Source organism: Strongylocentrotus purpuratus, unplaced genomic scaffold (assembly GCF_000002235.5).
Source record: "Strongylocentrotus purpuratus isolate Spur 01 unplaced genomic scaffold, Spur_5.0 spur5_scaffold_2, whole genome shotgun sequence".
In the NCBI taxonomy this organism is placed as follows: domain Eukaryota; kingdom Metazoa; phylum Echinodermata; class Echinoidea; order Camarodonta; family Strongylocentrotidae; genus Strongylocentrotus; species Strongylocentrotus purpuratus.
The window spans coordinates 28016709-28160887 of NW_022145605.1; the positions used below are offsets into that span (position 1 = coordinate 28016709).

Genomic DNA, 144179 nt, shown 5'->3' on the forward strand with positions numbered 1-144179 from the left:
CCATGACTTATTTTCACAAGTAATGTAAAAATGTTCGTGATATCACATGATTTTCAACAAAATGCTAGTTTCTCCATTATTTCTTGCAAACTGACCCATTCCCAAATAGCCAGGAAGAGCATATGTTTTTGTTATAGTCACTAAGGGCCTTATAGTGGCCACTAACAGTAATACTAATTCATTTCCAGAAGCTACAGTGCAAAGCACTGCAGGGAGATAACATGCTACCCACCACTCGGACTGAGCATGCACATATTTGCAAACAAGCGTTCAATACTTACATCATGTAACACTGCACATATACCGTTAAGGGGCCCAGTGGGGGGAATTGAATTCAGACAAGATTAAGAGTAGAGAACGGTACAACGAATCGTCTTCTTTCTCTAATAATTTAATGAAATGGCAAAGCTTCCGCGCTTCGCGCGGGAGGGGGTTGGGAACTAATTTCAGACTAGGATTAAGAGTCGAGAAAGGTACAACGGATCGTCTTAATCTTTCTCTAATAATAAATGAAACGCGAAAATGATTTCAGACAAGGATTAAGACTAATAATTAAATGAAACGACAAAGCTTCCGCGCTTCGCGTGGGAGGGGGAGGGGCTGAATTAAGACAAAGACACAATAAAACGATTCGTCTTCTAATAATTTAATGTAACTTGAAAGCTTCCGCGTTTCACGGGGGATGGGCGAAAATGAATTCAGACAAGGATTAATAGTAATAATTTATTGAAATGTCAAAGCTTTGCGCGAAAGGGGGGGGGGGGACGGAATTCAGACAAGGATTAAGAGTCGAGAACGGTTCAACGGTACAATGAATCGCCCCCCCCCCCCCACTCCGAGAACGGACGGACCCCATGCGTGTTACCAAAATGTCCGGTAAAGGGTTACTTTTCGTGCCCGACAATTGTAAAAAAAAAAAGGGGTGTATTAACTTTTCACCCGGAGATTTCTTTAAAAAGGGGGTGTTTTTTTCTTTTTTTTTGCGCTCATCTCTTTGGACTCCTGAGAAATTATTCCGAATTTAGGGAGGGGGGGTATACATTGGGCATTTTTCATGATTTAGTTGGGTCTCCAAGGCAGGAAAAGCCCGCTAAAGGGGGGTTCGGAAATGTTGGCAGTCCTCAGATAGGGGGTGCTTTCAAAAAGAGGGAACAAGCATATGCGTACCCTAAAATAACACTGAGTGGGGGGGGGGGGGGGGCAGGGAATCGTCTTCTTTTTCTATAAATTTAATGAAACGTGAAAGCTTCCGCGCTTCGCGCAAGGTAGGCGAAAGTGAATTCAGACAAGGGTTAAGTGTAATAATTTATTGAAACGTCAAAGCTTCCACATTTCGCGCGGGCGGGGAGAGGGAAATTGAATTCAGACAAGATTAAGAGTCGAGACCGATACAATGAATCGTCTTCTTTCTCTAATAATTAAATGAAACGTCATCGCTTCGCGCGGGATGTGCGAAAATGAATTCAGACAAGGATTAAGAGTAATAATGTATTGAAACGTCAAAGCTTCCGCACTTAGCGTGGGAGCCGGGGGGGGGGGGGAACTGAATTCAGACAAGGATTAAGAGTAATAATGTATTGAAACGTCAAAGCTTCCGCACTTAGCGTGGGAGCCGGGGGGGGGAACTGAATTCAGACAAGGATTAAGAGTTGAGACCGGTACAATGAATCGTCTTCTTTCTCTAATAATTAAATGAAACGTCATAGCTTCCGCGCTTTGCGCGGGAGGGGCGAAACAAGCTTTAAGAGTCGAGAACAGTACAACGGATCGTCTTCTTTCTCCAATAATTTAATGAAGTGTCAAAGCTTTGCGCGGAAGGTGAAAAACTGAAAAATAACTTAGTTCCTGACCCCGGGTTTATAGGGTTAAATTTGTAGACATTTGGACATAATCGGCGGCCTCTACACCCTCCCCCCCCCCCCCCCCCCCCCCACTGAAAAAGATCTAGCGACACACCTGATAACGACACAGTTTTTATACTCGAGATAATTTTTGCAAGTACTACTGGTGAAGTACCGGACCACCGTCTTTTGCATTGTGCGGCATCAAAGCATAATTTATACGTCTCACGATTTTTTCTAACACCTAACCAATCAGAAGGCCTCTTTTTTCCATGAAGTGCCGGTGGACATTAATGCGCCAATTGTGGTTCTAAAATTGCAAAAGATTCTTGGAAGGGGTAGGAGAAAGCGATTTTACCTCATAATTATTACTCCAGGAAGTGCCTGAAAATGCGTCTAATTTGGTTCTAAAGTTGCAAATGCTTCTTACTCTGGGAGGGGGTCAGAACCCCCTCCCAGACCCACCCCTGCTTGGTCGCTCCGCTCCCTCGCCGTTAAAGCCTCGTTCTGTCGCTTCATCGTTTTACATATATTTCACCCAATGCCATTTTGTGCCCCCCCCCCGGTAAGAAATTCCTGGATCCGCCACTGATGCCCATACCCCTTGAGCTTCGGGGGCTGCGCCCCTTGAACCCCGCCGGGGTTTGCCCCTAGACCCCACTTTGAGAAACGTTCAGCGGGGCCTGCATGTTAGAGTGGGGTGATTCAGATTTTTTTTTTGTCAGCCCCCCCCCCCCCAAACGTTTTTGCTCATTACGCCACTGTTGACTATATGTATATGTGTGGACTAGAGTACGGACATTCGGTGCGGCAGGCGGACTATTGGTGTGAGACCTCTTCCGCACGGATTGTCCGTCAGACATTTAAGGCGCGCACGGAATGTCTGACACGGACATTCTGCGCGGATAAAATCCGCACCGATCGTCCGCTCTCGATTGATCTCTAATAGTCGGACGATCGGTGCGGGTTACATTCTACGCGGTCACACCGGCCTTAATAGGGACTTTTAGATCGAGTGGACGAGAACACGACGAACGCCGACTGATCATGCGTGTCAACGTACTGAACTGCCCATGTTGACTACAGATTGCACTCGACGATATACATGCATGCAGGAAGTAACAGTATGAACATGACAGACAAAGAAAGAGGACAAAATATACAGTACCTCTTTCTACCCTCAACAATAGGCCACTTTCGTAATGTAACCAAATTTAATGTATAGGTCTTTGTGAAGTGCCTCAATACAAATTATTTCATTCACCTGATAGGAATAATAGTATTTCAATAGTCAGAATGCAACTGCATATAGTGTTGCTAGGTAGGTCAAGCGATAATGTTTGTCCAACCTGGCAACAACTAATGTATGCAGTTAGGATTCTGACTATTGAAATACTATTATTCTTATCAGGTGAATGAAATAGTTTGTATTGAGGCACTTCACAAAGACCTATGCATTAAATTTGGCTACATTACGAAAATGGCCTATTGCTGTGGTAGAACATCCCTTCACTGCTATTATGTAAAAAAGTATAGAACAGGTGAATATGCATGTGACACCTGTTCTACACATTTTTACGTAATAGTAGGGAAGGGATTATCCTTTGTCTACCTGAGGAAATGTATATTTTATGCGCACGCGGCATATACTAGTACCGTTACTAGATTTAGGAAAATCAAGGTTGACGCATTCTCGATCGCCGACTGAGACGTCGGTTGGTTGGACGGCTCCTAGCTAGCATTTTAAATGTACGTTATGTTTAAAGGGGAAGTCCACCCTGAAATTAAGTTAGTTTTAATAGGAGTAGAAAAATGAGAGAAACAAGTCAGTGAAAGTTTGAGCAAATTCCGATTAAAAATAAGGAAGTTAGGATTTTTGAAGTTGTGATCAATCAAACACAAATTGGCAACTCTATGACGTATCATGCGAGCTCAACTTCCATTTGCTCAGTACTAAAAAAATCTAAAATTTTCATTTTCCCTCAAGAAAAATTTCAACCATACATGCACCCTAAATATAATAATTGCAAATATGTTTCTATACTCCCCCTGCAAGGAACAAATATATATTCCGTCATCAATAACGAAGAGTTGCCAATTTGTATTTGATTGATAACAACTTCAATAATTCATAACTTTCTTATTTTCATTCAGAATTTGCTCAAACTTTCACTCACCTGATTTTCTTATTATTCTGCCTCTATCGAAACAAACTTATTTTGGGGGTGGACTTTCCCTTTATTTGTTTACTTATTGCGATTGTAATAACTGTGTTTGTGATGTCACAAAAGGGTGATGAAAACTTTCAGCCAATCAAGACGCATAAACAAGTGGCTGCGCACTCATGTCTTTTGAACTGATTGTGATGTCATAATGGAAGTGCGAGAAAGACTTTCAGCCAATAACAACGCATTGGTGTGTGTACAGTTTCATTGATTGTGATGTCATAATAAGATAGAAATAACTGTCAGCCAATCAAGAGGCGTAAAATGCAACTTTGCTCCTGCACGCGGTCAGCCCGCCCCCTACCCACTCAGTGTTATTTAGGGTACGCATACATGCTTGTTCCCTCTTTTTGAAAGCACCCCCTATCTGAGGACTACCAACATTTCCGAACCCCCCTTTCGCGGGCTTTTCCTGCCTTGGAGTCGGAGACCCCCCTAAATCATGAAAAATGCTCAATTTCCCCCCCTAAATTCGGAATAATTTCTCAGGAGTCCAAAGAGATGAGAGGAAAAAAAAGGAAAAACACCCCCTTTTTAAAGAAATCTCCGGGTGAAAAGTTAATACACCCCTTTTTTTTACAATTCTCGAGCCGGACTTTGTCGCACGAAAACCCCTTTACCGGACATTTTGGTAACACGCATGGGGTCCGTCCGTTCTCGGAGTGAGGGAGGGGGGGGGGGCGGGGCGCTCAGACGTAAAATTGCAATAATATAAACTTTTAGCCCTTTTAAAACAAGAAATACAAATTCAATTTCTATTTCTTATTTATATTTTCCCTTTTTTCTTCTATATTTCTATTTCCATTTTTATTCTAATGGAAGACCGTTTTGGTATCTCGCTATGTGATTGAACGCCACATTTCGTGTATAAAGGTGAACTTCATTATTTTGTAAGCTGCGGTCTAGTTCTCGGAATAATTACTGGCGATATTTTTCATGCGCGCGCGCGCGAGAGAGAGAAATATATATATCGTGCATGTGCATATATGGTGAACGGCGCACGTGATCGCGTTCGCGAATTATATTATACTTACTGGCGAAACATAGGAAGGTTATCACCTGCCAGTAAAAAGCATCGTTATTTACACAATTTATTACCTAACTAAGTTGCAAAATGTCTGTCAAAATATTCTACGACTTGATGTCGCAGCCTGCGAGGTCGGTGTTGATGTTTGCGAGGGCAAACAAGATCCCATACACTCCATGTCCAATAGCCATGCGAAAAAGTAAGTGCACGTACTAATTCTATCCATTTCTCTGCCAGAGTTCGGGGGGCGTGTATCGAGGCGTTCTGCTGAATGTCGATTGAAAGACACGGGCCTGATCCCACCCCATGGCACAAGCCTTATTAAAATATACGGTTTGCTGAAATTAAGAAGGAACAAAATTTCATTTGTGCATCAACGGTGCATCACACTATGAAATTAAATAAAGAAAGAATATAGGCATTTTCTTACTCGAATGGCAGAGGTCAGAGCTAACTTTACATGTACGTAGACCTAGAATCTAGATCTAGTTTGACTCTGAGCTGAGTGTGAATCCTGTAAAATGTGATGAAGTGATGTGATTTTAATGACAAAATGCAATTCAATGACCTCTGGCTATGACGAAAATTAGTGATGTTGATCCTGGCCAAAAGAGGGGTGTACCATGCACCGTAAAATTCTGGTGTAGGCCTACAAAAAAAGGCTGATTTTGCATAGCAATGCTTAGACCGAAAGCTTCAGTCTCTCTAATCGTCGGTTGTTCCACTGAGACTACGTCTGGCTCCACTAGACCTCCGATTATAGAGACTGAAGTCTGGGGACCTCTTTCTGTGAGGCACTGTACGGAACAAATGGTTCGGTTCGACCGGACCGCGATGAATGAGATATGCAACGAGATTTTCACTCTTTACATCCTCATAACTGCTGCAATTACAACACAAATTAAAAATAACATATATATAGCTTATTTGACTTACGATAGCTTGCTCATTTAGATCCTAAATTAATGATTAATCCGAGAAAGTCTCGTCATCAACATTATCCGTCTTGGTTTTAGTTGATGAATATTCATTTTTTCTTTTCGAACGTCCAATAGCTACCGTAGCTACGTACGAGTCGGCCCAGCTTGACCAACGAACTCCCACGAAACGAGTGCTCTGATTGGCCATTTGGCTATGTTTTGGTAGGTGGACCCGGAAATATATCGGCCGCCGGGTAATATTTCGAATGCATGAACGTACCGTTTCACAGTTCGGAAATACAAATTGGATAATTCATATAAGTAAGTCCATAAATTATACATTTAATATTAAGTTATCAAATTTTGATAACTGTAATTAGGACAAATGACATACCGACCTAATTTACATCTGATTTAGAAATCAGAAAATTAGATCTAAATAAAGAAAATCGGGGAGAAAATGTTTTGACATAAAAAGCTGCCATTGTTGGCTATAGCTACCCCCATGGTACGAAATCTCTGGGTTGCCATCTGTATTGGGGAATGACAACAAATGTCAGTTTTATTAAAGAAATGACCCAAATCAGATGGTTATTGCTGTCTAAGCAATGCTATGCCAATGCTATGCCAACTTGATGAAAATAATTTAGTGTAAAAGTTTGGCAATACTTCCTGTGATGCTTCCCATGTCCTGACAAAGTTATTATCACTTTCCATTCTTTTTCGAAAGTTGTTAAAGTATACTGAATAAATATAGGGAATGATATGGGTGATTTAATGCCCTGATATTAATTTTTCATGTAGAAGAATTTTATTTCTGTCTAGTTCCTTGTGCTATTTCATTTGGTATAAATTCCATCTCTTTATTCTGTTATCTTTTTTTCTTTACCATGCCCTTTTTTGTAACCTTTGACCTTTTAGGTGAGCACCAATCTGAGGAGTATGCAGCCGTCAATCCAATGAAGAAGATTCCGGCTATGCAAGATGGAGAGTTCAAACTCACAGAGAGGTATGTATCAACTTTTGTAGGGCCCAACACTGCCAGGTGCCAGGGATACATGGACACCCAAAATTTTAGTCCCCCAAATTTGGATTTTTTAAAGATGGGGGCCCACACCATCTGACCCTAAAAGGATTCAATGCGGACAAAAAAGGTATGTGTCAGCTTTTCCAGGGCTCAACAGTATACAGGTGCCCAGACACGTGGGCGCTCAAATCTAAAACATTAATAACTTTTTCACTACAATCTGATTCATTTTTATACTTTCGCCATTCTTCAAATCTTTTTATTCTGTTGTCATACAAATGAAAGTATTACTAGCGTTGGATTGCCCTTTAAAATGAAATTCACACAAGGGCCTATGCCATTGCTTTAGGCCAAATTACACAACGAGTTTCTCGTCAGTGCCCGCCTCCTTTTTGGCCTTCGCCTCCTTTTGTTTACTACTTACTATTCAGACAAAGAAAAAAAAAGCTGTGATGTATATTTTGTATAAATAGCTTCTATGCTAATACAAGCGGCTTGAACTAATGTACATTTTTCAGTGTTTATAAATTTTGAAAGTTGCTATAACATGTTATTTTTCTATTTTCTTGATAGTCAAATAGCCAATCTTTGATTATTTATGGTTTTAAAGAAATGTGATTGGAATATTGAGACTGGTTGAAGGTTCAGAAAGAAAAAAATTGTCTGAAATTGCTAATGCATATGGTTACCACTAATTGGGATAGGCCCAAATCATTTTAGACTATTGCTACAAATTGTGATCAATTTTCTGCAGTTTTTTGCAATTTTTAAAGATTTCTTTTAATTTATTGATCGCAATTCCATAGGTTTCATTTTATGCCAAAATCTGTGATTGGTGGAATTTCTGAACAAATTTTTCCTTCTACAGTGTGTATGAACAATGCGGTATCATAATAGTGAAACAAATCATGATTCATGCAATTTCTGAAAAAACAATTTTTTTTCTCTGAACTAACGCTATCCCAGTAGTGATTTTTGTTATTGTTGTGCGTTTTCCGAACATTTTTTTCCTTCTCTGAACTATGCAGTATCGCAATAGTGAAATACTTGCAGGCCAAGCATGCATGCCCTGATCATTGGTACCCATCCGACCTCCAAACTAGGGCCAAAGTCGATGAGTACCTCGCCTGGCAACACATGAACACCAGAATCAATGTTGCAAAGGTCTTTTTGAAAGAGGTTAGTCCAAGTTCTTTACAGAAAAGCGGACATTTCCTAAGGATTGTTTGAATAATCCTTGTTCTATAGACAAGTGCTCTAAAGTTACATGTGGTTGCTTCGTGTTCAAGTTTCAAACTTCCATCAGTTTATATACACCTTGCTTTAAAAGTGTGGAGTCACCTAAAATACTCCGACACCAGAGTTAAAATGCAATATATCGTGCATACTCCATTCATCTTTCTGCTTATATCCACTTATCTTCCTTCATATTCCCGGCTCGCAAAGTGTATCCATCACAAAGTATCTTCATGAAAAGTTTGACTGTGCGGATCACTGGTTTCCCAAGAGCCTTCAGCAGAGGTCAAGGGTCAATGAATATTTGGATTGGCAGCATTTCAATACGAGACCTCGTATGACTAAAGTATTTCTCGCAGAAGTGAGTCAAACTTATCAAATTGCGTGCAATTTCAGTGTTGTAAAAGATTGTTTTGTATTGCATTGATTTAACTTCATTAATAATGCTCACACAGCCATAAACTCATTCGATCATGTAAATTATGTAAATCATAGAAATTATATCATTGATTGGGGAGGGGTTTTGGGGTACTTAATGTACAGGTCACGTAGGGCTGCGACGTGTAGTCGAATGCTCGAGTACCCGCACGGTTGACAACTACTCAGGTACGATTTTTAGTACCCGAATATTCGGCCGCAAAAAAAAAAAAATAAAATAAATAAATCTGTCTGTGAGCGGCGGCCGCTGGCATGGTGCCGTCGGTAAAAATGCTTCCCAACTCAAGCACTGTCAAACTCACCACTCAGAAACTGGGACCAAATGTCAGGATTTCTGTTTGGACTTGGAGGAAAATGGATTATTCTGCCATCTTTGGTTTTTAAAACAGCATTGTTTACTGTTATTATTATTATTAAATCGGCGCCTTCAACTGCAACTCAAAGTAAAATTGCATGCGTTTTCGGCGACGTGAGATACTGCCCCAGTGGTATGGTGGTGGCAAAAAAACAAAAAACAAAAAACAAAAAAAATCAAAACAAATCAAAAAGATTCAAAAAAATTATTAAAAAACATGGCGTCCGAATACTCGAGTATTCGCTTGTAAGCCTGGGAGTGTACTCGGGTACCTCATTACACTGTTGTGCACAGCTATGTAAAATTGGGTTTAAAATGTGGTTGAGGGGCATGGACAGGCTGTGTACCTGCCCCTACTTCAATCAGCTACTGAGATAAAGTACTACCAACTCATATTTACCCAGTTCATATATATAGGAACTGGGTAAATATGAGTTGATAGTATAGTATTAATGACTGCTTTGAGAGAAATAGTTGTTTTTATAAGCTCAAGGGAAGGTTAGAATTGTGCTATTACCCGAGGCGTGCCGAGGGGAATAGCCCAATTGTAACCTTCCCGAGAGCGTATAAAAACAACTATTTCTCGAATATTAAAGCAGTCATTAATACTTTTATATGCCGAAAAAAAATAGACTAAAAAATAAAAAATAAAAAATACTTTTTTTTTTGGCGAAGGTGAGAGTCGAACCCTTGCGTACAATGAGTGATGAATCTTTCACCAACGACTTACACCACTCGTCCATCGCGCGCTGTTCACGTGCTTGGCAGTTTTGTACAATATATACATTAAAATGGATTGAAACCGGCTTCGGCGTGATGAATGCTTCGCAAAAGCTCCATTAAACGGACCCTTCTTTTACTTTTGCAATGCATATTGGCACGAACTTAGATCAAGATCTATCGGCAGATGTTGTTTTTTTGTTTTTGGAAGTTTATTTTCGTCTTTATGTCAACAATGCAAGATAAAATTGTCGGTAAGATCGATCGAGATTCAATTGTATTGAAATTACCGACCAATCCTTCGCACACATACGGTATCCTCGATCGCTCAAACCATTTTTTAACATGTAAACCTATGGGGTAACCATGGAGGCTGACCTATTTTTTTAATAACCATGGTTATTAAAAATATTAAATGTTTTATGCATGGTTACCGGGAATTTTACAAGAACAGTTGAAGTTTATGAATGCAATTTCGACCAATCAGATGGCTGGATTACTTAAGTGAGGTATATAATATTTTTCAGTGCAGCACTGGATTCTGACCCTCTGGTATCTTATATTGTACAAGATAGATAACATATAAACCCCTACAAAGAGGCTTGCCCTCATAGTTTACATCAAAGATTTGGTCTAATTAAGAATACGTTGATCAATGATTTGCACAGCTAACTGTTGTGTTTGTCATGTTTCCACCTCGTTCTGCTTGTCTGTCTGTCTGTCTGTCTGGCCCTGTCTCTCTCACCATCTTGCTCGTTTTTTCCCTATTGTACATGTTTAAGTGTAAACATCAATATACAAGTCTTGTTTTTTCATCTCCCTTCCTTTCTCTTACCCACCCCTCCCCCCCCCCCCCCCCTCTCTCTCTCTCTCTCTCTCCATCGCTCTTTCCCTCTCTGTCTCTCTTAGTCTCCCTCACCCTTTTCCTCTCCCTCACCCTCTTCCTCTCCCTCACCCTCTTCCTCTCCCTCACCCTTTTCCTCTCCCTGTCTCTCTCTCTCTATCTCTCTCTCTCTCCCTCTCTCTCTCTCCCCCTCTCTCTCTCCCTCTCTCTCTCTCTCTCTCTCCCTCCCCCCATCTATCTCTCTCTCTTGCTATCTCTCTCTCTCCCTCTCTCTCTCTCTCTCCCTCCCTCTCTCTCTCTCTCCCTCCCTCTCTCTCTCTCCCTCCCCTCCCTCCCTCCTTCTTTCCTTCATCTAGTCTCTTTCCTCCCTCTCCCCCTCTCTTCCAACATTTCTCTGTTTTAATAATGCCTTTAAGTTAAATAAAACCCTACTTGTCTCTTCCTTTTCACAGGTGATCTTCCCCCGTATGACGGGCACCCCGGCAGACCCCGCGGCCCTTGCACCAGACATCCAGAGAATGGAAGAAACCTTAGACAACTTAGAAAAGCACTTTCTCAAGGACAAACCTTTCCTTTGTGGGGATGATATCAGCATCGCGGACCTGTTTGGCGTCAACGAGGTAACTTGATCATCTATATGGCCAACTACAGTTAACAACTAAATCATTCATGCCCTTACCTTGTTTTGTAAGTTTTCACGTTTATGAAAAACATAATTTATCCCAATTTATGTTTCTTGCATCCAAAAGTATTCAGCCAGTTCAGCTTTCTTCTTGAGTTACGAGAAGAAAAAACACACATCAAAATTGCAAGTGGTATTAATAATTTGAAATATGAAAAGAAATAGCTGAATTGTTTGGACCAAACTTTCATGCCACTGATTGCAGCACGTGTTTCTAATCCTACATGTATATGCACATTTTTCTGTTTAGAATGCATGCAGCTTTGAGCAATTGCATCAATTAGTTATCAATTTGATAATCACAAAGCTCAATATACTCCATAATAAACATTTTCCAATTGCAACCAGACAGTTTCTTTCATGGTGTAATTCCATAACCAGTACTCGACTTTGACTTAAAATATTTAATCTTTTTCACAAACCAACAGGTTATACAGGTAGAACCCTGCGGCTATGGTACAATAGACAGAAGACCAAAGCTGAAGGCGTGGATAGGGAGAGTGAGAGAGCACGTACAACCAGAGATCTTTGACGATGTCTGCCAACTCATCTACAAACTCGCCAAAGCAAAACAAAAGCTGTGATCTGTTATAAAAACTTAAAAAGTAGAAGATATGATCTTCAAGATGACTTCTATCAAAGGTTTATAATCTATCTGTCTTCCGTGAATGTACGAGTGCAGGTATTTCACAGGTTGTGTTTTATCTGAACGGTAGAAGTGGACAATTTCATGAAAGGGAAAATTATTATTATTGTTATTGAGCTGGTTATTGATTTTTGTTGGAAGGACAAAAGTGGCCAGATTTATTCAATTAAAAATGGATTTCATTGCCATCTGGTGGGTGATATGCCTATTGATTTTATTTTAAATGATGATAGACCTGTAGTCTTGTCATTAAACAGTTTTGGTTTCCATTTTGTGGGCTGGATTTTCTTACATACATGCAGTTTGCTTCTGCTAACAGTATTAGCTTGTAATTTCCAAACTTTGTGGTCCTTTATATTTCATATTTTATTTGACAAATAGATAACAATGACCAGAATACTATCTTTCATTTTTTCTCATTGAAAATTTCAAGGTTCAAATCTTTGGTAATTTGTTAGATGAATACAAGATCATATGCTGCAGTGAATTGAGAGAGGTTTGACTGAAATTCAATTTACTGATTTTTAAGACGTAGAGAGTATAAAAAGTGTGCCCTAATTATCTACAAATTTGTATACCTACAAATTCCATATTTGTAAGAGATATTTTCTTTGGTGTATTCTTTTTTTGTTGGGGTCTTGCTGTCATATTAACATGAGTAACATATAGTAACGAGATTGGCCATGTAGTAATGGTCCATGTTCATGTACATATGTATGGTACTGGTCATTATGTATTGGTGCATCTATTCATAATATTGGTTCAGGCTATGACTGTATTTCATATGGCATTCATTGTGGATGTTTGTATTAGACTCAATCATCAAATATTCAAATGTAAGAGACGTCACTGATGGAAAAGAGATCATTTTGTATTCAACAGTTATATTCGCTCAAGAAATTCAGGTGTCCATTTGGATTTAGTGTGCTGTTTAACCCCTTAATTACAATGTATCCAATACTGTATAAGCTGTTGTTTTCGTGAATTTCGCGAGTTGCATATTATCACGAATTTTATCAACGCACAAATTCAAGAGTGCAAAAATTATGTGTTTGCGTACTAGTAACTGCCTTAGCGATGTTCGTAATGCAATGCTGTCGTCTCGCACCCCACGCATACCGGTATATTGCACAGATTGCACGACGCACGCAATCCTTGTACCGGTACAAAGAGAATGATCATGATATAAAGCATTTATCATAACTTTGTTTGTCAAAAAAAAATAAACGTCTTAGTTTTTCATGGAAGAGAATGATTACTGAAGTGAAAGGACTGGATGGTATGAGAGAGAGAGATAGAGAGAAAGAAAGAGAGAGAGAGAGAGAGAGGGAGAGAGAGGAGAGAGGGTGAGAAATACATGAGATAGAGGGAGAGGAGACAAAGTCTCAAAGTAAAGAGCGACGAGAGACAGGTGTGAGATAGGATAAAAGGGGGAGAGAGAGAGAGAGAGAGACAAGAAAAAGAGAAGGAAAAGAGATAGACGAGAGAGAAGGGTACAGACAGAAGATAGATGGAATAAATATAGAGGACAAAATTAAGAGATGGGGAGGGAGAGAAAAAGAGAAACGGATGGGAATGAAATAAGGAGAAGGAGAAATAAAAACTTTTTTTTTAAAAGAACTCGCTCAAACATGCAAAGGAAGTACTCATATTGGAGATATACCAACATGAAGCAAGAGACCAAAGAGAGAGAGGGGGGGGGGGGGGGTATCCAGAGAGAGAATCAATTACAATCTCAATATAGAACTACAGTTAAAAATTCTATTAAGTATGTAAGCAATTAATAAGTCCCAATCTATGTTTCTTGAGAATGTGACATATTAAAGCTTCCATCAGTATTTAATAAAGGCCCTAATTCAACCAGTCCACCTTTCAAAAAACATCTAATTTTGTTGTTAATTGTTCATGTAAAATTGTTGATTCTTTGCTATGAGGTCATACATGTTTACACTGTTAAATGAAAGCACCATTTATCCGACACATGCAGAGCTGCCAACCTTGTGCAACCAAAAAAGAGGAACCATGGTGGCAAAAAAAAAGGAATTTCAAGCAAAAAAAAAGGAATTCATCAAAACAAAACTTACAACCACGCGCGACACACTTCCAATGCAGAAATGTTCATTCCTCACGCTGTTTTTTTTTTTCCATATTAGAACCTATAGTTTAATTACAAGTAGGTATATTTGTTATATTTTTTTTTTTATCGGCGTTTCATTCTTTTTGAGAATATTTTTCTCTTGAGTCTTCAAGTGTGTTTTAACCTTAGTTTTCTGTTGAATTTGTGATCAAATCAACATTTTAGGGCAGTTATTTGACGTGTGGTATGTTAAACAAAAAACATATTTTTTGAAGAACCGTAATTTGGATTAAAAAACAGAATAATTCCAGCAAAAAAGTAATAGTTGGCAGCTCTGCACATGACACACGTGACATGCATGTATGTTTTGTATTAAGATTAAGTTTGAAGGTATAGATCATTACAAATCAGAGTCAAAATGGGACTTGCAGAATAATATTATCATTGATTGATACGCACATATTCACCAACAGAATAAAATCTATGTCAACTTTAACTTTGCATTTATCTGCAAATTTGTCAGTTTAAATTCTAACTTTTGGGGTCTTTTACTGAGGAAGAGGACTGATACAAAATTCTGATTATAAAGAAACAATCGCTGTGAGAAAAAAATGCAAAAAAAAATTCCAAAGTAATCCAGTGTTTTCAATTTATTAGAAAAAGAAATTACAGAAACACAAGTCTGTACGATCAGTTGTATATTCATAAGGTTCTAATCATTTGGTATTTAGAATCTACGAACACAGTTGGCAATATCTTTCTTGAAAATATCATATATTTACATCTTATATACAGGTTGGTCACATATCATCACTCTAGTTAGGAGACAAAACTCCAGAAATGTATGCAAACATAACATTAACATTGTCGGCTGAATATTCAAAGAAACAAATCAAAAAAATATTCTATTCTCTAATAATAAAAATAATTTTAAGTTTAAAGACCATGAAATACATCGTCTACAAGATAAAAAAACTGAACTACGAATGAACATAAATTATTTCTTTGAATACAAATGCTAAACAATAACATACATAACTATCTCGTAACAAATCATACACAGGTTCTTTAGAACTGAGTTCTGGTCAAGGAATAACGCTTTGAAAAAAACTGGGAAATGTCAATTATGTAGTGCATAATAGTTGGTGTATACTGTCGGGTTTTAGAATCATCAAAAATGATGAGAAATCGACAGTCTAGCTGAAATTTGCATTGCACACTGATATGTGTGAACTACACACACAAAAGACATGAATGTTTGGTCCAAACTATTCAAAGCTTTCTCGTCATATTTTGAATATGACTGCACAAGAAGAGCAATACTTGTCAAGTTACGTTTCTTCTGATATTCTGCCAAACTAACATACAGGTACAGAGAATGAGAATACTCACACCTCATTTCTTCATTTTCACCAGAATTTAGATAAATGAATGATTGTCAACAACAAAAAATCTTCAAGCGTAACAATATCTTGAATCTAACAAAAAAATCAAGAACATACATTTAAACTTCCTGCCAGGATTAAATCTGGAAAGAAAATATATATTCATACTGCATCGGTACAATAATTGTAGACAAAATTAACAAACATGAATATCAATCCTACAATAAAAGTGTAAATGGCACAAAATTGTTTCAGCATGATTTCAATAAAAGCACCTGAATTCTGTTGCAAATGGTAGAGAATAATGTTTACCAGTACGGTATGTAGCTAGCCTGAAATCTAATTTAATATAGCATTATTATTATCATGTACAACACAAATTCACAAATTGAAGACTTTCTTTCTAAAGTAGAAGTTATGGTCTATCCTTTAAATTTGGCAATGCAGCAATATTATTTACATACAAAAAAAAAGTTATAATTTTGTTCATATTTGTATTATATCAGTTACTCAATACATGTGCAAAGAATATTCTTTAAATACCTTTAAAAAAATCAAAGCAATATATGTGCAGCATGCCTTAATTATCCACAAATGGACAGATATTATATGCACGATAACATTTTCAGTAGCAAAAAATTAAACATTAGCGTGAAAAACAAGATATATACTTGCTTTCATTGAACATAGAGACAATTTCAATACATTACTTGTATCAATGAATTAAACAAATAAGCTTAATGGCTACATCATCTAGAGAAAACATTAGCATGATGCAAGAGAAAAATACCTTTGATAACTTAATATGTTGCAATGTATATCTCTCAAATTTTAAGAAGGAAAACAAAATCATAGGATCCACCTGTATAATACCAGACAACCAAATAGGTTTCTACTGTTTTTCCTGTTCCTCACATATTTGATGGTGACTCTTTCTCTAATCGACCACTTCAGTGTCTTTAGTAGGTAACTAAAACTGAAAGAAATTCTTAAAGGCAAATTGTTTTTTTGAGAGGAAGAAAAGCTCTTTTTGAAATGATGTGAGTAATAAATAAAATAATACTCTTCTGGCTTCAAAAAAAAAAGACTTTGCAAGCATGATTCAAGCTTACTAACTGAATTACACTGACATATTAGTACAAAGGCCACATCACATAATATTCATTTTCAAATTGGTCTAAATTCTAAATCGTAATTTGTCCATTAGCATATTTTTTTTAGAGGAATAATTATTAAACGACTTGTCCACGATACTTCAAATATCTAATACTTTGTTTCTGCATTCATATATTCTAGATGTACGGTAAGTTTATTTACAAGGGTTTGGTTCATAGACCTCTACATTCCTTGTGAACCTTGAAGTGGATACCTTGACAAAAATACCAATTGTCAGTCACGTTTCACTCAAAATTTGTTTTTTAAAAAATGAAAAAATAGTACCTCAATACACATATTGCTACACGAAATAGACAGACACAGGTCAGAGAGACCAAGTCGTACAAAGAAATTGAAACTTTTACCAGTACTCTTCCAAACCAACACAGATATTAAAGATAAAGGTGAGTTCTGGTCATCCGATTGCATTGTGAAAAAAAAGGTGTGGAATGGATCAGAAAAAGTTGATCATGTAGCATGTAAGTATTGATGTGTACTGCTTGGTGTGTACTGTATTGCAAAGTTCTGGAGTCATCAAAATCATAATAAATTTGGCCCAGTCTTGGTAAAGTAACAAGCACTGTACACAGAAAGATGTATATGAGACTACACAAATGGTGTCGGGGCTACTAACCATGATTTCCTAATCTTTCTATGCTCATTACTCAGCCAGTATACATTTTCTACCAAAATTGTTTGGAAAATGACATTAATTTGTAATCTTGAACATTCAGTGTAATTTTTGTTTGATTCTGTGAGAATTAATTTTCTTTTTTTTACCAGAACTCAAGTTTATCTTTAAACGATAGTCTGACTCGGCATCACACTGTCATGTACTGAATCGATGCAAATAATTGACATTAATTCAAAATGCCTTTGTTCTCATCCATATGCAAAAACTCCTGAGATGCACATTACTATCTACATACATAAAAAAATATCTCAAAGAATATCTCCATATGGTCATAGACTTTATCTTTGCAATATTGCTTAATATTGCCTGTGGTGCTGTTAATGCGCTGCTATAGGCTCAAGGTCCGTTCGAGGTGCGCAACAGACCTGTACTTTTGCACAAATTCCGGTAGAGCAACACTAAGCTGTTTATGAACTCAGTAGCGTACCCGGAAAGGGTGGGGGGGGGGGAGTTCCCATGACAAACAAATTTTTTGGGGAAAGGGGAGATTTGAGAAGAAAAGTGAAAACTTTGGCAAAATGGGAACAAAAATTTGGCAACAACGAGAAGGAAGTAGGAAGAATTGGGAAGAAAAATGAACACCTCCTCTTTAATTTTTTTTTTTAAGTTGCCAAAATGGGGTGAATGGGACGGTTTTCCCCCCACCTGAATCCTCGCCTGCATTTGGCTATGGATATATAATACTACTTTTGGTTTATTACATTAAAAAAGTAAAACAAGAAATTGTATTTAATTATATTTCAGAGGGGAAACTGATCTCAGCTTAATTAATTTGGGAGAACATGAGCAAAGAACAAACAAAAGAAGAAAAAAGGTTAAAAATAACATGATACAGAACTCAAGGAGACAAACACAGGAACAATAATATCTATACGAGAAAAGAAAACGGAAGCGGCCCAGAGTTAATGGGGTTGTGTCCGTCTATAACTCTCCTAGGCACGGAAGGCTGTAAACCATTAATAATGATGATAATAATAATAACAAAGGGTAGAGGCCTAGTAGAAAGTGTGGACTGTCCAATCAAAGGAAGGCATTGGTGATTTCAATTACAGATGCTCACCAGCTACATGTGTGATTACGCATCTCCGCCTGCAGCGACCTTAGCAGCGACCTTTGCCACAACCTTTGACACGTCTTCCGTCTTGTCAAAGGCACCATCTCCACTGTCATCACTCTTAGACATCTTTCTGGAGGTCATACAACCTATGCCAGAGTCATCGCAGTGCTCATCGTCTGTGCTCATTGCAGACTCTCTAGGACGCTTCTTTATCCCGGGAACCTACAGAGAACAGAAATGAGAAATGAGAAGAAAAAAGGTAGAAATTACAGATACAGAACTCAAGGAGACAACATTTTTCTATCAAATAGAAGAGAAATCTAGGGTCACAGAATTTAATAATTTTCATTGAAATAGCACTCAAAGACCCAATACTTGATTGCATGGTCAGGTGATTGCATTGTGAAAGAAACGGTGTGGACTCGATCAGAAAAAGCTGATCATGTAACGTATAAATATTGGTGTGTACTGCAAGGTTCTGGTATCATCAAAATGATAAGAAGTTTGACCCAGTCTTGGTAAAAGTAACAAGCACCTGTACACAGAAAGATGTACAAACATGTGGCATAAAACTGTGATCTTCATTTTTAGGCTATTACATGTTATATTTAGAATATGAAGGCATTTGAAGAGCCATACTTTTCAGAGGACATTTTTTCTCTGATGTTCTTCCACTTGCATAATGACAACGAAAATGCTCACACATTATTTAACCCCTCTCCCCAGAACGCAACTTCTCGTTCTGGGGAACGCTTCTCAATGACAACGAAAATGCTCACACATTATTTAACCCCTCTCCCCAGAACGCAACTTCTCTTTTAAGAGCTTGGGCATCTTTGCTTCTGATTCTAAACAAAATCCCTCATTTAGCTCAAGGTGCAATCATAATTATAAATCTTTAGGTCAGTCAGGAATCCCATGAAGTTTACAAGACGATCGCCCGTTTGATTATCAAGATATTTATGATTGGAATTCAAAATTACAAAAATCGTTTAGGGTTTATCGGAGACAATGGGAAATTGGGACCCCAAAAAAGTAGCTGCATACAAAAAAGGTCCCCATGCATACTGCCTTATCTGTGTGTTTTTTCAGATACAGAAATGTGAAATGCGGCATGCTTTTTATTTTGGGGCAGTGCCTTATTTTAAAAGGCATTTTACCACATAAAGTGTGAATAATAAGACCTTACCGGTGCAGAAGGAGGAAGCATCTGGCCATTCCTGTTTGGATACATGACCTTTTCGGCTTTATCAATGACCTCTTGGTCCTGTAGCCATGGATGAGCTAAGGCCTGCTTGGTGGTCAGTCTCCGCTTCGGGTCGACGGTCAGTAGCTTCTTCACCATGTCAATTGCTGCATTGAAGAGAATGGGATTTAGTTGTTTTGTTATTATATACAGTCAAACCTGCTTTAGTGACCACCTGTCTACAAAGGCCACATTATTTGTTCCCCTTGAAAATTATTTCTCATTGAAACATGTACCAAAGGAACCTGTCTACAAAGACCACCTGTCTTCAATGAACACTTTTTGTGTTTCCCTTGGGTGGTCGCTATATAGAGGTTTGACTGTACCACATATCACAATTCTAGGCCTTTGACTGGTCAAAACTGTCAAGAAGTTTCTTCACCACGTCAAAACCTGAATTCAAAGGAAATTAATTCAATTTATAAAGAAATTAGTTAAATATTCAAGGGACATGGCCTTCTAAAATTATCTATGCTCAAGGAGAAAGTTCAGTGTATAAAATTTCTTCTAAAAGACTATTGAATTTTAGAAAACATCTGTAAGTTATCCCCCCCCCCCCCCACTTATTTGTATCAAAGTAACTCAAGCTACTGCGGTAATACTTTTTAAAAGAAAGTAAACCCCAACACATTAATGGCTCTTGTACCATAGTTGCAAATGCATAAAACAGAAGGGTGCCCTACATGAACAACATCTTCTTACAAGACTCCATAGCACATGTACTGATACACTGCACTTCTATATATCGTCGCCTAGCTGGCAGAAGAGCGTTAGCTCGAACTTCAGGTAAGAAATGAAGCGTTAAGCAGAAGGGCGCTGGCACTAAATCGCCTCAAACTTTTATAAAACTGACTTATTTCAACAAAAAAATTGTGGCTGTGTTCTACTATAACATTTCTATTAGTCTTTTAAGTTTTAAATCAATTTTTGGGACAGAAAGCAGTTTAAATATAAAACAAATCTTTAAATGCAAATAATTAAAAAAGTAGTTTTGGAGTCGCTCGCATGCTAACGCCCTTCTGCCAGCCGGCCGACGATATTATCAGGCCCAATCAACTTTGCATCATTAGGACATTTGAGGATGGATATCCATCGTACCATTCTGATGAAGACATCTATTCATCTGAAAAGTGCAAGGAACTGACTTAGGACTTAAGACAATTTTCACTTGATAACATAATCCTTTTTTTTCATTGCCCTAGTCAACAATTCTGCAGAAACAAAAAACACATCTGTAATGCCTCAGTCACACCTTTGCGTATTTGGCTTGCGTATTGCTGCGTTTTTATGGCTAGCCGTTTTAACATTTTATTTTTATTTCTTGATACCAACAATTGAATTCTTGATATCAAGAAATGAAATCTTGATATCAAGAATTACCATTGCTTTACAACATAAAATTTTACTTGATATCAAGAAATGGGAATAAATGTTAAAACGGCTTGCCATAAATACGCAGCAATAGGCAAGCCAAATACGCAAAGGTGTGACTGAGGCATAAGACTTCAAGATTAGCGCAACTCTGTCCCCGCGGAAACTGTACCTGGCGCTGAAACTGAGCCCCAGTACTTTGTTGGGAAGCTGTAGTAGCCCCTCTTGATCTGCTCATCAAGGTTCATCGCTTTGATCTCATCAGAGAACGGAGGATACCCCGCCAGACAGATGTAGAGGATGACCCCTATACTCCAGCAATCCACGGCCTTGGTGTAGCCACCCATGCCCATACTGGTCAAGATCTCCGGAGCTAGGTAGGTTGGTGTGCCGCACAGCGTCTTCATCAGGGACTGCTCACCCACAAACTTGGAGAGACCAAAATCGGTCACCTTCAGGATGGTCTCCTTGTCGTCGGACATCAGTAGGAGGTTCTCTGGCTGCAGATCAAAGAGGGGGTAATAATCAATTGACACTAATCTCCATGCATTTCCTTGAATAATAAAGCAGAGATTCAACAAGTGCTCTTGGCTCATTTCTGAAAGGCATCATTTAACAATGTTAAATTTGAGATGCACGGCCCTACGTGTTATCAATGTCTGTGATATGGTGTAATATTGAAGCCCTAACAAAAATTGCGTTTAAAAATGAGTGCCTCAAAAAAGTAAATATCTTTGAGTGACCAGTTTTACCCTACTCATTTTCCACAATTGACTGTAGTGTTAAGAAAACCGTTAGGAAAACGAAAAATGAAATTTCGATTTCCAATCATTAATATATTCAGACAGGCAATCGGCTTGTAAAAGTCATTGGATTCCTGACTGACCTAAAGATTTATGATTATGATTACAGCATGAGCTAAATCCAGGATTCTGTTTCAGAATCTGAGGCAATGTTACCAAGTCACTTTCAAACAAATCTCCATGCATTTCCTATAATAATAAAGCAGAGATTCAACAAGTGCTCTTGGCTTATTTATCAAGAGATACTTCTTCTAGGTTAGATTCAGATTTAGATTTGAATCTTGTGTTGAGTCCATTGTTATCAGGAAAGTAAATCATGCTGGATGTTTACTGAGGTGCAAATCTCATAAAAACACATGTTGTGCAATAAACAATGCTAGCCTTAGCTCCACAACAGTGAAAGTTGTTGTTGGATCAGATTTGTATCACTTGTGTTAATTGGTCAAAATACAAAAACAAAAGCTTTTTTTACTCTTACCTTGAGATCCCTGTGTGTTATTCCATTGTCATGAAGATACTGTACAAAATAATAAATAATTACACTTAATATTGAAACAATAATTTTTGGGACGATTAGAAATATAAATTAAATAGGCTTGTTAGTATGCACATAAAATTATTTCATTTCTCCAAAGCGGACTGATGTATCTAAAAAGCCCACAATTGGACTATCAAATGTAAATTTGTAGTTGGGTAATACATATTATAATGAATGCATGCTGCTGCATTAGATCTATGCTAAAGATGAAGCATTGAAAAAATTGTCTAATCACAGCAAAAGATGTATTCGAACTTTCCCAAACAAAATGGAAGGGATTTAGGAGCCAGGGGCCTATTTTTCAGTTACTCATTTCTTTAAAGGTATAGAATCTGTCATTACCACCATTGTTCACAAAGCAGATTTATGATCGAGTGTCGGCTAAGGTCCGCCTTCAACTTGGATGCTACATGTAGTCCAACCCAAAATTTTGCAAAATTTAGTATTAACTCAAGATTCTTGGCCAGAATATGTGCTTGCTAATTCTGTATCTTTAATTCTGTGGCAACCGTAAAGAAAATACACTGGATCAAGTACGGTAGATTTTTATGCACGAATTATATCTAGATACGTACCTTGCACGCTGTGATCATCTGATAGAAGTAAAACTTTGCTGTTGCTTCGTCAAACTTGCCTAGACTCACCACTCTATCAAACAGTTCTCCACTCTCAACTCTGAAAAGTGATAACATTCTGTTTATTCTAATACATCAATATTATTTACTGCTCCTTCCTCAATATTAACAATAATAATAATAATAATATTTTGAAACATAATCACAGAGCATGCTCACGGACTTGGAAAAGGCAGCAGTTTTCAACAATTTTTCTAAAGTAACCATTATAGTTTACAAAGATATTGTTATCTGTTTTGTTTTTTAATTAAAACATTTGTAACAAGTATCTGATCAACATTTTGTGTATTTTTTTACATCAATATCTATACTGCTCCTTCCTCAACATCAAAAATATTCATGTTACATCAATAACAACAACAATTTGTTTACCCATTTTTACATGAATGCCCTGCAATCATATTATTGCTCTGACTTTAGCCAAACTACCAATAAGGTGCTCAAATATCCAAGGAATTTCTTCCTACAGGATCTGTTAAATAACAGATTTGGTAACTCCATCAACACAAAATTCCTCCAAAAGTTTTCATAAATGATCATAAAGTACATCATCATACTGCTTAATTTCTTTATTGCTTACACTTAATGCATTTTTTGTAACATAGCAAAATCTTTATTACAGAACAAAAAGAACACAAGAAAGTAGCGAGTCTGTATTTGCAGATTTGAAAATGAATGGAGGCACTAGGAAAATTGTGGCATTATTTAGCTCTCATTACAATATAGAACTGCTTAAAGCCCCCCTATAAAGTGTTGGGAGCCCCACAAAAATTGATGGCTAAATTTCACGTAAATTGTATCATAATGTGAAAGAGGATGTCATTTAAGATACATTTCTGCAAGGTTTTTCAAAACAAATTTGTTTGAAGTCGAATATTGATGAAAGAATACAAAATTCAAATTTTTCTGCCTACAACTGAAAACCCAAATTAAGTACCGGTATTCTTTTATGAATATTTGTCTTCAAGCACATTTTGGGGGGGGAAATCTTTGCAGAAGTGTGTCTTAAATGATATCCTCTTTCACATTATGATACAATTTATAAGTGAAATTTTGCCATCAAATCTTTGGCATAATTTGGGGCTAGCAACACTTTAGAGAGACTTTAATGTAGATGTTTTACTCACAATTCTAATACAATATACAGGACCTCTGGCGTGTCACACACATCTTCTATACCTATAATACATGGCTGAACAAAACAAGATATAAAACGAACATATCAACTACCATCATTAAAATACAATCACGATTCATTAAATACAGTAGTTCAAATAAATTGCAATTTGTGATTATAAATGCCAAATCAACAAAGAAGTTGTGCATTTAATAGCTGTAATAATGCCTGGAAAATATAAAAACACCCTGCATTATTTTGGGTTCATAGGGTCGGTGAAAAAAAAATCAGAGTAATACATCGATAACAAACATCACTCAGTGCCAAATCAACATGAATTGAATGGGAATGCCCAGGGCTAACAAACCAAAGGTTATTGACTCAATTGAATGATGGTAGCCTAGATTCCAGGGGATTTGTAATTCTTCTGAAGAGTGTGATAACTATTTGCATATATAAACTAGTACAAATGAAAGCTGTTGAATAGTATGTCTAAACCTCCACTAACTAGGGCTACATCATCATTTAAGGCTTTTCACCAATAACTAATTTCAGTGCTAATAGTTAGGAGGTAAACCACTGGCACTATCATATTTTGATAAAGGAGCACAAATATTTCATCAAATAGTATGAACATAATATCCTTTTTGAGAATGGTTTCCTTCAACATACATGTAAGTGATTTTCTAAACAAAACATGATTACTTATAACATACTTCAATTCAGATAAAGTTATATGTTTATTTTGATAAATGTATATATTTTCCCGGGAGTAAGGCTACATAGGGAAGGGTGCCAACATTAGAGTGTGTAAGAGGAATATAACAATGAATATATTTACAAACCTGTATGTGTGACTGACCTCTAGGTCAATTAAACAACCTTTCAACAAAAAAACTTCCAATGTTGATACCAAAGTGAGGAATTATGATCTACAGTGCTATACCTTTCAAGAAAGCTATCTTATCAAAGATAAATTATCATTATTTGAAGTCACACTGAATTTATCAAAATGCATGTAAAGGCTCCTTCTGAAAACTTTGATGATTGAATAATGAACAAAAATTATTAGCCTATGAATAAGTCATAAGAATACTTTCATATGGGGAGGGGTGCTAGGCGATCCCAACTTCTTTCCTTGTCATTTTTCTCTCTCCCATTTTCAAGGGGGGAGTCCCCAGTGCCCCCCCCCCCCCCCTCCCAACTCTCCCTCCCATAGCTAAACTACTCTAGGCATCATTAACAATCAAATTTTAACACTCACATGGTGAAGTCTCTTGAGTATCCTGACTTCTTCCATCACAGTCTTCTCCATATTCTGGAACAACAACAAAATTATTGGTCAATAGAACAGTTCTTCATAATAAACACTACAGACATCCCACTTTATATACATGTACCATACCATTTCTATAAGATTTATCTATCAGTCACGTTGGCTTGGCTGAATTACACATTGGATTGTGTACAAGCAATTTCTAGAAGGAAAAAAAAAAACAAGAGGAAAAAAAGAAAGCCACCTTCTGCCAATGACTGGGAGTTACACAAATTTAAGCTATTTCCTGGAAAGTGGGAAAGGCTTCTTCTTTTCTTTTTTTTTACCCCATTTTAGTAAATTTAATAGATGATAGGCCCATATCCTAGCAATCCAAAATAACAATACCGGTAATCATTACAAGCCACACTGTCTGGCTGGTGAATCCTAAACGATATTTATTCCACTAGTTTACGCACACACACACAAACAACAAACAAACAGACAAACAAACAAAAAAAGTGACACAGATCTCAGTAAAGACTCTTACCCTGACCATAGTCCCACCTATTGAGAACGTCTTCTTTTCGATGATCTTGACGGCGACCTTCCGACACGTTCCCTTCTCAAACGCTAGCTTCACCTGCCCACAGGCACCCCTGAACAAATGAAATTATGAAAGTAATGCATTTAAAGATAAAGTCGAGTTCTGGTCATGCGACTGCATTGTGAAAGAAATGGTGTGGAATGGATCAGAAAAAGTTGATCATGTAGCATGTACATGTAAGTATTGGTGTGTACTGCAAGGTTCTGGAGTCATCAAAATCATAATAAATTTGGCCCAGTCTTGGTAAAGTAACAAGCACTGTACACAGAAGGATGTACGGTATATGGGACTACACAAATGGTGTCGGCCTACTTACCTTGATTTCCTTATAAATCTTTCTATGCTCATTACTCAGCCAGTATACATTTTCTACCAAAATTGTTTTGCAAATGACATTACATTCAGTGTAAGTTTAGTTTGATTCTGTGAGAATTCATTTTCTTTTTTTACCAGAACTCAACTTTATCTTTAACTCCTTGGGTAATGGTCTTATGGATATATAAATATACTGAGCATGAGATACTCCGGTAATTTGTTCATACATTTAAAAACATTGTTTGTCGTAGAAGCTGGTTGACTGTCTAATTTATTTTAGACAGACTTTACAGGGAAGTCCAACCAGGCATCAAGTTCATTTGATGACAGTAAGAAAATGAGATACCTGGGGGATTTTTTCGTTTGATAAATCTTCAGGTAAAATGGACATTTATGAAGATATTTTGTACAAAACAAATGGGGAGTACCTTACAAATACAATAATATAATGGTAATTGCAGATTTGGTCAGTGATCCTAAAAACTTGAAACATTCTTTCGTCTTTCTTCTTCTTCTTCTGTAGAAGTACAGGCCACCAATATACTGTTGGTGTATCTTCATACTTGTTATCGTCTTCATCAGGTAATTTTCAATGTTAAAAATCAACTTGATGCCAGAATTGATTTCCCCAAAAACTTAAGTACCACAGGGGAAACTCGAACAAAGAACATTAAAACAATAATAATAATAATAATAATAATAATGATAATACGCCAACGGCGGTCTGTACTTATTACTAGAAGAAGAAGAACAATTTGGGTAGAGCATCCTACTTCGTTTCTTGACAGTTCTTCTTACAGACACACTGATGTGTCATACAAATGACCTAAGAACATGTATATTGATAATTACGTGTACTACAGCTAATCCATTTTTTTGTTAGTTTTAACATGTCCATACAGGATGAGATTTCATTTCCTCTTTGAAACAGGTGCAATAAATTTGAGAAGATAATTGCATCCTGATGAACACTTACATTTGACCAAAATAACATTTAATTACTGGATTAAAAGCTACATATTAAAAGGAGCTATACATTTGGGCAGATAACAATGCTGAATCATTTAAGAAGTGTTTATCTTTCATTAATGAAAATATAATCACTCCAAGCTAAATCATTTAATGCCAATCTTGAGCTCTGGTATGGGAATCGCATTTTGAGAGAGAATTGATACAACTTTATTCTGGATTGTCTATCCTGCAGTAGATCTTTTTTTTTTAACTAGTGAAATAAAAACAAATGCACAAAAAGTTACTGAACATCATCTTCATTAAAAACCACAACTCTCATTTAAGCACATAGTGTCGGGCCTACAAACCCGGATTTCCTTATCTTTCTATGCTCATTACTCAGCCACTTTACATTTTCTACCAAAATTGTTTGGCACATGTCATTTGTTTGTAATCTTGAACATTCAGTGTAAGTTTTGTTGGATTCTGTGAGAACGTATTTTCTACATTTACCAGAACTCAAGTTTATTTAACTTTAACAGTGAGCCAAGATCAGAGTACCTTTTATAGGTCTTTGATATATCTGATTACAGCAAGAGAGTCTAGGCCCCCAGTATTACTAGACTAGCAAGTAACGATCAATAACAATTCTTCAAATACTGAGAAAATTTCACTTTGTTAAACATGAAGTAATATAACATCTCTAAATCATAAAGAGATAAAGTCATTATCTTACTTAAGTATGACTTTCATTTTGTTTTCATGGTTGTTTATTTTTCAGTCATCTGTTTGTTGTTGTTTTGTCTTACATTCTTATTTATAATGATAAACAATTCCAACAAATTTCAAAACAAAGTCAAAATGTCAATCAAAAAGAGATTACGGTGGACTTACCTGCCTAATACCTTGGACATGATGAACTTCTCTCGGAGGGCTTCTGGTAGATTACTTTGATCTGAGTCTTTAGTGTCCATGAACACATACGCTGAAATAAAAAATAATATAGATCTAGATATATGTAAAGCCTTGTTCAAAATGTTTGGATAAGCTTCGGTACACTGCAATATTATTTATGAAGACGTGAAGTACATGTATAATATCCTTCACATTCCTGTCTCTTATTCTTACAGACATAAGTTAATGCATGGTAGAGGTGTCGTGGTCAAGTGGATATATCGCCAGACTGTCAATCACAAGGTCTGCGGCTCGAGTCCCGCCGCGGCACTAATGTCCTTTGGCAAGACATTGATCTACATTTGCCACACTCAACCCAGGTGATGTAAATGGGTACCTGGCAGGAATTTATTCCTTGAAATGCTAGAGCGCAGCAATGGCAGCCGTGCTAAAGCCAGGGTAATAATCGGGAGCGCCAGGAGTGTCAAGTCTGACAGACATGGGCGCTATACAAGAACCAACTACTATTATTATTATATATTCTCATTAAAGAACACACTGCAATACTTCCATTATTTCAATCATGTAATGCTCTAAAAATAAATGAAAAAGTACACGCACAACAAAACCAAAAATAAGGAGTAAAAGAAGAAAATATACCATCCACCTACCTTTGTTTTTGGATAATGAGAGAGCAATCTCATCATTGTTGTTTAGAACTTGTTTCTTTCCTTTACCTTAAAAAGTTGAAAAAAATGGCAGAAAAAGTTACACACAGCTGATGTCATCATGGAAGTTATGTGACATTTAAAAAAAACTTGATTGTGAATAATATTATAAATGGTTAATAAGGAGATTGAGATCTCAACAAAATAACAGCATCAAACATCTGGATGAATAAGGAACCTTTACTCTATTTTCAACCTAAAAAGTTATTCGTAAAAATATAGGAAGTTTGAGACATGCTTGCAAGGAATTCCAGAAAAAAATCTAGCAGCATCATGCTTTTGGAACTGCAGTGATAGCACATGAGATAATGAGTTGGTAGTGTTGTGTGTGCTGTCGCATATCACAATTAATGCAACTACATTTCACAGGACAGTGACATTCAAATTGCCCAAATGCTCACGGTATAACATTGCCTGAAAGGCAAGACAAACAAACTTGTGCACTCTTATTATCTAAAAATTCGATTTTAGTATTAACAAATATTTAATCTACTAGTTTGCTTAAATAGTATTCATTTCAAAATTTTAAAAATTACTCTGGACTGACAGTGATTTATAAATTCATGAAACTTCATGAAACTACATGTGCAATTTTAAGCTGGTCACATGTAATCACGTTGAATGCATTTTATCACTAATTATCACTAATTTTTTCAGAAAATCGTGTTGAAAACGGCCTTACTTAAGCTTCTTTTTTTTTAAATATAAATCTGCACTGTAAAATTTCTTATTCTTACCTATTTTTTCTCCATTCACAAAGGTGCCATTTGAGCTTTTGTCTTCGATGAAGTAGAAATTGCAATTGTCATTTGATTCCTGAACAAAAAACAACAACATAAAACTTCATGTACATGTAAAGTAATGTGACAGCAATAACGGCATCTCGAAAATGTGTCTGCCAGTCTACCTCAGTTGAGTTGTAAATCATCTTCTACCATTACATCATACAGTCTTTTATCAAGCATTGGGATGTGGAATGTGACATAATGTTCACCGTCTCAAAGTTCCACAGTTCCATGTAAACAAATTATACTACAAAACCTAAATGCTAACATCCCAACATTAACATTTACATGTAATATGTACAGTAATAATTAATTATTAATATTTATTATAATATATAGAATACAAAAATAAAAATGTCATTAAATTAGACCTCAAATGGTCCCGCATCATCACAGTACACGTATCAGGTACAGGGAATAATTTTCCTGGTATCGCATCGCAATTTGCTATGCATTTTTGCATGACTGCTATACAAAATATTGTTTGTGTAGCAGTTTTCTTCCATAGAAATGTACAGAATTTCATTTGAAATATTTATCCATCAGCTGAAATTGCTAATCAAAATATTTGAGGAAAATTATTCCCTGCAGGTATACAGTACTCCTTTTATTTGGAAATAATAATGCATATAAAACATGCACAGCAAAAAAGGATACCCTTACTACTTGGCTATCATTATCAAAATTTTCTGAAAATGTCACAACTCACAAAGCCATACGTCATATGTGTATTGTCTCTACAATATTATTGTTTATTTCTCATCTTTCATATTTCACAATTTCTCACAACTTCTTATTGTGAAACTGAAAGTGTGAAGGTTCATTAATTCAACACCCTTTTATGATACAAAATACACATACGTGTACATGTACCTCAATCGTTTGAACTATCTACAGTCAAACCTGGTTTAGCGCACCCACCTGTATAGAAAAATATCATTTTTTGTTTCCCTTGAAAATGGTTTCTCATCAAAACATGTACTGAAGGAGTGAAGGAAGTTAGAACCTGTGTACAAAAGCTACTTGTGCAAAAAGACCAATTTTCTTGTCTCCTTTCTCCTGAGGTGGTCTTTATAGACAGGTTTCACTCTTTGCAGTGGTGTACTGATGAACTATGGGAGGGCATTACAAGACATTGTCTTACTAAGCAGCCCGAAAATACAGGTGAATACAGATGATGTCCATTGTACTTGTCAAAGATAAATATTCTCACCTTGAATATCCTGAAGTGTGTTTTACTGAGAGTCTGATAGCAAGGATTCTTGCTTATTTCCGGGCCGTTGTAGCAAACATCACAAGATGGATCTCTGCCAAATATATATTCATCCTTTGTGTCTAAGAAATCTGCAAGATTCATAACAAGGGGCAAACAAATGATCAGCTCTTCAACGCTTCAAGTTATTATTCTCTCTCTCTTCAAAAGAGAAACATGTCCGCATACAAGTTGCTAATCTTCATGAAAAGCTACTCATAACTCTGTCATGAAATGCTGAGTCTAACTTCATGGACACCACATTGAAATGGCAAATGCAATGTTATTAACAAATTAACATGTTTCAGCGGAGAGCTTGTGAACTTAAAGTTAAACTTATATTTCTAATGAGACAATTCATTATATGTAAAATGAGAGAAAGAGAGAAGGGGGTGAGAGAGGCAATGAAAAGAAAAGATAAATTTTGTATGATTTGCTTAGCTATCGATTGAAACAAATGCAAATTCAACAATGTCAACTAGAAAAAATCAGAATCAAACAGAAATTGATGGAAAAGTAAAGATAAATGTCACATGTAAATGAGATTCAGGTAATTGAATTGTATATTTCAATAATTCCTGAGCTAATTAATTTTCATATAATATAAGTAATGGGCACACTGCCTCTCAGTCTCTGTGCTATTAATAATTATTATCAACATAGAATCAAAACTGAAACTGGAACTCATCCCTCATCAAACCAATTTACAATTGGAAATCAACCATTTTTTAATTCTCAAATCTCACCAATACTTGAGAAACATTTTCCAACAGGATACAGACGACCCCATACAACAACTCTCTCCTCTGCAAAATCAAAATCTCCTTCAGCAACCTCCTGAGTTGGAATAGTCTCCATACTTGATAACGTTCCAGCGGATGATAAGCTTGCACTGGCACTCGAAGTACTGTTGGGTTCAATGGAACTCGAGCTTGCACTGCCACCTGCACTGGTAGTACTCATATCGCTCTCGTACATGCTGTACTTAGTCTGTAGTAGTAAACACACGGGAGATGCGAGTGCGCTACATGTGTTCAGCGGAAACTCGAAGCTCACCTCCGCCTCACTGACCCGGGAGATGTACCGTGACGTAGATATCCAATCCGCCCACTCCTGCTGCGGCAAATAACTTTGGCGCGAGATTCAGGAGCACTGAACCGATTTCCTTGACAAAGTAACCTTTAATTCAGTCAAGTGAGTGAGAAATCCACAAGAACAATAAAATCGCTGTTGCTTATTTTGTGGCCACTTTGTGAAAACCTCTTTGATTCTGCAAGGACGTAAAATGTTGTCAGCGAACTGGTTCAGTCTATAAATTTTCGTACCGCAACCAGCTAGCTGACAGTGCAGTCGGCGCGGCCACGTGGGCGCGCGGGTGTGTGAGCATAGCACGCAGCGCGCCTGCGGTCAGCGACCCTAGCCCGTGACATAAATCTACCCGAATAAATCAATCTTTGTTGACAGTCCTCGTTACAAGTAGGCTACAACTTTAAACATTTTTTTTTTAAAGTATAATATGTTGTGCAAGTTTTTTCTACATTACTCACTTTTGTACTCAACGCCCCTTATTATCAGACATGCATCCAAGCCCCCCCCCCTCCCCTCAATATATTTTTTTAAATAATTTCATCGGTTTCCTTTCCGATCCCCCTCCGAACTAAAACATGGTCCCCTCAATCAAATTAACAATAATATTATTAATCAATCGTAGGCTATTGTACCAGGGAGGTGAGACATACAAACAAGAGCAATTTGTATTACAGGTTGATTGAGACTTGAGTTGAGACGGATATATATGCTATAAAGCTAAGTTTCTGGCCTTCTAAAGTGAGAGCATTATTAGGCTACACAATTATGCTCTTAGAAAAAGATTTAAGATTCAGTATTTATTTCATTTTCAATATTCGCAGCCATCACGGCTGGATTGTTACTCACTATCACTAATGTTTAAAAATCATATAAAACATCCCGGGTAAAGGGTAAAACATCTAATAGGTCCTAATTACAAAAAGATGGAACAGAAACAGATGCAAGTAAAGACAGAAAAAGTCTATAAAAATTGGAAATTTAAAATGACAACAGAAATCAATCAAGAACGGGAAACTATGAGACCTTCATCAAAATAGAAACCAGTCGGAGAAATTAATTTAAAATAAAAAAATTATGACACTTTCAATATTAAACCAGATATCAAGATTTTCCTGTTATCAGATAGGCCTAGACTATGTCAGATGCTACATGCAACCCGCTCCCAACTAGAAGCAGATCCAGGGGCACATATATCAGATGGGGCATGTGTCCTCCTTCTCCCAGCCAAAACGCGGGAGATGGGACGGCAGGAGAAAATGGACAGGGGGAGGAAGAACGAAAACAGGGAAACGGGAGGTGTGAAGATAGAAAGTAAAGAGGAAACTTTTTTTTTCTTATTTCATTTCTGTGTTTGTCATAGAATTTTAGGATCTCCCTCCCACTCCCCCCCCCCCCCCCCCCCCCCCCCCCCCCTGGCCTGAGAATCCTGGATCCGCCACTACCCGCATTAATTTTCTTGTCCCCAAAATCTCCGCTTTTGATATTGAAAAAAGTAAGTGACAAATGTCCATGTAGCTTATAATTCAAAGATACCATACTACCAGATTCACTTACACAAAAATAAAGCTTTGGGACTGATATGAACTGAACAGGTAGTAAATACGGGTTTACAAAGGCTGCAATGGAGGTGTAAGTATTTTGAATCTATTTTCCATTGAATTTAATTGTCTGTTCAGGTATATGGTTGTATTTTATGTTACCATGTAGTTAAATTATTAGGCGCTAGTGTAGCAAGGTATCCAAAATATAGCCTACTAAAACAGACCTCAATTTTTTGACCCCAAATTTCGTGTTTATCATTATCTCTAGTCTAGGGTTAGGGTTAGGGTTAGGGTTAGGGTTAGGGTAATGATGACCACAAAATTTGGGGTCTGAAATTTAGTAGGCTATATTTTGGATACCTTGCTACACTAGCGCCAATTATTAATAGTATATGTTAGTGAGTTGAAGCAACCGTCATTTGTCTTGATTTTACTGCCAATACTGGGTTACAAATCGGTCAAAAGTGGAATTCGATGAGCTGCTGAATGATCCGATGAGTCGATTGTTGTATAATTTCTTCTCCTTTTACTTCTCCTTTTACTTCTCCTCTTACTTCCCCTCTTACTTCTCCTCCTTCTCCTCCTCCTCCTCCTCCTCCTCCTCCTTCTTCTTCTTCTTCTCCTCCATTGTCGATGATGATGATGATGGAGAACTCTAGTCTTACTCTTAGTCTTTCTCCTCCTCCCCCTCCCCTCCCCCTCCTCCCCCTCCCCCTCCTCCCCCTCCCCCTCCCCCTCCTCCCCCTCCCCCTCCTCCCCCTCCCCCTCCTCCCCCTCCCCCCTCCCCCTCCCCCTCCTCCCCCTCCCCCTCCTCCCCCTCCCCCTCCTCCCCCTCCCCCTCCCCCTCCCCCTCCCCCTCCTCCTCCTCCCCCTCCCCCTCCTCCCCCTCCCCCTCCCTCTCCTCCCCCTCCCCCTCCCTCTCCTCCCCCCCCTCCTCCCCCTCCCCCTCCTCCTCCTCCTCCTCCTCCTCCTCCTTCTCCTCCTCCTCCTCCTCCTCCTCCTCCTCCTCCTCCTCCTCCTCCTCCTCCTCCTCCTCCGTCTTCTGAGAGATTAGTGAAACATATTTTAGTCATAAGCACTGAATTCTGAAGAAATTTTTTAAATAACCAACATTTTACTCTTCTCTTGTTCACAGGGTTAAAGAAAGTGCTGCTATGCTGAGCAACTATGAGGTATGTAACTTAAGTTTACCCCGGGGCTGTATACAATTTGGTGACAATTAGCTGGTCTTGCATGTAGAGTTTAGACTCTTATGAGTCTTAATAATAGTTATGAAAGCACGTTGCCAAAATAATTCACATTGGATTACGAAGTTGCCAGATTTTTCAGCCCTACCCTAAGCTAAGCTATTTAGGCGAGGTCTTTTAACCCTCTTCTCAAGCCAAAGGCCAAGACATATTATCTTATGACCTTTGACCTCCACTTAATGGACTTTCTTTCTTTTCAGGTGCATGCTCTGCTCAAAGAATTACAGGCAGGGAGCTCTCAGAGAGGGAAGAAGAGCATCAGCAAAAAAAAGCAGAACCTTGCCACCATATCCTATGAGGTATATAATACACTTTTTAATTTGATTGTCTAAAACTAGAAGAAGAAAAAGTAGAAGTTAGCAAGACAAATATGAGTTACGCCTTTAGTTTGGTTCTCTTTATTTGTAGTGAGTTATGGATTATTGCATTTTGGCAAACCTTTTCTATGTTTTAATTTTCTTGCATGTTTCGAATTTGTCTATACATGCTCATTGTTCCCCCAGAAGCATGACAAATTGCAAAGAAGAGACAAAACCTAGTAGTATTTCAAAGATTTCAGTAGTAATAATAATTATGCCAAAGAAATAAATAAAGTTTATATTATCACTTCTGCTGTTTTTGTGAGTTTCAGTTTAGTGGGATAAAAAATCTCTCATCTTTCTCTATGCATCAACAAAAAAGAATTTTGATGAGCTGATTACTGGTTGAGCAGAAATCTATGGTAGTGTAGCATAACTAGCCCAGTAATTTAGTAGGACATAGAGGGCGTTATAGTTAATTGTGAAATATATATGTGTACATCGTGAGATGTCAGTCAGTCAGCATTGAGCTGTCGTTGAGACAGGTTCTGTTAGTTGTGATCTGTGAGTCAGCATTGACCTGTCGTTGCCGCAGGTCCGTTACCAGGAACTAGTAAAAATACTTGAACTGCAGATACTGTGCGACGGTGTTGTTTCTTGAGTTCCTGTCAGACATTCAGTGATTGCGGGAGTCAGTAAAATGAGAGCTATAGTCCACGTTATTCTTACACGATATAATTATGTGAGAGCCCACCGAGAGATATAGTTGATGAATGATTGTCGAGAGCGTGGACCGGGTTTTGAGAGACTGCAAGGCAGAACGCTACCCCGGCAGAGCCCGGTTACGCCACAGTAGTTAAATAAGAAGAAAGTAATGTTCAGTTGTCGTTGCAGGTTTTTTGTATATGTTTTTTGTCTGTTGAGAGCCAAAAGGGTTTTAATTCATTGCATTTTACTTTATAGAGTTAACCCATTGAATACTAGATTCTCACATTCCCATAGGGCTGATACCGGAGCCCTCTGGTTACTGGATGCAACAAGTTAAGCATATGTTTCATTCTTCTCTTTACAGACAATCAAATACCTTGAGAATACTCCATGTGGACTTCAAACTCCTGAGGTCGTAGAGAAGTTCCTCCAAGCTCTCGCTCCCTACAATCTCACAAAGTAAGAAGGAAAACTAACCTGTTGGAAATTATTCTATTTTCAGTCATCTCAAATTTCCAGCGGGTTTTTCCTAATATATTTGGGTTTGTCATCAAAATATTTGAGGCTTCAGTGATTAAAGTGACTCTGTAACTTTGCCTCAGCTTCTGAAACAAAATCCTGGATTTAATGAGCTCATCCTGCAATCATAATTATAAACCTTTAGGTCAGTCAGGAACCCCATGACTTTTACAAGCCGATCGCCTGTCTGATTATCAAGATATTTATGATTGGAAATAAAAATTTCTTTTTCATTTTCCTAACCGTTTTTATAACACGACAGTCTCTTGGGGAAAATGAGTATGGTAAAACAGGTCACTCAACTTTTTTTAGGGGGCTTCAATATTAGACCATATCACTGACAGTGACACTGATAACACGTAGGGCCATGCATCTCATATTTAACAATGTTAAACGATGCCTTTAACAGGTTGACCATGACACACACTGAAGAGAAACAACCAAGTAATTTTTTCCCCCAATCTATAAGCTAATCTGATTTTTTTCCTGAGTTCATTAGGTTTTTTGTTTGAATATCTAAGAAACTTGTTTTCTTCACGAGTTGACTGAAAAACAGACTTGTGATTTTAATTTTGTTTTGCAAGAGTGTCATATGCATATGCCTCTAGCGTAAAGTGAATACGAAACAGCGCTGAAACACACCATGATGCACTATTCAATATTTGCAGTATGTGAATAATGGGAAAAGATATAAAGTAAAGAGTAAAGAAAGAAAACAGAAGAATAGGAATACATGCCAAGAACATACAAACCAAGTGATAATTCGTACCATTTGTAATTCATTTCTTCTTTACAGATCTGAAAAACTGCAACTTCTTAATCACAGACCAAGTACCTCAGTAGAAATAATGGCAGTAAGTTTTTCTTTTCCAATTCGTTATAGTAGATGTAAAAGTGTTTCTGTGCACCTAAATCTATCTTGTTGTGTGTTTATTAAGCACAATCAAAGAATTGTTGTTACCCTGGCCATTGTAAGAATTGTAAACATTGTGCCTGCATTTAATCCCTTTTGATCATTTGTTGCTGTAAAGTACATTTACATTAGCGGTATTGATTTATTTACATATTAGACATGTATACTCACAGATGTCCTGATTCAATGCTATTGCATTAAGTGTGTGGAAGTTATTTCCATCACATTACTATCATTTATGTAGTAAAACTGCATACTAGTAAGGACTTCAAACTTGTTACACACCAGTTTGAAATTCCACCCAGTTCCATTATTATATTTGTTGAAACAGATGCACATTTGTAAGGCATTTTAGTCGTGTAGAGTGCAAGTCAAGTCAACATCATGTATATTTTTTGCTTAAAATGCCACATTCCAATGATAAAAGAGGAGACATAAGGTAAATGAGAAGAAGAAATAAATAATGAAACTAAACTTCTTTACTTTCTTCAGATGGTAGAGGAATGCGAAGAGCGCTTGTCAGAGGATCAGATGGAGTCTCTCATCAAAGTAATCACCTCCATGTTACCAGGAGAGCAGGAAGAAGAAGGTGCAGAAGGAGAAGAAGGAGAGGAAGGATAAACCAAGGCTTTCATCTAAAGTGATTTAATATATCCATCTTACAAAGAGGACAAAATGAAGTTGAACTGGTAGAAATGATAGAAGGAAAGACAGGAAGGATTTTTAAAGATGGTCACCTCAAACTTACAAGAAAAAGTGTAAGTTGAAGAAGATGTTCTATGAAAGCTCTTCATGCATGTGATCGCATCCATCTCTCCAGGTTAACAGGAAGAAGAAGGCACAGAAGAAGAAATACAGGAAGGGGAAGAATAGATGGATTGCATTGAAGGAGAGAAAGATAGAAAGTTTTTTTAGTCTGGACTCATTAATATGAAACACCATGGGACAACATGTGTGCCCAGATGATCGGACTTAAAAAAAGAAATTCTATGTGTGTGTCAGACCACTCATTTTCCTCTCATTTGTTTAATTACCACTTGAGGAGAGAAACACCTCACAGCATCTCAGTACGGCTAGTATATTGATATTCAACAGTCACTGTAAGTCAAAAAGAAATCTGGCGAACAATCTTTTGAGGATTTACCATAACTATATGACCCTTTAAAGGGAGAGTCTGCCCCATCATATTTGAATATGTTACCCTCATTTGAATTAAACCTTAAGACTAATTGACTGTGTGTGTTCGGTATTAGTTATGCTTTGATATATTCAGAAGTAAAAGAATAGACTCCATATAACTGTATTATGAAAATAATCGATCACCAAAAAAATGGTTGAATATTTTAGGGTAGCCAATTCCATCATTTCAAATACCGCCCTACTGTTTTTACATTTTTGGTATAGAAAGACCACATCACCTAGTTTTGAAGCTAGTGGAATAAATATTAATATATTTTTAATATGAAATTTTGTTTGTGTGCATTTTTTGAGTTGGATGTTGCAATATGATAAAAAGGTGACACGACATTTGCTCCTGCGACAATTGCTCCGGGCTTTATTTCGTCTAAGATGTAGGGTTAGGGTTAGGGTTTCAATAGGGTTTTATGTTAGGTTTAGGGTTAGGTTTAGGGTAGGGTATAGTGTTGAATCCAGGGTTGAAGTTAGCCATTCGATTAGTGTATGAAATTTACAGCGGAGCAATTGTCGCCGGAGCAAATGTCATGGAATCGATAAAAACATAGTTTTTAAGTTAGAGTTTTACATTTCTTTTTAAATATCAGAAATACACCGTACCTTCAAGAAAGGTACCTTTTGTCTGCATTGTACATCTATTGATACATCTATTCTAGATAAATGATGGTATAAAACTAGTTCCTTAAAAGCCCATACAGTTTTCTGGGAATTTACATCAAAGACAAATTATTTTTGCTAACGAGGCACTTTGACGTTCACACAACGAGCATTTGGGAATTGTCCATAAAGAAAATGGGCTTGAACTGTTCTTTTTCTCTTATTCATCTTATACTACGAGCTTCATCATCACAGTTTCATTTGATTAATTTCATCTTTTTTTAAATAATTCTCCAAATACCAAATATTCTTTTACTTCTAGGTTAACATATCTCCTGAAATCTATCCTTCTGTGTCATTGATTTCTTATGCATGGGATCCTTTCAAGTTTCACATTGCTTTTTCTTTAATCCTTTTAGCCTTTCCAATCATTTCCCCCTCATTGTCGTCCTTGTAAGATCCACATCTTATCTCGCCCTCTTCCTCATCATTGCTCGCCCTACTCTTTCCCTTCCCGTTCCCATATTGCCATATCTGTTAGTTCATACTTCCCTCTCATTCATATACATTCATATACCGGTAAAAATATCTTCAATATCTTTCCCTTTAAAGAGAAGGTTGAGTTCTGGGAAGAGGTAAAAGATAATTTGTGAGCGTTATCATTCTTATTATGCAAGTGTGGAAGAACATCAGATAAGACATGTTCCCTGAAAAGCATGGCTCATCAAATGCCTTTATATTCTAAATATGTCATGTAACATCGTAAAACTCGGGGGTAGGATTTTTACGCCACGTGTTCGTGTAGTCCCATATACACCTTTCTGTGTACAGTGTTTGTAACTTCACCAAGACTTGGCCAAATTTCTTATCATTTTGATGATTCCAGAACCTTGCAATACACACATTTTTCTTATATGCTAGATGATCAACCTTTTCTGGTCGATTCCACACCGTTTCTTTCACAATGCAATTCTCCCTCGCTCTCCATTTTCTATTTCCCTTCATCACATACATGTATACCTTAAAGGGAGGCTTTACTACTTCAGCCAGAAGGGATTAGACCACACAGCGAGCCAGCAAGGTCACTGTGACAGGTGGCTATCTCATTAACTCAGCTCTCATTTAACATAAGAAAAAGAGGATCATGGGGGACGAACAGGCACCGATTGGGGAAGTTTTCTATATAGAGGGAGCAAGAAGATACAAGTAGGACAGTGTGCCTTTAAGAAGAAAGAAATGCTACAGGCCATGTCATGTCAAACATATTTATTTTCACATTCATATCGATGTACAATAATAAAATACTGTTGATACTTTCTTTTATGTCCAAGAATGCCATACTCGCAGGATAAAATCAATAGAACACACATAATATTGCTGCAACAATCCAATAACATATTTTCATTTTCAGCTCACAAATATCCCCCAAAATGTCTGACCATCTTTCCCTAGGCAATGTATCGCAAGGAGTCATGCATATGATAACATTTCACTCAAAATGAACAAAAATGCTGAATTTCTTTCTAAATTATTTGGTTAAAAGCCAAAGGAGATCAGTTTGGTGAGTGGCACATCTCAATCTAATTTTGTTGTATATATGTATTCCAAATTCTCAGGTGAACTTTGTTCTTAATGTGCACCTGAGATAATGAAATAAATACATGATATACTATAACCCTCTTCTAACCTATTCAATGATCCATAAAGCAATATGAGGAGTTCAACAATTTCAGTCGCAACAACAATCCATGAAATCAGGCATAAACTTGAATAGAATATTTCTACTGATGTTTACCTATTTTCTTAAGAAAAATGCTGTTTCTTGGCTTTATCATGAATTAGGCAATCACTCGATCAAGAACTTTAAAGAAGGCGATGATACTTTTGACGAAACGCAGCACTGCACGGCAGAATAAATGAGGTTTCCTATTTCTTAAGTAATGCTGTTCCTTTCATAATTTGGAACAATAATAATGAACATCTCATAAATGATTCATTTCTACGGTAAAACCGTAAAACTTAAGTTTGACACACACACAAACAAATAATTTGTATAACCTATGAGAGAGACTCGGCAAGCATTTTCACCTGAATTCTAAACTGAATACATGTACATTTAGATATATGGTGGAACACTCCAAATATCTCTCATAAATGTCTGTTCACTTACTGAGATAAAGATGCCTGTGTATATCACTACATAAGGCTCATCATTCATCATGCAATTCCTTGTACAGACATGGTTGAATTAACTGATTTGCAACATTGAAAACTTCAATTATGAACACATCATATATTTCATTCTAGAGATTCTATAATGTACGGTATGCACCATTAGATTGTCGGCTTTATTAATGAAAACATTTCAGAAAACTTTGATTCAAATCCCATTTGATATTAAAGTAAATTTTGGTAGAATAATCCATTTCATCTGTTGTAAAAGCTGCAGTGGGCAGAGGCCAGACATCGGACGATTAAAGAAAATAGAAAAGTGTATGATCATCTGCTGTTATGCCAAACCTATAGTGGAGAGAAAGGTAAAGGTGGAAACAAAAGCAACAAAGACATAGGTGAATTATTTGGAAGCGAGCATCAAATCTATTGTAACTGACACTATCTGAGAGTACAAATAAATTTGAGTGATAGTATAAATAAAGTTGTGTCTACCAAGCAATTTTGGTAGAAAAAGTAGAATAGTTGAGAGGTAAATAAACAAATAAACTGAAATCAAGCTCGTACTCCTATTAAACTCTGTCCATAATAAACCATCTATTTTTATTTGTTATTTTATTTAGGTTTTATTTCCACATTAACTGCATATGAAAAGAATTTTCAAAGTTACCTATACATGGTTACCTATACATGGTAACAAAACATGTACATAATATTTGATAGATACAACATAAAAAAAAAAAATGATTTAATGGCAAGTCATTAAATACAAATGATGTTAACAATAATCTGCAGTAATGAGGAGGAAACCTTGGAAGCATAATGCTTGTACTTCCGTTTAATGGCTCCTCGCTGCAAGCAATTAAGATGTATATCGCTACCAATTTGGAGAGGAAACACGAGTTGTATTTTTCAGTGATTTTTTTTCTGTTTATACTTAGAATAGAGTACTACACAGCCCAATTACTTGAAGAATTAAGTTCCATAACACTCTATTTAGCTTTAAAGTAGCTTGCTCATCAAACATCAATAATCTTTATTGTTTGCTCTCTTGCCATCCTTAGGCACTATGTCCAAGAAAATGAATTACTATAACCCATTGAAAATAAATTCTAAATGGAAAGGAAATTGCCTTCAATGGAAAAACAGTAGGAAAATTATCATGCCCAATCGAATGACGTAATCCTTACCATTCGCTCTCTTGCAATCTTTGAGAACCATGTTGAATGCGTCACAATAGCTGAGATCATTCTGGGTTTCGGCACACTGCATGAATTTCTGAATCTCATAGTGGCAAGGGTTCTGTTGTTGCTGCTGTTGCTGTTGCGGCTGCTCTTGGTAGGTGACATCGGGTTGCTGGCTGCTACCACTACCGGTCATAGCATGTCCGACGGCATGACCCTGTCATGGTGAAAGGCCACAAAGAAAGGATGAGATCTGATTTAGGGGACCTAAGTTTTGTGAGTTGGTGTTTGCTCAAGCAGATGTGAAGACTCACAGGATCTTGGTTGTGTGCAGTAATGCAGTTGCCATTCATTTAAAGATTTAAAAAAAAACAGCACTTTTATGAAGGGGTTCTTTTTCGCAGCAGGATCCACAAACTACAAATACTGCTTTTTAGTGGATCCCCCCCCCCCCCCATTTCCTCAGAATTAAGAATTTCTTGTAATAATTGTATTATGTGTAAAGTGTATTTGTATAGTTACCAAGAAAAATGAATATGTTCCAGTACATACATGTACATTTTTTTCATACTTTCTCTAACAATATCTGTAATACCTTTGTTTATCTTTCTGTTGTAAATAAAATAGAAACAAATTGAATTGAATTATATCTGAAATTCTGAATGACCCTTTTAGTATGAGACAGAGAGCACTGTACTAGACAGCTTCAAAAGGGATAGCCTGTTTATGTTAAAATTTGATTAGTGTTCACTTACCAATGCTGATCCGATGGCTACACCCCCAGCAGTAGCTGCCATCTGACCCATAAGTCCTGGCCCTCTTGATTGGCCCATAGCTGTGGCTGGCTGCTGAGCTGGCACGGGGGCTCTCTGGGGGGCAGGGGACATTGTCCTGGGCGGTGCAGCCCTAAAATAAAGAAATAAAAATAACAACATGAAGCATACCCAGACAGATTTAGAGAACTACAAATACCTACTTTGGCTTACCGGTACAGAAGACAAAGAGCAGACCAGATACAGATATTCAATATCCTGAGAGGCTTTGACACAGTAAATCCCTCAAAATTCTTCCAACTAGCCACTGGCTCAACAACAAGAGGCCATAATTTCAAGATTGTCAAGCAACGTTTCAATGCAAGACTTAGGCAGTATAGGGCAATTCCACGGTAACGGAAGGACGCTCAGACAAGATTTTTGAACTTCAGGTTCATACTAAAAGAACTGTTTTATTAGTATAAGATGTGAAACAGTACAGATATAATACCTATATAAGTGCCTTTAATTCTCCCCAAAAAAATTGTCATTATAGTTAAGTAGTTTAAGAATGTGCATATTAATTATCTCGGTAACGGAAGGACATAAAAATAGACATGGTTTTTCCAGTTAATTAGTTTTTTCCAAACTCTGTGAAGTTGATGAAGCTTTCCACTTGACTGAAACACATTTTGTTCCCCATAGTTTAATACATACTAATAAAACAGTTCTTTTAGTATGAACCTGAAGTTCAAAAATCTTGTCTGAGTGTCCTTCCGTTACCGTGGAATTGCCCTATAGTTTCTCAATAAAGAGTGTAAACAATTGGGATACCCTGCCTCAGGAAGCGGTCATATGGGACTTTTAGATTTGCACGCCGATGTAGTGGACTACTACCGTGCACTGCCAGTGCCTTAAAAGGACGTCACATTGCCTTAAAAGGATGTCACACGTAGCAGTCCACTATGTCGACGTGCAAACCTAAAAGTCCCTAATGCTGGCACCATTAACCAATTCAAGTCATCCCTAGAAAGGTATTAGAGAAACAATCCAATTAAGTTGGAACCATACTTGAGACGGGATGCAACCAACTCACATACCCTGATGCAACAGAAAAGAGGGACAAATAAACTAGGCTTCCAGTCTCTACACCCAAGTATACCCAAGTAGGCTACATGTAAGTAAGTAAGTATGAAAGTTCAAGAATATACATGATCATGACCAAACAGGACAAGAAAGTTTAAGAATCTATCTCATTAACAAAGAAAAATACATGATTGTTCTAATTTATTTCATTTCATATTTTGTCTCTTGGTCTTAGACACTTAGTAACTTACTTCAGTCTCTGAGAGTAATGTTAGAGGCTATTGAGACATTTATTTATCAAGCAAACAAACCAAGAAAGATTCAAAAGAGTAAAATTTAGATCTAGATCTACTGAGAAAACATTTGATTCACTTCATTCATAAAAGTCACCATACACAGTAGGTCTATACAACTTAAATATTTGGAACTTTGTGTCGATGACAATGGATAAGTTAACACAATAGGATAGTTTCAGTGTCTGTTAGTGACGGGACTCTTTTCTTGGAAAACAACTATTGAAATAGACATTCTGACTTTTAAACTCAACGTTTCACTTTCATTTCACAGTAGCCTAACTTGTTAATCTGACTTGTCTAAATTTAATGTTCTTGCTCAAATTTTGGTGCAATTTTGCACATTTACTTTCTTGAATATCAGGAATAATAATAGAGTCTATTCATCATCAATACAAGAATACGAGAGTATTTCAGGTTCAATTCGAGGTAAGACTCAATGGATGCTCATAATGACATTCATGGCATGGATGCGTGGACTGAGGTTCACTCATTCAGCATTGCACGTGCAGGAAATGCTCCACAAGTCTCGCTTAACCAGCCGCCTGGAGTTCCACATGGAAAGGTCGAGAATCAGACACTTGCGACATCCGAAGTCGAACTAGTTTACCTTCCATACTTACAACTATTGGGCAAAAGTACTTACCTAACTGGTGAAAAGGATCTTCCGCGACTTCTTCCTCCTCTAGGCATGATTGATATTGTTAGCTGGCGTCCAAAAATAATATAATAGTTGGAAATCTCCGAGGTTACTGGTTATGAGATTGCGGATTACGTCAGCCGGTAATGTTGTAGAAACTATATGCGCATGCGCGAGGCTAGCTCGCTCGACGATTACGCAATAATAATTCTCAGCCACAGAGTTGAGAGAAGAGAAACAAATGTTTTGGCAGCTGTTTTCAAACAGGTTTAATTGTCATAGTTGAATTTTAGGCCTTTTACATGCAAGCCAAAGAATGCTGAAAGTCAAATTCATTTTCAACTTTGCTTAATTTTCCAATTCATGGTATGCCAAGCAGGCACACAAAAATATATTTTAAATAATCTATTTAAAATATATACAAAACCAGTCCTCATATTCTTCCTCTTTAGCTTAACTTGCTTTTTATCATTCAAGACATACAATGCTTCCAAAAGAAATAACATTTTTTTTAATGATTTTTGTATAGACCTATGGCATTCTTTGGGGTAACACATGTCCCTCTCATTTCATTTTCCCACTACCGGTACTCTTCTTCTCATACTTATTTCAAAAACTTTTTTATTCACAAATCTTCATAACTCCACTGTCACTTATGTCTGTTTTCTTGTTTCTTCTGATGCCCTTAGCTCCAATTCTTTTAGTTTTCATATCTGTTTCTATCCCATCTCTCTCTCTCTCTCTCTCTTTCTCTCACACATTTATAGCAGTGGCAGATCTAGGGGGGCACAGGGGGCACGTGTCCCCCCCCCCCCCCCACTGAGCGAATTTTCGGCCGAAGCGATATTCAAATTTGCAGGAGCAAAAAAAAAAATTGGGCCCCCCCCCCCCCCTCTAAGAAAACCTGGATCCGTGCCACACACCCTCTCTCTTTCTCCCCCCCCCCCCCCCCCTCACACACTTTCTCTCTCTTTCTCTCCGCTCCTCTCTCTCTCTCTCTCTCCGCTTCTATCCCTCTTTCTCTCTCTCTTTCTCTCTCTGTTTGCCTCCCCATCATCTCCCCACTGTTCCTCACTCACTATATACTTCCTCTTTCAATATGTGGACGGCCTAATTCAGTCTCATGATCTTCTGGGCATTCAGTCCTTCGTTTATTAAACTGTCAAGTCTCCCTTTAAAAATACATTATGTAATTCATCCACTAAAGGTATACTGCTCATTGGTTGCTACACATTCTTCCTTCATCATATCAGGGGGGAAACAAATCGTTTATGTGTAAGAAAGGAAAAATTGCAAGTAGGGAAAGGTGCCAATAATCACATTACATGGCTAATATTGCATAACATTAATTTATTTAAAAATTTCCATACACAAGATACATGGGAATATCTCATTACATTATCAAATTAATCATTGCATGAGAGAATATAAAATGAATGCTATGTATATAGAAAATAAACATTTCCAGCATTTGTACATGTTTTATGTCCATGTAATCACACACAAATACATATAGCATAAAGTACATAACTATTATGGGACATGGAAAACTGAGAATAAAGAAATACATGCTGCTTGTAAATGTTGGCTTGCATGGTGATGTAGATATAAAGTAGGCTTGCTTTGAGGACTCCTCAATCCTCCCTCTCTCTCACATGGTACACCTGCAAGCCTACTGTATAAAGAAATACATGTAGTATGAAAACAATAATACACAACAACATGAGAATCAAGTGTTTCTCCAAACAGACTTTCTTCATACAATTCTTCATACTATATAGCTGGTTGATACAGATATGTTTGGTAATATATTTGAAAGATAGATTTTGATAGATATGTTGATTGATATATTTTTGACAGAGGTGGATCCAAGGGGCACTGGGGGAACACCCCTCCCCCACCCCTTTCCTGCCCAAAGAGAAGAGGGGGGAATAAGGAAGAGGGCTGCAAACCTTCATTTTTTAAAAACATGACAACCATCACCAAGTTGTAATACATATCCAGTACACATGAATCTGGAGTGACCAGGCAACAGCTTCTTTATAATGTCAATAACTACGTACATTACCTTCACATTTTATATTACTTTGATTGAAATATACCAAATAATATAATATATTACACATATGGCAATAATACAACTGAATTTCTTGGTGATGATGTAAAATATGTATTAATTTCCCCTCTAGGCCTTGAAACAAAAAAAAATTGTATTTTTTATCAGCTATGTGTTCAAATTGATGTGTGAGATTTACATGTAATTATGCAAATCAAAATATTACATCTTGGCTGTTATACACATAATCATTAATCAACAAAACAGGGAAATTATGTGTACATTTAAGATCATTATATTCATAGATGATACAATTAAAACTTCATCAGCCTAGAAGCTAAAAGCATATCTAGTATTAATTCTTTTCATTTAAAAATATCCACATATGTCCAATTAGCAGGCCAAAGAACGATTTAAAAAAGAACTTAATTAATATTCTGCGAAATAAAATTAGTAGGTTCCTGGCAAGGACTTATTGATTGCACCTTTTTAATTTATGAATAGACAAGAATCAAAGGCATCAGAATTAATTCAAAGTCAGTTTAAGTTAGGACACATCTTATTGCATTGAGGAATCCTGGATGAAAAAAAAATAAATTTAAGTGTGCATGGTGTAATCAGTGAATGAAAATATTTTGCAGATTAATAGAGCATTAATGAAATGTTTTGCAGTAAGTAAAGTCACAGTGAGAGTAAAGATATATGGCAGAGCCTTTTTCATTTTCCAGTGTTGCTTAATAGCATGCGTGTATAGTGTTACGAAGCTGTGACATCATAAAAATATATTTTTAGAATTTCTCAATTTGAACTTCATTTTCTGAAAGAGCATGCAAAATAATGACCAAATGAACCAGAGCAAAATAACACTGAGTTCCTATAGGAAAGCTAATTATTCAGATGGTCATCAGCCAATATTTAACATATTCAATTGGTTTTCGACATTTGGACATTATTTTTGACGTCACACTTCACCACTCTATTCAATTTCACTTCCATTATTGAAGGCATGCATGATTTACATACTGTTACGATAAACAAGACTCAAGACTCGAGTCAAGATTTACAGTCTATTAACTTGGATAGTTTTTCTGTAATGCCCTCAGAACCCTGCTTTAAGATACACTGCATTTGTTCTCTATACACTTGATAAAATACCTTGCATTGTGGAGATTTACTCCTACCGGTACCTCTATGTCTCTGAACCACAAATGTGTTTTTTCATCTAATAATGCTGACATGAGGTTATATAACGCCTTTTTATTACAAAATTAAGAAATATGCCAATTATATACAATATAAATGGACAGCTTAAGCTCTAGACTTCTCCTGCATGGTATACATGTATTTCTTAAGTGATTACTATAGAGCTGCTATATAAGCAATTAGAGGTAATTTACCTTGTATACTAATTTTGTATGATCAAATGATCATTAAGGACCCGTTTCACAAAGCTTTTTTTCGATGACAAATGACAGAAAATGAGTGACAAGTCTGCTGATAACCAATCAGAAGCAAGGTTTTTTTAGTAGCTTATAACAAAAACTGTCATTTGTCACTGATGACAAGTTTTGTGAAACGCCCCCCAGTTCATCACTATTCATGCATGCACCAACTTGGCAATTCAATGGAATGTGTCCTTATGACATTGTTCATTCATATCATCCAAAAATTTAAAAATCTCTTGATGCATTTGGCTAATGTTACCGATATCATAAGTACCCACTGGTCAGTAGCTATAGCGTGATAAATATTTTTTTGTGGATAAAATGAATAGACCAAAGATATGTGTTGTAAAGGATACATTTCAAGGAATCACCCATGTGTGTATCCTTCAAGCTTTCTTTACGAAGAGGAAAACAATTCAACAACAATCAGACATGCAATACACCATTCGCTCGGTGGGTATCCTCAAGTAGGGGCTGGTCTATTTCACAGCTTTAATACGCACGATAGATCCAACGATAGGTAGAGCCATTCACTGGCATGATTCCTTCAGCACCTACAAGAGAAGATGAGAAGAGATAGGAGGGGGAGGGGAGAGGAGAGAGGAGAGAGGAGAGAGTAGGGAGGAGAGAGGGAGGAGAGGAGAGAGGAGAGGGGAGGAGAGGGGAGGGAGGGAGAGCGTAGAGAGGAGAAAGGGGGGATAATGAGAAAGGAGAGAGGGAAAAGAGAGATAAGAGAGGAGAGAAAGAGGAGGGAGGAGAGAGGAAAGAGGACAGAGAGGAAAGAGAACAGAGAAAAAGGTAAGGGGAGTGAGAGAGGAGAGAGGGAGGAGGGAAGGAGAGAGGAGAGAGGGAAGGAGAGAGGAGAGAGAGTAATGGAGGGATATGAGAGAGGAGAGTCAAGAGGAAAGAGAGTAGAGAGAAGGAAGGAGAAAGGATAGAGGAGAAAGTAGAGATGAGAGAGAAGATAGGAAACAGGAGAAAGATGATGGGTGAGAGGAGATGGGAGAGAGGAGACAGAAGAGAGGTCAAAGAGGAGAGATGAGAGAGGGAAAATGAGAGAAGATAAAGGGGAGGAGAGGGGAGGAGAGGGGAGGAGAGGGGAGAGAGGAGAGATTCAGGTAAAAATCACATTGCCTCTGAGATAGGTAGATTTTGCACAAGATAAATAACTAATTGAGATGAGAGATATACAACTCTGATTATTTACAATACACATGACAAATATGTTTAAACAATTAAAATTTCTCCCAGGAAGCATTACATTTATAAACAATAAAAAAAAACATGGCATAAGATAATGTTCTGAAACAAAATCAATGACTTAATTAACTGAAATTGAAAGAATCTTCAAACAAATTAAGAAATATATCAGTTTCTTACCAGTCTCAGCCATGAATTGATCACCATTCTCATCTACTGAATAGATGAACCAATAGAGACCATTGGCATTATCGTTCACTACATTGTTGATTGAAGTAATGTAGTTTCCAAACTGAGACAATTTAGATTCAAAACTGGAGGAGAAAAAATACAGAAAACCATCATGATGATCTTTGAATGGAAGCAACATTGATAGTTTTTAATGAACATGATCAGATATTCAAAGGGCGCTGCCAGTGAAAAGAGTGAAATTACCAATACAGTGGCAGAAATACTCAAATTATAGTAAGACTGTAAAATCCTCATCAATTTTACACACAAATATCACATATGAGACTTTATCACAGTGGAATGAAATTATAAATATGAAATCTTATCTCTTGTTTTTAGTCAAAATTGCTATTTTAATACTGATGATTTTAGTCAGAAAATCTATTCACCTAAATTTAGGAGATGAAACATATTTTGCCAATAGACCAGTTCGTAGTACGTAAGCTTTGGTACAAATGGCCCCCAAAATATCTACAAGATCTGATGTTCTTCCACACTTGCATACTACAATGATAACGCTCACAGATTATTTTTCACCTCTTCCCAGACCTCAACCTTCTCTTTAATCTGCCCATGCAGAGATTGTATCTACAAACTGGCTTATTGCCACGGAGCCAAAGACAATGCAGAACCAAAATAACAAAGGAAATTGTGAGGCTTCCAAAAACAACTGACCATTCAGGAGTATAACTTCCAGAGATGTAGCTACTAGTATATACCTCTCAACTAGCTAAGAAAGACAAAACACACTAACCTGAAGTAGCCAATTTGACGAGCTCGTTCCATGGCCCTGTAGACGCTCTCTCCTGGCAGGATGTCTACAAGGAATGGGCTGAAAATAGCTACACTATTCTCCAATTCCTGACTGATCTCAAAATTGACGGCATGCGTCTCATCCTGTCGTCCAATCAGTGGTATGCCGTGCATCACATCTGTGAAAGAAAAGATAATGATCACTACCCTAGTCAAAATAAAATAGTCAAGAATTAGTCGAAAACAGCACAGAAAATATGATTTTGACTGTTTTCAACTTTGAATATATGTTTCATCCATCTTTTGTTCCAAATCCTTGGCGTAAATATATGTTTTTGGAGCTACTTCTCTCCTCTTTTTCCTTCAGAAAATAGAGGAAAATAGTCTAGATTTCTTAGAAATACCATAAAAATATAGAGAAAAACAACAAAGAAATTTGCATGTAACAAACAACCAGGGTAGGTACGTTATTAAAAAGAGAACCAATGACCCAAAAATGTTTCAACTAGAGTCAGGTGACTCAGTGAAGTTCTTTGATGGCCTTGGTATGAAATTACTTTTTCCACTCATGCTCATTAAGTTCGAACCTATAATACGTTATAAGAAAATTGTTACGATTTCCAATTAATTTGGGGGTATACACTGAAAACAAACCTTTTACTGGGCAATCCTGCTGGATATCAGCCAGGCTTCCATGGTGACGGTTGCTAAGCAATGGAAGGATCTGGATAGTGCCCCCTTGGCTACCGAAATGGCCGTCCTCCTCCTGGGCATCCAGGATGTGGTAGAGGGCGTCCTCACATCGCCATAGCGACGGAGATACACCGGCAGCAATCAGAGCCTTTGAATAGAAAAAAAGGCAGCAGTGAGGAAACTTTTGATGTAATCACCTATGGGACGTTGTACAAAAGTTGCTATTGATTGCAAGTTGCCGAATTTGCAACTGATATTTGAAATCGATTGCAACTCAACATCTTGCAACGCGCCACTTGTCTCCTAAATTTCCTAGGATTTTGTTGGGATTAATGTTTTAACAATTAAATCAAATTAACTAGACCTAGCTTTTATTCTCCCCCTCTCTCTCTCTCTCTCTCTCTCTCTCTCTTTCTTACTAAACGGGCGTTGCAAGCAAGTTGAGTTGGATTTGGGTGATTTGCAATTTCTTGCACATTTCTTGCAACGCCCCACTAGATGAATAATGAACGGGGGTATTGGTAAAACCAGCAATCACTCAAACAAACCTTCCTTTGGAATTATTAAGACACTAATCTATATTTGCCACACTCAACAATAAAGGTGAGGTGAATGGGTACCTGGTAGGGTTAAACCCCCCCCCCCCTTTAGATTTGTTATGTGTATATACCCCCCTAAAACCCACCCCCCCCCCCCCCCACCTTCGTTTTTTTTTTTTAAAAATTAATAATAATAAAAAAATTAAAAATAAATAAAAAATTATTCCCATGGCCGACTAAAAAAGGTGACCTTACCCCCCCCCCCCCTCCCAACGGAGCAAAATGTCAAATTTTCAAATTTCGAGACCAAAAAAAAAAAAAAAAAAGTGTCCCCTTATCCCCCCGCTTATTCAGCGGCCGGCTGAGTCGTTGCGATTTTTTGGGGACCAAAAAAAAGAAAAAAAAGTGTCCTCTTACCCCCCCCCCCCCCCCCCCCCCCTTATTCAGCGACCGGCTGAGTCGTTGCGATTTTTTGAAGACCAAAAAAAAAAAAGTGCCCTCTTACCCCTCCCCCCCCCCCCCCCCCCCCCCGAATTAAAAATGTTAAATCCCCCCTTGAAAAAATCCTGCGTACGGCCTGCTGGTAGGAATTCATTTGCTGAAGAGTGCCATAACGGCAGCCATGCTAAAGCCGGGATAATAAGTTCAAGTTCAAGTTCTAGTTTATTCAAACCAAAACAAACATAAACAATGGTACAAGATATAACAGCAAGGAACACAAGAATGATAGGTTTGGGACCCCAGAATGATTATGGAGTGCCAGGAGTGTTAGGTTTCACAGTGCTATACAATAACCCACTATTAATGTTATTATTATACATATTTTTACAATGAAAACAACAGTTTTATTTATAACTGGTATGTTATACAAGGCATTTTAGTAGGATGAAGAGTACAAATAATGGTATGTATAACAGCGTACATACATAAAATACATGTCCCTTTTTTCATTTTTGTTTTGCAGCCAACCTCAAAGTCTGTAGAAATTTGCAGGAATTATGAATATGTTATGTATGTCCTATCAGTGAAATTTAAACGTTAGCAGTGTCCTAATATTCAAATTATGCAAGGAAACCCGTTTACTTGCTAGACTTCACTGTCAGACACTATTGTCAGTATTGAGTGACTGACTGGCTTTTTCTTCTTCTTTGGTAATAACATACATGAAATGAGCTGTAAAGGATTAATCTACATCAATAACCCACTTCTTGTAATGGCCAAAATTAAACTGATTGAATCTTTGCGCAGCATAAAATGTACGACCATGCGGTACAATGGACTGAAAATCAAGACTATTACTTATTGGCTCTATAGCTCCTAAGTCGATTTGACAACTGATAGTCGTTATTTTCCCACTTAAAGTCATTTTCAAGCACCATTTTTTTAAGGGGAGTTCTAAATTAGTATTATCTTTCAAATGCCATTGGAATTTAACCTTTTCATTTTTTTGGTCTGCAAAAGGGACATAGTACCTTTAATCTACTAAAAAAAAAAGAGTGAATACCTGTGCTGCTAATGCTGTGCTTATAACATTTGATTCACCGAACCATCCGTCTGATGTCTGATGTCCCATAATGCATTCTGACCCTTTGCGCATCATTTCTCTGAGGGGGTTGAGTCTTTGAAGGCTGTTGAAGGAGTCCTGCATGCATGCCATAGCCATGACTGCCATGGATGTCACGTCTAATAATGATGCAGTCAATGAAGTATGAGGGAAAGAGAGAGAGAGAGAGAGAGAGAAATGGGGAGGGGGAGAGAGAAATGAGGAGAGGTAAGAGAGAGAGAGAGTAATGAGGAGAGGTAGCGAGAGAGGAAGAGAGGGATAGAAAGAAAACGGGTTGAGTCAAAGAAATATGAGGGAGAGTCATAGAGAGAGAGAGAACAAAAAATGAGGAGGGGTAGAGAGAGAGAGAGCAAGAGAGGGAGAGAAATATGAAGACAGAAAGCAAATCAGAATAAGATTATTCAAGACAAATGGAATATAAAGACAAGAGATATGGCTGAAGCAGATGAAAAACACCGGACAGATATATCAACACATAAAATGTATACTGAACTATACAGATACCGTTCATTGAAGAGACCTATTAAATCTATTCATTAATGATGAAAAAGACCTTATTAATGATGAAAAAGACCTCATTAATCAAATCTGAATAAACATGTTTATTACGTTAATTTACATTTTCTTACCACACAACAAAAACTGCAGGTTCCTGTACAGCACTGCATTTATCTTTCATTTTTAAAATCCCGTAGGACCCTCTGCTCCCTACCCTGTCCGCGTTTCTTCTTATCACCAGCACAGTTAATGTGATGCCTTTTACCCAGATGTTTCCTGTTTTTGATACCCTTAGTGCGATACGGGCCTGGCAAAGAACAAACTATCCGTTTTTTTGGTGTATGCGGATAACATACAGGCTTTAATGAGACACCCCCCCCCCCCCCGACCAGGATATCAACAAGGGTTAATAACTGGTCAACTTGCAAGAACCATTTGGTCTTTATACACCAATCCCCCTTGGATGCTGCCAGGCTAATCTGGATCACTTGAGCTGAATAATTTCTTGCTGGGAATCCTGTCTGCCCAAAAAGCACTTGTAAAGTAATCCTTAAAGCTCCACTGCACTACTTATAGCTCCTTGCGCCCTCTATACAGCCAACAATGCCTGAGTGGTACCCGTTGATCCCCCATGATGCCCTTTTGCTTATGCTAATTGAGAGCTGATTTGATGAAATAACCACCTGCCAGTGACCTTGCAGGGAGGTCTAATCCCTCCATGCCAAAAGAGTGCAGAGGGGCTTTAAACAAAATCGTCTTCGAAATACTAAAATTCCCCTTACCGACGCCGAACGGAAAACATCCATCATCCCCTTGGACTTCCTCAAGCGTTGCTATGGCGCTATGAGGCACTTCACTACCGCTGCTACACAAGGCAAGCAAAGCCAAGGAGTACGGGAAGTAATTTTTGGTCTGATTGGTGTCAAAGTCGTCGACCCTGTGGTGCAGGTGTTTCATGATGTTGTGTCCATGGAAGTTGGAGGCATTGTGGCAGGAGGCATGGAGAGCCATGGCGTAGTAGCCTAGCTTACCTACGGACATCTCCTTAAAGCTGTGTCTGTTCAAAGCAAGAGTAATACAGATAATAACAATAATAACAATAACTAATAGTCCACTCCAAAATTGTTATTAAACCGAAACGGAAAATCTTTTTGCCCAATTGATCGTGAGCCCGGCAGCCAGATCGATGTTGTAATAAAGTGGTTTGGACACTTGCCTGGAGATGCCAAGGTCATGGGTTCAAATCTCTGCACAGCACTACTGTCCTCTGGCAGGGCTTGACAGTAACTGGGGCATGGGTGCAGTGGGGTCATCTAATTTCAACTCTGGAGCAACCCAAAATATTAAATTTAAACACAGATTTATGCACACAGACCCTAATAATTTCAAACCGAGGAATAAAACTTTTATCACTACGATCAAGAATAATATACAGCAATCTTATGATTGTATTGAAAGAAAAGGATGTGTCAGAATTTGGACACTAGCCTGGGGATGCCAAGGTCATGGGTTCAATTATCTGTACAGCACTACTGTACTTTGGCAGGGCTCGACAGTAACAGGGGAATGGGAGCAGTGGGGTCACCTAATTTCACCTCTGGAGCAACCCAAAATATTAAATTTATACACAGCTTTATGTACACAGACCCTAACAAATTTCAAACCAGATATACTGTGGAAAAATAGTGAAGGAGGAATAAAACTTTTATTGCTACGATCAAGAATAATATTTTGCAATCTTATGATTGAAAGAAAAGGAAGTTTCAGAAATGAGTAGAAATCTGTTATACCCTCAAAGGGAAAAAAACAAACATGATTATTGGTTGTTATCTGTCAGGAAGTGGGCTCTGATACATCCTGGTTGAAATCACTCCAAGATTTACCCATAGTTTCCTGCTTAGATAGCCTTTGGTTTGACCGCATGCTTGTTACTAAAATGTCCGGTAAAGGGGTACTTTTCACGCACCAAAGTCTGGCTCGTACATACACAAAATTGACTTTACACACCGGACTTAGGGGGTGTTTTCAAAAGGAGGGAACACGCATATGTGTACCCTAAATAACACTGAGTCGGGGGGGGGGGGCAGGGTTTTGTCTCCTTCATCTACGGTATTCTTCATACCTGTGTGATATTTCACGCAGCACCTCAATATTGAGTTGTTTGATGGTGAGCTGAGCCTCCATTGATTCTAGGTCATTCTTCCACGTCTCGTTGGCAAGCTGAAGAGACAAGATGGCCGACCCGGTGCTTAGAAAGTCCCATCCCCAGTCCTCTGTCTGTTGGTCCAGGAGCCAGTCTGAAGCCTTCCACTGTGAGGACTGGATCCTCTGGGCTAGGGTCTGGTTGGTCTCTGGACCTGAGTTAATTAGAACATGGAGCAAAAGATTTGGGCCACTTGTGATCTGAGTGATTCTGAGTTCATGAATTGCAATTTTGTTTGGTTCTACTTTGACATGGACTATGTTACTAAAGATTTTAGTTCAGTTTTTCAGTTTATTAAAAAAAACACCAGACATAGCAATCATGACGAACAAACATGATCCAAATTGAGACCCCAAAAAGCTATGCTTGTGAGTGGGGCCCCTGGGAAGGATGGACCTCTCAGCAACAACAACATCTAGTCTCTCAATGGTCTCTCCACACTTTATTTCTGTCTTTTATTCTTCTTGTGTCTCCCTCTAAAGACCATCGCTGATAGGGCTACTGTTTCCTGATAATATGCTAAAGCACTGTTCTTTACCCAGCAGGAAAATTCAATATGAAGATGGTGGTAGTGAAAAACGGTGACAGAGTGGGTGGTGGCCGTGGTCATGGTGGTGGTGATGATGATAATGATGGTGATGATGATGATTGATGGTGATAATGAATACTTATAAATGTTATGATTATGATGGAAATTATGATGATGATGATGATATTGATGATAAAGATGATGATGATGATGATGATGATATTGATGATAAAGATGATGATGATGATGATGATGATATTGATGATAAAGATGATGATGATGATGATGATGATATTGATGATAAAGAAGATGATGATGATGTTGATGATAGTAATGGTGATGATTCTTATGGTGGTAGTGGTTATGGTGATGATGATGATGATGATTATGATGACTTGATGGTGATGATGATAATGATATGATTATGCTGAACAAACACTAGGTTCAAAATATAAATTGAATCATTATCTCGGCCAAACTACCTGCCTTTTATTTTAAGTACGTTGATTATTCACCCACGAATATCATTCATATTCTCCCAATTTAATATCAATAAAGTATACTTTCCATGTGAAGCATGAAGCATTAATAATTAATAAATGAGGACTTTCCTAAGATCTTGTTTGTTTAGTTACAATACGTGATTCAAGAACTAACTAAAAACTCAAAGACGCATTATTAAATAATTGTTCAATTAACCCATGGCGGTGGTTTACGTTGCCAGCCTTGGGGAATTACCGAATTAGAGAATTCAGTGGTCAATGGGCCTCGATCTGACGTGTCTTATTCTTATCATGTCACAGGGCTTATCCCCATTGTGCCAAGCCCCAAATCCCCCGTGCCAGGTTGTTTTGGAGATAATCTGATTAACGCGATGATTCTATGAATAGCGAGTGTAAAATACACAGCACAGTCCAATGAGCATTAACAATAACTGCTATTACGAATGCTGCATTGCACGCACATGGCACTCAAGCGATGGCTCTCTCGCATATAAACAGCACTATAACGATAGCATGCATGCAGCCTTATGGCAGGCTAGCTATGAGTTTCAAAATGTAATAGAAGCTTACCACAAATACTCGTCACATCAGGAGTTGGGAGGACAGACACAAAGCATGGTGAGAACAGCCCCAAGAACTGCCACAAAAACTTCAACTTAAACATTTTCTGAAAAACAAAAATTGGAATGTAAACTTCAGAATAAATCCCTCACTGCAACACTTATTTATGGTCACATATTATATCTTACATACATTACATTGCATATTGTATATTTTAATATCATACATTATACCCGGTATACATTAATTGAATATTACATATATCATATTTCATATATTACATATTATATATCATAATAATACCACATATTATATATCATAATTATATCACATATTATATATCATAATAATATGATATATGATATATCATACATTAAACATTATAATATTATATATGTTATCATATACTATTAAAGTTAAAGGTGAAGTTTATTTGTTCAACATTGCATCAAAACAATTCAGATTCATACAAACTGTATAGAAATTCAGATTAAGGTGCACAAATAGAATAGTTGCTCAATCATTTGATGTTTCGGTAGGCCTAGCTGATAATTCATATTTCAATAATGTTGATATTTGGTCTAATTAAGAACAATTTTCTAAACTGATCAAAGACATTTATATAAGCTACCAAAATATTTCGGGCAAGTGATAAAGTCTCAGCTCGGCCTTTCTCGACAAGATCAAGCAAGATCTGTGCTTGGCTTTGTTGGCCATCTTTTTCGATCATGCCTGCCACTAGGTCACTGCACTGCATGAGTGAGACTATTTGACTGAGTATATGACTTGAAGTTGAAAGCGGAGAAAATAATGTCGATCAAATAGCGACGTACATCACACACATAAACGACTGGTTGCATGCAAATTGCTTACCTCTGTCTGTCCCTTTCGGATTCCTAGATTAAAAGCCTATAGTACATGAACAAAACAACCTAAGGTGTTCAGTCAACATGCATGCTACAGGAGAAGCAACTAGCAACTGTGAATGAGTAGGCCTACTTATATTAATGGTAGTACAACACCAGGCCGACGTAACAGCTGATATCGTGGTCAAAGATCATTTGCATACAATACACGCAACGGTTATCAGGGCTGTTGACGTGACCTCGCGATCACACCGCCCTAAATATCCGACCGAAGAAGAAAGGGAATTCCCCCACTTTCGCTTGAAGACCAGTGTACGTGTACGCGCGATAAAGGGAGAAAAATGTACATCTACACTGGGGTAATTTCCGTATCAGGACAATTGTCCCCTGGGCAATCACCCCCTCCCCCCGGAAAACTACCCCCGAGGACAATTACCCCCCGAGAATATTTTTTTTTTTTTTTACATAAAGATCTACATATAATAACGAAAACTTAATATTTCTATAACATATTATTATAAAATTAAAGTATTATCCAAACTATCAGATGAAAAAGTGCAGGAGACCGCAATCATAAGAGAAGCTTGACTAGGATGGCCAGGCGTGCCGGAAGCAGTTTGGGATTGGGGGGGCAAACATTCCAGGGGCTCACCTTCCAGGGGCAGTGACGTAACGAGCAAAAACGTTTGAAAGGGGGGGGGGGCAGAAGAGAAATCTGCATCACCATCACTCTTACACGTTACATGCAGGGCAGGCCCCGCGGAACGTTTTTCAAAGTGGATTATTAACAATCAGGTAGAGCGTAAAATGGCGTGGGGTCCAGGGGCTGAGCCCCCAGAAGTTTAGGGGTTTTAGGCATTCAAATTATGGTCAGATAAGCATATTTAGATACCTTATTTGTGGCACTGGCAGGCCACTAATTGGCGGAGAGTCCAGGGAGCAGAGCCCCCGGAAGCTCGGGGGTTTTAGGTATTTAATAACGGTCAGATAAGCATACAGGGGACCGCCTTAGGGCCCTTGGTGGGGTCTGGGGGCGGAGCCCCCGTAAGCTCTGGGGTTTTAGACCTTTAATTACGGTCAGATGAGCATCCAGGGCCCCGCCTTAGGGCCCTTGGTGGGGTCCAGGGGGCAGAGCCCCCGGAAGCTCGGGTTTTGTTAGGTATTTGATAACGGTCAGATGAGCATACAGCGGACCGCCTTAGGGCCCTTGGTGGGTCCGGGGGCAGAGCCCCCTGTAAGCTCTGGGGTTTTAGGCATTTAATTACGGTCAGATGAGCATCCAGGGCCCCGCCTTACGGCCCTTGGTGGGATTCAAGGGGGCAGAGCCCCCGGAAGCTCGGGGTTTTAGGTATGTAATTACGGTCAGATGAGCATACAAGGGACCGTCCTAGGGCCCTTGGTGGGGTCTGGGGGTTGAGCCCCCGTAAGCTCTGGGGTTTTAGACATTTAATTACGGTCAGATGAGCATCCAGGACCCCGCCTTAGGGCCCTTGTTAGGGTCCAGGGGGCAGAGCTTCCGGAAGATCAGGGGTTTTAGGTATTTAATTACGGTCAGATGAGCATATTTTGATACCTCATTTGTGACATTAGAAGGTCACTTATTTTTTCTCTCTCTCTTTCTTTCTTTTTCTCTGTAACAAACTTTTTCAACAATTGAGGGTGGCACGAGTCCCCGAGCCCGGCCGTTCTGCAGACCCTAACATAAATGCTTCTAAATAAGCATATTTTTCGCCCGACTGTAAATTTGGGAATTTCTAATTTTCCAACAAACGCATAAAAAGGTATGACTTACAAAAAAAAGAGAAAATATACCGGAAAATCATGTCATTTCAGCAACATTTGTAAATCACTGGTATCGAATAAAAAAAATACCCCCCCCCCCCCCCTCAGTACGCCAGCGTTCAGGGGCTCATAAGCTTCTCACCCCTATAACAAAAAACAGACACGCTTTCCCATTCTCTCGCAATATGTCTACGATATGCGCGTATCGCTATTATAAAAACCTCCATTGATAAATATAGGTAGCATGCGCAATGTTTAGGAAATTTAATTCCTGTTAACTTTCCTTTTCTTTGAATGGAATTTCATACGTCATTTAATTCAGGTTTTATTATTGTTATGTTCTTTTGGGTTAAAAATACAAACCATCTTTACTCCTTTACTGCTTTTTTTTTTTTTTTTTGGAGGGGGGGGGGCGTTTTGGGGGGGCAAAAATGCGTTTTGCCCCCCACTTTTTTGATTGGGGGGGCAGCTGCCCCCCCTGCCCCCCCACTTCCGGCGCCTATGAGGATGGCGGCCTCAAAAAGAAAAAAAAAAATCTTGAGGTAAAACTTAAAATGAAAAAGTTTTTAAACATACATGAGCAATAACCTCGATTGGAACTGGGTCAGTTTACGCGTGTTTCGTTATTGCCTTTTCAGGAATGCGTTGTATTTTATCACTTCAGTTGATTTCCCCACGCTAGATGTCTGCGCAAATCGCCGACTGGGTGTCTGGAGTGGGCGGGGTCGGGGTGTGAGGCGATCTGTCTTACCCGCATGTTGCGCGTGGATTGTGTGTGTTGGGGGGGGGGGGGCGGTTATGTGTTTGAGTGTTAGTATAAGAGTGTTGAGGGTGTGTGTGTGTGTGGGGGGGGGGGGGGTAGAGCGGATTGTCTCATTCCTCGACTTTGCTCCTCCAACCTGTTGGTGGTCTGGAGTTTCCATTGTACCTGTGGATGGCTTATTTTTACTCCTTTTTCTTCATTTTGGGCCCAACGAAATTTTCAGTTTCTGATGCAATGCCATCAGGCTCGAGGTTCTTGCTTTTGTACTTGTAATTGTTATAATTCTGATTATTTCTATTACATGTAGTCTGCCTTTTTTTTCTTTCTTTTTTTCTTCTTTTTTTCCCAGATCATCTCAATCGTTTGTAAATATCTTAATTTGTCATTAATTTCTTTTGTAACACAGCTTTGTATTTTGGGGGAAAGTTTGTATATGTTATAATTTGATTTCTTAATAAACACATAATTTAAAACAAACAAAAGTGTTTTTTGACGTTCTTTGTGTATGAGTTTGTGAGTGTGCTGTGCGAGTGTGTATTGTGTGTGTGCGTGTTGGTATGTGTAGCGAATAGAGAATGTGCACGTAACTCTCTGTTGGATGGTGGAGTGGAAACAAAATGTAGCCCTTTCAATAAAGGAAACCAAGAATACGAAATAGAATACGAAATTTGCAAACATGAGTTGCAATTAATGTGACCAATATTTGAGATATGTATGATAATTGCCTTCTGCATGTTGAAATCAATTATTTAGGTACTTCGATATAAGAGATTTTTTAAAGAGATGCTTTTAAAAAATAAAGAGATGAACAATGCCTTATTGAATTTGGTAAGGAGTTACAAACATCTGATCCATGATGGCTTACTGACTTTTGGGTTAAAATTATTTTAGGATTTTCTAAGTAATAATTTGTTGCAGAACGGGTGGGGTATGTGTGAATGTTTGAGTTTAAACTGTAAATATTGTGAAATAAGGATGGTAGTAGATTATGAGAATATTTATACATGAAAATGCTTGTCTGAAAAATGTGAATATCTTGTATTTTTAATGTTTTTAAACGATGAAATAAAGGTTCCGTGTGTGATATATAACTTGAGTTAGTAATTATGCGAATCGCTCTCTTTTGAAGCAAAAATAGGGGACTGTGAGGCCCCATGATCAAAACCGTGTCGATGTGCTATATTATTAGTGCCCTTTTGTGGGGCATTAATCCTCATTACTGTCATTTATGACTTAAGGGCGTAGGTCCCCTAGTTGATAACCATTGTAGCATACATATGCTTTAGCAGTCACGCAAAACAAACACTGGCAACTTATTATTCAATAAAATCTGAGAATGTATACTACTGTCTAGATATATTAGGAATAAATCATTGTCAAAATAATTCCATAAATTGGGTTTTAAAAAAAATCCAACTTTATGGGCAACAGTGTAATAACGAACACAATATCTATAATATATTACTATGAATTTAAAATATTGTGTTAACTGCGGAAAAGTGCAGGAGACCCCTATCATAAGCAACGCTTCACCAACGATGGCATCTATCTATTATCCTATAAAAGCAAGAACATGACGCATTGTTAAAATTCAAATAAACATGTATAATAACGCAGGCGCGGATCCAGGATTTCTTAGGGGGGGGGGGGGGGGCTCAAATTTGAAATTATGCGAGCCAAAAATTGGAACGTAATGGTGACCAGCAGTGACGTAATGCGGGGGGGGTGGGTGCAGGGAGGGGCGAGTTTCCCCCTCCCTCCTCCTCGAAACGCGATAGCTTTGACGTTTAATTAAATTATTAGAGAAAGAAGACGATTCATAGTACCGTTCTCGAAAATAATCCTCGTCTGAATTCAGGTTCACCCCTCCCGCGCGAAGCTTGGAAACTTTTACGTTTCATTAAATAATTAGAGAAACAAGACGATTCGTTGTACAGTTCTCGACTCTTAATCCTCGTCTGAATACAGGTTCCCCCCCTCCCGCGCGAAGCGCGGAAGCTTTTACGTTTCATTAAATCATTAGAGAAACAAGACGATTCGTTGTACATTTCTCGACTCTTAATCCTTGTCTGAATTCAAATTTCCCCCTCCCGCGCGAAGCGCGGAAGCTTTTACGATTCATTAAATCATTAGAGAAAGAAGACTATTCGTTGTACCGTTCTCGAAAATAATCCTCGTCTGAATTCATTTTCACCGCCCCCCCCCGGCCCCTCCAGCGCGAAGCGCGGAAGCGTTTACGATTCATTAAATCATTAGAGAAAGAAGACGATTTGTTGTACAGTTCTCGACTCTTAATCCTCGTCTGAATACAGGTTCCCCCCTCCCGCGCGAAACGCGGAAGCTTTTACGTTTCATAAAATCATTTGAGAAACAAGACGATTCGTTGTACATTTCTCGATTCTTAATCCACGTCTGAATTCAGTTTTCCCCCTCCCGCGCGAAGCGCGGAAGTCTTTACGATTCATTAAATCATTAGAGAAAGAAGACGATTCGTTGTACATTTCTCGACTCTTAATCCTCGTCTGAATTCAGTTTTCCCCCTCCCGCGCGAAACGCGGAAGCTTTTACGTTTCATAAAATCATTTGAGAAACTAGACGATTCGTTGTACATTTCTCGACTCTTAATCCTTGTCTGAATTCAAATTTCCCCCTCCCGCGCGAAGCGCGGAAGCTTTTACGATTCATTAAATCATTAGAGAAAGAAGACTATTCGTTGTACCGTTCTCGAAAATAATCCACGTCTGAATTCATTTTCACCGCCCCCCCCCCGTCTCCTCCTGCGCGAAGCGCGGAAGCGTTTACGATTCATTAAATCATTAGAGAAAGAAGACGATTTGTTGTACAGTTCTCGACTCTTAATCCTCGTCTGAATTCAGTTTTCCCCCTCCCGCGCGAAACGCGGAAGCTTTTACGTTTCATAAAATCATTTGAGAAACAAGACGATTCGTTGTACATTTCTCGACTCTTAATCCTTGTCTGAATTCAAATTTCCCCCTCCCGCGCGAAGCGCGGAAGCTTTTACGATTCATTAAATCATTAGAGAAAGAAGACTATTCGTTGTACCGTTCTCGAAAATAATCCACGTCTGAATTCATTTTCACCGCCCCCCCCCGTCTCCTCCTGCGCGAAGCGCGGAAGCGTTTACGATTCATTAAATCATTAGAGAAAGAAGACGATTTGTTGTACAGTTCTCGACCCTTAATTCTTGTCTACATGTAGTCCCAACCCCCAACCCCTCCTGCGCGAAGCGCGGAAGCTTTGACGTTTCATTAAACTATTAGAGAAAGAAGACGATTCGTTGTACCGTTCTCGAAAATAATCCTCGTCTGAATTCAGTTACCCCCCCCCCCCTCCCGCGCGTAGCGCGGAAGCTTTTACATTACTTTAAATCATTAGAGAAACAAGACGATTCGTTGTACCGTTCTCGATGCTTAATCCTCGTCTGAGTTCAGTTTACCCCCAGCTCAGACGTTTAAGGCAATAAATTACGGTCAGACAAGCATTCAGGGGCCCGCCTTAGGGCCCCTGGTGGGGTCGAGGCGGTAGAGCCCCCGGAAGCTCGGGTTTTTAGGCGTTTAATTACGGTCAGATGAGCATTTTTTATAATCCTTATTATTTTGTCACACTGGCAGGACACTTAGGCGTGGGGTCAAGGGGACAAAGCCCCCCAAAATCAGAGGTTTTAGGCATTAAATTACCGTCAACTGAGCATCGAAGGGCCCACCTTAGGGCCCTACTAGTAGGTGGAATCCAGGGGGTAGATCCCCCGGAAGCTTAGGGGTTTTAGGCATTTAATCACGGTCTGATGATCATATTTTGATGCCTCTTTATTTGTTAACACTGGCAGTTAACTATTCTTTCTTTCTTGCTCTCTTTTTTTTTCTCTCTTTAATATATTTTTTTTGTTAAAGTGTGGGGGGGGGGCTCGAGGCTCCCGATTCCCGCCGTTCCTCGGGCCTTGACATGTAGGAATCTCAATATTTCTTGCCTGGCTGTAAATTTAGGAATTTATCATTTTCCAACAAACGCATAAAAAAGTATAATTTACTAAAAAGTGAGGAAACATCTCGGAAATTATGTAATTTCAGCATTATTTGTAATCCACAATTATGGAATTAGAAATAAAACACGTTTGAATTTAATTTCCCCCAAGCCCCCCCCCCCCCCCCCCCCTCTATCAGTACGCCAGTATCTCCTATTTTCCTTTTTTCTTTTCCTTTCCTTCCTTCTCTATTATTTTTTTGATTGGGGGGGGGGGGGGCAACAGCCTGGGAGGCTAGGCCCTTTCGCCCCCCCCCCGATCTCCTTCTTCCCCCTTTTTTCTTCTTCCTCTTCTTTCTTTCCCTTTCTCTCCTCTTTCCCTTTCCCTTCTTTTCCTTTCTTCTCTCTTTTTTTTTTTTTTTTTTTTGCCGGGGGGGGGGGGGGCCAAGGCCCGCTCGGCCCCCCCCCCTGGATCCGCGCCTGTAATAACGTCATGTGAATCGTAAATTCAAAAGCAACATATTATCATTTAACCTAAAGGAGACCAATTTTATTCACTTTAGAAACTCAAGAAATCATAATATTCATAATTTTGAGCTGCTTGTTGATAATGTTCCAATAGAAAAAAGTCATCAACCAAATTCTTAGGTGTATATATAAAATGAAAAATGTAACTGGGATGATCATGTGAACTCTCTCTCTCTCTCTCTCTCTCTCTTTCCCCTTTTACCAATAATGTTCCACCATATTCGTATTGTTATATGTATCCATTGAGAGTAGTCATGCTATCAAGCTTTGCTTACTTTGTCAACCCTTCTGTTTGATGTTTTCGATTGGTTACTTTATTCGATATTATTTTCTTTTGAAATGTGTAAAATTTGCGATGTTTTGTTTGTTATATATTTGTAAAAATGCAAAAGAAAAAGAAAATCAAACAGAAATAAATAAATCAAATCAAATCAATAAATCGAATTACGTTTACATATGTTTGTCATTCAGTTTCTTTAAATAAATGAATAATAAATAAATGTATTCATGAAATATTCCGACTTTTTTTCATGCCTGAAATATTTATGAGCTAATGAATGTGATGAAGGTCGATATTACATTGTCTGAATGTGTTTTTGGTCTGTTCTGTTTTTGTGTGTGTAATGTATCATGCCTCTAAATACCAACTTGTTTCTACCGTAACATGCATTTCATCGACAACAAAAATGGTTGACGCTATCAATATCTATCCTTTCCTATAATTTCGATCCACTCAACCTGTTTCTAAGGTAACGTGTGTTTTCCTCAAACAAACAAAACCCACCTCTTTAATAATCATTAGCGGTGATAGGTATTCCAAATTTCATTATTTCTAAATGTCTCTAAATTCATCATAAAGGTGTAGAATAAAAAGTCATTACCATTAGTCTTCATGGGAGTACAATAATTATTTGTTTGTTTATTTTGAAGAAAGTTTCGGTCAGAACAATATGATGACCAAAATGATGTTAAAAATCACTCATCAAGTTGGTTAGGCTGAATATAACCTTGTCGGACAATTCACATACTAAAACGAGTTTATTTCGTTTTTTGTCGGAGGCTTATAATTCTGAAAGTTCATGATTTTGAAGATACGTATAATTCCAAAGGTTCATAATTCCCAAGGTGTATTAATCACAAAGATTCTTTATTCCGACAGGTCATAATTCTGAGCTTCGTTTCTCCAAATGCTCGTCTCTTAAAGGTATATCATGACAAATCGGAAGATGAAATGGGGTTAATTTTCTTCCGAAAAGAAGAGAGAATTTTTAAGTTTCATAATTGCAAACCTCGTTCAGAGTAGTTGACCCTTTTTCATTTTGAAAATTCGAATAAATTGTAGTGAATCCAGAAAATAAGGACGTAGGCTTAAGTGTATTCAATTCAAAGTCATTCTGCCTTATTTAAGTCCAGTCAAAATATCAGACATAATAAAACGGGCGTCTTCATGAAATATTCAGACATTTTCATGCCTGAAATATTCATGAAGGTAATGTGAAGAAAAGAAAAATGGTCGATGCAATAAATAATTATCCTTTAATACTATCCCATTATTTCGATCCACTCTACATGTTTCTAAGGTAACGCGTGTTTTCCCCATAAGCAACGAAATGCAACCACACCCCTCTAAAAATCATTGGCGCTGATAGGTATTCCAAATCTCATAATTTCCTATCCACTTTTAGCAGTTTATCAGCATAACATGCATTTTCACAATAAAAATTATGTATGCCCCACTCCTCAAAACAAGTTAATCAGCGCTAATACCTATCTAACAGAGCTATCCCCTAAATTTGATCCAAAATGTTGATGTTTTATGAGATCATAACGTGCGTTTTCTCAAACAAAAGCATAACAAAATAAGCAAACAAATATTTTCTGGGCTAATAGCTATCTCAAGGATCTATCCCCTAATACGATCCAAAGGTATAATGTTTCTGAGATCACGTGCGTTTTCCCAAACAAAAACAAAAACAAACAATCAAAGAAACAACAATCATTCAATTTGTCAATTCAATTCAATTTCGGTTTATTAATATCAACATATACAATGTACAATGCAGTAGTCCATGCAGGGACCAATAATGCAATGTTTACATAAAATGTGCATAAAAACAGGAATGATCATATAAATGTACAATACAAATGATAAAAGATAAAGTTAACATTATTGTTCATACCTAAAGTTATATACATATATTAATAAATGATAATAGATGGATGAACAACCTATAACAGTAACTTGAAATGTTGAACCAATTATTGCAAGTACAAATAATCTTTAAATTAAAAAAATATTTAAAAAAATAGAGAGAGAGAGAGAGAGAGAGAGAGAGAGAGGAAATTACAGCAAGTGCCTAAAGTAACAGGTGCCTTTTCAAGCAAAAACCAAAACCAAACAATCATCATATCATCTCTTGCAGAGCTATCACATGATCTATCCGATAATTTCAAAACACCAATCGTCATCATAATTTTGATCTACCAGTTGGCAGTATTGTCAGTATAATCTGTCTATGCATATCGATCCCATTCTCGTACGAGCTTACCGCCTGCAGAAAAAGAAAATCACGTACCATTTACCATTCACACTTGGTTGAAAGTAGACATCAATTCATATGCCTCCTGTGATTTCAATTGTTCTCCGTTGATCGATAGCTATAGCCGTCAGTGTGCATATTACGATTAATATTGCCAGCTTTTCTGTCACCAAGCAACTGTATTCTTCGTTTTCGAATCTGATACTTTTTATCCGAGAAAGACGTCAGTTTATCATCGTGCTGTTTGATCATTTTTGGAATCACTTGAAGATATTGATCTGTAAAATGGTAAGTGTTTTAGGACTTTGTCTCAATCGTCATAAAAAGGCACCCATGAGTCTGAATGATTTCATTGCCATTTTACTTGTCCGTTTCAATATAAGCATATACATGATATATTTCGAAATAATGCAATATAATTAATGTGTGACTCATGACTTAATGAATAATTGCTGTGTGATTTAAGTTTAAAGAAGTTTAATTTTACATATACATACGACTTCAGCCAGAGGAAGCAAAAGCTTGAGTTAGACTGGAATCTTCGCAGTGAACACTCGATACACATTTTATCATGTGCTAGCTACGAAATGGTCTATTGGGCAAAATCCATGCTCTCTTCAGTTGAACGTCCATATTTGATCTACATCAGGCCTAGAAGAAGAACAAAGAAGAAGGATAAAGTAAATAGAAAATATAAAGGAAGGAGGAGAAGAGGAATAAAAATAGAAGAAAAGCAGAACTTTTAAACGTGCAGAAGAGAAGGGAAATTATAGGTTTTCCCGGCCAATTTTGCAATTTTTCCAATCCATTCAATCGAAATTGATTTGTCCCAGTCTTGCTATTCGAAAGGTCAAATTCATGATCTGTGCATTTACATTCGCGTTTGACTCGATCACATTAACATATTTCTCATTCAAATTCATGAGTTATGTTCGCTTGTCGCCAAGCGTGCATACATTTTAGAATGATATGGTAACGTAATCCTGCCCTTAATTTATACGTTAACTCATTTTGAGCATCCGACTTCGCATTTGTTCGTTGGCCGTACTTCATTTTCTCTGATGATTCTTTTCTTTATTGATCTCGTAATACATGTGTAATTCCTGTTAAAAATTTGTCTTGCAAATATGTGTCAAATGAAGTCTAAGCAGAACAAATATATCACCCAACTGTTAATAATATATTATTTAATAATTTTGTTGTAACTAGTTCAAACATTCAAACTCATTTTGAGCATCCGACTTAGCATTGTGTTCATTGGCAGTACTTCATTTTCTCTGATGCTTTTCTTTTTTGATAACCATCTCGTATTACATGTATAATTCTTGTTTAAAGTGTGTCATGCACGCCTCAATGCGGGGGAAAGCGGGAACACAAAATCGTGCAAATGTCGGGGTGGATTATATAGAGTGTAAAAAGGAAGGGGCCGAGACATAACCCTTGATAAACCCCACATGGAACTTGGAAATGTTTACATATTAAATCATCTAGTATTACATTTTGCTGTCTGTTAAGATCGATATGATTCAATCCATATAAAAACTAATCATAGTCTTAAGAATTATGTTACGTTAGTGGTATTTGCTACCTGTAACGGTAATTGCTCTTATTAATATTTCTATGATAATCATCATCATCATCGTAAAAGTTGTCATTATCACCATTTTTAATAATACCGTTAGCATCATTAGCCATTATTTATCATCTTTTTCTCTGTTTTTATTTTTGTTCTTGTTCTTGTTCTATTTTTTTTGGAACAATGATGATGTTTTTCGAAATACAGGCTAAAGACCAAAAGATCGGTGTATTGTGGAAGTTGCTGTTTGGTACCGTAACCTGTTTGTCCTTTGGTAAGAATAATTTTGACTTCACATATCCGCCATAGTTTTATGATTTTTACGAATGCTGCTGAAAGATATAACCATAATGAAGCGAAATAGGAGCGAGGAGAAAAAACCTACGTGGTATCTCATATAAAATTCTCCCTAATATTTTTCAAACTATTTTAAGGGGAATGTCATTCCTAAGGGGGAGGGGAAAGGATAAGAACGAAGAGGAAGAGAAGGGGAGGAGAGAAAGAGGGGCATGAGGACGGGGAGTAAGGGATGAGAAAGGAAGATGAAGGGGAGGAAGAGGAGGACAAGAAGGATAAGGAAGGGATAACGATGAAGGGGGAGAGGAGAGGACAAGAACGAAGAGGAAAAGAAAGGGAGGAGAGAAAAGGGGGCGGGAGGTCGGGGAGTAAGGGATGAGAAAGGAAGATGAAGAGGAGGAGACGAGGAGGACAAGAACGAAGAGGAGAGAAGGGGAGGAGAGAGAAGAGCAGGAGGACGTGGATGAGGGAATGATGAATGAGGGTGAAGGGAAGGAAAAGGAGGAAGGGGAATTGGAGGAGGAGGAGCAAGAAGAGGAGGAGGGAGAAGAGGAGGATTAGGAGGAGGGTTATAAAGATGAATAGGGGAGGAAAAAGGGGGGAGAGGAAGGATTGATGATGAGAGTAGTAAAAGGATGAAGCGGAGTACACTGTAAAAAATAATTGTCGAAATAACTCAATAAAATTGAGGAAAAGAATTGCCTTATTTGTATTAAGTAAATATTACCTACGGCATCTTAAGTAGAATTTACTTATTTTGCTGAATAAATTTTTACTCAGTTAAATCGAGTTACATTAACGTAAATAATTTAAGTATTGTAATCATTTTAGATAATTAAAAAAAAGATATGATAGGATTACTTATTGCACGATTTGGTACCCATTTAATCTAACAAGTAACATCCAATAATCATTCACTACTTCTATTTAAGATTAATCACTAATCACTAACACTACTTCTATTTAAGATTTAACCGTATATATATATATATATCTACCACCATCACAAACTATTACATACGCTTCAATTCGACACATATTGAAAGGCTCCAAATTTTATATATACTTGATCGTAGCATCTTAAAAGGAAAATTGGTTGACAATTTCCTGAAATATCAAGTTTTGATTTGTTTTGAACTGGGTAACAATTAAAAATTGTCTTGTCTTTGCTTAGCCATGTTAAATGAATTAGTAAATGTTTTAAAGTCCTTAAATTTTCATTCAACCACAAAAAAGAATTGTTTTATTTAAAAAAGAGTTTAATTTGGTCTTAATGAATATTCATAAATTATGTAAATATTTCTATTACGCACTGCATCGGGCCTTACTTTAAAAAGATAAGAATAATCAACATAAATTGTTTGAGTAATACGTATAATTTCTGATTTTGAGTTAAAATTACTAAATTAATACAAGCTGAAATTACTTAAAGTTCTTATGTATTTGATTTTACTTAAATATTCCACGTATGTTCTACTAAATTGAAAGTTTGAGTTAGCAAGACTTAAATTTAGTGCGTAAGTGGCAAAACTAATGTTTTCAAGTAAGTTCTACATGGAAAAAATACGTAAAAATTACCAATGAACGAATTCTTTTTTACAGTGTAGGGGGATTGGTAAGGAGGAGGAAGAGGAGGAAGAGACGGAGGAGGAGAAAGGAGAGAAGGAGAGTAAAGGAGGGAGAAGCGAAGGAGGTCGAGGTGGAGAAGAAGGGGCAATAGGAGAAGAGAGATGGAGGAGGACGAGGAGGAGGATGAGGACAAGGAGGAGGGTGAGGAGGATGAGGGATAATGATGAAGGGTGAGGGGAGGAAGTCGAAGAGGAGGACGATGGGGAGGATGAGAGGAGAAGGGTGATAACGGGGGAAGGGGAGGAGATTAAAAAAAAAAGGAGGAATAGGGGAGGATGAGCAGGAGGGGAGGCGAGGAAGGAAGATGGGAGCAGGGGAAGGGGATGGGAGCAGGGGGAGGAAGAGGAGTAGGAGGAAGAACTCACTAATGACTTTCTGTTTGTTTTATTCGACACAGCCTTGCCTGCTTTATCGAATTTGTCCTATATGTGTGAGATGGTGCGACTGCCCGATGGCACCATGTTGCAGACCGTCCCAAAATTGTTCACTCCCCCTTCAGTCATCGCTGAAAAATTTCCTGGCGAACATCTAATAATATGCAGAATCCCGGGTGAGTATCATGCTTTTTTTTTTGTATTGATTTTTGTTCTCAAATGTCAAATTCATTTTCTATTCACTAATCAATCAATACTACTACTACCAGGTATGACTACTACTACTACTACTACTACTACTACTACTACTACTATATTACTAATACTACTACAGCAACAACAACAACTACTACTACTACAACAACTATTACTACTACTACTTATACTAATACTACTACAACTTATACTAATACTACTACTACTACTATACTGTCGTTGTTAGGGTAATGAAAAACTTAAGAGTAGATAGCAAGCTGATAGAACTATTCTTTAAATCCCTAATTCAAAGTGTCCTAACCTTCAACCTAACTTGCTATTTGCAAACGCCACAATTGCTGCCAAGAAACTGCTCGAACGTCCCAGAAAGGCAGCAAAACGTATCACAGGAGCCGACCTACCATCCATAGAAAAGCTGTACCAGAAAAATGCCATTTCTAAAGTTAAAAAAAAGTAATGCATGACCCCTCGCACCCACTAAATGAGCACTTCAATTATAACAGATCTGGAATACGCCTGTGCACAACACGAACCCAACGTGCACGTTTCCGAAGGTCCTTTATCCCCGACCCCATTCATCTGTTAAATTCTAAAGCAAAACCTTGACTACTATAAACTCATCTCAAGGTATTAATATAAATGCCAAACATATGCCATGAATCGTGTATCAACCTATTAATTACCAATTAAGCCAGTAACTATTAAGACATCAATAATATCAGATTCCATTTTACAAAATATGAAGCTAAATCTTAAAATAATAATAAATACATCAATTATTAATTATGTCGGTAGTAATTATACTACTGAAAATGGTAATTGATGATAATAATAAAATTAATGATAATAATAATAATAATAATAATAATAATAATAATAATAATAATAATAATAATAATAATAATAATAATAATAATAATGATAATAATAATAATAATGATTTATGTATTTATTATTATTTTAAGATTTAGCTTCATATTTTGTAAAGTGGAATCTAATATTACCTCTATTACCACCCTATATCCTTGGCTTACTCATGTATTACGTATTCATTATGTATGTTTATCATATGTGTATGTTTATAACTGTCCTGTAATATCTTTATTTATATGTTTGTATTGTACTGACCGCAATTTAAGGGCAGATTGTGGCAAAAACCTCTGTAAATACTGCGGGTGTGAAGAGACTAATACATATCAAGTCTTTGATGCAGCTACTACAAAACGTTTTTCAGCTGCTGAGAGTCTAGATTTGGGAATGATAAGTTTACATGTGTCGGTTTCTGAACGGAGATTACGAGTTGGTGTATATGACCAAGAAGTTACTAACCAGTGATATGACCTCAGTTATGTTTCTTTTTCAGAGGTCACCGTGTCAACGACAGAAGCGACGACGAAGCCCACGACGAGCCACACGACCACGATGTCGGAACGCTCAGACACAACGACTTCCCAAAGCACCACTACCTCTAGTATGTCTATAAACAAAAAACAAAGAAAATGCAATAAATTATCAATACTTCATTGCATTTTCCCCTGGTCCCCAACAGATAAAATTCCTCTGTTGTTGTTTTTTTTTTGTATTTGTGGGGGCGGCGACGTACCCTAGTCCCCGCTGCGTACATTCATGATTCAGTGGCTAAGCAATAGCCTCGTTACCGTGAGCCCGCAGGATAAAAACCGTGTCGAAGTGTGATATTAGTGCAATTTTATGAGGCATTAATCCTCATTACTGTCAGTTATGACTTAAGGACGTAGGTCCCCTAGTTGATTAGCACAGTATTATACACATGCTTTTGCAGTCACGCAAAACAAACACTCACAAAATATTATTCAATAAAATCTGAGAAACTTGAGTTCTGGTCATGCGATTGCATTGTGAAAGAAACGGGGTGGAATCGATCAGAAAAAGTTGATAATGTAGCATTAAGTATTGGTATGTACTGCAAGGTTCTGGAGTCATCAAAATAATAAGAAATTTGGTCCAGTCTTGGTAAAGTAACAAGCACTGTACACAGACAAATGTATATGGGACTACACAAACATGTGCCATACAAATCGGGCTTCATTTTTAAGTTGTTACTTGTCATATTTAGAATATGAGGTAATTTGAAGAGCCATGCTTTTCGGGGAACGTTTTTTCTCTGATGTTCTTCAACACTTGCAAAATAACAATGATAATGCTCACAAATTATTGTTCACCTCTCCCCAGAACTCAACCTTCTCTTTAACAAGTTTTTTGTATTTCTTTCAGAGTCGGTGACAACGGAAGCGACGACCAAGCCCGCGACGAGCCCTACGACCACGATGTCGGAACGACCACACACAATGACATCGCAAGAAACCACCATCATAGGTAAGCAATGGAAACATTAAATGGCGTCATGAATTTTATTATTATCCTATCTTAACTAGCCAATACCCAGCCCCCCCCCCCTCTCTCTCTCTCTCTCTCTCTCTCTCTGTGTCTTTATCCGACTCTCTATTAATTTTCCTGTGCCCTTTCCTTTGACCGAAGTAACTAAAAGATTTTTTTAGGGGGGAAGTGATCGTCTAATTTCTTGCCCACGAGATTGACGAAAACAAACACGCCACAGCGGTATATAATTATAGATAAAATATTTAGCCAAAAAAATTCCTTCAACTTTGACAAAACACCACTAAATCTAAAAATGTGCTGTTTATGTTTGTTGAAAACTTTTCAGAGTCAACAGAATCATCGACTATGGATGAGACGACCAAGCCCACGTCGAGTCCTACGACCACGATGTCAGACACAATGACATCGCAAGAAACCACCATCATAGGTAAGCAATAAAACATTGAAATGACGTCATGAATTTGATTATTATCATAATTGCTATAGCCAATACCCACCCCCTCTCCCCCCCCCCCCCCCCTCTCTCTCTCTCTCTCTCTCTCTCACTCTCTCTCTCTCTCTCTCTCTCTCTCTTTCTTTGTCTTTATCTGAATCTCTATTTTCTGTGTTCTTTCCTTTCACGGAAGTCACTAAAATATTTGTAGGGGGAATTGACCGTCTAATTGTTTACCCACGAGTTTGACGAAAGCAAACACGCAACAGCGGTATATAGATAAAATATTTAGCTAAAAAAATCCCTTCAACTTTGACAATACACCACCAAATACAAAAATTTGCAGACTCAAATTATGCCTTATAAAAGATATAAACTGTTCAATTTTATATGTTTTCATGGAGCTAAATTTTCTTCGTTTTGGCCTTCTAATCCTGTTTAGGTGTCATTCCGAATCTGTTTGCTTTGTACGTGTGGTTTCATTTGTTATAACCCTGAACCCTCAATTACATCATGAACATTCAAATCAGTTATGTTTGTTGAAAACTTTTCAGAGTCAACAGAATCATCGACTATGGATGCGACGACCAAGCCCACGTCGAGTCCTACGACCACGATGTCAGACACAACGACATCGCAAGAAACCACCATCATAGGTAAGTAATAAAAACATTGAAATGACGTCATGAATTTGATTATTATCATAACTGCTATAGCCAATACCTACCCTCTCCTCTCTCTCTCTCTCTCTCTCTCTCTCTCTCTCTCTCTCTCTCTCTCTCTCTCTCTCTGTCTTTATCCGACTCTCTATTTCCTGTGCCCTTTCCTTTGACCAAAGTAACTAAAAGATTTTTTTAGGGGGGAAGTGATCGTCTAATATTTTGCCCACGAGATTGACGAAAACAAACACGCCACAGCGGTATATAATTATAGATAAAATATTTAGCCAAAAAAATTCCTTCAACTTTGACAAAACACCACTAAATCTAAAAATGTGCTGTTTATGTTTGTTGAAAACTTTTCAGCGTCAACAGAATCATCGACTATGGAAGCGACGACCAAGCCCACAACCAGTCCTACGACCACGATGTCAGACACAATGACATCGCAAGAAAACACCATCATAGGTAAGCAATAAAAACATTGAAATGGCGTCATGAATTTGATTATTATCATAATTGCTATAGCCAATACCCACCCCCTCTCCCCCCCCCCCCCCCCCTCTCTCTCTCTCTCTCTCTCTCTCTCTCTCTCTCTCTTTCTCTCTCTCTCTCTCTCTCTCTCTTTCTCTCTCTCTTTGTCTGTCTTTATCTCTATGCCCCTTTCCTATGACGGAAGTCTCTAAAATATTTTTAGGGGGGAATTGACCGTCTAATTGTTTACCCACGAGCTTGACGAAAGCAAACACGCCACAGCGGTATATAATTATAGATAAAATATTTAGCCAAAATATTCCTTCAACTTTGACAAAACACCACTAAATCTACAAATTTGCTCACTCAAATTATGCCTTATTAAATATATAAACTGTTCAATTTGATATGTTTTCATGGAGCTAAATTTTCTTCTTTTTGGCCTTCTAATCCTGTTTAGGTGTCTTTCCGAACCCTGAACCCTCAATTACATCATGATCATTTAAATCAGTTATGTTTGTTGATTCAACAGAATCATCGACTACGGACGCGACGACCAAGCCCACGACGAACCCTACGATCACGATGCCAGACACAACGACATCGCAAGAAACCACCACACCCAGTAAGTACGAGAAACAGTGAAATGACGTCATGCCTTTGACCATTATTATAGCCACTACCCCTCCCCCTCTCTCTCTCTCTCTCTCTCTCTCTCTCTCTCTCTCTCTCTCTCCTTCTCTCTCTCTCTCTTCCCCCTGCCCCTCCTCTCCCTCCCCCTCCTCTCTCTCCTTCATATTAACAAAAACCTGCAAGAAATAACATTGTGAAATAACATTGTGAATTGACCTAAATTTTCGATGGTGAGCAAAATTTCTTTAGACATTGAGTGTTAAAGCTGTAATAACTTTTATGTCTTTGCATCTATTTTCATTACTAATTTTTAAAAATTTGTATTATTATTATTGTTATTATCGTTATTATTGTTATTATTATCATTATCATCATCATCATTCATATTATTGTCATTTTTATCATCATCATCATCATTATCTATTTTTTTCTTTGAATATTTCAGTAACAAAATTTGTCTACTTCCTTACATATTGTTTTCATCTTTCAGCATATTCTCCGGAGGAATATGAGTACGGCGGGTCGTTCTACAATTTCAGCACTTTTAAGGTGAATCACACTTCTGCTGTTTCAGCTTGTTCCCAATACGGATCCCACCTGGTCTTCATCGAGTCGCAAGAGGAACAGGACTTCATCGAAGGGGTTGCCAGTCAGGACTACTGGATCGGGCTGAACGGCACAAGTCTCAGTGACGCAAGGTGGCTAGACGGATCAAGTCTTACATATAACAATTTTGACAATGAATCGTTCGCGGAGAATGTCAACTGTTTTCGAATTTGGTCTGATCGTCAATATAGTTGGAATGATAGGAAGTGCGATAAAACAAGTAAGTACATATGCGAGAATCAAGTGGAGTTGGATTAGTTTCCTTCAATTTTTTCAATTTGTCATACTACATGGTTGCACCACTGATTGCATCTGGCAAGGTAAATACCCCCCCCCCCCCCAACAACAACAACAACAAAATTGTTGTTGTCGTTCCATGCACTAATTTTACCATGAACAGCACCTAGAAGACGGAGCACTTTTCACATATCAATCTGATTATGATTAGTGGCTGTTCTGTTGTGTTTATAGAATCTAATTTCTATTGCCAAGATACTTTATTGTATATATAATACTAGTTAGTGCTTCATGAAAATATGAAACGCAAAATATATTTGATAACAACATAAATTATTATGGAGTAAATTATTTATAGGGTATATAATATAAATGTACATACATGTAAACATGCACTTAATACATAATTATACATATTCATATACATACACATATGCACACACATAAACATATACATATTTATCTATTGTCATGAGTAATGAGCTTATACTTCAGATACGACTAAAAATAGTGAAAAACCAAAAGCGGGCAGCAAATAAAAATATTCATGAAGTACCTCCATGATTATTCTAGAATACACACAAAGACATTCCTCCGTGATTAAAAGATCTGTGGATGATTAAGTTCATTATGCCATGTGCTATCTACGAACTGGTCTATTACCTAAATAAATAATATACAATCCCAATAAACAAAATCACGTGAAAATCACGTCAATATCAAGGTATCGACTTGAGGAGAGTAACGTTCTTCAAACACCGGACATTTACGTAAATGTGTTAATACGTTTATTGCATTAAGTAACTTAAAACACACGTACACTAAATCACGCAATTGTCAATGCAATATCACCATTATAATAACGTGATTATCCCTACCTTGGAGACCATGGTTTGTAAACCTAATACTCCCGTGTTTGTTTGGTTATGAAATTACATCTTCATACACGAAATTATCGCGTCACAGAAACACGAGAAGCGTTAGTGATAGTTTTAGTCAAAATATCTGCGTGAAATTCAGGTGAATATTACGAGGCTGACTTGAGATGAATCATGTTCTTCATTCACGTGAAATTTACGTCGAAGAGGAAGGATGTTTCTGTAACCCGCGTTCAACCCAATAATTACGAAATGTTACACAATAAATGAACCAAAATAATGACGTTCTCATCCCGTTTCTGAACATCGTGTCTTGGATCTTCCATAATTACGTCCAGGCGCGCCGGAAGCAGTTTGGGATTAGAGGGGGTTGGGTGGGGGGGGGGGGGGGGGGGGGGGGGTGGGGGGGGGGGGGGGTGCAAACATCCCAGAAGAGAAAGCTAGTTGCAACTGGTCCAGTTGATGAACCATTTAATGCCAACTGGTAACCCTGGAAATTGAAATGGGCTAAATGATCCAGTTGATCCAGGCCAGTTATAATTCAACTGGTCTAGCTGAGCCATTAGAACCATTTGGTAAAACTTCCAACCAGTTGAACAGCAACAATACTTCAATACTGGTACGTCTGTATTTCCAATGTAAGGGCATTGGTAATAAGTAGACTTACATAATTACGAAAAAATTTCGTATACTTGTACTTTATTGAAGTTATTTTAGTTCACAGTTAATGTTTCCCTTATTCATGTTTAACTAAATGTAATTTATACGAAGTAGCGAAATGTCCTAATAACTGGTAATTTATATTTGTAGTATTTTCGAAATGAATTGCAAATAACTAAATCATCAGTATTTAAGAAATATGCTGTAAATTCAGATAAATTGTTTAAAAAACATAGATCTGCACGCACCCCATATTCAATATGCAAATGAATTGGTGTCAGCTGGGTCAACTCGAAATATGCCAACGCTCAGTCATCAACTGGTGCATCTGGAAATATGCACACTCCAGTTATCAACTGGTGCAATGAAAATATGCCAACAGTCAGTTATCAACTGGTGAACATAGAAATATGCCAACAGTCACGGGATTATCACCACGGAACTTAAATGGTAACTGTGAAACCATCAAGACACCCAAGAATAACTCATTTTCACACATGGAAAACACGGAATACCCAGCTTATATTAATAATCCGTTTGAGTCACGCGATCATCACCGCGGAACTGCTGGCAACTTTGACTACGATTTAAATAGGTGTTTTAAGACACCTAATCATGACTAATTTTTCACACCTAAAAGTCATGTGTGCCCAGCTTAGATTAATAATCCGTTTGAGTCACGAGATCATCACCGCGGAACTTATGGCAACTTTGACTTCCATTTAAATAGGTGTTTTAAGACACCTAATAATGACTAATTTTTCACACCTAAAAGTCACGTATGCCCTGCTTAGATTAATATTCCGTTTGAGTCACGAGATCATCACCGCGGAACTGCTGGCAACTTTGACTACCATTTAAATAGGTGTTTTAAGACACCTAATAATTACTAATTTTTCACACCTAAATATCACGGATTCACAGCTTAGATTAGTAATCAGTTTTAACTACGTGATCATCACCAAGAAAGTTATGGTAACTTTGAAACCATTTAAATAGGTGTTTTAAGACACCTAATAATGACTAATTTTTCACACCTTAAAGTCACGTATGACCAGCTTAGATCAATAATCCGTTTGAGTCACGAGATCATCACCGCGGAACTTATGGCAACTTTGACTACCATTTAAAAAGGTGTTTTAAAACACTTAATAATTACTAATTTTCACACCTACATATCACGTTTTCACAGCTTAGATTAGTAATCAGCTTGAGCCACGTGATCATAACCAAGAAATGTATGGTAACTTTGAAACCTTTTAAAGAGGTGTGTAAGACACCTCAGAATTACTAGTTGAATATAACCAGAGATTCACGGACAGAACAATAAGACGATTAGCCGGTGTAAGTAACGTGATTATTACCATCAACTTTGGATAACCTGTGAAACCAATCAATAAAGGTGCTTACAAGACCAAATAATTACGTATTTATCGCCACCATCGGTTAACTGACAAAAAACTCGTTGCTTGGTCAAGTGGTTATTTGGTCATAAACACTTGATTTACAGAGGTAAGTGGAATCACGTTACTCCAGTCGCGTGATAAACTGGTGGTTTTAAGGTTAGATGAAAACGTGAACAGGAGTACCTTATTTGTTTTAATGAAGGCACGTGTCGATAACGTTTAAATCTAGTTCAAAAGGCACTATACTTTAAAATCACTTAAAATACACTCCCAAAAGAGGTTACTTTTTAGTGTTCTGTTTATTGGGAATGAAAGCCCTATACAATGCATGGCATTATATCATAAAAGTAATTCAAGAAAAGTCAAAATAATGTAGATGCAAATCTATAATATACACAAGTCAATATTGTATCTTTTAAAGTTTAGATAAGACAAAAGTGGTTATAGTGTGAAATATGAGGTAATATAAGGTAAGTAAAACGCTCGGTTGATTGATTATTTCCTATACAGTGCGATCCCAGAATGAATGAAACTTGAAAACAAATAGATATTGTGACTATCTATGAGGTGTATAATAAGATTCCTTGCTTTCACAGAGTAGAAGTAATATGCTTTATTAATATGTTATCTACATTAACATATAAACACTCTTCACTGAACAACAATGTTTTTAAATGGTGTGTCAACGTCCCCTTGTGCCAGATTTAGACCGAAGAGTGAGACCGTCAGTATAGTACCAAACACGAACATGACCGAACATGACCTGAAAGAAACACAATTTTAAAAGCAAATAAGAAGGTTATTTTACTGAGCTTTTAAAAAAAAATAATTAAGGTAAGGGTTAATACCATCTTTATCATTAAATAATGCATTGTGGAGGTATTGTCGATGGTGAGGGTAAAAGGGCGTATTTTATTTCTTAAATGGGTCTACAATAATGAACAGTGCTTTTATATTTTTCAGAACTGCCTGAAGTTTGGCGATATTAAAAACAAGATTCAAAGTAATGGGCGCCTTACATTTCGATAATGGGGAAAGGTATGGTCCAATGGGCACGTCAGGAACAAAATAAACCATAAGAACAGCGCAATTTTCTCCTTAGGATAGGCACCATTTTCAATCAGTAATATCCATACTACCTATCAAATGTAATTGAATTTATAACTGATTCTATATCAAACATTATCTTAGTGCATGTCGGTGTTGATTTATAACAATTTCTATATACTATTATTATTATATACCTGTTTGCAAATTATTGTTTAAAGTAGCCACACGAAGAATAAAAAATGTTTTGAATTGATGCAAAACTCATATCATTGCGAAGGGGAAGCCTTGCCGATCAAATACAACAACTCTTCTCTTCAAAATATGTTTGGGGCCCGCAGTAATCAACTCTGAAAAATGTTAGTTTTGAGATCCAGATTTTCTGCCTTCAGCTGTCCTTTGTAGAGCGTCAATATTTGTGACGTCACATACGGGACACGGCTGTCTAGCTGCATACTGCTACACGGCACTGAGCTGTTCGTCCAGTGTGTGACGTCACTATTTAGAGCTCGCTACGCTTGTGTGTTTGACTTACGTTCAGGGGCGTCTTGAAAAATTGCATTTCACGCCTTTCCATGATATCTATATGATTTCTCAGCAAATTGTTCGTGTTTTTCAAGAGAAAATCTTTCCATCCATATGTAATTTGTTCTAATTATGAGTTGTTAGTGAATTTTCTTTGTGTAGCTCCTTTAACAGTAGTAGCTGATATTATAAAAAGGAAAGATCATAACATGTTGTACTTTTCATTTCATTTCATTTCATTTATTTCATTTTCCATAAAAACATGAAAACATACAAACATGATTATACTAAAGATCGATAACAAGAAAAATACAAAGGGAAGAAGCAAACAAAATTTTATGGGATTGTGGGGTTAACAAAAAGGGCAATTAGCCTTATGAACGTCAACCCCTTAAAAAAATATACACTGTATTGTTGAGAAAAGAAAAGCAGAGAAAAACCTAAACACCAATACAAAAGGGGGGGAAGGAGAAGGGAAGGGGAATACATTACAAAGTGCATTAACTGAAACGTGACGTCATTTATTTTGAGATTGAATACAATGATAAAAGATGAGATTTATACAATCGTTTACAAATATTCATTGAATAGGAGTTTTTCATATTAAACGGGATATTTTTCCATAAAACTGTTCCTTTGAAAAAAATAATATTTTTAAAAACATTTGTACGGATTTTAAATTTACATGACATGGACTTTGGCAGCAAACCCTTGGAACACATAAACATAAATATAGCAATATTAATATTATTTATATCATAAACATTTAAAAGCTTTAATTGTTGAAAAACTGGCAAAGTGTGGGCATTGAACGGGGCTTCGTAGATTATTCGAACAGCATTCTTTTGTAATACAAATAATTTCGTCATAAATAATCAGAACCATTTGACCATCTAATATTACAATAATTAATGTGTGGAATTATCAAAGCATAATACAACATAATCAAAATATATCGTGGGAAGTGTCTTAATCGATAAATAATACCAACCCCCTAAGCAACTATGTTACATATGACACCAATGTGTTCATGCCATGTCAATCTATCGTCGATGTAAACACCGAGAAATTTAGTGAAAGAAACACGATTTATAGCTTGTCCATTAAACTGAATAATCAAATTATCATTTTCAACTTTTCTTTTTGTAAATAACATAAATTGAGTTTTATCAATATTTATAACTAATTTATTATTTAACAACCAATCATTTAATTAATGTAATTCGACAGTAAATTTCTCTAATATCATGTTCAGATTACTTCCAGACATGAAAACACTGGTGTCATCTGCAAAAAGAATAAATTGTAAGAGTTTAGAAGAAGTAATGATATCGTTTATATAAACCAAGATAAGTAAAGGACCCAATGTGGAACCTTGGGGCACTCCGCATCGAATTTGCTTATTGAAGACTTATGATTATTGATAACTACAAACTGAGACCGGTCTAAAAAATAACTCTTAAATAATAATAATACATTTCCACGAATTCCATAATCCTTCAATTTGCTCAACAAAATATAATGATCTAATGTATCGAAGGCTTTGCTCAAATCGAGAAACAACCCAACCATGTATTTTTTAAAATCGATAGCTTTACAAGCTTTGAGAATAAATTCAAGAAGCGCAATCGATGCGGAGTGTCCCGAGCGGAAACCATATTGTTTATCAGACAAAATATTACATGAAAATAGAAAATCATTCAAAAACGTTTGTATAAGCACTTCTCAAAAATCTTTGAAAATAAAGATAAAACAGATAGTGGGCGGTAATTATTGATAAGACTAACATCATCTGATTTAAAAACTGGGATTACTTTTGCTATTTTTAATTGAGTAGGGAATACACCATATGAAATACAAGAATTAAATGTAGAGCATAATTGTGGTGCAATTATATGAATGACTTTTTTAATGACACCAACATCGATTTCATCATAACCAGGACTAGTTCCATTTTTTAAAGAACAAACAATATCAATAATCTCTTTACAAGTTACAGGAGAAAAAAATGCGGTGTTATCATGTCTTTTAAGTTTCTTATGATCAAATGATTTAGAATATTGAACATTATTTGTTAAATTGTAACCAATATTAACAAAATACTCATTGAATATTTCTGATACTTCATCTTTGTCTGTAATTCTTCTACCCTCAACATTTATTTCATCAATACATTGTTTAGGACATGATTTTGAACCAAGAGCTTCATTTATAGTTTTCCATGTTGCTTTCATATTACCCTTATCGTTATAAATTTTGTTGTTGTAATATTGATACTTACATGTTTTAATTTCATTTGTAATTTTATTTCTAATTGTTTGTACACATTTTTCCTGTATTTAGTGGGTGACTTAAGGTACTTTTTGTATAAACGCCATTTTTTCCTTATGTTTTTTAATAAATCTCTATTCATACACAGTTTATTTATACATGATTTTGAACCAAGAGCTTCATTTATAGTTTTCCAGGTTGCTTTCATATTACCCTTATCGTTATAAATTTTGTTGTTGTAATATTGATACTTACATTTTTTAATTTCATTTGTAATTTTATTTCTAATTGTTTGTACACATTTTTCCTGTATTCAGTGGGTGACTTAAGGTACTTTTTGTATAAACGCCATTTTTTCCTTATGTTTTTTAATAAATCTCTATTCATACACGGTTTATTTATACATTTAATTTTAATTAATATTTCTTGCATGGGAAGGCATTCATCATATAAACATATAAATTTTGCCAAGAAGAAGCTGTAACTAGCATTAGGATCACTTAGTTTAAAATTCCAATATACATCTTTCAAACGTTCATTAAATTTAATAATATTAATGTTGATATGAAAGTTTCAATTTTTCACGAATTCGCTACATTCTTTGATATGATTTGATTTGATTTCTCCCAAAAAAACTATCTGAATGACAAACACATATAAACATAACTTGTAATTCAAAATATGCAAACAATAATAACTTTATGTCAAAATGTGATTTGCATATTTACATATAATAACGAACATAATATTTCTATAATATAGTATTATGAATTTGAAGTATCGTGTTAACTATCTGCGGAAAGTGCAGGAGACCGCTTTCATAAGCAAAGCTTCAATAAGGATGGCGGCATCAAAAGAAAAATCTGAAGGTGAAACTTAAATCAAAATATGTTCATAAATTATGATCTATGACGAGTGAGAGAGGGAGAGAAAAGCGATGCAACCATTATCTTCCCAAAGCAAGGGCATCCAAGCGTCATGCGTTGTTTTAATTCAATTTTACAATGTATTCATGAAATATTCAGACTTTTTTCATGCCTGAAATATTCATGAAGGTCGATATTACATCATCTGACAGTGAATAACGGTCTGTTCTGTTTTTGTAATGTATCATACCTCTAAATACCAACTTGTTTATATCGCAACGTGCATTCAACGACAAAATAGGTCGACGCTATACTGCCCCATAATTTCGATCCACTCAACATGTTTCTAAGGTAACGGTGTTTTTCCCAAACAAAGAACACCACCTCTCTAAAATTCTTTGACGCTGATAGGTTTTCCAAATCTCATAATTTGTTTTAATATCTCTAAATTCATCATAAAGGTGTAGATACAAAATGTTATTTTCATGTTGTGATGTATTTGATGTAATTTGTTCTGTTATGTAATAGCAAAGGTCAGATTAAATCGCGCGTTATACCCCGAGTCGCAAACAAACCGATGGGGGGGGGGGGCTATTAATGTTCTTTACTTCTTCACCTCTCTATCTTTCCATTTAGTGTCGGTCTGATGGTCGTATCGTATGTGCGGCCGGGGTATGCAGAAGTATCATGCTATGTTTGTTTTGCATTACTTTGTAATGTAAAACAATATAATTTTTAGTGTAAAACAATATGCTTTTAATTTAATTTTCTGCAAAAAAATGTAACGCATATTTTGTAAATCATTGTGTTTTCTGACCAATAAAACTTATCAAGATTTTAGCAAATAAAGGTCTAGAATGAAAATTTCATTACCATTAGTCTTCTTGTGAGCATGATAATTATTTGTTTTTGTTTATTATATTGAAGTTTCGGTGATAGCAAAAATGATGTTCAAAATTACTCATTTATTTGGTTAGGCTGAATGTAGCCTTGTCAGACAATTCACCTAATGAACCGAGTTTATTTTGTCTTTCGTCGAAGGTTTATAATTCTAAAAGTTCAAAATTTCGAAGATACATCATTCCAAAGGTTCATAATTCCCCAGGTGTATTAATCACAAAGATTCTTTATTCCGACAGTTCGTAATTCCGAGGTTCATTTCTCCGAATGCACATCATTTCAAAGAGACAAGTCGAAAGATGAAATAGAGTTTTTTTCTTCCGAAAAGAAGAGAGAATTTTTAAGTTTCATAATTGCAAACCTCGTTCAGAGTAGTTGACCCTTTTTCATTTTGAAAATTCGAATGAACTGTAGTGAATCCAGAAAAAAAGGTCGTCATCATAATTTTGATCTACCAGTTGGCAGTATTTCCTTTCGAATCTGTCTGTGCATATCGATCCCGTTCTCATACGAGCTTATGCCGCCTGCAGAGAAAGAAAAACGTACCATTTGCCATTTACAATTGGTCGAAAGAAGACATCAAGTCATGTCTCCTGCGATTTCAATTGATCTCCGTCGATCGACAGCTATATAGCCTACAGTTTGCATCTTACGATTAATATTTCCAGCCTTTCTGTAATCTTCGTTTCCGAATTTGATACTTTTTTATCCGAGAAAGACGTCAGGTTATCATCGTGCTGTTTAATCATTTTTGGAAGACCTTGAAGATTGATCTGTAAAATGGTAAGTATTTTAGGTTTTTTCTCAATCGTAGTGAAGTGGGCACCATGAGTCTGATTTTAATTCATTGCCATTTTACTTGTCCGTTATATATATAAACATATACATGGTATATTTGGAAATGATACAATGTAATGTGTACAACAAACAAGAAAAAGATAATAGGAAAAAAAATGAAATTGAACATATCATTAGTGACTTAAACAGAGGGGCATGCTACATAGAAAAAACAATGTTTGTGTGATGAAAAGGAGAGTGACTCATGACTTAATGAATAGTTGCTGTGTGGTTCAGAAATATAATTGTACATGCGACTTCTGCCAAAGAAAGCAAAAGCTTGAGTTAGAATGGAGTCTTGGGAGTGAACATTCGGTTCACATTTTATCATGTGCTAACTACGAACTGGTCTTTTGGGCAAATTCCATAAAAATAATTGATAAAAAATTGTTAAATTTTGAGAGGATTTTGATCGTTTGAGAGTATTATTTAATTGAGTTTCCCAAATTATTTTCAATCACGATGTTGCATTGTTTTTTTTCTGGAAATGACAAATATAAGTTTTTCTTTTTTTCTTTCTTTTAGTGGGGGGGGGGGGGGGGGGTGGAGAGGGGTTTTGGGAGGAGGGGTATTTTGTTGTTTTTGTTTTAGACAATAATTCTTTACCTTTTTAAAAAAAATCATTTTCTGTATGTATAGTATTATAATTATCATATTATTATTATCAATATGTTATGCTTTTAGTCATCGTTTATTATATTCATTATGTATATCTTATTCTGAAGTTTTATATGATAGTCATTTGTACATGTATTCAAATATGTTATTCGGAGATTTATTTTCAATAAAATGGCCTGTCGGAGGGTCCAACAAATAATTTATGGAAAAGAAATCCATGCTCTCTTCAGTTGAACGTTTATATTTGATCTACATCAGGCCTAGAAGAAGAAAGAAGAAGAAGGATGAATTAAGTAGAAAATAAAAAGGAAGGAGGAGAAAAATAATAAAAACAGGAAAAAATAAGAAAATTAAAAAGTACTGAAGAAAAGAGAAAGTATAGCTTTCCCGGCCAATTTTGCAACTTTTCTAATCCATTCAATCGAAATTGAATTGTCCCAGTCTTGCTATTCGAAAGTTAACATTCATGTGTAGTTTGACTGTATTCATGTTCTTGTGTGCATTGACTGTATATTAAACAATGATGTGTAATCGTCCATGACCTAGCATCGTTTATCCATTCATAAATGAACCTGCATTCAATCAGCAGATGTATGAGATTTATTGTATTATTACTAACGCTCCTTCTCTCCCCTTTCCTTTTCTTCTCTGCAAGTCACACTCTTTTTTTGAAATATTTTTATTGTTGTATCTAAGTTGAGGGCTGCTGGCACGTCAAGCTACTTTGCTTATTTCTGTAGCCATTCTGCATCTAATGTATGTTAATTATGCATTCAATATATTTGCTTAATTTCGTTTATTATCTGTATAAAATTATATACACTTAAAATATTGTATCAAACCATATTGTGTTCATGAAAATGTATGATGAAAACAAGAAAAAAGATGCAGAAACCAATAAATCAAATCAAATCAAATCAAATGATCTGTGTATTTAAATTCGCGTTTGATTCAATCACATAAACATGTTTCTCATTCAAATTCATGAGTCATGTATATACCCTTTTCGTCAAGCGTGCATATATTTTAAAATGACATGGTTACGTAATCCTGCCCTTTATACATTCGACTTCATTTTGAGCATCCGACTTAACATTTTATTCATTGGAATTACTTCGTTTTTCTGATGATTCTTTTCTTTTCTAATAATCATCTCGTATTACATGTGTAATTCTTATAAATGTTTATAATTGTTTACTTTAACATTTAAAAAATATATATACACCCAGACTTCTCTCAGAGCTTGACGTTCTTATTTCTGAGTCTCCAACTGTTCTATGATTAATATTTAGCTTTACTGGATGTCCCAACAATGAGAAAATCTGTTTCCATCATTAAGCAGTTATGTTGCAACATCCAAACACGGATACATTGTATACATAATTCTAAAATTAATATATTACCATATTTGATGCTGCTTGTAAGTGTCGGCTTGCATGGTGATGTAGATATACAGTAGGTTTGCGGGTCACGCACGCCAGCTATTCACCACTCCTGACGACGGATAGTCAACCTGTTCGAAACGTCGAGCCACTCATCCTCTCCAAGCGCTATAGTTCTCCTTAGAACTATAAGCTAAGAAAGATAACAAACAGTCCTTTTCAGGACTACACACCCCCAAGAAAGATTACCGAGTCAGAGTCCTTTTTAGGACTCCTCAACCCTCTCTCTCTCTCTCTCACATGGTGCACCCGCAAGCCTACTGTTTTATCATATTGATGTTCCAATATCAATGACAAGAAACATTTGGGAAACGCCGTTGAATGATGTTGTTCAGATTACTTGTATAGAGTGTAAAAAGAAGGGGTCCGAGACGTGACCCTTGAGGAACCCCATATGGAACATGAAAAGGTTTAGACATTACATCATCTAGTATTATTTCTTGTTGTCTGTTAGCAATATATGATTTAATCCATATCAAAACTAGTCATAGTCTTAAGAATTGTGTAACGTTAGTGGTATGAGCTATACATGTGACGGTAATTGCTCTTATCAATATTTCTATGATTATAATCATCATCATCACCATTATAATAGTTGTCATTATCATTATCACCATTACCAATAATACCATTAGCCATTATAATCATCTTTTTTTTTCCTGTTGTTATTTCTGTTCTTGCTCTTGTTCTTGTAGAAAATATTTAAAAAAATTATTGTTAATATATTTTTCTTAATATAGGCTAAAGACCAAAATGTCGGTGTATTGTGGAAGTTGCTGTTTGGTACCGTAACCTGTTTGTCCTTTGGTAAGACTTAAGATTTTGACTTCGCATATCCCGTCATATTTTTATGATTTTTACGAATGCTGCTAAAAGATATAATCATAATGATGAAGCGAAATAGGAGCGAGAAGCAAAACTTACGTGGCATCTCATATAACACTACAAAAATACAAACTCTCCCTAATATGTTTGAAACTATTTTAAGGGAATTTTCATTCTCAGGGGTAGGGAAAAGGCAGAACGGTGAGGAGGGGATGAGGAGAAGGGAGATGAAGGGGAGGATGAGAAGGAAGGGGAGGAGGAGGAGGAAGAAGAAGAGGAGGAGGAAGAAGAGGAGAGGGTTATAAGGATGAATAGGGGAGGGGGAAAGGGGAGAGGATGGAGGGATGATGAGAGTATAGGAGAAGGACGAAGAGGAGTAGGGGACGGGGAGGAGGAGGAGGCGGAGGGATAGGTAAGGAGGAGGAAGAGGAGGAGGAGAAATGAGAGAAGGGAGATGAAAGGAGGAAGAAGCGGAGGAGATTGAGGTGGAGAAGAAGGGACAAGAGGAGGAGAGAGATGGGGAAGGACGATGAGAACGAAAAGCATTTGTAGGACGAGAAGGACTAGGAGGAGGAGGAGGAAGAGGAGGAGGAGGAGGAGGACAATGAGCTGGATGACGAGGAGAACGAGGGATAATGATGAAGGGTGAGGGGAGGAGGTAGAAGAGGAGGATGAGAGGGAGGATGAGGGGAGGCAGGGAAGAGGAGGGGAGGAGGTAGAACAGGAGGATGAGAGGGAGGATGAGGGGAGGCGAGGGAGGAAGAGGTGAGGATGAGAAAGGGAAGGGGAGCAGGAGGAGGAGGAAGAGGAGTGTGAAGTTGCAACAACTGGAATTCTTTACCAGACTCTGCAGTCAGTGCAAAAAGTGTAAACCAGTTCAAATCCATCCTTGGGAAATATCGGTACAGCCACCCCCGTAAGTACATACCAGAGAACTAGCATTACCTGGAAGGGCAAATAAGGATATCTTTATGCCTCCACATCGAAGTGAGTAAGTAAGAAGACTTCACTTATGATTTTCTGTTTGTTTTATTATAGGAGGAGGGGATGGTGATGTAGAAGGGTGAAGGAAGCAGGTAGAAGGGGAGGAAGATGAGGAGAATGAGGGGAGGCAGGGAAGAGGAGGGGTGATGATGAAGAAGGGTGAAGGAAGCAGGTAGAAGGGGAGGAAGATGAGGAGAATGAGGGGAGGCAGGGAAGCGGAGGGGAGGAAGATAAGAAAGGGGGAGGTGGAGGAGGTAGAAGAGGAGGAATGGGAGGACGTGGAGAAGGAGGATGGGAGGCGAGGGAGGAAGAGGGGATGATGAGAAACGGGATGGGAGGAGGAGAAGGAAGAGAAGTAGGAGAAAGAACTCACTAAAGATGTCCTGATTGTTTTATTCCACACAGCCTTGCCTGCTTTATCGGATTTGTCCAAGCTGACGAAAACATCTTGTCCAGATGACTTAAGCCTGCAAAGCCCCTCGTCGATGTCCTATCAGTGTAAGATGGTGCGACTACCCAATGGCACCATGTTGCAGACTGTCCCGAAACTCTTCTCTCCCCCTTCTGTCATCGCTGGAAAACTTCCCGGCAAACATCCAATAATATGCAGAATCCCGGGTCTGTATCATGCTTTTTTGATATTTATTTTTGTACTCAAATGTCAAATTCATTTGTTATTCACTAATCAGTCAAGAAAGATACAGAACAGATCATGTTTGGTCGACAAGGGCAGTGAAAACCACCAGGCAAAACAGTGAACTTTAGAGGGAGCAGTGACACCAATGAAGGGGTATCCGATGGCCGCTGGGGTATATTTAAGCCCTGCATGGTAAAAATGCATTGTAATTTATTAATTTAGTCTTGCTTATCTTTTATATGATAATTTGTAAAAATCCCGAAAATGTACATTTTCACACCAATCAGGACAAAATAAATACCAGTATTGAGTTTTATCCGATTTATTACTTATTTCGCAGATTGTGTCAAAAACCTCTGTAAAAATGGCTGGTATGAGAAGAGTCTGGTAAGTTACAACTGTCACTGCTCAAGTGGATTTCAAGGGAGACTCTGCGATGAACGTAAGTGTAATATCATAGGCTTATCCATGGGCGGATCCTTCCGGCGGTAGGGGAGGGGGCCCAATTCGTGAGAAAATATTTAGCGGCGAAACAGCCGGCCGATAATTCGCTCAGGGGGGGGGGGGGGGGGTGGGGTTAGTGAGCGCTAAATTATTTTTGTTGGCCCTCGAAAATTTGAAAAATCGCACCCCCCCCCCGCGCCCCCTTGAGCGCCAAGGGAAGGGGCCCATCTAAAAGAAAAAGAAGGTAGAATTAACGTGTTTTTACACGTTAATTTCCCCAGGGGAGGGGGCCTGGGCCCCCTGGATCCGCCACTGGGCTTATCAGGAGGAGGGAGTGACCAATTATTGAACAAAGAAAATAAATTGACCTTCTTCAGGGGGTAAAAGAAAAAGATCATGAATACCCCTCGGTCCTCTTTCGGAACTTGTTGATAGAATGGGGATAAAAGATTTATATTCATTCCCCCCCCCCCTTGATTCTATCCTTTATTTTTTTATCAGAGGTCATAGTGTCAACGACGGAAGCGACGACCAAGCCCACGACGAGCCATACGACCACGATGTCGGAACGCTCAGACATAACGACTTCCCAAAACACCACTACCTCTAGTATGTCTAAGCAATATAAACATGGAATTTACGTCATGCATTAAGATCATTATCATAATGGGGCTAGCTATATATAGCCCCCCCCCTTCTTTTTTTTTCTCTCTCTCTCTCTCTCTCCCTTCCTCTCCCTCTCCCCCTCTCTCTCTCTCTCTCTCTCTCTCTCTCTCTCTCTCTCTCAGTCTTTATCTGACTCTATTTTTCTTTGTCCTTCTTTCGTGAGTGTCGAAACACTTTGGCCCGAATTCACAAAGCAAGGTTTGAGCTCAGACCAAGGTTTGAGCTCAAACCTTCTTTTGTTTCGCCAAACCTCCTTTTGTTCTTTACAAACCAGGTTTGTAAAAAAACGCGTAAAACGCGTCATATGACGTACGAAAACCAAGGTTTGTCGACAAACCTCCGTTGTGAATTCGGGCCTTTATGAGGGGGTAGTGCACGTCTATTTTGTTTCTTACAATTTTAACGACTACAATCGAGTTACAGCAACTATACGTTTAAATTAACAAAAATGCCACTAAATCATGCATTTGAACTTTAACATGATCGTGAAATGTATTTAGTCACTCACCTTCTTTCTTTCTACCCCCTCTCTCTCTATCTCTCGCTCTCTCTCTCTCTCTCTCTATCTCTCGCTCTTTCTCTCTCTATCTCTCGCTCTCTCTCTCTCTCTCTATCTCTCGCTCTCTCTCTCTCTCTCTCTCTCTCTCTCTCGCTCTCTCTCTCTCTCTCTATCTCTCGCTCTCTCTCTCTATCTCTCGCTCTCTCTCTCTTCTTCTTCTTCTTCTCTTCTTCTTCCTCTTCTTCTTCATCTTCTTCTTCATCTTCTTCTTCTTCTTCTTCTTCATCTTCTTCTTCTTCTTCTTCTTCTTCTTCTCCTTCATCTTCTTCTTTTTTTTCTTCTTCTTCTTCTTCTTCTTCTTCTCCTTCTTCTTCTTCTCCTTCTTTTTCCTTCTTCTTCTTCTTCTTCTTCTTCTTCTCCTTCTTCTTTTTCCTCCTTCTTCTTCCCATGCTCTTTGTCTCTGTCTGTCTGTTTCCCAATCATTCCCTGACTCCGGCTCCCTTTTCCACTTCCTTTCAGAATCGGTGACAACGGAAGCGACGACCAAACCCGCGACGATCCTTGTGATCACGATGTCGGAACGACCACACGCAATTAAATCGCAAAAAACCACAATCAGAGGTAAGCAATGGAAACATTTTTAAATGGCGTCATGAATTTGATTATTAAAATAATTGCTCTAGCCAATACCCCCCCCCCTCCTCTCTCTCTTTCTTTCTCTAACTCTCTCAGTCTTTATCTGACTCATTTTTCTATGTCCTTTCCTTTCACGGAAGGCACTATAATATTTTTAAGGGGGAGGTAACCGTCTAATTATTTTGCCCACGAGTTTTACAAAACACCACTAAATCTACAACAAATTTGCTGCCTCAAATAAAGCCTTATAAAAGATATAAACCGTGCAATTTTATATGTTTTCATGGATCGAAATTTCTTCCTCTTGGCCTTCTAATCCTGATTAGGAGTCATTCCAAATATTTTTGTATTGTACGTGTGGTTACATTTGTTTTACTGTTTTATAACCCTCGGAACCGTCAATTTCATAATGAAAATTATATCAGTTATGTTTGTTGAAAACCTTTCAGAGTTAACAGAATCATCGACTACGGACGAGACGACCAAGCCCACGACGAGTCCTACGACCATGATGTCAGACACAACGACATCGCAAGAAACCACCACCCTCAGTAATGAATTGGCGTCATACATTATTTTGATCAGTATTTTAATGTCTATGCACTACCCCCTCCCACACCCCCTCTCTCTTTCCTCTCTTTCTCCCCCCCCCCCCCCCCCAGTTCACTCTCACTCTCTCTCTCCCTCTCCCTCTCTCTCTCTCTCTCACTCTCTCTCTCACTCTCTCTCTCACACTCTCTCTCACTCTCTTTCTCTCTCCCTCACGCTATAATTCTGTATCTGACTCTTTCGTTTCAACGGTATCGCTAAAACTTGTTTATGAGGGGGGGGGGGGAGGTGTATACCAGTCTTATTCTTTTGCTTACCAGTTTAATGACAAGAAACACGCCACATGAACAAATTTAGATATGTAATTTAGCCCCCAAAAAGCCCCTTCGAATTTGTCAAATCGCCTCTAAATCTACAAATATGCTGACACAAATTATACCTTATCAACGAAATAAACTATTTAAATATATATGTTTTCATGGAGCTAAATTTTCTTCGTTTTAGCCTTCTTATCCTGCTATGTGTCATTCCTAATATCATTGCTTTGTACGAGTGGTTTCATTTATTAAAATCGTTAACCCTCCATTAATTCATGAACTTTTAACTTGCTTTGTTTGTTAAAACACTGTTCAGAGTCAACAGAATCATCGTCTACAGACGCGACGACCAAGCCCACGACGAACCCTACGACCACGATGTCAGACACAACGACATCGCAAGAAACCACCACCTCCAGTAAGTAAGAAAAAAAACAATGAAATGACGTCATGCAGTTGATCACAATCTGACAAATCCCACCCCTCTCTCTCCCCCCCCCCCCCCCCCTCTCTCTCTCTCTCTCTCTCTCTCTCACTCTCTCCCTCTCTCTCCTATCCTGTCCCCCTCCTGCCCCTTCACCACCTCTCTCTCCTTCATATTAACAAAAACCTGTAGAAAATAACACTGTGAATTGGCCAAAATTTTCGATGGTAAGCAAAATTTCTTTAGACATTGATTATTAAAGCTGTAATAACTTTTATGTCTTTGCATCTATTTTCTGTTTTGATTTGTCATTATTATTGTTATTGTTATTATTATCATTATTATATTCATTGTCATCATTCATATCATTTTCATCATCATCATTATCTTTCTTACTTTAAATATTTCTGTTTCAGCCCAAATAATCACTTTGTCTACTTTCTTAAAAATAAGTAATTTACATATTGTTTTGAAATTTTAAGCATGCTCATCTCCTCCTGAGAAATTCGCATACGGCGGGTCGACCTACATTTTCAGCACTTGCGGGATGAATCATACATCTGCGATTTCAGCTTGTTCCCAATACGGATCCCGTCTGGTCTTCATCGAGACGCAAGCGGAACAGGACTTCATCGTATGGGGTGCCTGGAAGGACTACTGGATCGGGCTGACCGGCTCAAGTCTCAGTGAGGCATGGTGGCTAGACGGATCAAATCTTACGTATAGCAATCTTAACAGTATTTCGTTCAATGACAATGAAAACTGTTTTCGAATTGAAGTACAGAATCATGGTTGGGAAGATATGGATTGCTCCAGCCAAATTAGATACATATGCGAGAAAGAAATGGGAAAGTAATTGGTTGCACCACTAATTGCATCTGAACACTTGGATGGGGACAAGTTAAAAACCCTCCCTTTGGGTGATGAGTGAGACCGTTAGTACTGTATTAAACACGAACATGACCTGAAAGAAACACAAAGTTTTGAAAGCGAATAATAAGATTATTTTAATGAGCTTTTTTTAATAATGAGGATAAAGGTTAATACCATCTTCATCATAAAATGTTGCATCGTGGAAATATTGTCGATGGTGAGGGTAAAAGGGCATAATAGTTCTTGAATGGGTCTACAATTGTAATGAACAGTGCTTTTGCTTTTTTCAGAACTGCCTGAAGTTTTTAAAATAGCAAGTTAGACGATATCAAAAACAAGAATCAAATGGGCACATCAGGAATAGAATAAATCACAGGAACGGCGTAGTTTTCTTCTTAGGATGGGCACCATTTTCAATCAGTAAAGGGGCACTTTTTCATTGCATGAGGGCATTCATTGATTTTTGGATTATAATTATGGTACGCTCCTGTCATCCCGAAAATGGGTATTCGCCCCTGTTGTTTGTTGTAACTGCTTATTTGAAAAATGCTAATCACCACACAATGGAAATATTGCATACTTGTCTTGTAAAGGTACTATGTCCCATTTGCAGGTCAAAAAATGAAAAGGTTAAATTCCAACGGCATTTAAAAGATAATACTAATTAAAACTTCCCTAAAAAAGGGGGGTTTTAAAATGTCTTTACGTGGGAAAATAACGACTATGAGTTGTCAAATCGACTTAAGTGCTACCAAGTCAGTAAGTTATAGTCTGATATGCGCACAGATTCAATCAGTTTAATTTTGGCCACTTACAAGAAGTGGGTTATTGATGTAGACAAATGCGCATGTACCCTTTAAAGCTCATTTTATGAAGGCATATGTTATTACCAAAGAAGAGAAAAAGTCAGTCAGTCACTCAATAGTGTCTGACATGAAATATAGCAAGTAAACGGGTTTCCTTGCATAATTTGAATGTTAGGACACTGCTAACGTTTAAATTTCACAGATAGGACATAGGCCTATACATGATATATTCATAATTCTTGCAAAGTTCTACAGAATTTGATGTTGGCTGCAAAAGGGACATAGTATCTTTAACGCTTATATTTTTTCGCATGTGATACGAACGTAGACACTGTACTGTTTTACTAATATCTGGCACAAATGGATTTTGACATGGCAACAATGTTGCTCGGTAAAGCCTGTGTGGATTAATGCACTTATCAAAGTACATGTATCATTAAAAAAAACATATTACTCCTTCTCTATAAAAAGGAAGAAATTATTTGTATACAGCTCATAGTTCGCTCACAATCACCTTTTGTTTTTCGGGTTTCGTTTTTAATGGGGCGAACTTCGAGACAGTTTATTTTACAAGGGGATATAACTAATAGTAGTCTCACTGAAATTTCTCTAAACTCTATTTATCTTCAAAAATTAGATTATTGATTAGTATTATTATTATCAGTAATAATAATAGTATCAATAGTGTTATTATTCTTATTATTATTGTTACAAATATTATCATTATCATTAGTGTTATCATCTTTATGAGTAGTATTGTTATTAATTATTGTTATGACTATTATCATTTTTAATGTTGTCATTTTCTTTTTATTATTGTTATTTATTTATCATTATTATTTTTATCATTATTAGCATTAGCATTATTCTAATTACTTTTGCTATTATTTTCCAAATTAGTTATTATATTTGTTTTAAGTAAAGCTGATGTAAATAGGCAAACTAGATACAATGGGTGTTGTCGCTTTAAAGGATGCTTAATTTTCTTATGTCATCGAAAAAGTAGCTTTAGTGATTAAATGATTGTTTGACGTGAATTGATTTAGTTTCAATTTCTATACTGTCAATTGTGTTTGTGTCAGTAAGAAGAAGAGAGATACACAGCACAAAAGAACGCATGGAGAAGAGAAATTGAGAGAAGCTTTAATGAAAGAGGTGTATAAATTAGTAATACAATTCGAAAGGAAGATATAAAGAGTAAGAGAATGTGAAAAGATATTGATTTAAAGTGAGCGAAATTTGTCACGAAAGAAATGTATGATTCAGTGATAGAATTTGAAAGGAAAACTCAGATAAAGATTGCGAGAATATGAGAAGGGGATAAATGGAGAGAATGTTTTAATGAAAGGGGGTGAGATCATTTGAAGGAGGGGAAACGAGTGTGCATATAAGAAGATGATAATAATCCAGGTGCGGTAGAGCGTCTTACAAAATGTGAGGGGGGGGGGGGGGCAAAAGGGGCAATTTCTGGAAACTTTAAAGTGAAAATATGCTTTTTAGACTTCGGTATTACCCCTACACTGTGATTACATTATCAGGGATGGTTTCAATGTTTGTTTATCTCTTTACATGGTCCAAGATACTGCTAAAGCATCATGCTTTGTAGTTGGGTGTGATGGTATGAATATTTATTTATTTGCGAGTGAGCCCAAGATTTGTGAGGTCGCTGTGCGAAAAACTACATTTTGAACTTCGCACTTTATTTGAAATATTGTTCAAACATATTGGTAAAAAATGATGAGTTAACATCTGAAAAGAAATTGGGGTGTGTTTATTCGTCCACAAATGTACTAGTCCTCACAAGAGGGACCAAGCATATTGACCGGTCAATATGACCGGTAACGGAGGTCAACAAAGTTTGCTCGCTCGCTAGCCCGCCATCTCTTGACAACATTCAGATAGTCGCTTGATGCTCACGCTTGCAACATGGCGCTAGTTTGTTCAAGTAAGTACGAATTTCTTATAATTTACTCAGTGTAATGATGACTTTCGAATTAAATTTAAAAGGGAACTTTATAATATGAATTTCTTGGCTTCTTACTATGATATTGTTGTTGATGAAGCCGTTTGAAACGAAAAACTTGACATGAAATGTGTCGAGTTCTATTTGGCGCCTGTTATTTTTAGTCCCATCTGTTGACTTTTGTGTTTGCTTTGACATGTTGGTCTCGAGTCTCTCAACTCTACTTGATCTTGTTGCATGTTGCTGCCACTTTAGGAAAATGCTTCAGCGCTTGTTCACAACTGTGACCATTTGGACCTGTGACTTCGGCGAGATATCTTCCACAATTGTTCAAATAACGCGTGATTTAATAGTCAATATCTTTCTTACCTGTTTGATGTTTTTGTGTCAATTTTCTTTTCTTTATTTGAGTTTTTTTCCTAAAAACAAAAACTTTGTTATACACTTTCTCACACTTGTCACAGGTGTCACAGCAAAATGCTGCACAATACAAGTGCATACTAATGGTGGATTTTGGGTGGGCGCGTGCGCCTGCGTGAAGACTGAAGTTAGCAACTGTAATCTCGGATCCTCATTAAATTTATGCAACGCAAGTAGATTTTCTAGGCTAGTCTAGTCTAATTCACATTATTATGAATTGATGATGATTATTTGGTTGTTAACTTCATGTCGGCATGCCAGCCGCCCGAAATTCATGCGCTGATCCTACAGTCGGTCTCTGAAGTGCACATGTGCCCATCTCAGGTGTATTTTCAGAGCTATTCTGTGAATGTGATGAGCGTATTGGTCTGGTACAGACGCAATTTCGAGCTTCCGGGAAAATATCACGAGTCTGAAAATAATGGGTTATTTGGCAAACTCGAAGCTGATGAAGTCGGCCTAAAGACTCTGCATTGTACTTGTAATATACAGTATACATTTATAAGGTTGAATTCCGATGCAGTAATACAACAGGTCATTTTGATATCTTTTGTTTTTCTCTTGCTTATCTTTAGTTTCCAATGAGTTGCCAGAGGTTCCTGTCGTGTCGCCAGCATCAGGGCGAGTCTTTGAGAAGCGGCTCATAGAGAAGTTCATCTCGGAGAATGGCAGTGATCCTGTCAATGGAGAACCTCTCTCTGAAGATCAGCTGATCGAGATCAAAGGTCAGTCCTAGTTTGTTTGATCGATTTCATTTCTGCGCTCAAAGAACAAATACAAGGTTATACATTTTACATAAGTATTACATACATAGCAAATCATGTCTAATAATATTATACAATAACCAAAATACAAAGCATACAAACAAGTATAACAGATATTTGTATATATTTTTCATTTAACTAAAGAGATAAATTTCAGAACGCAGGAGACCTCCATCGTGAGTGGTTAGGCTGGAAATAGATCGCTGCCTCGTGAAAAAAAAAAGATTTAGCAAGTGATGTCATCTCTCACCTCTGTCTAAGTAACACATGAAGCTGTATTTCGTTTCCTTTTTAGAATATGAGGAAAAGGGAGTTCTCGATATTAACTATTTTATATTTCTCGTAATGATGTCACATACAAACTTATTCAGTCTGTACTTCACAAGTTTCCTTCATGATATTTCATTTATTCATACCCTGCATGCTCATAATAAATTAATATGTGAAGATTTAAAACATCAAGTTATCAAGATTTAATTTGTTATTGTAACAGTGTTTTATGGTACCAAGGTCCAAATGCTCCTAGATTTCAGTTGAGTAGATTTAAAGGGATTGGGTATCTTTGCCTTAGATTCTAAACAAAATCCTGGATTTAGCTCATGCTGCAATCTTTATTATGAACCTTTAGGTCAGTTAGGAGTCCCATGACTTTTACAAGCCGATCGCATGTTTGATTATCAAGATATTTATGATTGAAATTTGGAATTCGAAATTTCAAAAAACGTTTTCCCAATGATTTGTATAACACTAGTCTATTTTGTTTTGCTACCTAATGTATTTTTTCTATGAAATTTTCAGTGTCTTGTTTATTTTCATCATCAATAAATTATTGATTGTATTTTCCTTTCTCACAGTGAATCCCTTGGTGAAGCCACGGCCACCGACGGCAACCAGCATCCCAGCGATCCTGAAGCTCCTCCAGGACGAGTGGGACGCCTGCATGCTGCACAGCTTCACGCTCCGTCAGCAGCTTCAGACGGCTCGTCAGGAGCTCTCTCACGCCCTCTATCAGCATGACGCAGCGTGCCGTGTCATCGCTAGGCTCACCAAAGAGGTCACTGCCGCTCGTGAAGGTATAGATTGATTTCATTTTCAATTCAATTCAAATATGGTTTTTATTATAGCACAAACATGGTTCATACAAATACAATGTTACATCAAAGACATCCATGGCTGGAATATTCATGTTTACATGTTAGGCACAATAGATAACACTTTTAAAGATATAAGTCAACAACTAGCAATATAAAAAATAGGGGTCCAGACAACTCGCCACAAAGACAACCCGCCCCAAGACGACCCGCCACAATACCCTGGACATCTCGCCACAATACCCTGGACAACTCGCCACAGGCGAGTTGTCCAGGGTGGGGTGCCTTTTCGGACAACTCGCCACACTTTTTTCCCCTCATGATTTTTAGATCTAAAACGATATGAAATTGTCATTTTTCATGATTTTCTATAAACACAGTCATTACAAAGAATAAAGCTGATTTCCCTTGCAACAATAATATACTTTTGACAAACCAAAGGGCGTACGATCGCCAGATCATTGGGATAACTTCTCGGTATATAGATAGAGGTCTATAACAGCTGCATTTTTCTGTCCCAGAAATTTTTTAATGGTAAGATACTGGAAGCACTGGCGTACTGATAGGGGGGGGGGGGGGGGGTGGGGTGGGCAGTTGACCCGCGAAATAAAATTGGAATGTGGTTTATTTCTAGATTTTCTGGGTTAGTTTCGTCAGAGGCGGCATTCTTTGTTGGGGGGGGGGGGGGACACTGCCCCTACTTTTCCAGGTTCCCCTAAAGTGCCCCCTTATCCTTTGTACATGTCCTTTTCCCTTCTGATAATTTTTAATGGTAGGAATTCATGGAAGGATAGGCCTACTGGAAGCACTGGCGTACTAATGGGAGAGGGGGCAGTTGACCCACGAAATAAAATTGAAATGTGGTTTATTTCTAGATTTTCTGGGTTAGTTTCGCACTTTTGCCCACAGTCACAGGCGGCATTCTTGGTTGGGGGGGGGGGGGGGGGAGGGGGGGGGGCACTGTGCCTCCACTTTTTCAGGTTCCCCTAAAGTGCCCCCTTATCATTTGTACATGTCCTTTTCCCTTCTGATAAGTGCCTACTTTTCTTTCTCAGATGTTTTAATTATAATGTTACTCATAATTACATAAAAGAACTTTTCTGTCTTTCTTCATTAGATTGTCCTTAATATTCATCATGTAATCATCACTGTGCCCCCACTTTTCCAGGTTCCCCTAAAGTGCCCCCTTATCCTTTGTACATGTCCTTTTCCCTTCTGATAATTTTTAATGGTAGGAATTCATGGAAGGATAGGCCTACTGGAAGCACTGGCGTACTAATGGGAGAGGGGGCAGTTGACCCGCGAAATAAAATTGAAATGTGGTTTATTTCTAGATTTTCTGGGTTAGTTTCGCACTTTTGCCCACAGTCACAGGCGGCATTCTTGGTTGGGGGGGGGGGGGCACTGTGCCTCCGCTTTTTCAGGTTCCCCTAAAGTGCCCCCTTATCATTTGTACATGTCCTTTTCCCTTCTGATAAGTGCCTACTTTTCTTTCTCAGATGTTTTAATTATAATGTTACTCATAATTACATAAAAGAACTTTTCTGTCTTTCTTCATTAGATTGTCCTTAATATTCATCATGTAATTTTTCAAATGGGACCTTATACTTTTTCCTTGCTTGCTCGAAAATCGATATTCAATCCATCACACCAAATTGCGGAGTACGTTGCTTAAACAATATGTTGTTCCACGTAAAGAAATTAACAAATATTGATGTCATTCGTGGTAGTGTATTCACAATCTTGACGAAGGCGTAGGCCTATAGACAAATATCTAAAAAGGGTTTTTATTATTGTTGATGTGTCCCTTTGTAGGTGCCCCTTTTTAAGAAATCCAGCAATTCTTGCAATCATAGGCGCCAGAAGTGGGGGCAGGGGACTCGCCCTCCTCCCAACGAAAAAGTGTGTGTGTGTGTGGGGGGGGGGGGGTCAAAACGAATTTCCACTCCCCCCCCCCCCTAAAAAAAGAATCAGCAGTATTATTGATTACTATTTAGTAACCAAAAAGATCTAGATCTAGAAATCATGAGGGGAAAAAAGTGTGGCGAGTTGTCCGAAAAGGCACCCCACCCTGGACAACTCGCCTGTGGCGAGTTGTCCAGGTTATTGTGGCGAGATGTCCAGGGTATTGTGGCGGGTTGTCTTGGGGCGGGTTGTCTTTGTGGCGAGTTGTCTGGTAATAAAAAAATAGGACTTAGATTCTGTAACTTAGATTTCCCACCTCTCTGCAGTTCAATTTTGGTCATTTTGTGATGGTAACCTAAATGTAAGCATACATGTGCTGGATTCCTTGCCTCTTTGTTGAACTATTGTCATTCTTTTCACTGATTTATACCATATTATATCAAAGATATACATATTGTGGAATAATATGCAGGAATGATGAACAGTGTAGCTGTACTTAGCTTTGAAAAAGCTGTGGTAAGATCACATTAGGATACATGTAGGTCTTTAAAAAATATCACTGCTAGAAAATCTTAATTTTACAATAACAATTCCATGAAAGCTCATGTGAGCTGCATCCATGGTCTCATTTTAACTTGGTGAGTCAGTTGGTTGGTTGTATCTGAGATAAATTTACAAAAAGAGCAGGGCATTGTCATAGAGTGGTATTCCCGAAATCGGATAAACTTTAGTCCATGGTTTAATCCACTGACTAAGTATGGAATGCCAAGTGTCCATATGAATATGCTTTTGAATGATTTAATCTGTCACTTAATCAAAATAAAATGTAATAACATAATTAATAAACAACAATATATCTATGTTATAAATATGTTATCATGATAACTTAGTGACAGATTAAGTTATTCAAAAATATATTCTTATGGACACTTGGCATTCCATACTTAGTCGTGGATTAAACCATGGACTAAAGTTAGTCCGCTTTTGAGAATACCACCCAAAGTCTTAAAGGATGTGATCAAAGTGTATTGCTGATGTTGTTGTCGTCATCTTTTTAAGAAATATATATATCGTTGAACAACATCCATGTTCATCCTTTTACACCTTATGATTACAGCCTTGGCTACACTGAAGCCCCAAGCAGCACCAGGCATGTGATCAAAGTGTATTGCTGATGTTGTTGTCGTCATCTTTTTAAGAAATATATATATCGTTGAACAACATCCATGTTCATCCTTTTACACCTTATGATTACAGCCTTGGCTACACTGAAGCCCCAAGCAGCACCAGGCATGTGATCAAAGTGTATTGCTGATGTTGTTGTCGTCATCTTTTTAAGAAATATATATATCGTTGAACAACATCCATGTTCATCCTTTTACACCTTATGATTACAGCCTTGGCTACACTGAAGCCCCAAGCAGCACCAGGCATGTGATCAAAGTGTATTGCTGATGTTGTTGTCGTCATCTTTTTAAGAAATATATATATCGTTGAACAACATCCATGTTCATCCTTTTACACCTTATGATTACAGCCTTGGCTACACTGAAGCCCCAAGCAGCACCAGGCATGTGATCAAAGTGTATTGCTGATGTTGTTGTCATCATCTTTTTAAGAAATATATATATCGTTGAACAACATCCATGTTCATCCTTTTACACCTTATGATTACAGCCTTGGCTACACTGAAGCCCCAAGCAGCACCAGGCATGTGATCAAAGTGTATTGCTGATGTTGTTGTCGTCATCTTTTTAAGGAATATATACATCGTTGAACAACATCCATGTTCATCCTTTTACACCTTATGATTACAGCCTTGGCTACACTGAAGCCCCAAGCAGCACCAGGCATGTGATCAAAGTGTATTGCTGATGTTGTTGTCATCATCTTTTTAAGAAATATATATATCGTTGAACAACATCCATGTTCATCCTTTTACACCTTATGATTACAGCCTTGGCTACACTGAAGCCCCAAGCAGCACCAGGCATGTGATCAAAGTGTATTGCTGATGTTGTTGTCGTCATCTTTTTAAGAAATATATATATCGTTGAACAACATCCATGTTCATCCTTTTACACCTTATGATTACAGCCTTGGCTACACTGAAGCCCCAAGCAGCACCAGGCATGTGATCAAAGTGTATTGCTGATGTTGTTGTCGTCATCTTTTTAAGAAATATATATATCGTTGAACAACATCCATGTTCATCCTTTTACACCTTATGATTACAGCCTTGGCTACACTGAAGCCCCAAGCAGCACCAGGCATGTGATCAAAGTGTATTGCTGATGTTGTTGTCGTCATCTTTTTAAGAAATATATATATCGTTGAACAACATCCATGTTCATCCTTTTACACCTTATGATTACAGCCTTGGCTACACTGAAGCCCCAAGCAGCACCAGGCATGTGATCAAAGTGTATTGCTGATGTTGTTGTCGTCATCTTTTTAAGAAATATATATATCGTTGAACAACATCCATGTTCATCCTTTTACACCTTATGATTACAGCCTTGGCTACACTGAAGCCCCAAGCAGCACCAGGCATGTGATCAAAGTGTATTGCTGATGTTGTTGTCGTCATCTTTTTAAGAAATATATATATCGTTGAACAACATCCATGTTCATCCTTTTACACCTTATGATTACAGCCTTGGCTACACTGAAGCCCCAAGCAGCACCAGGCATGTGATCAAAGTGTATTGCTGATGTTGTTGTCGTCATCTTTTTAAGAAATATATATATCGTTGAACAACATCCATGTTCATCCTTTTACACCTTATGATTACAGCCTTGGCTACACTGAAGCCCCAAGCAGCACCAGGCATGTGATCAAAGTGTATTGCTGATGTTGTTGTCGTCATCTTTTTAAGAAATATATATATCGTTGAACAACATCCATGTTCATCCTTTTACACCTTATGATTACAGCCTTGGCTACACTGAAGCCCCAAGCAGCACCAGGCATCGCGCCCGGTGCAGCTATGCCTGCTGCTGTGGCTGTCCAACCCAGCTCCGTACCAGAGCCAATGGAGGCTGCTGAAGCCGGTCCTATGGGCATGACTGAGGATATCATACAGAAGGTATAAATGTCTCTCTAAGTATCTTTTCCTGGTTGGGAGGTTGATTGCAACATCTCTCCACTTCACTCTATCTTCTGCCATTCTGGTGCACTCTTGAAGTTTTAGTCCACTCCAGTTCCTGACATTCTCTGCCCAGTTGATTCTGGGTCTTCCTCTTGGTCTAGTTCCTTCCACTCTTCCCTCCAATACATCCTTTAAAGGCACACTGTCCTACTTGTAGCTACTTGCTCCCTCTATATAGAAAACTTCCCCAATCGTTGCCTGTTGGTCCCCCATGATCCTCTTTTTCTTATGTTAAATGAGAGCTGAGTTAATGAGATAGCCACCTGTCACAGTGACCTCGCTGGCTCGCTGGATGGTCTAATCCCTTCTAGCTGAAGTAGTAAAGCCTGCCTTTGAGAGAATTTGGTGCCTTTTAACATGACCAAAGTATTTGATTTTTCTCTCCTTAACTAATCCTACAGGAGGTATAACAAGTCCTAGAGGTTGCCTATTTTTATACCCCATTGCTTGGTCAAAGTTATAGGGTTGCTAGATCTGATATGTCTACCCCATTCTTTCAGTGAATATCCAGAAGTTTAAAATCCTGTTATATGAGTAGTAGGCTTGTATCTGTGATGTGCTATAAAGTATTATTAATATTTTGTCATGTAAATCCACTGCAAACAAGAAACTGTGTTTCCTACTAGTTTTTCTTATTGGTCAAAATCATGGGGTGTCTAGATCAAAAATGGCCCCATGTGCTCTTTCTGTGATTACGCAGAGTTTAAAACTGATCAGAAATTTGAATATTCATCCTGTAATGCTTTACTGAGTGGATGGTAATTGCAATAATGTGTCACCTGTATCATTAGGAACAAGATTTCCTTTTGATTCATTGAAAGATGAAAAAGGACATTTCTGCACTATAATATTTTGGATACTAATATCAGTACAATTGATGTATCAATGGAGTGGAAAATAATAGATGATTTAGATTTCTTTGTTTCTTAAACCATGGCAAATATTTGTGACCTCTCCATTTTTATGCCTCCGTTACGAAGTAGCCGGAGGCATTATGTTTTCGGGTTGTCCGTCCGTCCGTCCGTCCGTCCGTCCGTACGTCCCGTTCTCGTGATCGCGTTATCTGAAGAACCGATTGATGGATTCCTGCCAAACTTTGGTCATGTATGTATCTTGCAGAGCCAATGAACTGATTAGATTTTGGGGTCACGAGGTCAAGGTCAAAGGTCACAGGGCTCATTATGTATGCAAAAACAGCTCGTGATCGCGTTATCTCAAGAACCGATTGATGGATTCCTGCCAAACTTAGATCATGTATGTTACTTGCAGAGCCGATGAACTGATTAGATTTTGGGGTCATGAGGTCAAGGTCAAAGGTCATGCAGCTTATTATGTATGCAAAAATAGCTTGTGATCGCATTATCATTAGAACAGATTGATGGATTCCTGCCAAACTTAGATCATGTATGTATCTTGCAGAGCCAATGAACTGAGTAGATTCTTGGGTCATGAGGTCAAAGGTCATGGGCTCATTATGTATGCAAAAATAGCTTGTGAACGCATTCTCATTAGAGCTGACAGATGGACTACTATTTAACTCAGGACATCTTGCACAGCCAATGAACTGAGTAGATTGTGGGGTCACGAGGTCAAAGGTCACAGGGCTCATTATGTATGTAAAAACAGCTCGTGATCGCGTTATCTGAAGAACCGATAGATGGATTCCTGCCAAACTTTGGTCATGTGTGTATCTTGCAGAGCCAATGCACTGATTAGATTTTGGGGTCACGAGGTCAAAGGTCACAGGGCTCATTATGTATGCAAAAATAGCTTGTGAACGCATTCTCATTAGAGCTGACAGATGGACTACTATTTAACTCAGGACATCTTGCACAGCCAATGAACTGAGTAGATTTTAGGGTCATGAGGTCAAAGATCAAAGGGTCATATATGTATATTAGAAATTGCTTGTAATCACGATATTCTGAGAACCTGTTAATGGATTATAATTGAACTTGAATTTGAAAAATTTGTTCCTGTTTTGGTTTGTAAAATTGCTCTATGACGGAGGCATCATTTTCGACTGCGCGCAGTCGAAGTTCCATCTAGTTTGAAATGGTGTTATCAGATTGCAGACTCCATCATATAAATACCTTATTTTACTGCTTTCAGTTTTACTGCTCTCACTAGATTTACAATGCCTCAGACATTTCTATGCTTTTTAATCTGTGCCGTTTGAAATATGATTACATTTCCTAAAATCAGATTTATTATTGTTGTGTCAGTTATTCCTTATCAACCCACTTACAAGAGTTCATGGTTGTGTCGATGTACTCAGAGCCTGGCATAAGAATCATTGCATTGCATATTTTGTGCATCTTGCTAGATTACTGAAATAAAACTCGGGATATACCTAATACTTTAATATATTGAGGCTTGTTTAACCTGTGCCCCTTTAAAGCACCACTGCACTACTTATAGCTACTTGCGCCCTCTATAAAGCAAACAATGCCTAACCGGTGACCATTAGTCCCCCATTATCCTCTTTTTCTTATGTAAATTGAGAGCTGATTTGATGAGATAACCACATGTCAGTGACCATGCAGGGAGGTCTAATCCCTCCCGGCCAAACTAGTGCGGTGGGGCTTTAAATATGATTTTATTCCCTCAAGTCCTATATGGGTTTAGTTGCATTATTGTCTTAACAGTTGCAAGAGCTTGCCAATGTGAGTAGAAGAAGTATTTCAATTTTTATGCCTCCGCCACCGAAGGTGGTGCCGGAGGCATCATGTTTTCGGGTTGTCCGTCCGTACGTCCGTCCGTACGTCCGTACGTCCGTCCGTACGTCCGTCCGTCCGTACGTCCGTCCGTCCGTCCCATTTGACCGTTATCACAATATCTCAAGAACCATTTAAGATTTAAACTTAAGACTCGGGAATAGTATTTATCACCATAGGAAGACGATCTGATTAGATTTTGGAGTACGTAGGTCAAAGGTCACAGGTCACAGAGGTCAACTTATGAAATTCCTTGTATTGAGTTTGTTAGCGCGATATCTCAAGAACCATTTGAGATTTAAACTTCAAACTTAAGGATAGTATGTATCACCATAGGAAGACGATCTGATTAGATTTTGGAGCACGTATGTCAAAGGTCAAGGGTCACAGAGGTCAACTTATGAAATTCCATACATTGAGATTGTTATCATGATATCTCAAGAACCACTGGAGATTTAAACTTCAAACTTAGTGATAGTGTGTATCACTATAGGAAAACAATCTGATTACATTTTGGGTCACGAGGTCAAAGGTCAAAGGTCACAGGGCTCATTATGTATGCAAAAACAGCTTGTAATCGCGTTATCTGAACAACCTATTGATGGATTCCTGCCAAACTTTGGTCATGTATGTATCTTGCAGAGCTGATGAACTGATTAGATTTTGGGGTCACGAGGTCAAAGGTCACAGGGCTCATTATGTATGCAAAAACAGCTTGTGATCGCGTTATCTGAAGAACCGATTGATGGATTCCTGCCAAACTTTGGTCATGTATGTATCTTGCAAAGCCAATGAACTGATTAGATTTTGGGGTCACGAGGTCAAAGGTCACGGCGCACATTGTGTATGCAAAAACAGCTCGTGATCGCCTTATCTCAAGAACCGATTGATGGATTCCTGCCAAACTTAGGTCATGTATGTTACTTGCAGAGCTGATGAACTTATTAGATTTTGGGGTCATGAGGTAAAGGTCAAGGTCATGCGGCTCATTATGTATGCAAAAATAGCTTGTGATCGTATTATCATTAGAACAGATTGATGGATTCCTGCCAAACTTAGATCATTTATGTATCTTGCAGAGCCAATGAATGGTTCATAAGATCAAAGGTCATGGGCTCATTATGTATGCAAAAATAGCTTGTGGACGCATTCTCATTAGAACTGACAGATGGATTACTATTTAACTCAGGAAATCTTGCAGAGCCAATGAACTGAGTAGATTTTAGGGTCATGAGGTCAAAGATCAAAGGGTCATATATGTTTATGAGAAATTGCTTGTAATCACGATATTCTGAGAACATGTTAATGGATTACAATTGAACTTGAATTTGAAAAATTTCTTCTGTTTCGGTTTGTAAAATTGCTCTATGACGGAGGCATCATTTTCGACTGCGCGCAGTCGAATTCCATCTAGTTTAGTAATATCATTCTCCTGGATGTTTGAATTTCCTCACTTACAGTTGCAAGAGCGTGCCAACGTGCTCACTGCCGAGCGTAAGAAGCGTGGTAAGAAGGTTCCAGATGAACTGGCTCCATCTGAAGATATCAGGAACTACAGACCAAGAGCTTCTCATCCAGTAAGTTATATCTCATTCTTAAAATAGATAACCATATCGAGGGTTCAGTGACACAAAGACGTAACTCCATATTTTGCCAAAATGAGTATTTGATACCATAATGTTCAGAAAAATGTGGGCTTTCCAGGAAACACAAAGACTTAACTCCACCCAGCACCTCATTGAAAGTCAATAGCTAGTGAAACATTGACTTAACTCCTTAAGGCCCAAGTGCTCAGTGACACATAAACCACTTTTTCTCAAAATGGCCAAAATGGAGTTACGTCTTTGTGTCACTAACCCCTCGATATGTTCAATATTACTGTTATGAAATGTCACTTGCAGATCTACTGACGGAAATTGTTCATCCTATTTTCTTTTTACTCTTCCATTACATTCATAAGGTATTAAATGATATCTTTAATTTTTAAATGTCTAGATTTAAAAAATCTGCATATTGAAATGGTTAATCATGCATTATACATCCACCCTTTATATCATCCTACAGAGAAGATCCTTTAACAAAAACTCTTTTTGTTTACTAGGAATCTTCCTTTTTGGAGTATTTGATAATATATTCAAAAGTAGATGTTAAAAATAAGTTCTAAGGATTGGTAAATAAAGTCACATTTTTGTAGTAACAAAATGTGCTTTCAAGAAGTACCATAGATCTGTGTTTACATTCAGGCATATTTTACTCTGTTAAATATTTTTAGTAAGTGACCAGATTTTAGTTTGATAATAATAATGATTCTATATTTATATTGCTCACAACTCTGCCGACATAATGACACCCTTGGTGCATAGATCAACAAATGTGTTTAAATTTTGAGCTTCAAATATTATTTCTACAAAACAATATTGTAGCTTAAATATACTCAATGGGAGTGTGTATGTGTGTATCAATTATTGATGCATAGTAATCCTGTACTTCTCATTTGTACATAGGGTCTGCACAGTGCCAGTATTCCTGGTATTTTGGCGCTTGATTTACAGGCATCTGATACATCCAAGGTTCTCACAGGTAAGTGATGACGATGATGAAGACTAACGGTGAAGGCTAGTTACAAAACTGATCGCAAGTGTCTTTCCCAGTTTAAGACCCCTCTTTTTTTTTAAATGTCAATCATTTCATCAAATTTTGTCTTATGGAGTGTACAAATCTGAAATATTTTTTCTTATTTACTTTTGGGGGGTGTTACGTAAAGATCCTAAGTCCAACTTAACTCTACGTTGGACTTGACATTACGGAGAGCCATTTGTAGCCTTTAAATAAAATATATACATACACTATGCTCTACGATGATAGATTGTGTTGACTACCGATTTCAAACCATTTTGTTTCCTTGTAGGAGGAGCTGACAGAAATGCTGTGGTGTTCAACAAGGATACGGAGCAAGTGACGGCCATCTTGAAAGGTCACACAAAGAAGGTCAACAATGTCATCTACCATCCTACAGAGGTACGATTTTAATGAAAAAGACATTAAGAGAAAGTTGAGTTCTTGGGAGAGGTGACAAATAATTTGTGAGCGTTATCATTGTAATTATGCAAGTGTGGAACAACATCAGAGGAAAAATGATCCCTGAAAAGCATGGCTCTTCAAATGCCTCCACATTCTAAATATAACAACAGCTTAAAAATGAGGCCTGATTTTTATGCCACATGTTTGTACATCATTCTGTGTACAGGTGCTTGTTACTTTTACCAAGACTGGGCCAAATTTCTTACTATTTTGATGACTCCAGAACCTTGCAGTACACACCAATACCTACATGCTACATCATCAACTTTTTCTTTCACAATGCAATTGCATGACCAGAACTCAACTTTCTCTTTAAACATCAAGAAACAGTTTGGTTTAAACTCAACTTTCTTTTTAAACATCAAGAAACAGTTTGGTTTAAACTCAAAACTCTCACAAAAGAATGTGCTTCTCGTCTCTCCCCTTCCTCTCATATGACAGAGTTTGCTCTTCTTTTTGTGAGTCCTGTGATCATAAAAATTAGCTAATTAGAATTAGATCCTCTTTATCTGTACTTTCTGTGGGCTAGCTACAGCACCATACGTTTGCATATATGTTGTATTTCGGTAGAGAGAAAACAAATCTTGTAGCCTAGCTTGTGTGACATATTATTAAATATGATTGATAAGTCTGTTAGTTTTATGATTCAATATAATTCATAGACTGCATGGTTTTAGGAAAATAGTTGGATATGAATACTTTTTCTTTTAAAATGGAATCTAAAGCCTATCTGCACTAGTTAAGCCAGGAGGGATTAGACCTCCCTGCATATCTAATCAAATCAGCTCTCAAGTTACATAAAAAGGAGGGGATCATGGAGAACCAACGGGTAACGGCTTAGGCATTGTTTGCTATATAGAGGGCACAAGTAGTGCAGTCCCGCTTAAAACTTGGTTTTCTTCAAGTTCATATATTTTCAACCAATCCATTTTTCTTCTCCTTGCAGGATGTGGTGTTCACTTCTTCGCCGGACGCAACCATCCGTATCTGGCTCACCCAGAATGGCTCATGCTCCCAGGTGGTACGTGCTCACGATGCCGCTGTAACCGGTCTCAGCCTCCACGCCACCGGAGACTTCCTCCTCAGCTGCTCCGAGGATCGTCACTGGGCCTTCTCTGACATAACGACGGGACGCGTCCTCACCAAAGTCTCTGATGATTCTGTCGGCCATGGTAAGATGGGGATTAAATTGCTGGGAATATTGCCTTTTTTTTTAAAGGGATTGGGTAACTTTGCCTCTGATTCTCTTAAAAACAAAATCCTGGTATTAGCTCATGCTGCAATCATAATTATAAACCTTTAGGTCAGAAATGAATCCCATGACTTTAACAAGCCAATCGCGTGTTTGATTATCAAGGATATTTATGTTTGGAATTCGAAATTTCAAAAACTGTTCTCCCAACTTTTTTTTTTACAACACTTCTGTCTATTGGGGAAAATGAGTATGGTAAAAACCAGTCACTCAAAGATTTTTACTTTTTTGAAGCACTTCATGATCAGTTTGAAGTGCGAATTGTTTTAGGGCTTTAATATTACACTATATCACAGACACTGATAACACGTAGTTGCCTTGCATCTCAGATTTAGAATTGTTAAACAATGCCTTTAAGGTTTAGTCCTATGTGACTTGGGATAATAACCAAACATATGAATAAAGAGAATAAACATTTTAAAAGGTATTTAACAATTTTAAACTGCTTATTGAAAAATTAAACCAAAAGGGAACGGGGAGTAAGATTACAGGAATGGTGAAGTGGGATTTAATTCCTTGACAAATATATTTGTAGTTATGATGATATTATAATTTTCAGGGATAATCGTTATGTAATCCGTCGTACAAACAAAATTTCTATTTTTCTTGGTGAATATAGCAATTTTGATAATTTTTCTTTTACCGGTAATTCATCAGAGTTATGTAGTTAGGGCTTGGGTTGTGATAGAGTTTTTGAGAATATTTTAGAGTTGGGGATACGGTAACAGTGAGTGATTGGGTCATAAGTCTAGTGCTGAATCCAGAATTCAAGTTAGAAATTCAGGGGAATGTTTCACATAGACTAAGATTGGCTTTAAGTTGAACTTAACTATGGCAGGCCGTCATGCCACTGTTTGCCGAGTCCTTTGCTCTCACCGTAATGATCTTTAGATAATATTTTTTACTTCAATAACGAATTATCAAAATATGTAAATTCTGTAGATTTGTGACCATGATTTGTACGTCCCTTGAGAAACCAATGGCGAAAGCAAACGATGGCATGAACAGTCTGCCATAGTTAAGTCCAACTTAAAGTCCATCTTAGTCTTTGTAAAACATAGCCCTGTTTGTGTTAGAAATTAACTGCAGAGCAATTCTCCCAAACGCATTTGTCGTACAATCATAGAGTTATGTTGATGTGGACTGTACTCTGTTCATCTTCCAGCTCTGACCTGTGCCCAGTTCCATCCTGACGGTCTCATCTTTGGTACTGGAACCGCCGACAGCGTCATCAAGATCTGGGATCTCAAGGAGTGCACCAACGTTGCCAATTTCCCCGGCCATTCCGGTCCCGTCACCGCTCTGGCCTTCTCCGAGAACGGTTACTACCTGGCCACGGCAGCCGACGATGCAATCGTGAAACTCTGGGATTTGCGTAAGCTGAAGAACTTCAAGAACATCACCCTGGACGACAACTACGAGGTTGGTGTTCTCGATTGGTCTGTTTGAACTGTTTGTCTAAAGCTGTGGGAAGAGCCTTTCCAGCTTGCAAGACATATTGGCCCAAATTCACAAAGGAGGTTGAGCTTAAACCGTCATTTCCATAACCCATGGTTTGAAAGAAGGTGCAAAATAGGCGTACCTTGCCTTGTACGCGCCTAATATTGGACATCTTGATTGTTTTGCGCTTATTTTGCGCTTATTTTAGACCATGGGTTATGTAAATGAGGTTTTAAACCATGGGTTGAATTTAAACCTCCTTTGTGAATTCGGGCCGATCAATGCAAACCTTTATGAATATTCATGTGCAGTAACAGTTTATTTAAACTTCTTGATTATTCCTTAAATTGTATACCTATTTTCTGTTTGATAGATAGAGAGAAATGCATGGATGCATTTTTTTGAAAATATGTTCTATAATTTCAGAGAAACTTAGTTGGATTTTTAATAGAAGTTTGAATTCTGGTAAAGGTGAACCAAAAAAGTTAGCAGTTTTCTTGTTATTCTTATTTAGAAGGATTTCATAATAGTTTTGAAACATTATAAGGATTTCTGTTGAACCGCTCCCCATATTCCAAAGATGAATAGAATAATTCGAGTTATTTGAGACTTTGGACCAATTATTTTTAAAATATTTATTTATTGCAATTGTATACAAGTTTGATTATTGTTGTGTGTGTTGTTGTCAGTCTAGTGTTGGTCCCCTCTGTGTGGCTTAGTATGATCATATGTTATTTCATTTGACCCGGCATTTTGAAGGGGAAGGTTTATAGCATCATGTACGTGTGAGGCTTGACAATGAAAATCATCAATCATTTGGAGTGGTTTGTGGTTTGATCTCGTCTTTCCATGTCAAGTTGATACACATCCTTCCATGTACATGTCGAGTGCTGTCCCGTTTGGAAACCGGTCAATCTTACTGGTACTGCCTTTGATGTGGGCTAAATGTTAGTTTGCTGCGATTTACATTGAAATTATTTTTAAATGATATTAGAAACTTTTAGATACTACCGGAAACTGTTTTTGTTCAGTCTATGTAAATGATGGATATTTAATTTTACTTATCCATTGTTTTGGTGGACACCACAATTTCACCAGAGTGAACCCAATGCTTTCCCCCTTGTCTTATTGGAATAATTCGGCCCAAAACTCTCTTTTGATTTTTCCCTCTTGATTGGTTGGTTTATGAAAATTAATAAGTGTATCGGTGCATTCAGTTCAGAATCAATAATCGGCATTATATACAAGACAAATACTCTTCCAAAAAGGGTGCTACAGACTACTCTTTTTCAAACAAGGTTTGGATGGAAATTTAAGGGTTGAAGTGCACTTGGTCCCTGTCGATACATGTATCTCAATTTTTTACATTTTATATTTCTCTTCCATCTTAAGATCAAATCATTGACCTTCGACCAGAGCGGTTCGTACCTAGCCGTAGCAGGCACTGATCTACGAGTGTTCCTCTGCAAACAGTGGCAGGAGCTGGCTGTCTTTACAGGTATGTATGACACAATGGCTTCAAACTAAAATGAAGCCTGGGTTTTTTTTTTTTTTGTTTTTTTGGTGGGGGGGGGGGGGGGGATGGTCTGCAGGGACTTTAAACAGTTCCATAAAGCCATCAGCCTAGCCTAACTTGGCCTGTGTGAAAAGCAGCTATAGAATTTATCCTGTTGAGTACAGTCTCCATTGTCTACCATGTCCCATCCATTTATTTTTGTGTAGTATATCATTCTGATAATGCGCATTATGACCATGCCCCATCCACTCCTTTTTGGGTTATATATCATATCAACCTAAGCATTATAATCATGTGCCATCCATTAATTTGTGTGTTATTACTCATTATAATTGACAATGGTTTGTCAATAGAGCCTGTATTTTCTAAAGAAGACTGACTTATGACTAGGTTAAACCTTGGCTTAATATGGACAAATTAGTCAGCTGCAGATTGTTCACATTATATCTTGCTATAGGTGGAAGTAATGCTGTCATAAGTATGTTATCCTGATGTAGTATGTATCAGTATGATGAGAATTATAACCATGCCCCATCCACTCATTTTTCAGTTGAATATCATATCAACATAACCATTATAACCATGTCCCATCCATTTATTTTTGTGTTATATATCATACCGATATAAGCGTTATAACCATGTCCCATCCATTCATATTTGTGTTATACATTTCTATAACCATGTCCGAACCCATCCATTTTTGTGTTGTAGATCACACCAGCATGACGACTGGAGTACGTTTTGGACAGCACTCATCATTCTTGGCATCCTCCAGCATGGATAGAAGTCTCAAGTTCTACAACCTATAAGCTAGATTCACACACACCACATTAAACACTCCGACGGGATGTACTGGTATCTGTTACTACACAGTAAAACACAATTTTCTTGCAGGATTATTTTGTTGTAAGAACAGTCCCCACTTTTGAAATCTAGTGTTCTATATGAAGTTTAATGTGAAGCATCCATCAATCCACCAAGCTAATACGTTTTTTCTGGTACTCAATACAGATGCATATTTTGCTTGGAATATGTTACTCATTGTAATTGAATAGAAGAGGATTTTGAAAAAGAGATTCGTTGTAACATATCCTATTTTTATTACAACTAAACTCTTGTTTCAATGTAAGAAATCAGACAAGCGTTAAAAAAAAGGAAGCAAAGTTTTTTTGTAATTGAATGTATTAGGGGGCTCTTATTTCTTTCATGCTATTATCAGTTCAGTAAATATTTCTTGAGGCTACTTGGTAGAAACTGCTGCTTTTTTCAATTAAAAGTTGGAAAAGTTTCCAAATTTGTGCCGTGTATCATTTATGAAAGCTGGCCAACATATAGCCAACGTTATATAATGTGATATGCGCTATACAAGAACTGAATGTTATTATTATCATAGCTGGTCTCATTCAAGTCAAGTTATTACACATTGTTTTTTAAAATCAAATGGCTTAGCTACATTTTATTACAAAAACAGAGACTTTTTTGTGTTTTGTACAAATTGTACCTCATGTTCAATTTGTTTCTTTGGGAGATCACCTGCATCCTTTAAAAAATTCTTTGAATCTCCCTAGTGTGTAGAAAACACTGTTCACACGTGTAACACATGTGAACAGTGCATAAAGATGAGTATATTCCCTGCTTCATACTACAGTCTGCATATATTACATAGGCTATTTCTAGGTAAAGCAAATATGGGGATATATGCTGTCATCAGCAACAACATCTTCTGCACAGGTATGTTTGTGAACGGATCAAATACAATCTGCATACCATCAGCAAACATTTTATATGCTCGCTAGAAACTGTACGTTGCCAATTTGCTTGTGATTGAATGAGGTCACCTGAGTATCTTTCTTCGTTATAGGCAACTATGAAATAAAATTGTGTATCTGTAAATATGAATTCAATCAGCTTTGGGTTTTTGTTTTTTTCAAGCCTTTTTCTAATCAATGTAGTTGATTGCCAATAATGTTGTACTACCTTGTATAATTAGCTTAGACATTTTTCTTTACTCGATAATTGTAAAATTATTTTTATATGATTGTAGTACTTGTGTATTCTCATTCCAGCGCTAAAGTCATCTAAGATAATTGATTGAATTGCTCGGAGGAGAGAGCTGTATGTTTGTATAATTAGTGATGAACAAACTGTTCTTGTATTTCATCATCAAAATTTGAAATTTAAATTACATGGATACACCATGAAAAATGAGTGTTAACCATGTTGTGTACCATTTTTTATGAAGTTGTTTAAACTTTCAAGATTATTGAAGATTATAGCGTTTGTATAGATCAGAACGATTCACTCTTTTCTGCTGTGGGATTAAAAGGGCTGTGCCTATCTTCGTGATGACAAAATGACAACCAAAATGTCATGTCAAGATTCATATATTGCTTTATCTTCTGTGGATATGCTGGACGTTCATTCTTTTATTTGAATTAGTTCAGTCAGATATTGAACACATTTCAAATGTTGATTGAAGCCGATGCGTGTATCTATTTTTCTTTTTGTGTTAAGATTTTTGTTTCTGTTCTGTTTGTAGAATGAAAAAAGTCTTGTGTTTAAGAAATAATCATCACACAAGTCCACTGCTCATACAGCTCCACGACACGTGCTGCAGAACAGATTTTGTGTAATCCATGTTTCTGTTTTGGGGTAATCAGTTACAAGAAAGGCAGAGAATCTGTACATGCATGTGCCAGTGATTTATGCTCTACTACAAAATACATATAATGATGCAGAGCACATTTTACATAATTTCACTTTAAATTATCATAGTTTGTGTAAAGACTTTGTACCAGAGTTGTTGGTTTCTGTTAATTAAAAGTCTCAGACAACATACATAAAGGGGGGGGGGGGCTGAAAATATAAATTTTGATAGATTGTTGTGAAGGTGTACCGCTGACCTGAAGAAAATGCTGTGTAAATAAATTTTTGGATCCTAGTATTAATAAAGTGCATTTTCATTGACTTGCATCATTCAAACTCCACTTTCCTAAGTTGTTTGTTTCTGTTGATTTATATTCTTAGATAATACAGCTAACATGATAGGCAGCAATTAAAGGTAACATTGGAAATTGAAAGAAATTAAGCTTTTCATTTTAGTGGAAATGATTGCAATTCACTACATGCTCCCACATGTATCATTTTCTGCAGCTGGTTGATGAGTGCCTTTCGGAGTTTCAGATATTTTAATTTGTTAATTGGGCTGATGAATAGTAGTGTATCCTATGATTTAAAGCCCCTCTACAGTGTTAGGAGCTCCTAATTCGCCAAATATTTGGTGGCAAAATTTCTCTTAAATTGTATCATAATGTGAAAGAGGATGTCATATAAGACGCACTTCTGCAAAGATCCCCCCCCCCCCCCTCCAAAAAAAAAAGTGTGTTTGAAGACGAAAATTTATAAAAGAATACATAATTTGGGTTTTCTGTTGTACGCAGAAAACCTAATTTTGTATTCTTTCATCAATATTAGACTTCAAACACATTTGTTTTGAAAATCCTTGCAGAAGTGCGTCTTAATTAAATGACATCCTCTTTCACATTAGGATACATCTTATGTGAAATTTTGCCATCAAATTTGAGCAAAATCAAGCAAAATAATGAACAATGAGGCAATAAAGAGAATTTTTTGCATTTAAAAAATTTGCCTGTCTGTAAAGATGCACAGGGAGAAATATCATTCACTGTTTTCAGAGTTAAATCTTTGATAATATGATTGAGTTTTGAATTTTCTAACCGTGTATTTGCATGTTAAATGGTACCTATGTATGTTTTAGATAAATAATTATATATTTCATAATGGCTATTTCCAGAGAAGGTAAATTTCAAACTAATATCACGTGTCAGACCTTAGGAAAGAAACCCAAAATGCTGAAAACTCACACTTTTGAAAGTTACTATTCATTGACGTGAAATTGTTTTAATACCAAAATTCAACAAAGAAATGAAAATGAAATTCACATCATAAATATAGTTATGTTACATTTTTATAAAAAGAAAAAAACGTTATATACATTTAGTCCTGTTTAACGGAAGATTAAATACTGCTAATACAATAATAACAATATTAAATAAGTATAGCTAAAATATAGTCTCTTGACTACTTCTATCGTCAAATCTTCTTTCTAGAGTAACTGCTGTTAAAGATTGATCACATTCTATAGACCTGCCTTCATCAGCTCGAGTCGCTTCTTCGTCACCATATCTTAAAGATAAAGACCAGTTATGGTCATGCAATTGCATTGTGAAAGAAACGTGAAATCGATCAGAAAGGTTGATCATCTAGCATAGATGTACTGCAAGGTTCTGGAATCATCAAAATGATAAGAAATTTGGCCCAGTCTTCGTAAAGTTACAAGCACTGTACACAGAAAGATGTATATGGGACTATACGCATACGTGCATGACACGTGTGTTTATCTCTCACAGACCATGTAGATAAACTAATTTACCAAATATATCAATTAGTAGGCGGATTCCCGGCAAAATTTTTATCATCATGTATTAGTCAAAACATATTCTTTCACATGATTGGTAATAAGAGCTTCCATTTCATTTTTTGAAATTGGGGTGTTTCCAATACTGGTCTTTACCTTTAAAGGTACTATGTCCCTTTTGCAGCCAACCTCAAATGCTGTAGAACTTTGCAGGAATTATGAATATGTCATGTATGTCCTGTCTGTGAAATTTAAACGTTAGCAGTGTCCTCATATTCAAATTATGCAAGGAAACCCGTTTACTTGCTAGACTTCACTGTCAGACACTATTGAGTGACTGACTGGCTTTTTTTTCTTTTTTGGTAATAACATACATAAAATGAGCTGTAAAGGGTACATGAGCATTTGTCTATCAATAACCCACTTCTTGTGATGGCCAAAATTAAACTGATTGAATCTTTGCACAGCATAAAAGGTATGACCATTCGGTACAATGGTCTGAAAATCAAGACTAATACTTATTGGCTCTATAGCTCCTAAGTCGATTTGACAACTAATAGTCATTATTTTCCCACTTGAAGACATTTTCAAGCCTCACCTGTTTTAGGGAAGTTTTAGATTGATATTATCTTTCAAATGCTGTTGGAATTTAACCTTTTCATTTTTTGGGCCTGCAAATTGGACATAGTACCTTTAACGGTACACATGTTGATCAATATTCTAACTTCTGTCTGTGAAAACAAAACAAACTTTGAAAAGCATAACAAATATGTTCAGCAATTCATGGTTAAAAAAGTTACTTGGAACTGAGTCACATTGATACTGAAGGGTAAAAAGATACCATGCACAATGTCCTATTCTCTACATAATTTATGAATAATGAAAGTCAAACAGCATTGGCTAAACTATCATGGAAGTCACAAAATAAACAAAATATACAGGTAATGCATAGTCACAAAAGGTTGAACTATAACCCTCTAAAAAATAATTAAATAATAATGTACAACTAAAAACTTTGCTATTTACATTAATCTCTGAAATTCAGTTACATAATTGGCCTGGGAAAGAAAACAAATCTATCTGAATGAGTTGCATATCAACATCATGTAATATATCTTACTCACAAGTGTTCTGAATATGAACATATAAGTTCTTTAATTGTTGAATTAGGTGACCAAATTAAAGGAATCATCTTCAAAAACACAAACAAAACAAACAAAAATCATGTTACGAGGCTTAAGAGATGGACCAGAAGATAAGTCTAGAATCGCTCAAGTTTTAATTTCTTGATGACCATAAGACCAGTCCTGCATCGCTGCAGAGGAGTACATTTCATCGGAAGCCCAGTGGGGGTGATTGGAAGAACTGTCTTGGATCTGGGAGAAGAGGAAACTAGAAGACCTATCCTGATTCTTTGAACACCGGTGAAGATGAAAGTTGATCAAGGTGATCTCTAGACTTCAGGGATGAAGGCTTCTTTGAATGACCGAGCTGAAAAGATACAACATAGCATCAAAAGTTGTTTTAATTCTTAGTTCTTAACCCCTTATTCAATTCAATTCAATTTAATTCATATTTATTTCATTTCCAACAGAAAGATAAACCAAGGTATTACAGATATTATTAGTATTATTATTGCCACCACCCCGCCCCCCCCCAAAAAAGAAACAAAACAAAAAACACACACACGGAATAGCTTCATGATAAAGATTATACCTAAGCAATATATCCCCTTATACCTTATAATCAATGTCATGGGATTTAAGATTTAACAAACAACTTGAACTTGGATATGAATAAGAATTTATGAAGAAATTGAAAAACTATTCTTATTTTACGACCTTGCCATTCGTTCTGGTGGGACCTTCATATGACCTCTTTACCTAATTTAAAGACTTCCTATTTTCATTGAATAATCTTGAATCATAGATCATACAGGAAATATCACAACAATATAGCCCTTATATAGTCCAAACATAAGCTATTCATAAAAAGGGATTTCCCCCTAAAAACTGTTTCTGATGCAGAGAGTCATAGCCTGTTCAGATAAAAAAAAACAACGTAAGTAAAGAAACGCATCATATAAAGAATAATTGTATCTATAGCAAAAAGAGCGTGTATACAGACTATAACAATCTTGTTGTGAAGAAATGTCGTTTTAAAAAAAATTAGAAGAGGTTCATTAACATGCAAGCTGTGCCAGTCACAATTCTGCGCTCATCATAAGCCCCGCCCAATTATACGATTTTGGTATGATACAAAGCACATTAACTTGAAAACGGGACCCTTTACAAAGTTTTTTTTTGAACTTGTGCTAAAACATGCATTTCGTTATAGTATACAACGTTCAATAAAAAAATTATAATTACTTATCTTATAGCTATACAATTTTCATATAGCCATACAATGAATTTCGGTCGTCTGAAAGGGGGGTTACTCATACATCTTCGACCCTCTAAGAATAGGATTTTTTGACGTTGTAATCCTACCCGTGGTTGGTCATTAATAGATGTGTCATACAGGTGAGCACAGGTAAATAAGTGAAGGTGATGGAAGATGATGTCATATGACAAGATGAGTTAGACCTTTAAAGATGAAGTTGAGTTCAGGTCATGCGATTGCATTGTGAAAGAAACGGTGTGGAATCGACCAGAAAAGGTTGATCATCTAATATGTGAGAATTTGTGTGTATTGCAAGGTTCTGGAATCATCAAAATGATAAGAAATTTGGCCAAGTCTTGGTAAAGTTACAAACACTGAACACGGAAAGATGTATATGGGACTACACGAACACGTGGCGTAAAAATCCTACCCCCGAGTTTTACGATGTTAATGACATATTTAGAATATGAAGGCATTTGAAGAGCCATGCTTTTCAGGGAACATGTGTTATCTGATGTTCTTCCATACTTGCATAATAAGAATGATAACGCTCACAAATTATTTTTCACCTCTTCCCAGAACTCAACCTTCTCTTTAAAGGCATCGTTTAACAATGTTAAATCTGAGATGCATGGCCCTAAGTGTTATCAGTGTCTGTGATATGGTGTAATATTGAAGCCCTAAAAAAATTGCTCCTAAAAATGATCATGAAGTGCCTCAAAAAAAGTAATAAATCTTTGAGTGACCGGTTTTACCATACTCCTTTTCCCAAATAGACTGTAGTGTTATATAGACTATTATGATTAGGACAACAAAAAATGAAATTTCAATTTCCAATCATAAATATTTTGATAATCAGACAGGCGATCGGCTTGTAGAAGTCATGGGATTCCTGACTGGCCTAAAGGTTTATACAGTAATCATGATTGCAGCATGATCTAAATCAGGGATTTTGTTTCAGAATCTGAGGCAATGTTACTGAGTCACTTTAATATAAACTTTTCAGAGGAACAGTATGAAGCCCGGTGTACACTACAAGATCTGACTACGATCCAATTTGGAAGAATTTGTGATGGTATTTTATATGAATCTAAATGACCGAGGATCTGAATAGTCATGATTAATAAAATGTAAATTTCAGGGATCTCATGCTTCATCTTGATCATTTTCTGACTGCTAGTTTTCTTTACTTATCAGTCATATATCGGTAGCTCACTTTTCTCTTCAGTTCTATCTTCGTTTTGGTCCGACCCTTCCCCATTCCTAATGTACCTGTCTGTTTTACTTTCATAACAATATAATCCTCAACATAGAAACAAATGAACTGGGCGTGTCCTGGTTGTCATTCATTAATGTGAGCAGCCTAATTGATAATGAGCTAATGTGCAAGTCATTAAGCCAAACTTTATTCACCTGTCGGATGATCCCAGCCTAGACGATCCCCTGGGGGGTGGGGGCGATGTCATCTGGTGGCTCCGGCCGGGGGCTCTAGCTCAGAAATCTGGACTGGGGTGACAAAGAAATGAAATCATATACTCGAGAGGTCACCCGTATTTGCATGACTTTGGTTTGGGTTGCGCACAGCTAGGAGATAAGTCTGATGATTTAGGAGACTTAGATCAATGTTGCCCTTATCTATCATTTGTATTTAGATCTGGGTGATAGAAAAACAAGGATTTGATTAATAAGTGAAGAGTCTGAGTCATAATGAAATGTCTTCTTTGTACTTCTGAGGTGGTCATTAACCTTGTCTTTGTTTGGAGCTGATTCTTATATATATATTAATTAAGGTTTTATCTGTACCGGTATGTGTATTCTCTGGCTTTTATGTTTTGTCTCTCTGGGTCTCTGACTCTCTGTCACTGTTCCTCTATCTGTTTGCCCGTCTCTCTGTGTGCGACATCTCTTTCTGTCTGTCTCCCCTGCTCTAGCTCTTTCTCTCTCTCTCCACCCCCTCTCTTTCTCTCTCTCCACCCCCTCTCTCTCTCCCCCTCTCTCTCTCTCTCTCTCTCTCTCTCTATTTTCATCTTTATCAAATTCTTTCTCTTTATCTATCTTTCTCTTCCTCTTCCTCTTCCTCTCAGCACATACAACACGAGTAAGGAGACTTAGGTTTTTGTGTAATGTTGCCCTAGAATTTTTTTCTTTTTCTGCAGTACTATTCTCTTGAATATTGTAATCACTCTTTCAAAAAGAAAAAGCATTACGGCCAAGCTTCGTCTAATTGGTCAACATCCCTGCAGAAAGAAAGAAATTTACATAGAGGGCATGAATGATGTAGAAGCTAAATTATAAGAAAACTGTAGTATTTCTTGTCCATTATATAAAGCCCAGAATCTTACTATGGCAGTGTCTGTAAAAAACCAAATTAGATTTAGCGAGTCTCTATTTTTAAATGTTGGAGTGTTGTGGTTGCAACATTTGATAAAGGACTTTGAACTGTTGTACATACAGTCCTGACAAACAGGTCTTCTTTTCCTTTATTTGAATTAAAGAGTCAATGAGAATTAATTAATAGATAGACATATCTACAACTTAACATAAAAGCCGTCCAATAATTTGCAGTATTTGATTTATGTGGAACATGCTTGTCAATAATTCCTGTATTGCAACAACTGATTTGCTCTTTCTACTTTGAAGTGTCCATCATTGTGTCTCCCTATATATATATAGGCCTCTATTCTATGCCAAGAGCCAAACACCATCGTAGAAAGCATTTATGAATATTTTATTTTTTAAAGGTATTTTGAACTTTTCTGAATAGGCAGAGTGGAGAATAATTGAAATGGCAATTTGATTTCATACTTTATGGGGGATTATAAAAAAAACATTAAAATACCCCCCAAACTTCCTTTTTTAAAATATAGAATGCAAAATCTCTAATTCTTGTACATCTATCACATCTGGCTGGAATGCTCCCCAGGGAGTGGAGATTGTGCACATAGTGTGTGGGGGCAAGCACTGAATCCAATGACCGGGGTAATAGTATATTTGTAAAGCGTTTAGAGACATTTGTATTAAGCGCTATATAAAACTTAAATATTATTATTATCATTATTGGTTAAAAAATGTGCAAGATAGTTCATTATAATGTAACTCCAGGAAGCTCCACCACAGGCGCCGGTGTTGGAGCTTGCGGAGTTAATTATAATGTAGATAAATGCAGTATGGAGTATGGTGTTTTATCTATTTTCTTTCTTTTGGTTGGGGGGGGGGGGGGTGTTAGCCATCTTATAGGCCTCTTTTAGCACAAACTAATTTAAAATCCATAGAAATTAAACATTAAAGATATGTTCTTTCCTGATCTTAGAAAAACCCAGAGACACGCATTCTCTATCAAGGTAGCAAAATACAAATAACAAAAATATTATCACTGTATTATAAAACAACAACCATAAAATGCAGGTAATCTGTATTGACTTAATGATATGCTATCATTGTGGAAACGTTTTGTAAACTAATGATCTATCATTTTGCTTGTCATGAGTTTTTGGGGAGATAATTTATGACCCTGTTCAAGGTTGAGTGTTCCTTAATTTCTCTTGAATAAAAACACTGCTTCCATCGACTCCTCAAACATTTATATTCTAATATCTAAACCTACTCATAACATTAACATACAGGTGTGTATATTGGTATTAGAATAACTAATATTGGAACTGTTAAAAGAAAACAAATTGCTTATGAACTCAAATCAAATGGGTTTTTTAGAAGCCATTGATCAAATTGCTTGTCGTATTCTAAATATAAATCTGTTCAAACGCTCCTGAGCATACATTCTACACGATGCCACAATAAATATAATTAATTATTTTGCTATCATTTTCTGCAAACCACAGTAGGCCTGTCTACATCAGCTCGAGATTGCCAAATAACCTGCTATTTTAACTATCCCGATCGCAAATTATCCAGCTAATTTGCATCTTCATCAGCCCGCAGTTGCGATTAGTGGGATATTTGGTTGAGATAATCATCAAGATATATTGGGCTAGTTTGCAAAATATCCCGCTATTTTTCCGTTGCATCTTCACCAGCCCGAAGACTCGCACTATGCACGAACGCTGAGCAAAATATCTCGAGCTAATTTCTCGAGCTGGAGTTTCGAGCTAATGAGGACGCAATTTGTTACTTATTTCCCAAATCAGAAATAGCGGAATATTTGGCAATTTCGAGCTGATGAAGACATACCTAATAAATATAATTAATTATTTTGCTATCATTTCCTACAAACCACACCGTGTCTTTTCTTCTACATTTAAAATGATGAATGCATCTTTAAAGAGCTTCTTATCATGGTCAGACAACAAAGCTTATCAGCATTCAAAAGCTTTTTTAGCACTTCATCAAGCGAATAATCTTTGGACTCGAAGTAAACAGATTCGCAATATTTGATCAGTTGTGATTCCAACAAAGTACGTTGTTCCTCCAGGTTTCCATATTTAGTCACCTCGTGTAGGTCACTTTGTTTCTGAAACTCGGGGTTTAAACCGATTATCATCCCTTTCATTTCTGTTTGCTTTCTGTAAATGTTTGTCTCAATCCTCACTATAATCTAGAAAGCTCTCTCTTTTTGGTACATTTATGCAAATAAAAAAGGAAAATGAAATACAGGAGCACTTGTTGATTCATGATGCAAAGTCTTTTGTTAGAGCAAGCAGGGGCATACATTAGACACACCCTATATTACAAAGAGGTTCATTTTTGTAGCAATGTTAGTGGACTTCCTTATTATGTTTGCCAAGATTTTTATATGATGAGAATGAAACTGAGAAAGAGTGTGTGAAGTGCTTTTTTGTATCAGTGATACAAGAGGGTTACACCCAATATCCAAATAGAAGTATTTCTGTGAATCAAATTGAATTGTTATGCTGGTACATGCCAGTTTTAATTAATGTTACTTGTTTCCCTCTTCTTCTCTTTGTGTACTTGAAAAAATTTGTTATCCATTTTACTTTAAATAATCTATGAAAGTAGGTTACTTTATATAGCACAGATTTTCAAAATGAAGTGCTATTTCAAACAGCTTTATAATATTGTCAATAAAAATCAGAATCTATCTACATTTTATCCTTTTGTAATAAAAGATTAATAAAGATAATAAATAGTGATATGCACTTGTCTTTTTATCAGATATTTTAAAATCTTTCCTTTTCCCCTCTCTCATCAGGAATTAAACTTGTTCTTAAATCATTTAGATCATTATATATGAGCGAACGTCTCTTCTGTCAATGCTATGCAAGATGAAAATGATCATCCGTATACATCAAAGTTCAGTGGTTCAGCAAGGTACCAGCCATTCAGGGGGCACTGGCATTGTGGAGAGGGGGGGGGGGGGGGTATTAGTCTTGCATGATGGATAAAATGAGAGAGAACAAGAAAATGGAGAAAGAGGAGGGAGGACGGGGAGGGGCTTTTTTTCTTCAACTATTGTTTTCTTTTGCTTCTCTTTCTTTCTGTATTCCCTTTATCTTGTTTGCCATTTCATGGGGGGGGGGGGGGGGGGGGAGGGGGGGGGGCATGTATCCCCTGTACCCTGCCTAGCTATACCAATGCCAAAGTTTAGGATTACACACAAATTCCTGGGCAGCATATTAGCCTGCCACTAACAATTTTCAAATAAATGGATGAAGTCACTGCGGGTAAAGAAAGAGACAGGAAGAAAAAAAAATCAGAATCGGGCAAATTCCAACATGTCCACAATAATGTGAATTAATGGAGGGTTCAAAAACAGACATGGTAGGAGGGGATATATGGTGTCTTTGAAAACTTTGGCTATGATTTGAAAAGTTTTCTTTCAAACAAACCATACTAATAGGAGATCAGCTGTCACTTTCATTTTGTATTTGATTTGATTGTCAAGGATATTACGGAGTTCAGGAGCAAATATAACGGAGGAATTTTAGTGATCGAAAGAAATAAAGTGGTCTAGAATAACTTCACACTGTGTAGAATATCTATATATAAAAGGCTTTTAAATTAAAGAGTGTTTTCCAGAAGTATACCCTCCTGATTTTTTAAATATTTTTTTAAAACCCACTGACTTCTAAATACTTCATTTTCATGGGCTTTAATACAAAAGTCATATGCAATGATTAACATTTTGGTTGCTTTCTTCACCTCACTGCACAATCCCTTGTTTTCCGCACATGTAATTTTGCATAAAACAATAGGCACCAACTGATGGAAAGATTGGTTTGTGCATCACAATGGCTTTGCAAAATTACCCATTTCTATAATCTTGATTGATTAGCTCCATGATGACCCCCTATAACAAAATGGGGGTGTTTCACACAAAGATCCTAAGCAGAAATTAATTCTAAGTTGGACTTAAACATCATGGAGAGCCATTTGTAGCCTTAAAATAAAATGTATTCAAAAGCAGAATTTCAAGTATTTTAGACTTTTCATAAATTCCACACCAGGAACATCAAATCTCCATGATAATAGAAAATATGAATGATTTGAATCCACATTTTATGCCTTTTAAAATAACTTTTACAAAATATTTTCAAAGATGCTAACAGCTTTCCATAATTGTGAAGTCCAACTTAGAGATAAGTTCAACTTAGGATCTTTGTGAAACACCCCCTGGTATAGATTAATCTTGAACTGGAAACAGTGAAATATTTTGAAGCCTTTGGTGTATATAAATACAAAAAATCAACTAATTTCACAACGATATTCAAACATTAGATTGTACCTTTAAACATAAACACAAACCATATTTCTACATATCATCCTTGAGTAGCATCACTACAGGTGTCCATATAGACTACATTCCTGAGGTAATAGGTATCCTATATAGCGCTGTAGCATACTCCTTCCTCCCACTCAAAATAGAAAGAGACAATCCAAGAATGTTCCAATCTTCTGAGAGCTGATATTAAGGTTTGTAATGGATGCTTATTGCATGCTTTTCATGTTTAATTTCATGATTTTATGTCGGATTTCGAGGAGGGATTTAGAAATCTTTGGATTCAAACAGTCCAAGATAAGGGAAACTGTCTTGACAAAACTTGTGTTGTTTAGTTTTTACAGCTGTACTAAATTTAGTTATGTCAACACACACATATATATATATAAATAGTTTAATGTTGACAATCCTCCGTCACCGATATACAAATGATAATTAAAACAATTGAAATATAAATCTTTGAGAGACTTCTCTTCTTCACTATGACCGGTTTCAATTTCTGAAACGACTTTCATACGCCTTTAGAAAAAAACCTAATTGCTTGGGTTCATGGCTACCAGTGGTTACACAAATATTTCAGGAAGATATTGACACCCCTTGAGGCATAACCCATGGCTAATGGAAGATAGATGCATCAAGGGAAATAAATGGATGACGTAGGATGATGTTTAGGGTCAAGTATATTATTATTAGTTATTTGGCACTTTCAATAAATATTACAATAATGCAATATAAGCATGGTGATTACAAAGTTAGAATGACAAGGATTATACAAGTACAAAAGCAATATTCAGAGTGCAAAAGATGGCAGCCAGGAAAGAAGAGAGCAAACTTAATCACTGTAACCGTAATGGTCCCTCCGCCCAACCAACTGCGGGACCAAATATTATCAGGAACAATTACTGGATTGAATAGATTCTTTACAACCATTGAAGGTAGAGTTATGAAGTCATGGAGTATCATTCAAGTGTCTTTCTTTCAAACTACTGGTACATGAAAAAAAAAGCTGATATTACTTCTATTTTGTGAAATAATTGTGTTTATCAACTTTGTCAAAGATTTTGAAGTACTATGAAGAGAATTTGTTGACACCTTTAGCTTTATAAATCCCTACCCCTGACACTATACCCTTACATATATGCAATTGAGGCCTACAAGACCACAATGTCAAACTTTCTCAAAATAAACTAGTTAATGTTGACATATTGCATTTAGTGCAAATACATCTTTTTGGAATGAAGAGAAAGAAAACCAGACATAATGAGCAGTTTGGAAAAGTCTCTGGTTTTCAATAGCTTATACAAGTTTGGCCAAAATGTAGAGTCAGCACAAGAGGAAAGCATGGAAAGGTACATGCCCCCATTGATCGAATGGTGAAAACAAGAATACAAATAAATAGAAAGAAAGAGAGAGAGAGAGAGAGAGAGAGAGAGAGAGAGAGAGAGAAGAGAGAGAGGGGAGAGGGGGGGGGGGGGGGGGGGGGGGGAGAGAGAGAGAGAGAGAGAGAGAAAGGAAGGGGAAGAGAATGTTTTAAAAAAATATGACCCAGTTCCACACTCTCTTCTATAAGGCCACGCTTATTGAGTATCCTTATTAATTTCCATTTCATCAACCCTTAATACCAGTGCCCCTTGCTACTGCCCCCCCCCCCCAATGATGCCAATGCAACGCCACTGCAGAAAGTCTTCTGGAGATACCAGGGATACAAGAAGGGGGTATGGGTGGGGGGGGGGGGGGGTCACTTGATTTGAAGAAGGGCACAGACACAGACCCAGGCGAGTCACCGGCCTAGCTACGAGGAGGATTTCTCCTTCAGTGACCCCATCGCTCTGAAATATGAGACAATCCAATATTTGTGGTGGAATTTTCTATGCCGCTGGCGTGCATCGAAGGCAAGCTAGCCACCAGTCCCTGGGTGGAGGACCGCTCCTCTGTCACCATCTCTCTTTCTTCTTCTCTTCTCCTCTTTCTCTTTCTTTCCTCTCTCTTTCCTTTATTTCATGTGCTTTCTCTTCTCCTCCTCCTCGCTCTCTGTCCCAAACCCATCTATACTGTGTCGTCTCCCTTTATCTGCTGACGCATCTATCATTTTTCCTTCCTTCCTTCCCCCTCTATCCCTCATCTCCCTCCATCCCTCATCTCCCTCCATCAATATCCCTTTCTTCACTCAATCACTGTCTTCCCTATTCTCTCTCTCTCTCTCTCTCCTTCTAGCTCAACCCCTCTCACTCTCTCTCTTTTTCTCCACCTCTCTCTTGGTTCAACGTCTTTCTTACCTTCTACCCCTCTATTTCTTCAGTCTCTCTCTTTTCTCCCTCCATCTCTCTGCCTTCAAGACTCTCTCTCTTTCTTTCTCCTCCCCTCCATCTTTGATTCTCACCTCTCCCCCTACCCTTCTCCTCCCCATTTCTCGCACGGGCTCTCTCTCTCTCTCTCTCTCTCTCTCTCTCTCTCTCTCCTCTGTTGTCTCTTTCCCTTCTCGTCCTACCAGTCACGTTGACATGGGGGTCAGCCCAAGCCCTAACAATGGGAATAATTCTTCTCGGCTACCTCCAAGCTCCGTTCAGCGCTTTGACATCGCATGACACAAGCTCGGTTAAACGCCAGACAGGGAAGGCTTGAGGTAAACTAGCCATGAAGTAACGGAATGCAGGGTATTCTCTTCGCCCTCTCATCACCACATCATGGATTTGTTTTAGGCATCCTTCCGGGAATCGACATCCAAAAGTTCAAGAAGAGTTTTCAGACATTGTTGTTGTTTTCATCCTTCTCTATCATACATCCAAGTCTTCAATCTCCTTCTCTCTTCTTTTGTTTTCCCTTAGATTTTCATTTCTTTTGCTAGAAGAAGTTTGATCAACTCTAAGGAAACTTTGAAAATCTGAAGACCACCCCCCCCCCCCCCGCAATAATTTGTTTGCTTGCCAGAAAATTTCAAGCTGAGTTGTCAACAGATGTTGCATGACATCCCCACTTCACAACACTTCATAATGGTTTAGTATAAATGCCCCATCCCTGTCTTTCTCTTTCCCTCTCCCCATCCTCTCCATTACAACGCATTTATCCACAATACACCTTCATATTTTTATAACAATATTCTTAAAGGTAAAGACCAGTATTGGAAACGCCCAAATTTCAAAAAATGAAATGGAAGCTCTTATAACCAATCACGTGAAAGAATATGTTTTGAATATTACATGACGATAACATTTTTGATGGGAAACCGCCTACTAATTGATATATTGGTAAATTAGTATATCTATATACTGTTGAGAGATACAAATGCATGTGCCACGCATGTGTGTGTAGTCCCATATACATCTTTTTGTGTACAGTGCTTCTAACTTTATGAAGACTTGGCCAAATTTCTTATAATTTTGATGATTCCAGAACCTTGCAGTACATCTATGCTAGATGATCAACCTTTTCTGATCGATTTCACAACGTTTCTTTCACTATGCAATTGCACGACCATAACTGGTCTTTAGCTTTAATTATTTCAAATTTGTACCAAACTTCATGAACGTATCGTTGGCTTTATCTTTTATCTAAGTTTCATTTCACTTTTCATACTTCAATTAGGTTCTCCTAAAAAATGAAGAGGATGAAGCACTTGATAGCCATTTTACTTTCAATTAACTGGGACAATGAACTGTTGAATTGAATGAATCATATTTCCTTGGACAGGGATGAAAAAATGAAGAAATACTCCTCTTTCTATTCATTCAAATATGAATTGTCTTTTATTGGATCTTAAAGAAAGCCCCCATTGATTTGGGAAAGCAAATAGAGCACAAAAAAAAAAAAATCAAATTAATTACAATAGTTACTCATTAACTTGTACTTTGAGATGGTAAGGAAATTTATTGAAAGGCCAGATTCTCTGAACAAAACAAATTAAAATACAAAATTACAAGTGATCTATATAGTTAGTTCATTGACTAGCAGCAGTTTTTGATCTGCTTTTAAATTGTGTAATATGTTTACGAAATATCATCTGGTACTAGGGTTTCTGCTTAAGGAGGGAAACTTATAAAACTAAGACAACACGTTTAAAACTGATCAACCTGTTTAGTTATCACATTTTGGGGGTGCTCCAAAATTATTTCTGATAACTGAAGAAAAGTCACACTGAATTAAGAGATGCCCTTTTGATCAAAAATTGTTTGGGGCAATGGGCGTAGGTAACTTGTGTGAGGTGTACTGAAGGGAGGGCAGCCAGAATGTTGTTTGTTTGGGGAGGGGGGAGGGGGGGGGGGGGTAGGGTGGCATAAGCCCCCTTGATCCCCAATGCATTAAAAGATACCATGAGAAAAAAACATTTAATCATTTTCAGCCCACACACTAAAAATACACCATTTAACTAGTATTTCCTCATTCGTGAAAAGGGAAACAAAGTCTGCAACGCCAAAGTCTACAATGAGTTTCTTCTTAAAGTATAAATACTCTAGAACCTGGAGACTTGGGGGAGTTCTGAGACAAGAATTCCAAGTTCAGACAATGTGAGTCAAGACCTGATTCTCTACAGATCAGACGTAGATTAGAAAACAAATACCATCCTAGATACACAATCATCATAACCTTCAAATCCAGAGGAAATGTTACAATCTTTGAGTCATCATGCCTTACTTCTTCGATCCAAGAAAGGGGGAGTTGAAGAAAAGAATTAAAATTGTTTGGAATTCTGAGAGTTTTACAGGTCCTCGATGGCGGAAGTGTTGCCAATTTTGTGTTAGTCCACCGCTTCCTTCCTGTATTAGTCATTAAGGTTTCCGTTCAGATGCAGGAGTGAAAAATACTTTAAGTTAGTCAAGATTATAAACACCTTCTGCTCTTGTACTTTTATCCTCTTTCTATAAATCATGAGCTGCATGTATAAACTTCCTTTTGATTATTCTTCTAGAGAAATTACAAATGTATATATGCATTAATTTCATTTCAATTTTTCTTCCCCCACTCCCCCCCCTCTTTTATTGCAAATGGATGGAAAAGTGAAAACAAGTATTAATTTTGGAGAGACGATACTGCATGGTCGGAGAAGTCCTAAACCAAGGTGAATCTAATTAAGGTGAGGTGATGGGTGATTTTCCAATCAATTACCTAGATCTATCTCTGTGTTACAAGAAAGAAGTTCTAGATGGAAAATGTATCAGGATGGGTGCATGAAAATCATATTCTTTCCTCCTGGCGCCATTGTGTGGGTCCAGGCATCAAGAGGAGACTGGGCATGAAAAGGGGGGGGGGCACCAATCTTGCAAGAGGGATGAAATGCGCATTAACAAGGCTGTTGAATAGGGGGAGGACCGTGTGGGAGGGATCCTATTGCCTTTTGACATTCTTGCTCCATCCTCTTCATTTCTTTCTTCTTTTGCCATGCCACCATCCCCTAAAAAAGGGCATCAAATAGAGGGAGGATGTGGGAGGGGTGCTCATTTTCACCTTTACATCTTGCTTTCACCATCGCCCAAATTTCTCTCTGTATTTTTTATTTTTTATTTTTTATGTATTTATTTATTTATTTATTTATTTATTTATTTATTTATTTATTTATTTATTTATTTATTTATTTATTTATTTATTTATTTATTTATTTATTTATTTATTTATTTATTTATTTATTTATTTATTTATTTTTTTTTGGGGGGGGGGGGGGGTCACCTTCCCCTTCCATAGCTATGGCACTGTTCCCTCCCATCACATTAATTTCTTCTCTAAACCATAATTCCCTCTCCTGCTTTTCTTCTTTATTCATCATTCATTCTTCCCTCCATCACTTTATATCTTCTGCAAACAATGCTTCTAATCTTCTCCCTTCTTCTTATTCTCTCTCCTTCCTTAATTCATTCATTTTCTCTCCCATCACATTCATGGTTTCTCATCTCTTTCCCTTCATTTTAAACTCTCTCTTTCTTTTCTAAATTAATGATTAACTTTCTTCTTGTCTTCTCTAAACCATGTCACCCTTACTTCCTTCCTATCACCCTCTCTCCTTCTTAGTTCATTGTTGATTCTTCTCTCCTATCACTCTCCCATCTTTTCTGAACCATGTCTCCAATTCTCCTTCCTTCCTTCCTCCTATCTTCTCTCCTTGATTCTTCCCTCCATCACCTTCATGTCTTCTCTAAACCATGTCATCATTCCTTCCTTCCTATCACCCTCTCTCCCTCTCTCCTTCTTAGTTCATCGTTGATTCTTCTCTCCTATCACTCTCCCATCTTTTGTGAACCACGTCTCCAATTCTCCTTCCTCCTATCTTCTCTCCTTGATTCTTCCTTCCATCACCTTCATGTCTTCTCTAAACCATGTCATCCTCCCTTTCTCCCTCATACACCCTCTCTCCCTCTTTTCTTCTTAATTCATCATTGATTCTTCTCTCCTATCACTCTCCTATCTTTTCTGAACCATGTCTCCAATTCTCCTTCCTTCCTTCCTCCTATCTTCTCTCCTTGATTCTTCCCTCCATCACCTTCATGTCTTCTCTAAACCATGTCATCCTTCCTTTCTAGCATCCTCTCTTCTTCATTTATTCTATGTTCATTGTTGATTCTTCTCTTCTATCACTTTCCCATCTTTTCTGAACCATGTCTCCAATTCTCCTTCCTTTCTTCCTCCTATCTTCTCTCCTTGGTTCTTCCCTCCATCACCTTCATGTCTTCTCTAAACCATGTCATCCTTCCTTTCTCCCCATCACCCACTCTCCCTCTTTTCTTCTTAATTCATCAGTGATTCTTCTCTCCTACCACTCTCCTGTCTTTCCTAAACCATGTCAAACTCAAACTCAAACTCATGTCTCCAATTCTCCTTCCTCCCTCCTATCTTCTCTTCTTGATTCTTCCCTCCGTCACTTTCATGTCTTCTCTAAACCATGTCGTCCTTCCTTCCTGCTCTTAATTCAATGTTGATTCAATCTCTAGCTTTTCATTGTCTGCCAATTGACAGACATTTTGCACCTTGTTCCGAGCTTAAACATTAGATCCATCTTCCGGACCAAATTAAATGTTTCCTCACCAAAACAAGGGGAGGCAGGGTGAGTAAGCGACAAAGTCTACAGCTTTCGGCTAATTTTGACTTGTGACTGATTCAGAAATGATAAAATGAAATTACTAGGGTAAAATAAACAGCTTAATCAACTTATTTTGTGTCACTCGAGTGTTTGTTTCACAACTACAACAGACCAAATAGGATAATGTTATCACACTTAAATGTTTGATTAAAGAAGATCTATTCAGAGGTAAAATGCAATTAAAAGCTCATTTCCCCCCTCTTCATATTTTTATGAGCTAATGATTAATCAATTCATGTATAATGAAAGCATGTTTTGAGAAGACTAAAATGATTAATAGCCTACTTCAGAATGAGAAAAGAATGAGATAATGAGAGTTGAACAGAAAAATAGCTCAGTAAAAACATCTCTCTGATAAGACAAGGGAAACAGAGAGAGAGAGAGAGAGAGAGAGAGAGAGAGCGTGAAAGGGGACGTGAAATAGATAGAGAAAGAGGAGAGAAGTGGATGGGTAGGAATACAGGGGGCAGAGAGAAAGCCGGGAAGAAGGTGAAAGATGGAAAAAAGAAAGGGACAGAGAAAATGGATGTAGATTAAGAGGAAAAAGAGATAAAGGGAAAAGGGGGAAATGAAATGAAATGAAAATGAATGGAGATTAAAGAGGGAAAAGAAAAGATGTAGAAATAAAATTTAAACGGTAAAAAGGAAAGAGAGAAAGAAAATAATAGAAAGAGGACATAGGGAGTAACAGAAAGAAAGAGATAGCAAGAAAGGAAAAAGGGAGAGAGAAAGAGAGATAGAGAGAGTGGGAGAGATGAAAAGAGAGAAGGGAGAGAGAAGGGAGAGAGAGAGACAGAAAGGGAGTGGGAGGGAGAGGGAGAGAGAGAGAGAGAGAAAGAGAGAGAGGGGGGGATAGAGAAAGAGAGATGGGAGTGAGAGAAAAAGAGAAGAGGAGTAAAAGAGAGAAAGAAGAGAGAGAGAGAGAGAGAGAGAGAGAGAGGGAGGGAGGGAGGGAGGGAGGGAGGGAGGGAGAGGAGAGAGAGAGAGAGAGGGGGGTACAGTGAGTAAATTAGAGCATTGAGGATGACTCGTTAGACTGTTCTTTTACCTGATTGCGTAATTGCATTATTCTTGTAGAAGTTGAGTTTGTTTTGTAGAGCTTGCCTTGAGGCCTGATCTAAATTGATGAAATCCTTCCTACCCTCGTTATTCTCCTCCCGTCTCATCTCTTCACCTGCCAAACAACAAAAACAAGAGACAAAAACATTATAAAGACTATTTATTTAGGTCACGATATACTTTTATCTGCAATGGTTATTTCAGCAAAATGTTTTGATTGTGAATTTCCCTTCTCTCAATGGATTTTCATCTCTTGACCTGTTTAATAACAAAAAAAAAAAAAAAAAAAAAAAAAAAAGACAAGAACATTATAAAGAATATTTATGTAGGTCATGATATACATTTATCTGCAAGGTTTTTTTTAGCAAAAATGTTTTGATTGTGATTTTCCCATCTCTCTATGACTTCTTTTTTCTAAGGTAAGGAAATACATGGTCAACATGAAACAATGTACCGGTAGTGAAAAAAAAAATTCTTATCAGACTAGATATCCTCTGTTTGCAGGCAGAAGAGCATTAATATCTCATATAATTTAACGTAGAATAAACACTTTTTTAGCTCTGAACAGACAATATTGTAGATTTCACTACAAATAATATCAATACTTTGCAAGATTTCACTTAATATGTTAATGATGTTTACGAGCTACATGTGAGCTGGAGTAACAATACTCAGCAAATCAACTTCCCCCCCTCCAAATCCCAGTATCTGGGTCAAAATGACCAAGGGCTGTGGGTCGCAGGGGTCAAGGGTTAAATATATACAGGTCAACCGTCCATAGGGTATTACTACCTTTGCATCAGCAAATCGACCTGGTTTCAAAATTCAACGCAGAAACTAGTTTCCCCTCTCTATATATTAATGTTTTTGACAAAACAAGCCTACTTGCCTAAGCAAAAAAGAAACTGCTTGATATCATGCCATGTTTAGAGCCATAAGAGCATTAAATCTCTGTTAAAGTATATGGGTTATAACGCCCATCTGGCTGTCAATAAAAATGTTATCGTCTAAGCACTCAACACCCATAGTCGTAAAAAGATTAAAACATCTCTATTTCTATACATAATCTAGACAGCCATACAAAACAAAAAATACAATTTGTTGATCGTCTGCATATGGTTTATTTATTGTGTATCTTGACAAATATGACTAGAATTACCCGCTAACGTTAGACATGTAATTTACTTTCGACCTTCAAGTAAGTTCATGTCTTTTGTCATTAACTCAAATACTAAAATAGTGTTTTTTGTAGACCAAAAATATATAGATCACATATTATTGCAATCAATGATGTGCTTTTGGTACATTTCCATGATAATATTAAGAGCATGGAATGTCTGGAGAAAGCACATTCAGTATAAATGTCTCCTCTCATAAAATGCTTCACATCACATCAGACGATGATGAAGAGAGATATATGACTGGATAGAAGCAATGTTGTAGATACAGGGGCATGCATGCATGCACCATCTACGCAAATTAATCCGTTCAGAGCCAAAAGGGCATTGAATCTGTGTTAAAGCACATAAGTTTATGCCCTTCTGGCTCAAAAAACAGACAAATTGCAAAAAAAAAGGGGGAGGGAATAGAACACAGACAAGGACAGAAAGAAAATTAGGAGAGGGGGAGGGTACAACAAGAAGAAGAGCTACAATTCCAATGTAAAACCATCATCATGCATCCTTAGTAAACTTTTATGAATGGAATTACGGAAATCAACATCAAATTGGTACAAATCTGCCTGAAATTACCAACTTCCATCTCATATTTTCAAACATTCCCATGTAGGAAAAAGAAGCCCTTCCAGCACTCTTCCTGGCCTACTTACCCTTACACTTCAAACAAAAAGCATGCAAGGAAGTGAATACATATGTATCTAATTACGATCCCTCCATCAGGCTAATTAATGATGAAATAATGTTTTGTGTTCTCTGTCTTTCTGACATTTCTTGTGGTCTGTCTAGCAGACTTTCATTTAATTGAAGTCATCGTTTTTTTCTATCAGATGTTATTTTTAGCCCAAATAGTTTTGTCATGACGTCATCTTCGTGACTGCTTCTTTCCAATGGAGCTCTCCTCCCACTGTCTACCATCTGTTTCTATGCGGTGTTCTTCCAGGAAGTTTTCCGCTCAGGAGAAAATTGAAGGCTCCATGGGAAAATGGGAAAAGAAGTACAAACATATCTTAGTCTTTATTATTTTGTATTTTTTCAACATGCATGTATTGAGACAGTAGGAGATAGAGCTATTGGGAGAGAGGGAGAGATGGTAGACAGTGGGGGCAGGCAGTAACGGGATAAAAGTACAGGAAATACATTTTTTTTTAAAGGAGACTGTGTCAATATGAAATTAGGAGCTGAAACAGTATGCCCTAAATATCATAAGTTTATGGAGTTTCCATATTCTAGGATATCAATGGCTCCACAGACCAACTACCTTTTACAAATACAATACATTTTTCAATGAAGAGTAATATGAAGGGAAACAAATAATGTATTTGGAATCAAAAGGGCAGTATGCCTTAAAAATCATACATTTACAAGCCTTGAAGAGGTAGATCTGTCTTAATTAAGTAAGGCGTCACTCATTTCCTGTATCATCACTGATGATTATAATTCTGAAGGTTTACAACATCATTATCTTCTATCTCCATTCTCTATTAAAGGGTCCAAAAAAAGTCCACTCCGAAAAAAACCTTACTTTCAATAGAAGCAGAAAAACCATACAAACCAATCAAAACAAGTTTGAGCAAAATCAGATAACTAGTTAGTATAAAAATCTAGAATGTTTTGAAGACAACATTAAAATGTCAAAAAATTTACCTGCCTGTTCACTGTAATACCCATTTTCAATATAATAGGACGTCTACATTTTTACCAGCTATCTTCACTCCCTCGCAAAATGAATGAACCAAAAATTGAACTTTGTCAGCCCCCTCCCCCCCCCCCCCCAGCAACATTTATAATTCATCTGTTAGGAGCCAGAAGGGCATTAACTCTGTGTAAGATAATACCAGTTAATAGCCTCTGGCTCCAAACAGACAATTATGTCATATGCCAATCATTTTTTATGAGTATTCGTGGGGATTAAAAGGCATACCCAAACGGAAACTAATATTATCATGCTTAATTAATTACTTCACATTCTTACCCTGTTCAAAGTCAAGGTTAAAATGAACACTTGCTAGTTTTATGCTTAACCTATTTTCAGCTTGTCCTAATTAATTGTCGGCTTAATCTCGGTTTAAATAAAGGGATTTATTAATCCACTAATCCACTTTCACTATACCACGGCCTTGTCGTACAAGAAATCTGCCTCATACAGGAAATTAGAAATAAAAACCTCACAAGCGTCACAAAAATAATTCTTGGGAGTGAGGTACAATAGCCAAGCACATTTCCAAAATAGTTGGAACCATGCTTTGTAACTGCAAAGTTTATACTAGTAGTCATACAAAAATATTATTGATAGGTCTTGAAGTTAATTTTTTCTCTCCCATTCTTTAAGTTCTTGTACAAAATGAAACATGAAGGAGCAAAAAGGAAGTGAGAAAAACAGATTTAAAATAAATAAATAATTGTTGAAATTGAATGAAACTGATAATTTGGGAGTGGCAACATGACTGCAGTACGTTTTTCTTCAAAAACGAATATTGAAGACGCCCAGTGCAGGAGTCATGAAAAGAAAGAACAGACCAAAAATAAAGAAAATAAACAAATTGTCTAATTGAATGAAACTTGTATGTAATTGGGGAGTGGCAATTCTATTTAAAGAATACTATTTGTTTCTACTTCCTTTACACATATCCATCCTTCCTTTGATTCTAGCAGGGAAACTTTATGATTTTGTGATTCAGGGGAGGTACACTAATCAACTTTTTCTCATCATCACGTAATATATATTTTATTTCTTGAGGAAAGTTTGAGTACTTTGCAATCGGCACCAAACAGGAAGTGTGAAACAAACAATTGTTTGAAGAATGATGAAAAATTAATTCGAATTCAGGACAAAATAGATGATGACAATACCATTCTAAAGGCCACATTTTTAATGACAAGAATAATTAATTCATTACCCATCTTAAAACATTCATATAATTTTAATTGTATATTTTTACATAACAAATCGGGCCAACAAATTGTCTTCTTCCATGCAGATTCATAAAGGTGTTGCATCAAGTTTAAGTTGGAGGGGTACGAAGCCACACATTTTTTTCTAAATAACGAGTAAAAGATACTTCTTTAAAACCAGCAACTTTTTGTGAATATTACAAGTGATCCAGATTTCTGAACGCTCATGCAACAAAATCAATGAATCACAACACTTTTAAAATCTCTTTCTGACTTTCATCAGATATCTTTATATTTCTAAATAAAAATGTCTGACAAATCAGTTCAAACTCTCCTAAGTTCCAGCGCGTGAAATGTTTCAGAAAGTGATCACTCTGAATTTTATTGTAAACTCTGTATAATGTATTATGTATAGCAAGTTAAACATTTTGAACACGGACAGAATGCCAGTTCAGTGGTGAAGAATTGTACGTCTGATATCAATACCAGTATGCATTTCTGTAGTTCCTTACAAACAAACAAAAACCCCTCTTTTTTAGGACGGAGAACCTGGTTAAAACAACAAATGAGTCATCCTGCTAAGAAGTGAATGAACTACGCCAAGATGAAAATATACATCAACAACTTCCTCTCTAAAGAAAATAATATGAAATCCAGAAATATAAAAGAGATGAAAACCATGGAGTACAGATAGAGACAGCATAGTCTACAAATCAGACCCTTTATTTTGCATGTATGGAATCACTATCACTCATAACAAATGTAGAAAGGCTGACTACCTAGACTAGGCAATGAATGGTAAAAAAGCTACATACTGCAGACTAGATGCAAGTATGCCAACAACATTAGCTACATGTTTTCTTTTTTCTGTAAAAAAAATCTTTTTACATTTACATTCAACTAATAAAGTTGACATTCGACCGAAATTGGAAAAGAAAAACAACTTTTACATTTCTAAAATTTTCATTTTGCACACCATATTTTTTCTGATTTCATTTTTTTCTATTAAAAAAAAAAGAGTTTTCCCAACAATTACCAATCTTTAAAATTCCTAGTATACCACTGGGTGAAATTTACCCACGATTCAGCTTGACTGCTGAGCTAAACAATTATGGCTTCTATGCAAAGACACTCCCACAGTTTTCAGTAATTTGTGGTAATTTCATCCCAGCAGTTCTCTACAAAATGTGGAAAGTGTCAACATGAACATACCATGAACATGTTGAGGTGAAAACTTGAGAACGAGGAAACTTTGATCGAGGCATTAGGTCTGTAGGTTCACTTGCCAGTCTTTTATTTGTCTTGGAGCATGATATCACTGTCCAGCTGTATATAAATAAGGGAGTAATATTACAGAGAAAAGGGGGAAGGTATGGAGGTCAGACTAGCTCGGATGCTCCCCTGGAGTTAGTTTAGTAGTAGTCTACATGCACAGACTTTATTTTGAAACTAAGACAATATTCCATAAAGCCTGTAGCCTAGCCTAACGTTTGTAAGCCTTTTGCTGTGTCATCCAATTTGGTTAAGATACAGGGACTATGGAGTGCGGTCTCTACAGTCTCACAATTTAGACTCTTTGTTATGTGTCTGTGTAGTCTTACAGTTCCAGACCCAGCTCTGTTCGCGGATCACAACCGACAAGGATTTGTGCCTGCAAACGAGGCTAGACTCTCGGCTGGGCTAGATGGAGCTAGACCCCTGGTGGTACACTGTGGGTTAGCTAAACAGCGCTGAGCTGCCAATCACTTTGAGTGGCGGGTCGTGATCAATTGCTTCCCTGATTGGCTGCGGCATGTGGAGGGGGCTGGGTGTAGGGAGTGATTGGGGCTCATTAGCGTTGATAGTTCTACCAGGTTCTTCAACTCATGAGGTGTCTCAGGGACCGTGCAACAGGGTTCTCCCTCAAATAGGGGACTTTCTAGACGAGGGTTGGTGTCTCCTTAGTCAAATCTGGTCAAATCTACCCCATCTTCTACAAGTTGAAGTCTTTGTAATTGTTTATTTTGCTAAAACACCCTTCAGTATCATGTTTTGATTTCATTACAAGAATCAATTTGCTTGTGGAGGGAGGGGTTAAAAAGTTTCATGGGGTAAGAAGCAAATTCCACACTATAACTTGGGGTGGGGGAGGCAGTGTGGTAAATTCTGTTTCAAACTTTTGGAAAGACTCTGAAATGAATGAATTCATGCCCCTAAAACTAGCATGAGATATCTCATAGGGTATCAAACTAAAGCTTTGCACTTAAAATGATGA

General features: G+C 37.3%; 7 protein-coding genes across 8 annotated transcripts; 3 read left to right on the plus strand and 4 right to left on the minus strand.

Annotated features, from left to right (window-relative positions):
- Positions 1–5041: 5041 nt before the first annotated feature.
- On the plus strand, positions 5042–13164 carry LOC756610 (glutathione S-transferase theta-1). Of its 2 annotated transcripts, none has more exons than XM_030992152.1 (5): positions 5042–5292; positions 6935–7022; positions 8069–8219; positions 11086–11253; positions 11744–13164. In XM_030992152.1, the coding sequence occupies exons 1-5, from the start codon at positions 5181–5183 to the stop codon at positions 11897–11899; spliced, it is 675 nt and encodes a 224-aa protein (XP_030848012.1). In that variant the 5' UTR covers positions 5042–5180; the 3' UTR covers positions 11900–13164. The 2 variants fall into 2 exon arrangements, with proteins under 2 accessions (XP_030848012.1, XP_030848013.1); XM_030992153.1 differs by lacking the exon at positions 8069–8219 and adding an exon at positions 8487–8637.
- A 4701-nt stretch (positions 13165–17865) lies between these two features.
- LOC589861 (serine/threonine-protein kinase Chk2) lies at positions 17866–32156 on the minus strand. Its single transcript, XM_030992154.1, has 13 exons — positions 31573–32156; positions 30788–30918; positions 29527–29605; positions 28733–28798; positions 28062–28152; positions 25845–25953; positions 25304–25357; positions 24050–24114; positions 22863–22962; positions 22228–22266; positions 21119–21446; positions 19519–19682; positions 17866–18551 (listed from the first exon to the last, which is right to left on the minus strand). Exons 1-13 carry the CDS (start codon positions 31802–31804, stop codon positions 18348–18350), a joined length of 1662 nt encoding a protein of 553 aa, XP_030848014.1. The 5' UTR covers positions 31805–32156; the 3' UTR covers positions 17866–18347.
- A 1333-nt stretch (positions 32157–33489) lies between these two features.
- LOC583535 (DNA-directed RNA polymerase III subunit RPC9) lies at positions 33490–38609 on the plus strand. The gene is made up of 6 exons (XM_030992155.1): positions 33490–33544; positions 34592–34628; positions 34904–35002; positions 36075–36169; positions 37026–37083; positions 37635–38609. The coding sequence occupies exons 1-6, from the start codon at positions 33537–33539 to the stop codon at positions 37761–37763; spliced, it is 426 nt and encodes a 141-aa protein (XP_030848015.1). The 5' UTR covers positions 33490–33536; the 3' UTR covers positions 37764–38609.
- A 1575-nt stretch (positions 38610–40184) lies between these two features.
- On the minus strand, positions 40185–45221 carry LOC583558 (coiled-coil-helix-coiled-coil-helix domain-containing protein 2). Its single transcript, XM_783462.5, has 4 exons — positions 45067–45221; positions 43045–43195; positions 42296–42506; positions 40185–41453 (listed from the first exon to the last, which is right to left on the minus strand). Exons 1-4 carry the CDS (start codon positions 45111–45113, stop codon positions 41443–41445), a joined length of 420 nt encoding a protein of 139 aa, XP_788555.1. The 5' UTR covers positions 45114–45221; the 3' UTR covers positions 40185–41442.
- A 2800-nt stretch (positions 45222–48021) lies between these two features.
- On the minus strand, positions 48022–53657 carry LOC115926794 (cobalamin binding intrinsic factor-like). Its single transcript, XM_030992156.1, has 5 exons — positions 53482–53657; positions 51400–51586; positions 50747–50924; positions 49942–50075; positions 48022–49115 (listed from the first exon to the last, which is right to left on the minus strand). Exons 1-5 carry the CDS (start codon positions 53647–53649, stop codon positions 49054–49056), a joined length of 729 nt encoding a protein of 242 aa, XP_030848016.1. The 5' UTR covers positions 53650–53657; the 3' UTR covers positions 48022–49053.
- Positions 53658–54077: 420 nt separating this feature from the next.
- On the minus strand, positions 54078–59032 carry LOC115926458 (uncharacterized protein CG3556-like). Its single transcript, XM_030991183.1, has 5 exons — positions 58709–59032; positions 57845–57941; positions 56162–56396; positions 54822–55096; positions 54078–54094 (listed from the first exon to the last, which is right to left on the minus strand). Exons 2-5 carry the CDS (start codon positions 57936–57938, stop codon positions 54078–54080), a joined length of 621 nt encoding a protein of 206 aa, XP_030847043.1. The 5' UTR covers positions 57939–57941; positions 58709–59032.
- Positions 59033–98793: 39761 nt separating this feature from the next.
- LOC115918835 (pre-mRNA-processing factor 19-like) lies at positions 98794–119206 on the plus strand. The gene is made up of 11 exons (XM_030992157.1): positions 98794–98863; positions 99877–100026; positions 100920–101138; positions 105999–106150; positions 110391–110507; positions 111435–111510; positions 111839–111948; positions 112958–113183; positions 114429–114685; positions 116096–116201; positions 116931–119206. Exons 1-11 carry the CDS (start codon positions 98845–98847, stop codon positions 117026–117028), a joined length of 1530 nt encoding a protein of 509 aa, XP_030848017.1. The 5' UTR covers positions 98794–98844; the 3' UTR covers positions 117029–119206.
- Positions 119207–144179: the final 24973 nt, after the last annotated feature.

Coding starts and splice junctions, on each gene's coding strand:
- LOC756610 (XM_030992152.1), top strand. CDS start 5,181: ATGTCTGTCAAAATATTCTACGACTTGATGTCGCAGCCTGCGAGGTCG. Junction 8,220..11,085: donor CAAAGGTCTTTTTGAAAGAG/GTTAGTCCAAGT, acceptor TCCTTTTCACAG/GTGATCTTCCCCCGTATGAC. Junction 11,254..11,743: donor ACCTGTTTGGCGTCAACGAG/GTAACTTGATCA, acceptor ACAAACCAACAG/GTTATACAGGTAGAACCCTG.
- LOC589861 (XM_030992154.1), bottom strand. CDS start 31,804: ATGTACGAGAGCGATATGAGTACTACCAGTGCAGGTGGCAGTGCAAGC. Junction 21,447..22,227: donor TAACACACAGGGATCTCAAG/GTAAGAGTAAAA, acceptor TTTGATCTGCAG/CCAGAGAACCTCCTACTGAT. Junction 19,683..21,118: donor GGGCTCAGTTTCAGCGCCAG/GTACAGTTTCCG, acceptor TCTTCAATGCAG/CAATTGACATGGTGAAGAAG.
- LOC583535 (XM_030992155.1), top strand. Junction 34,629..34,903: donor CTATGCTGAGCAACTATGAG/GTATGTAACTTA, acceptor CTTTCTTTTCAG/GTGCATGCTCTGCTCAAAGA. Junction 36,170..37,025: donor GCTCCCTACAATCTCACAAA/GTAAGAAGGAAA, acceptor TCTTCTTTACAG/ATCTGAAAAACTGCAACTTC.
- LOC583558 (XM_783462.5), bottom strand. CDS start 45,113: ATGCCTAGAGGAGGAAGAAGTCGCGGAAGATCCTTTTCACCAGTTAG. Junction 43,196..45,066: donor AGATCCTTTTCACCAGTTAG/GTAAGTACTTTT, acceptor TCTTTATTTTAG/GGCTGCACCGCCCAGGACAA. Junction 42,507..43,044: donor TAGCCATCGGATCAGCATTG/GTAAGTGAACAC, acceptor TCACCATGACAG/GGTCATGCCGTCGGACATGC.
- LOC115926794 (XM_030992156.1), bottom strand. CDS start 53,649: ATGGCAGTCATGGCTATGGCATGCATGCAGGACTCCTTCAACAGCCTT. Junction 50,925..51,399: donor GCAGGATTGCCCAGTAAAAG/GTTTGTTTTCAG, acceptor TTTCTTTCACAG/ATGTGATGCACGGCATACCA. Junction 50,076..50,746: donor CGTCAAATTGGCTACTTCAG/GTTAGTGTGTTT, acceptor TTTCTCCTCCAG/TTTTGAATCTAAATTGTCTC.
- LOC115926458 (XM_030991183.1), bottom strand. CDS start 57,938: ATGTTTAAGTTGAAGTTTTTGTGGCAGTTCTTGGGGCTGTTCTCACCA. Junction 56,397..57,844: donor TGATGTGACGAGTATTTGTG/GTAAGCTTCTAT, acceptor TAATTAACTCAG/GTCCAGAGACCAACCAGACC. Junction 55,097..56,161: donor CTGCGTGAAATATCACACAG/GTATGAAGAATA, acceptor TGCTTTGAACAG/ACACAGCTTTAAGGAGATGT.
- LOC115918835 (XM_030992157.1), top strand. Junction 106,151..110,390: donor CTGAGGATATCATACAGAAG/GTATAAATGTCT, acceptor CCTCACTTACAG/TTGCAAGAGCGTGCCAACGT. Junction 113,184..114,428: donor TGATGATTCTGTCGGCCATG/GTAAGATGGGGA, acceptor TTCATCTTCCAG/CTCTGACCTGTGCCCAGTTC.